Below are 144,179 nucleotides of genomic sequence, written 5' to 3' on the forward strand. Positions count from 1 at the left end.
AAATTATCAGTTCAGTTAAGGGTCTAGTTAAGTAATGGAGAGCTCAGCTGGAATGCAAACCAGAAGACACAGGGGGTCCCTATGACCAGGGTTGGGCACCACTACTATAGAGGAATCAGATTACATTGATGTGCTAATCAACCTGACCTGTTCTCTGTTTATATTGAAAAAGGTTTGGGGAGGGAATCCATAACAAAAAAGGTGCAATTGACAGAATACAACTACTGTAGCGCCCTAGCTTTAACTTGTAGGTTACTTTAACTTGCACCTTTATAACTTCACAAAAGATTAGTGTAACTACATTGGTTTCTGGTATTAGCAACCCACCTAATAAAACAGTATTAAACAAATCCAAACCGACAACAAATACTGTAGTTAGTCCAAAAGTTCAGACATAAAAAACATCTAAAAGCAGTATACAAAACAGAGTGCTCAAGATTTTTTGTTTGTTTTATATAAAAAGGCACCACTGGAACATTGCTGCTCCGCACTGCATGGTGCTGTCTCATTAGAGCATGACTGTTTCTCTGCTCCTATAAATAGTTATACAAAGTGTAGGAAAAAAAAAACAAAAAAAACATTAGAACAAAAAAAGGTTCCACATAAAAAAAATCAAAAGTTACTGAACTGTGCTATCAAAAAGTGTGACTCCCCAGAGCTTAAAAAAGTAACCCTCTGTGTTAAATCATTCACAGTGACCTGTGCTTGTTATAAAAGGTGTAGTTGAAAGGCTGATGGTGATTTATTGTTTGTGTGTTGTTTCAATTACTGGGGGGTTTACAATAATTCTGCTCTGGTTTAAAAGCTATGTCCTCTGACTGAAGATTCCTTTTTTGCATTGAAGTACAAATGAAGCCCTCCTCCTGCCTGCTGTCAAATGCTTTCACGGTTCTTACATTTCAACATTGTTCCTGATGCAAGTGAGAGTCTTAAACACCAGCAGGATGATAATCCCAGGCAGATATGGAAAACAATCAAACCACAGTGATTGCTACCTGTCAGTCTAGTCTGAGGGATGGATTATTAAGAAAACAAAACTGAGATTTCAAAATATTGTTACAATTATGATATTGATAATATTTCAATTCCGATTTCTATACTTTTGAATTATAATTTATTGGTTATTGACGAGTGAGAATGCTGTGGTATTTTTTAATTGCCTTTGTCCTGTACTTCCAGGATATACAACAATTCCCAAATAGTTTTTGTTTTTTAATTCTTTTGAATGAATAAATAAATACATAGGATATAATAATTCATCTATATATTATTCTCATTATATCTAATGAGCATGAGCCTGGTTTACTGGGAATCTTTTATTTTTGCACATATTGACATATTTAAACAATGTATTTTTGGTAATGTTACATTGTGTCTGTAATTACTTTGTTTTTACGTAGTAGTTACTTAATATATACATATGTATTTGCACATAATTACAATGCAATTATGCATAGTTACAATGTACTTAAAGTGTAAATCTTTTTGCACGATATATGTAAGTATGCAATTGAATCAGAAAAGGGTTAGGATTAGGGTTATATCGTACAAAAACATGTACACATTAAGTTCATTGTAGCTATCATAATAACATTGTAATGTGTAAGTACACATGCATTTATATGTAACTACTATGTACATACACAGAAATTGGAGACACTTAATGTAAAGTGTTACCATATTTTTAAGGTGTGTTTTGTTCGTATACAGTTTAAAAAAATAATATGAATATAAATGACATATGTTGCATACATGTAAAATGCATATACAGTTGGTTATGGCATATTTTAAGTGGTCTCTTTCAGCAACATATATCAAATATATTTGTCATACTGGACTCATAGACTGTTACAGTGTGTTGAAACTGTATAATAAAGGGTTAAGGAATTCCAAAACATTATTTAATTTAACTAGACAGGCTTTTAAAAAAAGTCTGAATAAATGATGCATTATAAACCGATACCACAGCTCAGCCTCTCCCCCCTCCGCTGTAGAACGAGAGTCGGCAGCCTTCAGAGCAAAGCCACTAGAGAAATCAAAGCACTGTGGTTTCATTCACTAGCTGGTGGCACCTTTCACTCATCATTAAAAACAAGGCTTTGGCTTTTGATTGTTTTTTGAAGACACAACTTGCCATTTCTTACCTATTCCAGAAGCTTTCACCCCCCCCCCCCCCCCCCCCTTGCTGGTTTCAGTTTATCTTCTCCCCCTCTCTGTCTCTCTCACTCTTTTTTTTTTCATTTTGTACATTTGATTATCTCCAAAACGGAAAGGATGAAATTCAATGAGGCAGACTCCGGTATAGCCATTGTTACCGACCTGTGCAGATATTTAAGTTTTTTTTAAGACTTCTTCAGAGAAATCCTTGCCCTTTTAAGTTAAATTCAAGGGAAAAAAAAAATTACAGTTGAGTTGCCCAGATATAGAATATCTGTGTCTTCATCAGTTTTAATGTCATACAAGCAAAAAATGGAATATGGTATATAGTATTGGCAACAAAACTCATTAAGTCAACCTACTACACCTTTTGTTTTGATTGCTGCCAAGAATTCATTTTTTATTAATTTGGCAAAACCCAGGTGTCTTACTTTTAAAAGGACAACTACAAATAATTAAAACAAAATAAAAATAAAAACGGAATGATAATTTTAGTAGAAGTAGTAATTACTTTCAAAATGAATGTTGTTTTTTTTTTTTTTATACCTCAACCTAGGTCAATCTTAATGAAGTTTAAATAATAGTGAAATCTAGTGAAGCTCAGATTCCCCTCAGAGCTGAAATAAATGGCATATGAGGGAGTTAGCTGAATTGGCTCAGGGCTCACACAGCACGTGTAGAGCTGCAGCCGGATCCTGTGAAGAACTCCAATTAATGTGAATGAATTCTCAGCAGCTAATTACTTCATAGGCAGCGTTACTGTGGCCAGGCAGTCTCAGTGTGTGACACACAAGGACAAACCACAAAGAAAAATGTGCTTTATCCTTCATTTCTGTGTAGCTAAAGCACCACAGAAAATCTGCTTTATATTTCATTTTGGTGTTTTCAAAGTCAAAGCAGCACAGAACTCTCTGCAATTAACAGGACAGATCAGAACTTGACTATGTTTTTTTTGTTTGTTTTTTTTTTTTTTTTTTTCTGCTTTAGTAGCTTAAGGTCGCTTCTTAATTACATCGAGTCGCCCAGCGAGTCGGAGTCATCCAATGAGAGAGGGAGATACAGGTCCTGTGGAGGGAAAAACAAAACGGCCAATCAACATGTTTCAACCAGCAAGGTGTAGTAAAGCACAGTAAAAGCACAGTGGTAAAGCACAGGAAAGCTCACAGATATGTATGGTGAAGTTTAAGGTTTTGAACAGAAAACATTCTGGCAAGCCTTAAAAAAATGGTATCTGGCTACTCTAGTAGGCTAAATAAATCTGTTTGCAAACCTTACTTTCAGGTAATTTCATTTCACTTCCTAGAGTGTGAAATGGTCCCCAGCCCTTCAACACCTTATTTCCTGTCTTTAGCCAATCAGCTGCTTCTTCTTTTGATTGACATGACAAGCCAGTGTCATGCTCTTACCATAACTAAAGTCTGCTGACGTAAATTTATTTTTATCTTTTATTATTTATGTTTTTATTTTGGCATAGCGAATGGAAGTGCATAACAGGTAAGAGTCATGGAATTATTTTATCAGCTATAACCGCATTATGTAATTGTAGCAAACAAAATCATTACATTTTCACTTCCATTAGCTACATTCATTTCAAATGTTCAGTTTTATAGCATAACAGGGCAGAGGCTGGGCACGAACTGGAGACCCTATGTGCTGTAAACGAGTGTCTTAATCACAATGCAAAACAGCCGGGATCGTCTGCATTAGTGGTTATAGAGATTTAAACCTCATCTCATCTCATTGCCTGGGGACAGAATCTCTAACGGCAGAGCATCACACAGCATTGCCCATTACACTGGCAAACATCTCTTTATCTGGTACTACTTTATGGTAAAGGAAGTTCTCGGTTTCACTGCCTTTTATATATTTTCAAAGCATGTATTCCTATCTTTAATGAACTTCTAGTTCCTGAAAGATGAAAACCTAACAGTAATATACACAACTGAGAAACAGACAACTTGACAGTGCCCAAAAGACCTAACATTTAATTACTAAGCTATTTGATATTAGGTTTGTAAAATCCATAGGAATTAATTAAAGACTGGAGCAAACTCTTTGGCAATATTTCTCATAACGTTTTAAAGCACAAATACATTATTGCCATAAGTGTCTTTGAAAACTGCACATCTCTATATGAGACATATATACAGCATGGAGGTGTAGTACAACTGGTTCGACTCGTGGAATTCTTTAGTTAGTTACAATCCCTTTAGGACAAGGCCGAGCTCATGACACAGTCACGCAATACCTTGTGCTTGCGGAGGCTGCCAGGGCTGGTGGGTGTTGAGATGGGAGATTGTTTTGAAATGGGGGTTGACAGCTGGCTGCTGGAGGTGCCATTGGCTGTGAAAAGAGAAAAAGACGAGCCAGTTTGAATATAAAGGAGCTGCCACCTGCAACGGCAAGGCACAGACAAAGAATACGCAAAGCAGCCTGAGAAGATAAACTCTTCTGGTTTTAAAACCTTTTTGTTGTTCGAGACTCGAGAGCCGTTGTGGCTTTTCGTTATATCTTCCTTTCAGAGGTAAACACACTGGCCTTGTTCCACTACATTTGCAAGTTGCTAGGAGACTGACAGAGTTTGTTTACAACACAAGGTGGTGTGATCCAGTGCCTGCCAGCCTCCGTCTGGTCAGTTGTACAAACGTCACAATGTGACCAGCTTGTCTGTACCAATCTGAAGTCAGAACCCCCACCCCTCCCAAAAAAAACTAAATGTTTATTTCAACAATATAGTGTGCCACAAAAGCAACACTTTGAAAAGCTATCCAATACATTGCCAAAAGCGCACGTTTTGTTTCTTTTTAAATTTAAACTGTTCTAAAGCCAGGACATTGGCCATGTGTCATGTTGAATAAACAACCACTTAACAGACAGTCTGTTTTACTGTACAATGGAATGTCTCTAGTCTGAGAAAAGAACTGGCCCGACTATACAAAATGATAAGGTTATTTTCAGTCTATCTTCACACAGAGAGTGACTGACAGAGCAATCTTAACCGTGAGCTTGAGGGAGTCAGCTGTAGACTTATATATGAGGTGGAGCAATAAATCAAGAGTCAGGGAAATGTGACCCTTTACTGTGGTAGGATACAGATAATAGGAACCAAGAAACATCATCAGTGTTGTGAGACAACAGCCGAAACGTTAGTTAATTTGACATGTTCAAAGGTGTTTACTCCTTAATGTACTTTTCTTTTTTTGGAAAGCACAAATCATTTGACAAAAGTGAAACCAAACAAATAATATAAACGAAGGTCTGTTATGCATTTACAGTCTGGAGTAAACGCTTTGAAAATGTGATTAATAATACTTTCTTCAAAGGTCTGATTGAGTGCTTGAAATCCATTGGTAACTTCCTCAGGAACGTTTGTGCTTCCAGAAGCATCTACACATAAACCTAATCCTGACTTTAAATCACATGTTACTCCCAAATCTCTAACTCAATCCCAAACTGAAAGTCACCATCAGATAGCAAAATTGCTGCCCCCCTCAGCATGATTAAGAATATTATTCTCTCTTCAAAGTGTAGCTGCTCCCTAAGCATTCAGTACTGGGTGGGTGGAGGAGGTAGGCGAGTGTTTCCTTGTGCCACTCGTAACAGAACTGTGTGCAGGCTCAGAGCAGGATGAATGGTCTTGTTAATACCTTTCTCCATGGTATATACTGTGGGCTCTTTTTTAATCACAGAAACGCTGGCATAAGCACATTATATGGAATGGATATACACTGGCCTTATTCAGATGAAAATAGAGCCAGTGTGAGCTTGAAGAAAAGACAGCTAATCATCTCAATAAATCTCAGCCAACACTGGCCACCGTCTCTGTGAACTAAGTTAAGCCAGCCAGACATTGCCAACTGCTGGCTTTCTGAAATCATTTTACCTATTTGTGTTAACGGTTTAGACTGCTGCAAAATGGCAGCGAAGTGGAATCAAATGGTCCTCGACACGTATTTTTTAATATATAAAGGCTGCATCTCCCTGTAAAAATCCTCAGTTAAGATAGAGTGGGCGCTCAATATGGGTCATTCTTGAGAACAGACTGAGTAGGATGAACAGGAAACAGATAGCCCTGTGCAAATATAATCATTATGCGAGGAACAGTATAATTGTAGCATTGTACAAGCATGGAAACTGCAAAACTAGCATGCAAATTTCTCAGAACCAAAACAATCCACTCCAAGAATGAAAGAACCCGGGACATGCGCTGGAAGATTGTTAGGTTAGGAAAGTAAAAAAAAAAAAGAATGATTCACACCACCAGAGCTCACTTTTAAACTCCTAGTGTATTCTCTCAGTGATACTCTTTTGTCTGCAGTCCTACATCTTGACAGAAGTAGAAATGACACCTCAATGACACTAGCGCAGTAGCGCAGTCCCGTGGAAATAGGCCAGATGGGCATGCACTGGCATCCCGTATCCAGATGCCAAGTACAGCTGCTATCTTTAAAATCGACTCCTTCACTACATTATTGAAACAACCTTGGGAGCCAGACTGGGGTACCTCAATTGGAAGTGACTGGATATAAAGACCTCTTATCTCCAGTGCTGCCACAATAGAGCTCAACATGACAGGCTAACACCAGACTACTCTGCTTATCAAATCACAGGCCTTGAGTGCCAGATGCAATTAGACTGTAGGGGGGTTGAAATACATTTAAAATGCTCAGCACTGAATAGTGAACAACATAAAGTCTGATTTTAATTAACGGCTTGTTCCGGATGCATTCCTCTCTAAGTAGGGCTAATCCGGTCTGCATGGCTGGTGCCTGCAATGCTCAAGGTGACTTTTGGTGGGCACCCAAACACGACAACTCTCAGAAGAACAGATTTGTTTTTCTCTTGTGTGATATTATTCAAGGTTAACTGTGTAAACCACACGCGCAGGCTCTCAGAATTGATAAAGCATTACGACTGCTAAAGAGAGTACAATGGTTTGAGAGCTGGGCCCAATAGAAGGAGGACTCCACAGTGAAAGAGGCAGGCACAAGCACAGAGTGGTTTCAATGGGACTGAAGTGAATATTTCATTTCTTGTGTTCTTCTTCCTGTGTATATTATTCCTGCGTATCATTTTCTGTTTCAGTTATGACATCCTGGTGACTTTTTTTAAGCTCAGGTGCTTAAAGCACCTTTATTGAGGCCACAGCAGAGCTCTCAGAAACATGCCTTCTCTGGTACACTGGAGTGTAACCTAACCATATCCTTGCACTCGGTGGATGTAAGGAATGCCACATTTGTTGTATTTTTTTAAAAAGTCACCAGGATGTGATGGCCGAAACAGAAAATTATATAAAGTCAATCTAAACAATAAAAATAACTTTTTAGCTAGATGTGGCTGAACGTTGAAGACGTAGTTGTGTTACTGCACATACAACTATGAGACTTAAAGAGCTAAAGACCAAGACTTGAACAAGTTCTGCCCTTGTATAACCATTTTTATTGAATACTGGTTGTTGCATGTAATTTTAAAATAGTCTTAGATTAATGAAAATATCTAAACATCATTTATATGTGTATTGAGCTAAACACATTAAGTGACCCCGTCTCTTGGTTTCTTTGCTGCAGGGTAACTCCACTGGAATTGAAACAGTCTCCTGTGGGGTAAATCTCAGGCAATGCAGACAGACACTCCAGGACCAGCAGTGTGTGACTCAGGAATGGCTGCACACACACACACACACACACACGTATGCATGCACACACACACGGACACACAGACACACACAAACGCGCACACACACACACACACACGCATTCATGCACACAAACGCGCACACACAAACACACACACACACACACACACACACACACACACACACACACATACACACACACACACACAGGTGGCCGGGGTTATACTACATTACACCCCCTGTGAGGGTTTGCTTCAGTGTACAGATTGTAATACATCTGATCTGCATGGGCTTATTTTTATTTGTGATAGTCAGATTATCCACACCAGCAGTTTAAAGCACATTGATCAGATCTGCCTTGTGACTTCAGTATTAGCGGATTTATGTTTTTAGTCCATCCCAGATATTTGTACTATCTTTAACCAGGAAACTCAATGTTTTTAAACCATGAACTATAAACGTGGTCAGTCCAGATGTCTCTTGGTTAACAATTTCAAGACCATGCTTGGTATACGGCACCACAGACTAGAGCAACTAATACATTTTCCCTGTCAAATCATGGGGTTATCAGTCATTACTAGGCTTAAAAGGCTTAAATGTCATCCTACACAGAGTATATATCCCTGCAGAACCTAGGTGCTGTCCAAAGAAAGTTACCTAGGCAGTGGTGTGCAAACTTTTTACATGACACCACCTTTTCTTAGCATATATTTTCTTGCATCAGTCCCCTCCTGCTGACACACAAATTAAAAAGTAAACTTTATATTTTAATAGGCGTTTGTTTTCGGTATTTAATGTAAATCGTGTATTTTTCCTAGATTTACACAAAAAGTCCACATTCAGATAAATCAGAGGTCCTCAAAATGGTGCCCACGGGCAAATTTGTGTCCGTGAAGTCAGGCCATCGTGCCCGCAGCAGCTGTTCTTAAATTATGGGTCGTCAACAAATTTCTGGCGGGTCGTACCGTGGGAAAATAAATAAACACGTTTTCCAACGAAAGCATCACAGCAGCCTGTTGACAGTACTGCTCACTTATGTTGTGCTTATATGCACTTGACTTTTTTTTTCCTGAAGGGCCTCTGCAATACAATCAACCAATTGAATATCTGCATTTTATCTGGTGGAACATAAACTGTGTCTGTTTTAGTTGCAGGTACTGGCAGTAAGTTTAAGCAATAGGAGAGTCAAACATCTGCCGAGTTTTATGCAGCTGTCCAATCATAAGCAAGCAGAGGCCGTTCACGGTATTTGCATGAAAATTGAAGGAGAGTAGCCAATGGACAAGTGAAAGATCTGACAGCTTTCCAATCATTCATAAGCAGTTAATATGTGTTAATATGTCAGCGAAACACTGAATTTTGCTGACTGTTATTGAGATTTTCTGACTCAGTATTTTTTTAATTCACCAGACAAGGAAAAAAAAATATTAGAATTAGTTACGAATCCACTTTCTCTGAACAATTGTACTGGAGATGAGCGATCTTTAAAACAGAGTAGTGTTGACCAATTTGCCAAATTGAAACAAAGCGAGACGCTATCTATTCTCTTTTATTTTGGTTTATTCATGGTTAAAAATATTTGCATTGCATATTTTACATAAATTATAAAAGAATAAGCGCAGCAGGCACAATTACTGGACTTGGCCTTATCAGAGTGAGCCAAGAATAACTCCCACTAAACTAAATATATATAGACACACACACACACACACACACACACACACACACACACACACACACACACACACACACTGTATATGTCGATATATCGCGGGAAGGCAGTGTTTAAGATAAGAACCTATGCAATAGTCAGCGTGCCTGCAAACAGCCATGTAAGATCAATTTATGCCCGTGCCCAAATTACTTTGAGGACCGCTGTGCTAAATACATAAATGTTAACAAACACATTCTTACAAGTTTTCAAAATTGTACTTTCAGATATAATTTATATATGTTGAAAACATGGATCGTAAGTTCAACATTTACACGTTAAATCTGGGTTTCTAACAAATAAATCAATGAATTTCTTTTTTTTTTTTTTTACACTTGGCAATTCAACATTTACCTAACTGATAAATCTGAAAAAATAATGTGAGTTTTTGCAAAATAAATATTTATTTTGCCAGCTAAATCTGAAGCTAGATGAGCACACGTCCATTGAAGCGTCTGATTTGGCCTTGTGTGCTGCAGAGCTGCCTTTACACTCCAACAGCCAATTTACATTAAATCCGGGAAAATATGAGTCCTTTTGATAACATAGATGTCGTCACTTCGGCTCTGTTCACTGCAGTTTCACCGACACTCACCACTTCAAACATAATTTCTCTGGTTATACAAGTCCTAGAGTGATGGGCAATGGCTCAGTTGAAAGGTAATAATTTAGACTAATTGGCTGTCATTTATGTATTTATTTATAAAATAATACTTTTGAATTTTTACAGAATTGTCTCTCTAGTCATAGTTGTGCCCCTCACTTTGTGCACCACTGACCTAAGGAGTGCCCAATGCGAAGGACGGTGAGCAGACTGTATGCAGAACGGACTGTGAACTGATAATTCCTTCTAGGAAATACTGGAGGCAGGAGAATTTAAATGGCAGTTATACAAAAACTATCTATGACCTTTGGAGATTGTAGACTGTAGGTGGAGCTGGCGGTAGGTACAGCAAACATTGTAACTAGATGAGATGAGATTTTACAGACTGGTTGCATGGTGCAGATGGAAGCGTGGCACATGGCAGTTACACACAGTGCGGTTCTGTATAAAGAGTCTTACTGGATTCAGCTGGAGACTTGCTGCGTCGTGTGGGTCCGGGACTCTTAACTGAGTTTCTCTGGGAGGATGGGCCTCCTTTCGAAGTGCTTCCTTTCATCACTCGGCATTCTGTGAACACAGACCCCACACCCCAGTTACAAAGACTACAGAGACAGGGTGACTGGAACAGCCAAGAAACATCAACTTGGACAAACTGAACGACACACACAAACACAAACACGAGAGCTCGCAGACAGATGATAACCCTTCCTATCATTGTATACTACGTTATTACCTAGAGAACCATGTTTCTGAAGTTTCTACAGAAATAAAACAGGTTTGTGATGTTGGGGGTTGCTAATGATATTAAGGAGCAGTTCTTCTCACAGGAATGATTTCTTGGAATGAAGAATGACTGGGGTGTCGGACATTTATTGCCTATTTTACCCCAATCAGACTCTTACTTACTAAACTGTCTTGTTTTGCCCGCTAATCGAAACTAGGCAAACCATTTTAAAAAGCAACACCCCCCACAAAAGTAGTTGTATCCCACATTATATTATCAATGCAGATATTTATCTCCAAAAATAGGCTTCTGCTGCAGTTTGCCAAGACTGGTGCTGCATTGAGTGCAGCTTCTAGCTCCACAAACCAGGTCAGAGGATGTAACAGAGTGAAATATGAGTCATACTCAGTTATTTATATAATGCTTCCATTTAGGGAAATCTGTTTCACAGCCCAGAGTACCAAGGGGTTTTCATAAAGTTAAAATCACGGACAACAGAAATCTGCACGCAGAAATCCATCCTATCAGATTTTGGTTTTATTCCATCTTTCTGTACAGTACAAATCTCTATAGGTCAAAGTAGCTGATTTTTGTGCAGGTTAGGTATTGTTACAGAATTAGGAAGGAGGGGCAGATTTTAGCAGATCATTAAAAGCTACTAGAATCCATGACCCCCACTCCTTCCCAAGCAGATTTCTGCAGATTGTACCTCAATTTTCACAGATTTCTACTGACCTTGGTTATAACCCCCCTGGGGTGTTTTGGGTTTGGTTCCCCCCGGGGAAAAGTGTGCTGAAAGAAAGGAACCAAATGATTAACCATTGTGTTCTTCTTGCCACCTCTTATTTTCTTCCCAGCAAATGATACAGCTTAATTTAGATGAAGCCAACAAATATGTTGGCTAATATCACATAATTACCCTCATGCATAAAGTTTGTTAACTTGATTTATTATAGTTTTGATGGGTCACCTACAAAATAGGGTGTCTTTTTATTATTATCTCTTTAGTTTAGAAATTACCCAGCTGAATGACTTCACTGCTGTTTCTTACAAGTTTCATATCATGTATTAATGGATGACATATTGTCAGTTGACACTCTTCAGGTAAACAGTTGTCTTCAAATTCTTTACTGTGAGCTTAGATGCTGACACACTCCTATAGTATGGCTCCCACCTGTTGAGGACCTTAGGGCTGAATGAGTCACTCTTCAGGTTAAATAAACATTAAAATGCAACAAGAGACTTGTGATTTTTAGGTGCCCCTGTCAGAATATTAAAGTGCAGATGTGTCCGTTAGGACTTCATGCTAGCATGGACCTCTCTGAGGTAACAAATAAACCCCTGTGGAAAACCATCGCATTGACTAGCGGTGATGCACCAAACATACCTCACCCTGTGTTTCAACAATTTAAGACTCATGAAGCATGGGGGGGACTGACAACGCTGGGAGCTAAAGCAAACTCAACAACGGAAACAGAGAAGCAATGTTTCTGTGTCCCAGACCTAGCCTGGAGAATAAATCAATTGCATTTTCTACAAGTTCATTGTACAGAGAAATGCTAATTGTCCCACTTTGATCTGTATTCAGGTGTTATTTAGGGACAGGGTCAATGGTGCTATTGTAGTTAAAGAAAAGAGCAGACAAGCTTAATCCAGACCTGGGCTTTATTTATTATGGATTGTAACATGCTTCTTTTGATTGAGGTATTCAAGTAGACCGGCATGGTGGAGAGGTACACACGCAGTGTTAATTAATGTGTGGGATTGGTGTCAATGTATGTAGATCATGGGCTCATTGTACAGCAGAGGCCTTCCATGAAAAGTATCCAGACAGGGCCAAGCCAAGTCAAAAGCATGCTTCAATATTGTACAACAGGTTCCTGTCCAACATCTGTACATGTAGACCAGAAGAAAAATGAAAACATAATGTTCTGTAATTATTTTTCATATGATGTGTTGATGTTGACTTGATTTTCTCATTGTAATCCATCAATCAACACTGCTTGTTAGGTTTTTCAATAATACAGATGTCATTTTATTATGGTTTAATTTCCTTGTTGTATATCTACTGACTGATGGAACATGGAACTGAACTTCACAAAACAGCTAATTGGATATCAATTAAATCATTTATGACAGTCAAAAAAACAAATGTTGTCGACAGATTGTTACTAGGTTCTCCAGTCTAACACAGTCATGTGCTGCTAGCTTTCCTGTCAGGGTTCATGCAAGGCCGAATTGAAACCCAGACAGCCGTATGAGACTCGTGTCCCACAATCTGCTGCAGTGTTCAGCGTCAGGTCAGGTGGTGTGAGGGAAACACTGACAGCAAGCCAGCATCTTTCAATCCAAACCTCCCCAGGGCTGCAAACAGAGAATTGCCTCTGACAATCTCCAGAATTGTAATGTGCTCATTATTTCATGGACATTAGAACAACACAATGATGGAGAGGCATTCGGAGCAGTATTTGTCTTTCTCTGTATCTAATGCACCTGTCTAGGGATGTGTGTTCACGCTCTATGGGCAAGCACTTTTTTATATCATCTGCATAATTATTAGAGCAATGCAAAAAATATATATCATATCAATTATTAATGGAACAGTGTTTGTTTTTCATATTATTGTTGAATTATTTTGTTTAAAAGTAACATGGAGTTCAACTATTTTAATCATTGTTGTATTTGCCTTTTAGCAACACGTTTTTCTGGAATGATAAAACAAACACTGTTTTATTTTTAAAGGCCAAGATGTCTTCTGCAAAATGTTTGGCATAGTACTGTCAGAAAACCTTATTTACACTTTACAGATCTATTAAAACCAGCCTCTGTGTCAAAAGTGACAACTGACAGTATTTATATTACAAGTCAAATCATGCAGTCATACCTTAATCGATTATCTAGAACAGTTTCATGTTTGTCAATCTACTTTATTCATAAAAATAGACAAGCTTTGTGAATAGAGCCTGACATGAGAAAAATCAATAGTAATTAATTTGCCTGACCAGGACTTCTGGCAGTACTGACATCTATTTAATCCTTTCACTCAGTTCTGCAGCGTCATTACAGTAGAGAAGAAACGCTGGGAATGCATATATTACATTTTGCATGGAATAAATCATACTTAATGCGGCTTTGATCTTCCTGTCATGGGATATCATCAGTGTCAATGCCAATTGCGATTTACTCTACAACACATGTTCAGTTTCTTAGGACTAGGAGCCAGTAAGAGAACTCCATTTAAATGCAAAGTTGGAAGATAGGATACTGAACATACAATCCATAATCAATGGAGACTGTGCTGGAATTTGGACAAGCTAAGGGTTACTTATAGTAATAGAGTGGGATATAAAAAACAGCCAGCCTGACTGACACTCCCTCACCTTGTCTGCTAGTGACTTTGGAGCCAGTAGTTTGGTATCCTGAGCAAGATGAGTAGTTGACCACACATTTGGTGTTAGTAATAGGATGGCTAACACAAGACTGCAGGATCTTATGCATATTGGTTATTGTTTTGTACAAGGTAACACTGTTACTGCAGATTACCAATGTGGATTCTTTATCTTGCAACAATTTATCACGGACCACAACATAAATCATCTGATATCTGATATTTAAATTGCTCAGAAGAACGTGTTCATGAAAGCAAGATGCAGAGATGATATGTTAAGACAGAACCTTTGACAGGACAGCGACAGAAATTGAATTCCAAGATGTAATGAAAATTCCTAAGGTTGTGTTTGGTTTCCATGGTTCTACAGGACTTTATGATGGCGTCACTTGAGCAAAAAGTTACAAAAATATATAATTTATTTGATTTATCCCTGTTAAAGTTTACTTAGGCATTTCCATAATTGTAGGATACCATTATTTTAATTCATTAAATTCATCATTTTGAGCTTACAGTATAGCCTCTTGAATTCTGCACCTACAGTATATATGTGAACACCATACTGCCTTCTTGTGAAGGAAAGGCAGCACTAAGGTAAAAAACTTGAACGTAGTGGGATTGTTCAATAGTTCTTGCACTATATTTGACATTGTTTAGTAAAAGTAGACTCTGAAGATTTAGCTTAACAACTCAATAGTCAGTTGAATAATAAAGATATCTGCATAAAAACACATCATCTGAAATGTGGCAGATCTCAACACAGCTGCTCTTTAACTTCATATTAATCCTGATGGATAGAAATCCAGTGAAGAGTGTTTTTCTAACTCACCATTCTCGTCCAGGGAAAAGTCATCTTGGGCATAACGAAACTTTTCTGGCCCACACGCAATAAAGACATCATCGTCCCCGAAGAAGTCTTGAAGGCATGTCACCTGAAACAAAGATGAAGACAAATGAATATACTATAAAATACAATAAAACCTCACAGAACATTTCCAACAGTGAGGTTCAGAGCAGAGCAGCTATTATCCCACAGGTATATTCCCTCTGAAGCTAACAGGGCTCCAAGGAGTCTAAGCAATCCAATACAAAATGTAACCCAACGAAAGTCTTCATACACAAGAACTATGTTTGTAATAGCATTAATATCCATCGTAGTACTACCTGTGTATAATGACGTTAGGACACTGTGTCCATTATCTAACAGGTAATGACCACTGTCTGTTAATGCTTAAATAGAACCTTTCATGCACATTTCTGATGAAAGCATGCTGTTTACAGTACTTACTCATTACAATACACTGTAGCTTAGCGAATTGCTCCATTTTATATAGAGGAAATACTGCTTTGTAACTAGGAGTTAATGTGTGTTGGATCGCACACCAGATCCCAAATCCAGTATATTTTTGTATATAGTTTGCAAATGTTTAACCAAATGCTTGTTGCAAATAAGAACTCTATATGTATAATGTGTACATCAAAAATAATGCTTTCCTGTTCCATGAACTGAATGATAAAATGTTCTGTAACAATGTGTTTTTCAGGATGCGACATCTTTGAGTAAGACAATTAAAACTGCCAAAAACTAGTGCTCTTAAGAACAATGTCGTCGATCCTGTTCATCATACTAGTCAGCTGCCACTGGCATTGTTCAAACCTGAAACTGTTGTTAAAACAGAGCTGTGCAGTTACTGACGCCAACAAGAAGGTACAAACCCCACAAGTACTGACAAAGTCAGTACATTAGGTCTAGAAATAAAATCTCCTTAATCATAACATCCTAAAACTTTCTGTTTACAAAATTAGCAATTTCCAAGACATAAAGGCTACCTTTGTAATATTCTTATTATTATTATTATTATTATTATTCACATGCTGAAATTCTTACTGTATATGCTGACGTGTCTATATACTGTGCACATACTCCTGTGCTCCAAAAGCAGCTTATAACACATACGGAAACTAATTCCACAGTATTAGTAGCAATACAATCCCCATAAAACGGGTAATGTGTTCATCAAATCTAGTCTGCTAAAACATGTAATCCACTGTGCCACTAGTTGCTAACAGACACGGAGCAGCTTGGCAGGATCCTCTGTGCTGCAATGCTGTGAATCTCAGTGTTGCAGGTCTGATTCCCTGGACTAACATGTTCTGGAACTTGCAATCTCGCAGTGCTGGAAGGATGTGTGTTCTACCAGGCCGCAGGGCACCGGGGTTAACAGCAGACTCGAGTATAGCACTTCTTTACAGTCACTTGAACCAGTCGCTCCCATCCTGACAGCTGCCTCATTGTTTCCATATGAACGGGCACTATAAGAGGGGAGATGCTCAGACTCAGTGCAGTCTGTCAGCCTGATCTCTTTTCAATCGATCATTGGTTAGGGTGCAGTTCATAACACAACTACTGTACGACTATGTGGCAAAGTGGTTGGTAAGGGGAACAGATGTCGCGGTGATGCGGTGCAGGAGTGATGAACAGACAACAGTGATTCAGTGAATAAGTGCTTTATTGCTCTTTTCCAGGTCTGGCGACCGTCAAAAATAATAAATCCCCGGCAATACACAACAATGTGTAAAGCACGGGGATAATGAAACCAAGGGCACAGTCCTGAACAAAAACAGCGGTACGGTCACCAGTCCTGGGTGATCGAAAACGTGCAGGTGCTCAGTGCAGTGATGCTCCGGATAGTGCTCTCCTTTCGACAGCTCCGGAGACGTGCGTTAACTGTCTAGTGCTGAATACAAAAACAGACAGACACAACAATACAAAACACTAACACAATCCACTCTGAGAGCTCCTCTCTCAGTCCTTCTCTCTCTCCACTCGTTTAACCCAAACGAAGGAGAAGATCAGCGTTACCCTGGCCCCTATATGTAATCCCGCATGATATCGAGATAAATGGTTGCAGCTGCCTTATTACTTGCAGCTGCCTCTCGTTTACCTTTCAAATCAATATGGTCTTACAACAGAGTCGCGCTTCCCTCCAGGCTGACCCACTTCCCTGACCCGGAAACGAACTGTCAGGCCAGCCCTTCCAGATACTTCTCCTCCCATTCTTTAGCGCCCTCACAGGTTGGGAGGAAGATTCATCACCAGAACTCATCTTTCCGTCACATATCCCACCGCTCAGAGTGGAGCCGAAGGAACACTCGGCTAAATCTACCTTCCCCATTACTCCCCCCTCCCGGGAAAAATAATCTGCATTTTGGTGGTCTTTCCCCGCACGGTGTACCATGTGGTACATGAAGGGCTGCAATGCCAGATACCACCGAGTTATCCGGGCATTGCTGTCCTTCATTGTGCTTAACCACTTGAGTGGGGCGTGGTCTGTGACCAGATCAAATGAGTGTCCCAGCAGGTAGTATCGTAAAGAGTGAGTAGCCCATTTAATGGCCAAACACTCTTTTTCGACTACGGAGTAGTTGCGTTCCCGAGGTAACATTTTTTTACTGAGGTATAATATCGGGTGTTCTACTCCAGCTACTTTTTGGGACAAGACTGCACCCAAACCTACATCCGATGCGTCGGTGTGGAGGATGAATCTCTTGGTGAAATCCGGTGTGATAAGAGTGGGGGCCTGGCAAAGTGTACGCTTAATAGTATCAAACGCCCCCTGACACTCAGCTGACCATTTAATTAAATTTGGAGCACTCTTTTTGGTGAGGTCGACTAACGGGTTAACCACTGTGGCGTACTCGGGGATGAAGCGGCGGTAATAACCGGCTAAGCCCAGTAGTGACCTCACCTGAGTCTTGGTTTTGGGGATCGCTGCATCAACCAAAGCCTGGATTTTGGTGACTACAGGTCTCACCCTTCCATTCCCCATTAAAAATCCCAAATATTGAGTCTCTGTTTTGGCAAACGCACATTTCCTCAAGTTAGCTGTCAGCTGGGCTGCCCTTAGAGACTGAAGAACGGCTGTAATCCTAGCCAAATGCTCTCGCCAGGTGGAGCTGTATATCACCACGTCATCAATATATGCTGCTGCATATTCATGATGTGGGCATAAAACCTGGTCCATCAGTCTCTGAAAGGCAGCGGGCGCACCATGTAGCCCAAACGGCATGGTTTTAAAGTGGAACAGCCCTTCTGGTGTTGAAAATGCGGTTTTCTCTCTGGAGCTGCGGGTTAAAGGGATTTGCCAGTATCCCTTCGTCAGGTCCAGAGTGGAAATAAACCTCGCTTTTCCCAGTCTGTCTAAAAGTTCGTCGACCCGAGGCATGGGATATGCATCGAACTTAGCAATAGCGTTCACCTTTCTGAAATCCACACAGAAGCGGTTGGTGCCGTCTTTCTTAGCCACTATGACGATCGGACTGCACCACTCACTCCTGGAAGGCTCAATCACCCCAAGCTCGAGCATATCCCATACCTCTTTGCGAACGCCACTTCGTCGACTTTCCGGGATCCGGTACGGTCTCTCTCGCACTGTGACACCTGGTGGAGAGATAATGTCATATTCAACTAAGTTTGTTCTGCCGGGCACGTCAGAAAAAACATCGCTGAACTCCTCAATAAGCTTACGCAGCTCTCTTTGCTGATCCGGAACCAATTGTTCCCCCATAGAAATCGCTCTTGTGCTCGGGGTCTCTGGACAGGGACCTAAATCATCCTCCATATTGCCTGGGGCTATAAATAAGACCTCCCTTGCCTGCCAGGGCTTTAACAAATTGACATGATAAATTTCACGTTCATTTCGGCGATCGGGCTGTCTAATTTCATAATTTACTTTCCCTATAGCCCGAATCACCTCATACGGCCCCTGCCATTTAGCACACAGTTTCGATTCAGATGAGGGAAGTAGCAGCATTACCTTGTCCCCTGGTCGAAAGGTTCGAATCCGTGCATTTTTGTTGTAATGCTGCTGTTGTCGGTGCTGAGCCGATCTGAGGTTGTCTTGGGCCAAACGACCGACCAAATCCAGCCGATCTCGTAGTAGGAGCACATACTTCACTACATTTTTAGACGAGCCTTTGTGCTCCTCCCACCCCTCCCTCAGCAGGTCGAGAATGCCGCGAGGCTGCCGGCCGTACAGGAGCTCAAAGGGGGAGAACCCCGTTGAACTCTGCGGCACTTCTCTCACCGCAAAAAGGAGGTAGGGAAGAAGCGATGCCCAATGTTTCTGCTCCTGTGTTACAAATCGCCTCAGCATCGACTTTAAGGTCTGATTAAAACGTTCAACCAAACCGTCCGATTGTGGATGATAAACGGACGTCCTGATGGGACGTATTTTTAATATTTTGTACACCTGCTGTAACGTATTGGACAAAAAATTGGTTCCGTGATCAGTCAAAATCTCCTTGGGGATCCCTACTCTAGCCATAATCTGCGCTAACTCGGTGGCTATTGCAGCTGCACTAGTGGACCTCAATGGAACTGCCTCCGGGTATCGCATTGCATAATCCACCACTACTAATATATGCGTATACCCAGAGTCAGAAGGTAGCAACGGGCCCATTATGTCCATTGCAATGCGCTCGAACGGAGTGGAAATAATCGGCAGTGGGACCAAAGGAGCGGGGCGCACTCGACCTGGCGCTACTCGCTGGCAGTCTGGGCATGTGGCTACATATTTCGACACATCAGTATGAAGACCGAGCCAATAGAATCGAGCCAATATTCGCTCCCTCGTCTTCTCGGCTCCGAGGTGCCCCGCAAAAGGGATATCATGCGCCAGCCTCATGACCTCGGTCCGACAAGACGGGGGAACCAATAATTGTGTTACAGGCTGTCCTGTGCCCGCGGCTAGGTTTACCCTATATAGTAATTGCCCCTTTATACTGAAATGTGGATATACTAGCGGCCCAGCGCCATCAACATCCTTACCTTCAATGGACCGGACCTGCCCCCAAGCGTGCACCAGTGACGGGTCGTTCTTTTGGCCCCACACTAGGTCCGCGCTTGAGTACCACGGGTCCGGTATATTGAGAGGGGCTGGAATAACCTCTGCCCTAGTCGGCCCAGTAACCTCGCTCTCTCGGTCGCACTGCGTTCCCACTCCCTTCGACTGGCGTTTGTTACCATTACAGCACTCTCCCACCAGACCCCAGCCTTGTCTCAAAGACGCTCCCTCCCATTTCGCGGTCCGTCTCTCCTTATTTGTTTTTCTAGGACGGAACAGAGGGGAAAACATTTCAGGATGAAAAGGAAACACATCACCAATCCGTTCCTTTTTCCCTTTTTCTGCCACGTTTACGTGTGTGGCTGAGACTGCCATTATTTGCACCAATTCTTTGAATTTTGGCCAGTCTCGGCCCAGAATAACTGGGTGCGGCAACCTTTCCGCCACCCCGACTACAAGGTGACGTTTTATCGGTCCTACCGATAAATATACTTTTAGGGTGGGGTATGCCGCCGTGTCTCCATGGATACAGGAGATGGCCACCTGACCTTGTGGCCGCCACGACATACCGCCCAAGAGAGCTGTCCTGATCAAGGTTTGCTCACACCCTGTGTCCACTAACGCGTGGGTTTTCACATTCCCTAAAACCACGTCAATCAGACAGGGCCCCTCCCAACCGTTTTCCCCCTGCTTACCCGTTCCAGGTGTCCAGTTGCATGCAGCCACGTCACACTCCATAGCAGCGGGGCATGACCTGGCCCTATGTCCTGGCTGGTTACACCTAAAACAGAGTGGAGGGACAGAGGGGGCATAGGTTAAATATCTGTCCCGCTGCTGGTAGGGCAACGGGGCAGGGGCAACACCTCTACCCCAGCTGGGGGCCATCCTCGGTCTCCATGGGGGGGAGGCAAGGGGGCCCAACGGGGTCGGCGGTCTGGGAGGTCTGGGTGCCGGGACCGAGGGTGATGGTGGTGGTGTTGGAGGAGAGGGAGGGAGAGGTTGGTCCCTGAGCAGGGCAGGGGCTGACAGGATCCCGACCCGGGCTGACGTCAAAGAGTCTTCAAAATCTTTGGCCAATTTGACCGCCTCCTCCAGGGTGTCAGGGTTGTGGCGCCGTACCCACGCCTGAGTTTCGGCGCCGACCACATGGCAGAATTGTTCCACCACAATGGCTTCCCCCATTTGTTGAGCGGTCTTCTTCTCTGGGGTCAGCCAATGGACCATGTGGTCGCACAACCGCTGTGCCACCACCCTGGGGCGTGTCTCCGGGGCTCTCCGGTACTCGCGGAACCGCGTCCGGTGGGTCTCCGCGGTGATGTTGAGACGACGGAGGATAGCCTGCTTGACTAGGTCATAGTCAGTGGCGTACTGGTCGCTCAGGGCTTGGTATGCTGCCTGCGCTTCCCCGACCAGGCAAGGTCCTAGCTGGCTTGCCCAGAACTCCCGAGGCCATCCCGCCGCGGTTGCCAGCCGCTCGAACGCCACCAAAAATGCCTCCGGATCATCCTCCGCCGTCATTTTCATGGCCCGTGCCTTCGGGGCCGACATCAATGATGTTCCGGTAGGGGTCGCTCCTGCAGCAACGATCAGCCCTACCCGTTCAATGAGCGCCGTATAGCGCTCCTCCCTCCGTCTCTCCTCTGCATCCCGTCTGATCTCCAGTGCCTGCAGCAGCTCCGCCAGTGCGTTGCGGTCCATCCCGGATCTGACACCACGTGTGGCAAAGTGGTTGGTAAGGGGAACAGATGTCGCGGTGATGCGGTGCAGGAGTGATGAACAGACAACAGTGATTCAGTGAATAAGTGCTTTATTGCTCTTTTCCAGGTCTGGCGACCGTCAAAAATAATAAATCCCCGGCAATACACAACAATGTGTAAAGCACGGGGATAATGAAACCAAGGGCACAGTCCTGAACAAAAACAGCGGTACAGTCACCAGTCCTGGGTGATCGAAAACGTGCAGGTGCTCAGTGCAGTGATGCTCCGGATAGTGCTCTCCTTTCGACAGCTCCGGAGACGTGCGTTAACTGTCTAGTGCTGAATACAAAAACAGACAGTTACACGGACAGACACAACAATACAAAACACTAACACAATCCACTCTGAGAGCTCCTCTCTCAGTCCTTCTCTCTCTCCACTCATTTAACCCAAACGAAGGAGAAGATCAGCGTTACCCTGGCCCCTATATGTAATCCCGCATGATATCGAGATAAATGGTTGCAGCTGCCTTATTACTTGCAGCTGCCTCTCCTTTACCTTTCAAATCAATACGGTCTTACAATAGAGTCGCACTTCCCTCCAGGCTGACCCACTTCCCTGACCCGGAAACGAACTGTCAGGCCAGCCCTTCCAGATACTTCTCCTCCCGTTCTTTAGCGCCCTCACAGGTTGGGAGGAAGATTCATCACCAGAACTCATCTTTCCGTCACAGACTAATATTCCTAATGTATGTCACATGCAAGTCTCTTTTGAAACCTAATGTATGACCAGTACCATAAACACAGCATCTATTTCATCCATGCTTTTTAAACCACTGGAACTGGTATTTTTTCATCAGTACTTTTTCATGTGTTTGGGCTGCATAACCCCGGGTTCCAATTCTCTGTGCTATAACGAACAGTCAAAATGTTAAAGATTGCAACACGTTAAAGTGTAGGCCTAATGAAAGTAGCTTCATAGGTGGGAAGTAGACTGAGCAGTAGATGTACTAACCAGTTACAAATGAGTCAGAAGTCTAGGGTGAAAGTACTAAACAAGCGCAATGCTGTTAACAACTTTTTAAGGAATGCTTTGTGCCAGCAGTTTTTCTTTGTGGTTCACCTTTAGATGAATATGTAATTGGGCATTCCTGCATAAATTCACAAAAATTATAATGAGATGTATTAAAACTGCTGGTAACACTTACAATTGCATCAATTTGTAACATGAAAGCATGTTTTAAACAGTTGCAATTGATGCTGGCCTTTCCCAGTCCACTTTTTCTCATGCATTGCCAGTTGTGCTTCAATACATTTTTGAGGCGAACAGCCAAATACCTATTTTCCCTACATTACATACATCTCCCTAATTACTTACAATTACTTACAAGCCCTGAAAACAAATTTCTAACATTTCTGGTTTCCCCAACATGTTAGGAGCAATAGACTGCACACATGTGCCGCTAACCCCTCCAGCTCATTCTGAACATCTGTATAGGAATAGGAAACACACCTATTCTATTAATGTGCAGGTGGTTTGTAATTGTGCACAATTTAGCACTGCACCCCTGACTAACTTAAATAAAAACTGACAGTATACATTTGGCTTATATGCTACTCAGGATAATACCAATTAGTGGTTGTAGCAGGGAGAGATCTGTGCTGACTCTGCTGGCGTGTTCACGGGCTGCAGGAAGAGGGCGACAGTCATCCAACAACCGCCTGTGAGTCATGGCAGTGACACGGGGAGGTGGGAAAGTGGGTGTGTGGACTTTCCCCCTCTCTGAATGGCTGAGAGGCGCATCTTAGGAGATTGTTAGCCCTATAAATTAACGCTCTGTTGTTTCCTCAGGTCTGCCCTGTTAAACGCGCTGGTCAACGACCGAGAACCAGTGGGAGAGAAAGAAACGAAGGTTCAGAGCGAGATATTGAGGGTGGGGAACCCTTGGGCAGACCCCTGATGAGTATATCAGAGCAGGCTAGTGAGCATGGGCAGCGGCGACCGGGATATCGCTGCAAAGTGCAGCACCTTTTCTTTGTAGTTTTTGTTACTGTTTTATTTTCCCTGTTTCTTTGTGCCTTCTGTTTTGAATTATTGTTTCGAAGCACCTGTAAGGGCGCCGGTATTGTGTACCATCGCTTGGTATGCCCGTGGTTCTGTTTACCGCCGTTGGTAAATCAGACCACGGACCCACAGCGCCATCTGCGGGACTAAATTAAAACCAGCACCCTGAAATAAAACTGGGCACCTGTGCGGTGTTGCCAAATTCACCTGTCTGTCTCCTGTGTCAGTGAATTACCCACCACCCTTCCACAGTGGTATAATACAAAATGTGTTGCTGGTCCCTTGAAATTTGTATCAACAAGAATTGACTGTCCTCATGTAAGGATCATAACTTGTGAATGCGGCACCATGATCTATTTTGTGTTAATTGTCTAGGCTGCCAAGTTAATAATAATAATAATAATAATAATAATAATAATAATAATAATAATAATAATAATAATAATAATAATACGCAGTTTCAATTTAAAATAATCTTTTATTCACATTGTACACAAATGTGTACAATGCAGCTGCATGATTTATTTTGTTAGGTATTCATTTGATTTTACTACTCTACTGTATACTGTATACACATACTGTACAGATTTGTATTTTTTTTCATAAAATAATATTTAGCCTACCCAAAACACATTTTGTGCAATGATTTATACATTTAAAATACATTGAGCACTATAAATGTATGTGTGTATGCGATTTTATTGTATTTTTAAAAACCTGACACCTCTTAGTGGTTGACAGACATATCCGGTTTAGAGAGGGACTATTGTATGATTATGAAAAGCTTCTTGAGGGAAACACATTTTTTATTTGGGGGTGAAGGTGGGGGCCCCACTATAGAATCTGATGGGATTAAACTGCCTTTCATTATTATTTATCAGACAAAAATGAAGCACCACTCTCGCAATGCTAGAGATCTCGCTAAGATGACAAACACTTCAAATAGTATATTGTGGCGCTCTTTATTAACATATTTTTTTCTTAGTACAGACAACAAAATGTATACTTTATGAATTGTTGCAACAGAAATGCAAATTACGGTAAGATTGTGCTGCGAGTGGCCCATCTTAGTACATATATTCCTGAGAGTTATAATTGGAACATACATGAGCCAATCAAAATGCAAATAACTATTAAAATTGATGGTTCTTTTTTTTAATTTAAATACATATGTTCTACAACAAATGTTATAATTTGTTTCCAATATTTCATTCCAGGTCAGATGTGACAGACTATTAAACAAAACCATAAATATTATAAACTAAATAAATGCAACTGAAATCCTATACGAATTTTCTTGTATTTATATATAATATAATATATATATAGCTATTATATATATATATATTTATATATTATATATATAATAAGATATATATAAGACATAGTACAAACATGATTACTAAAGCATTCTCAAAGCAACTTACTCCAGATCATGATAACCTGAATGTTTTTCATAAAAGAGAACACAACAAATTCTAATTCTAAAACAAATAAGTAACAAGTTAATACTACTTAAAAGCTCCTAAATAAAATGTCGTAGCTGCTTATTTCTGGTTCTGTAACTTTATTAAGTGCTATTTTAAATACCTTTAAAAATCTAGCCCTATATATTCTATTGAAAATCTGTCAAGCTGAACAATGACCATTTAACTCAGTAACCTCCGTATTTGAGTATGCATTTTCATTCCAGGTTCTGCTTCCCTTTCATACTCAATTTGTGTTCTGTGGTGCTTAAACCATCAATAAAATATTGAATTTCTTTACAAACTGCAGAATGTCAGTCAGTGTGTCCATTCACGTGTGCAGATTTCCTCTCCACAATTCCTCCTGCTGAGCTGCTTTGATTTCTAACCCACCCCTGCTCTTGTGCTTCTTCATCCACAGGAATGAGATGCAAATGCAGATCCCCCAAGGCCTTTTTTGTTGTTCTAAGAAATGTAATATTTACCCACCCTCAGATCTGACTCTAAGCATCTATTTTAGATGCAAATCCAGCCTTTCTTGGCCCCTGGCCAGGGAACATACTGCAGATGTGTTTACAAAGTCCCAGTGCATTGCTAACTTGGACAGGTGGAAACAAGCAACTATGGAAACTTTTGTGATGCTTTTGCCCTTCTAAAAAGTTGACCTTAGTAAAAACAGAGTATAATACAACTCAGTGAAGGCTTTGCAAAGCATAGGTAAACATTCTAAAACCCAGAGAGGTACAGTACAGCCTATTCACAAACCACAGCAAATGCATAGTATAATCATGTAAAAAGACAAGGCAAACTGAAAAATTGCAAATGTACTGTGCTGAACTTATATAAGAGAATCAGATTTTGTAGTCACTCATTATGCAGTGCTACTGTATAAGTTGCTTGATATATAACATTACAGTCTTGTATTGTCAGACCATGGAGTGTTAGAACATAGTTGTACATCACAATCAGTGCTATTCCATGACGCTGATCCAGGAGTTAATCTGGATTCCAATTCCATACTCTTATTTCAATGCATATCAGAACCAGATTCACATTTTTGTAACTTGAGGATTGCCACTGACATGACCCACTGAGTCAAAAATCCATAATAACTGAAAATGTACGATACAATCTAAATGGTCAGATTCATGCCCTCCATAATACTGTATCTTTCATCAAGCATACAGAATTGTAACCCAGGTGCTAACTCTAACTGGTTCATGGTCACTCATGGAATAGCATGGATTTGTATGTACAACCATGTTCTGACAAAGTTACAAGACAGTAGTGCTGTACACCAAGCATGCCCTGGCAATGGTTAACCATGGTCAATCAGGGCTGACCATTTGAATAGTTCATGGTTTAACCCTGTCTTTGTTATAGCTACTGAAACATATCAGAGCTTTGATACAACACCGTTCTTCTGAAATCAGCCTACACCCCCCATTAGCATTTAAGACTCCAGATTACATTATGCAGCTTGTCTTTGGGGTTTGCCGTAAATAAATAGATGCATATTAGCAGTGAACATTTTGACAGTTTGTAATGTTTAGCAATCTAGTAGAATTGTCAACAAAGCAGCCCCTTGAGTTCAATTTGCATGAGTGACATCTGAAGGTCCTTTCACACTGAGCACGTCACGTCAAGGGGTCAAAGTCCAGCATAAATTCTTTTTTTTTTTAGAATACAATACATCCAATGGAGGCAATTACACTGGACGTTGCTTAAAACTGACGGCGTCAAAAATAGACCTTGTCCTACTTTTCTGTGTGTGTCGGGAGTAAATTTGTCTCTCTAACCAATCACACCCCAGCTCTCGCCCCTCGTCGGCATGACAACAAACATTAAGAGGTAGTCCCTACTGTATTTCATTAACACAAACAGAGATCAGACTAATTAAAATGAGGGATTTAAAACAGTAGATATTGCTGAAATGAAATGTTTCCTTAAAGATAATAGAAACAAATAGAGCTGCAGTAAAGAAAACAAGAAAACGCTTTCAAGGATATTTAACAGCAACACAAAATGACCCGGCATGTTAAAAAAAAATACCTACATCTGAATTAAATGAATACATGTATAAATATAATGTATATAATCTTTATGTTTATGTATATTTTACAATATTTAATTTTAGGACAGACAGTAAATACACAAATGTCCAGTCATCAAAATGCTTACTACTGTACTTATTTGTGGAGAACGGCATTAGTATAAAGCCCTGTGTTTCAAACCCAAACAGTATCTTTAAACTGAATAGCTGTATAAAGTTTTGTTTTTTAAGATTAAGAACTTCAGCCGTAGCCTACATATTAAAAATATGCAACACATTAATAGTTTTGTTCTGGTTAAATTGCTGTAGCGAACCACAAGTAAAGTACAATACTATTGCTTGTTTTACTTATTTTGCATGTCTTGTGTGCAGATGCGGGACCGGTTTTCTTGAAAAAAAAGGTGCAAAAAACAGAGTGGGTAGACAGTAAGAAATATAAAACCATGGAAATACAGGCTGCAAATGCAATTTTTGGAGCGGCATTTGGAAATGAAAAGGTAGAGAAACATAAACAGTCAGCAGTAGGGTAATAATAATAATAATAATAATAAATAATAATAATAATAATAATAATAATAATAATAATAATAATAATAATAATAATAATCCAATTTTTTTTCTTATTTGTTCTGTGCTCTTTTATTTATTTGTTTTAACTATGGCTGTTTAGGTCTTTATTTTAAGGAGCAGAGCTCCATCATCCACATGAACGATTAGTAATTAATAAGTATATTAGTTAATAATAATACATCTTGACTTCTTGTGCATCACAGGTTTGCCATTTCTTGCGTTCTAATTATTTGAACTTCTTTTGTGAGAAATCCACTTGACGGCGTCAAAATAAGTTGGACGCTGACGCTTTGACGCGACACGCTCAGTGTGAAAAGACCTTGAGAATCAAGGTATGTCACCCTTGGTGCTCACTTGGAAATATGTATTTCTGCAGTGCAGAGATTAGCAAGATGCCTTCATTTATATTCTACTGAAACAAAAGCATGTGAAAGTGATTCCTGTGTTCACAAATATTACAAAAGCCAAGTAAGGAGGAGACAAGGCAAGGAAAGCCTCTTTCAGGTTTAAAACTGCAGTGCCAAACCTATGCTCTGGACAGCTATATAAACACAGCAGTGTGACCTAATTTGAAGCTCAAAACTGGTTGTGTCTGCATGAGTTCCCTGTCCTTTGATCATCCTTCATGACTCTGCCTGTGTGCGTTTGAGGACAGGGAGATCAGGCACTGAAGCAGGGGGAGCTGGGGTGCATGTATCCATCTCATATCACATTAGATGACTGCTAAAACCACAGGACCCACATTTGAATCCCTCCATAAAAAATGAAAAATGTGTGCTTCCTCAGGCAAGACCTGAACTTTCCTTGCCTGCCCTTCAGTCCTGCACTTTTTGTGTGTGATGTGGAATTGTGTAGTGCTAGCTCTGTGTCCACTGTAGGGCTATATTGAGAATGACATCCCCAAACTATGTTAAACTTTAAACCCAGGCCTCCAGAGGTGTGGCCACTGCAGTAATGAAAGACTTCTTATTAAAACGTCTGTCTAACTTTATACTGCATTGTAATAGTTCCTTATTAGTACTGTTATACTAATGAGGCTAATTATAGAGGAAAAAAGAACCTTGATAATACAAGGTGTAGTTACTTTATTAGGCACACTTCCTTAGCTTAGAACAGCGACACTCAATGCTTTGTGCTAGTTCCATGGTTTCCACAGCAACCCTAGTGCTTCAGTCGTTCCCAGTGGTTATTTGATTCAGTTTCCGTCAATGTGACAGTGCCAGTACCATTGTGGACGGTTAAACTAGCCAGACCTGGCAGGTGGGAAATGGTCCAGTGGAATCCACCAGGGGCATGGCAAGGGTTAATTTACATTACATCTATACAAAGGTTACTTGGTGTATTTAATGGTCAGGGCGCATCCATGTCTCATACTGTAACAAATTACCTCAGTCAGTTCATATTTTATTGTACAGATCAGCATGTAAAGGGTGTTTTACACATTGAAAAAACATTAATTATGTATGATATTTAAATTCAATGTGTAAAGAATACACATAACAATTTTGTTGCACATGTTGAGTTTGCATGTTATCAAGCTTGTACTTCATGGGTACCTGGCGTTTCAATGGTCAGTTGTGAATATACTGCATGCAGGAGCTAGACAATGTAGGGACAGTTAATTGCAACCTGGCTGGGAATTGCCATATGTTGCATAGTATCTAAATTACTCAATTACTCAAACCTTATCTAGAGCACTGGTACAGATGATACTGTATATTAAAAAAAGGAAATTATGGCAAGAGAAATAGTCTAAAATGTAATGTAATATAATAATATAGTGATATCTGATAAAGCTTTTCATTGACAAGGTAATAGTAACCAGTAATTAAGACTGTTATAAAATAGAAGTATGCAGTGTTTTATTTCATCGCAGTACCGTGACCCCTACTCTTACCTTAACCTAATCATTATAAACACTTCCTACATGGAAACAAAAAAGACGATGATTTCCTAATGTATTACTCTATAATATTTTGCCCTCTAAATACAAGTATATATTGACGTACTGCACTACATACAAATTAAAACTCAAGACATTTCAAATATAAAAATGTGTTATGTCCTACTGTTACAATATAGTACGACAATATATGTTACAGCTACCATGTTTACTCCTTGTAGCATCACCTCCATATTAACCACAGAAGAACATGAAAGCAGCGTGAAAATGCCAGACTCAGCTAACAGAAACTATAGCTGCTAGCCTGCACTGCCTCGGTGCACTGATGCACCGAGATACATATCTGATTGAAATTCAGCCCACACTAGTTCTGGAGCATGCAAATTATTTTTGGAATAGCTCCCAGATTCAGCTGCATTTCCCAAGGGGTGGTTCGGCATGGTCTGATAAAGTTGTTTCCTGTAGCATAGTTGCTAATGAACAGCTCTGGATATAGATAAAGAGTGAGGGATGAAGCCCATTTATTAGCTTGGTAACTAAGATTTGAATAGTGAGGTATCTATTTGCAGAGTAGGTCTGTCTTTTAAGGTTCAAGACTAGTGGCAGTGCCATCAGCATCTTTCCAAACTGACTACTCTGAGTAAGCTCTGATCTCTTTGAAAACAATGCTGCCAGTGCAGACTGTAAACGCTGTCCAACAATCTGTCCGGCCATGTAAAAGACCATGCTTATGCACTGCCTCCTTGTAATCCTATTATGGCTAATCCTTTCCTGTACTGTACTGTTTCATTGTCCTTTTGTGTGTATGTGTGTGTCTGTTTATTTGCTGTTACCCGCTCAAAACCTTCTTTTACAATTAAATGCTGTACAAGTCTATACAACAGTGTGGTACAAAAATCCATGTTGCAGTAATTTATACATACTGACGGATGGCTTCTTTTTGTATAAACACTTCCAATACGTTAACATTTAAACATTAAGGATCATACTAAGCAGATTTTGGCTTTTGCATATCACAGCACTAGTATTTGAAACATTCTACTGGTATTACCAGCCTATTACCAGAACAATCAGCATGACAATACAGTGGATGTGATGCAGTACCACACTGACACTACTGTCTCATGCAATAGATTACCCGCAGTGTGTATTAGGTCATACTGTTGTAATGACATTGCTATGTGAAAGTATGACTACTGTATGTTACCTCTGTGGACCCATTCTACAAGCCTCATCCCATTGTAGTTACTCCATTAATACTACTATTCCATTAGTGGGTTCACAACACCATACAGCATATTCATATTCTAGCCATTAATAAATGATACAGACACAAGAAAGTCTCATCTGAGGGCTGTCTCTTTGTTCATGTACCTCATGACCTGTAACACAGGATTCCTTGATTACTTGATACACTGTCGATTTCTTGTGAGTACAAATCAATGCTGGAGCTCTTAGAAAACTGGCAAAGGCAAAGGTTACTAGCTGGAGAGTCCAGCAGGGTTTATGAAAGCCTCTCTGTTCAAACAGGGAGGATTCGAAAGATTCCTTGTTGAAAGTAGCCCTACACGGCTGGAGCAACAGACCAAGAGCTCCTGTATCAGCTCATAATGAAACGCACTGCTGCCTGAGCCAGTACACAGTACAGTCAGCTTGTGTTTATTAAACAGTATAGGAGAAGACAATAGACATCTAGACATATATATATATATATATATATATATATATATATATATATATATATATATATATATATATAGAGAGAGAGAGAGAGAGAGAGAGAGAGAGAGAGAGAGAGAGAGAGAGAGAGAGAGAGTGTAACGTAGCCTACCTGTTTTTGCTGATTTTCACACCCAAACACAACAACCACACTTTTCAAGCACTTTCGCGCACTTTTATTCTCACAAAACAAACAAAACAAAAGCCTAGCTCCCACATGGTGTGTTATTGTTGATTTATGTCTGTATTGGTGCTTGTTGTATAGCCTGGTTTATGCAGCACATGTTATTTTCAAATGTATATTTGTAGTTGGGAACGGGGATTGCACAAATGAAGTCACATGCAGATTAGAGTGGGTATTTGCATGTGGGCACGAGGAATTAATTTGTTCACATGCAGACACTGCCGGAATTCAAGTCAGTAATTAGATAAAAGATAGCTGTAGATTAAACAGTAACACACATCTCACGTGTGTTCAGAGGCGGAACTAGAGTCGGGGGGTGAAGTAAAATAACTAAATAATAACACTTGCTACCCGCCCTGGTTTTACAACAGAGCGATACTTGTTTGTTCCGTGTCTGTTTTGTTTGTTTGTTTTGGCCACCATGCTATTTTGTTTTGTTCAGCGTTTTGTTTGTTATAACCTTTTGTTTATTTATTATTAAACATGCACACCAGCGCTTCACTGACGGCAGGGCTGTATGTGTGGGTTACTCCTTCCTGATCTGATGTCACTACACAAGCCATCTGTGTGACAAGCCCTAACTAAACTTTTAACAGTCCTTAACTAGCACACTGGATGGTAAGTTGTTTACCAGCCAAAACACTTGTTTCACACACAGTTTACAAGTTTTAACCAAAACACAATAGCTTTCTCTTTTGTTCCCAGCTCCCTCTCCGTGCTGACTTCGGACCTGAAAAGTGAATTCAGGCTCTTTGTATGAACGTCACGCTGTAAGATCTTGAAGGCAGTTTTTCTTCATTGTATTGTATTAGTGCCAAGCTGATTTTAGTCTCATTCTCTTTTTACAATCCAGTTGTGAACAAATATAATCTAGGAAACAAACACCTGTGACCAATTATCTGACTGATTTGTCAAATGCCTGTTTGCTTCACAAATTGATCAAACTTAAATCGATTAGTGTTCCAGTAATACCTTTTCAAATGTCCTTGTCCAAGTCAACTGGGGTCTGGAATGTGTTGATCATACTTGCTGTTACCTGTTCAGTATGCCATCATTCAGTATACACTTACTGTAGTAGTGGTAGGAATACTGAAGAGGGAGTTAATGAACAGATTATACCATTATAATATTATAATATTTTTAAAATTATAAAACAATGACTGTACAGTTACAGAAGCATCCATGGCATTAAATAACCCATTATTGACTATGATTTGTAGTATAGGTATGTCTGGTTGAGATGTAGGACCATGTTCTGAAACCCAGTGGTTGAACCTCGTTTGGCTGTGGTGCTTGATTGCAAGATTGCACATTGATCTTCATTCCCTCTCAAGCACTTTCACCTCCAGAGAGGGGTTTTCAGATAGAGGCAGACATTGTACATGTACATAAACACGGACCCAAACAACTGTGCAACCACCATCTAGCCCCACATGATCCCTATACCGAGATGGCTGCAAGGACTGAGCCTGTTGTATGAAATAATAATAAACCAATCAGGATTTACAAAGGAATGACACTGGAGCAATTGAAATGGAATTGACTGCATCCATCATTTACAGTGCTTCTGAGAAGCCATCTACCTTGTTTTTGTGCCTGCTGTCGTATCAGTATTAATCACATGTAAAGGGTCTGGCTGTCTCTCCCCTCCCCTCATTTCTGTGCTCTGGGCCAGGCCCGGTGTTTCCTCGCTCTCACTCCTCCATTGACAGCCTCCCTCCCTGCCTCTCCAGCTGTCCTTTGTCAGAGCCACATATTTACTATTGTCATGCCTTAAATTGTGAAGCTATACGGCTGCCCAGAAGTATCGACCCTGTCTATGAGTTCCAGTATCACCTGAGAGGAATGTAATAAATACATTGGTATAACGATGACTGCCTCTGATGTAGGACCATGCTCTGAAGCTTTATGGTAGAACACCATTTGAATGCAGTGCCATATATGATTTGATCTGGCAATAGTTTCTCTGGTACATTTATATCTCAGAGAAACTGGAGAGGAATGGGAAATTAAAACAAGGTAAAGGCAATAATCTAAATAAAGCTGAAGCAGAAACGAATAATGACATAGAGTGTCTGTACAGCACTGAAACTACTTTTAAAAAAACTTTACTGTACTGCTGAACCTCGTCTTCTTTAATACTAGCATCACAAGGGTATCCATGTATTATAAAAAATAATAGATGGGCCTCTTCAATGAGTTACAGGAAAATAATTTCATCAAGGGTTTCTCTGACATCATAAATCACAAGACCATAGGTCGGTTTGTAAACTCTCACAGCAACCTGAGATGAAACTATTAACTCACTGAAGCCCAACTATTATTCTATATATAATAAGCATTGTCATTAAAAGTTTTGTTACCTGAAGTTCATTAGGTGTTTAACTATCTGGCAACAGTACAATTCTACCTATTCACTCTATTTAAATACTGCACCCTCATCACATTTTGAAAAAGTATTTGTGAATTAGGTGAATGGAAACAACGTCAGTGGATGTCAATGGAACATTGTTGCTTTGTCCAGAGGCAAATACTACAAGAACATCCACGCTGTCTGGACCATCTACACAAGAAGCGAGCCCTACTGGATACTGTTTTACTAGACCCAGCACACCTGAAAAAGCAGAATCAAACAGCGTGAACTCTGCAAAAGCCAAAGCTTGACTTACCCTTCGAGAATCACGTCATTGGGTTTGTCAGGGTGTGTACATGTATTTCCAATTGAATAAAACAGGATGCTTAAAAGCTGTTTAATCTAATACCCATCCCCAACAAAACAAAGATAATCTTTATCTAAACATATGAGGCAGATCGTTATCTTAAAAATGAAACGCCAAGCGAAATAATGTACTTGTAATTAATTTATGATGATTCCATATCTTAGTGTAATCTTGGGATATATAAACAAGATGGAAGGAGCCATTGCCCACAGACAGAGCTCTGTTGGAATATGGATGTTTCAAGTATGTTTTAATAATGTAGCTTTCTTTTTAGGAGGCAAAGCTGATGTATATATTCATAGGTTCATGCACACTTTATGACTAACTCTATGAGAGAAATGTGGGATCGAACATTGCGCTCTGCATAGAGAATAATGTCTGTGGCGGTGTGTGATATGAGAATGTAATGCCCACCAGAGGGTCCGTGCAGTAGAAACCAGCGAGAGAAGACGGCAGCTATGTGAGGTACGGTTGGAATTCCTCTCAATTTGACGACAGCTCGAGCTGGACTCACTCTGTTGCTGTGTTAATGAGTGCGTGTTTCCTCTATCAAACTGAAAAAATTGCTCACCAGTTACTATTGTACAATAATGTATGAATTCAGAAAAGTTGAAATTAAGACCAAAAATATACCTCTTAAGAAAAACAACATCTGAGTTCCCACATCAGGTCCCTCCAGGTCTGCTTTTCAGAGGCAACAATTGTATTTACAGATTTAATGTTGTTAATAGGTTATTTACACAGGAACGAGCCTCAGAGACTTGCTAAACGGTTAAGAAGCAAAATTACAAAAGAAGCACAATGTAGGTCAGGCTATTTAATTAGAGGTCATAACTGTAAACCTTTTTAAGTTAAAATATAGACAATACAAGTACACTGCTGAAAATAACTTTTATTTCTTAACCAACTAATCAATTAAAACAACAGACTGTGTTCTTGCTTACCATCTGTCTTAAAACTAAACTAACACAATTTAAACAAGAATATCTCACTTGTTTCAAGAAAAATCTTTTTTTGGAACCAGGTAAGAACAGTGTAGTACTCTTGCACAAATGACTGTATGTTGGATAGGTGATAAAACATAGCTCTGTGACATTCACTCTATAAAGATATACCAGTATGTGCAACAAGGCTAATCTCTGCGGACATGCACCCTAATTGCTGTTTCATTTATTTCACAGGCTCGTGTGAGACATTGTTTATGTATTTTTTTCATTCATATTTGAATTCATTTAAAAGGTGGGGAATAAATGAACAGAGACCCTGAAACCATTTTCCATGCGATACATCAGTACTACTGGACACCATACATCGCTCCCACACCACCAAGCACTCTGAGCCTGCCTGGGGTTAACGAGGTAATCAGACTCCATGCACTGTTAATTACACACAATTACAGCACCGATTACAAGAAATACAGTGGGAACATCCCAAGGCTTCAGCTTTTTTTTTACACGAGCCAAGAAAAGATTCTTACTGATTACTGCCTGACATTTACAATAAACATGAAGAAAGAGGAAGGCCACCAGTGAACTGAGGACTGTGACTGATTCAGAATATGTGTGTTTCATAGTCTATTACACTCTGTTTAATTACTGGTCTGAACCATGGCAAACCATAAACATCAGATTATTTTCATTTTCAAAGTGTCACAGAACCCCCTGCAGTGTTTTCAAGAAACACATTTCTTTACATTTGTTGTATCCTGTGTGTCCATATTCCTGATCGTCTTTAGTTTTTTTTTTTTTTATTCACACATCATAGGTAAATAAACTAGGGAATTCCTTTGAATTTGGTCTTAATTTCAACTTTTCTGAATTCATACATTATTGTACAATAGTAACTGGTGAGCCTTGAAGTTCGCTATCCCAAAAATTTGGCGGGAACCGATTGACCACTCAAGCAATTGCTACTTCTGCATGGTGGACCCTTCCAAACGTCGCACTGGCAAGAATGCACCTGCTATCACATATCCGGACCTTCCTTCATCCATCGCCCCGGTGCCACACTGCCATGAGCTCCCCGTACCCACTCCTCCGGAGAGAGAGCAGCCGTCTTTAGAAGAGAGCAGCAAGTCAGAGAGCGAGGAAGACGTTGTAGATCCAGATGACAATTTCAGAGGTGGAGCTGTGGAGAGAAACCCATACTACCCCAAACAAAAAGATTAAAAGGTTCAAAAGAGTCAGCAATATGTTTAAAAAATATTACGCTGCACAACAGAGATAACGTTATGTGTTTCTTGTAAACTTTGCAGGGTGTTCTGTAACGCTTTCTAAAATACTGTCAAACTCCCTTTACTTATGACACAAGCTTGAAAGCCTATTATGCTGATTTTATAGCACCGGTGTCTCATTTGTACTGGATGACATCGTGGGGCATATTTTCAGTCTGTGATGCTAAAATTACAAAATGAGAAACAACCTATTAGTGCTTCCGGGCCATTGGATTGCAATACTTAGCTGTTTGCTTCTAGTTTTTGTTTTATTTTTCCCATTCCAAAATAAGAGTAAATTACACACTGAAAATGTAATTGGAACTATCTCACAACCAAATTATCTGAAAATAAATTATTCTGCACCCCACTGTATATCACAATTAAGCAACAGTTCTTTAAATCAAATATTTAAATTCACAGTCGTACTCCAAGTGCAGGAGCATTCATCTACATTTACCCTAAATGAGCAGAAACGTGAGGAAGGACATTAGGGCAAAATAAAAAATAAAAAAGATTTACAGCAGAGTGGATTCTCTGAAAGCTAGCTCTCAATTAAATATAATGTATGACAATATGACACACAAGATACAGTAGCAATGCATGAAGTAATATTAAATGTTCCACTATTTGGTTTTAGTGCCATATTTCCAAAACCTCAGATTAGATCATAGCTGTATTAAAACCATATCATCTTATCATTTAACATTTTTGCTACATGGAATAACAAAATGATCACATAGAAGGAAAAATATTTCACTGCAGAGAAACCTAGCTATGGCTGAGGTGTGTGGTAAATGGAATGTGTCTGCCAATGGGATTCTGAATCATGGAATGTGTCTGACAATGGGATTCTGAATCACGTTATCCGGCAATACTAGGAACAGAGCAGTTTGGATGAACAAACACAATGGGTTCCTGTGACAGAAAGATGAGATCTGGTGATGAATCTTCCTCCCAACCTGTGAGGGCGCTAAAGAACGAGAGGAGAAGTATCTGGAAGGGCTGGCCTGACAGTTCGTTTCCGGGTCAGGGAAGTGGGTCAGCCTGGAGGGAAGCGCGACTCTGTTGTAAGACCGTATTGATTTGAGAGGTAAACGAGAGGCAGCTGCAAGTAATAAGGCAGCTGCAACCGTTTATCTCGATATCATGCGGGATTACATATAGGGGCCAGGGTAACGCTGGTCTTCTCCTTCGTTTGGGTTAACGCTTGGAGAGAGAAGGATCGAGAGAGGAGCTCTCGTTGTACAGAGGAATTACGTGTTGTGTTTGTTTGTAATTGTCTGCGTTTTGCACCACCAGACAGTTAACTCACCTATCCGGAGCTGTCGACCAGGGTCAGCACAATCCGGATCACCACTGCATCGAAAATGGATTGTTGTAAAGGATCTCTCATTGTCATTTCTAGGGTTGATTCAGTATCGTAACTAAGCAATATAGCACGACAGTGCCATTGTGCAATATCGCCACACCTCGGGCAAGGGCATATATAGTAGGATGGTCCTTGCCATTTATAGTGAATCATATATTTTTTGCATTGTATTGTATGAGAAAATGCATGTGAAATGTTAAACACAGATGAACCTGTTTTATATCACCTAGCATTATATCATACCCCTTTTTTACACCGTGTAACAGATTTTATTTTTTATTTTTTTGGTTCCTGGGTAGTAAGTGTTATTTCCTAATTGCTTATGTCTCAAAAGTATAGAAAATGGCTATTATTCCCCACAAACTTTGCTTTTGTGACCAGGACAGTGATATTTTGAAATTTACCTATTTTCCGGAACATTCCAGATAGATTCAGTGCTGAGTAAACTTGGAGTAACTTCTAGAACTTTCTAGAACTTTCGAGTAATATAAATAGTAGTATAAATACAGGGGCCTTAAGCCCACCAGTTCAGTTTAGTTCCAGCTGCCTAAGTGGATACATATCTGCATTTTTCTTAGATGGCATCAAGAGGCTGTAAGCATCCGGCAGACGCATTTTGCTATGTCTGCAGCCAATTTATCAAGACAAGAGCGAAAAAGTACTCCGTGGAAGCATATGCTAAGATGTGTGAGGCCTACAAGGCATATTTCGGCATGCCTGTCGGGGATCAAGACAAAACCTGGGCACCCCATTTCACCTGCGAGCACTGCAAAAAAACTCTGGAAGGTAAGATGGACAATTGTTGCTCGGAATTTTATGTTATAAAATTTGTTAAAATTTTTAAAATTGTAAAAAATTTTAATTTTAAAATGTTTTACAATTTTCAATGTTATTGAAAAAATATATCATATATGAAAAATGTTGTGAGAATCTCTTACACATTAGTCATGGGTGAAATAAATTTCTTTCTGTAGGATGGTACAGAGGGGAAAAGAGAGCCATGATGTTCGCTATCCCAAAAATTTGGCGGGAACCGATTGACCACTCAAGCAATTGCTACTTCTGCATGGTGGACCCTTCCAAACGTCGCACTGGCAAGAATGCACCTGCTATCACATATCCGGACCTTCCTTCATCCATCGCCCCGGTGCCACACTGCCATGAGCTCCCCGTACCCACTCCTCCGGAGAGAGAGCAGCCATCTTTAGAAAAGAGCAGCAAGTCAGAGAGCGAGGAAGACGTTGTAGATCCAGATGACAATTTCAGAGGTGGAGCTGTGGAGAGAAACCCATACTACCCCAAACAAAAAGACCTCAACAGCTTAATTAAAGATCTTGGTCTCACCAAGTCCAATACCGAGCTTTTGACGTCTAGGCTCAAGCAATGGAACTTGTTGGATGAAAGTGTGCAAGTCACAGATCAGAGGACGTGTCACCAACCTTTTTCCAGCTTCTTCACCCGTCAAGATGGGCTCTGCTTCTGCCACAATGTGACCAGTCTGTTCGAGGCAATCGGAATCGCCTGTAACCAGAATGAGTGGCGTCTCTTCATTGACAGCTCATCCAGGAGCCTCAAAGCCATGCTGCTCCATAATGGTAACAAGTACCCGTCTCTTCCTTTGGCTCACTCAGTGCACCTCAAAGAGGATTACAACAGCATCAAGACCTTGCTGGATGCCTTGAAGTATGATGAGTATGGCTGGGAGGTCATAGGAGACTTCAAAATGGTGGCATGCCTGATGGGTCTCCAAGGCGGTTTTACCAAGTTTCCCTGCTATCTTTGCCTTTGGGACAGCAGGGACACCAAGGCGCACTACCACAGGTGGGACTGGCCACAGCGGACCGAGTTCTCTGTGGGGAGGAACAACGTCAAGTGGGAGCCACTGGTGGACCCCCGGAAGGTGCTGATGTCACCACTGCAAATCAAATTGGGCCTTATGAAACAATTTGTCAGAGCTCTAGATAAGGAGTCGGCAGCCTTCAAGTACCTTCAAGACTTCTTCCCTAAGCTGTCTGAGGCAAAGGTCAAAGCCGGTGTCTTCGTCGGACCACAGATAAAGAAGATCCTGGAGTGCAATGAATTCCCCAAGAAGCTCACTAGTAAGGAGAAAGTGGCTTGGAACAGCTTTGTCGCAGTGGTTCGGGGCTTCCTGGGCAATCACAAGGCCAAAAACTATGTGGAGCTGGTTGAGACTCTGGTGAAGAACTACGGCACAATGGGCTGTAGGATGTCCCTCAAAGTCCATATCCTTGATGCTCATCTTGACAAATTCAAGGAGAACATGGGAGCGTACTCAGAGGAGCAAGGCGAGCGCTTCCACCAGAATATACTGGACTTTGAACGCCGCTACCAAGGACAGTATAACGAGAACATGATGGGAGACTACATTTGGGGGCTGATTCGTGAAAGTGATTTACAGTAGAATCGTAAATCTCGAAAAACTACTCACTTCTAAATCTTTTGTAGTCATTTTTGTATTACTTTAGTATAAATACATGTTAATTTGGATTCATATGTTGTTTTTTTCTGACTTTATGTGAACGAAAAGACACAAATTCACCCGTTTTCTCATTGGAAATAGGTAAATTTCAAAATATCACTGCCCTGGTCACAAAAGCAAAGTCTGTGGGGAATAATAGCCATTTTCTGTACTTTTGAGGCATAAACAATTAGGAAATAACACTTACTACCCAGGAACAATAACTGTGTTACATAGTGTTATCATGCTTTTTGAAAAACCACTTGCCATGCACCATAGGCTCTTTGAGAAATTGCTTCTCTTAATATCATCTCACAAACCCACTTATTGTCACGTTTTGTGCTTTTACTAAGTAACCACAGGATATAATTAATTTCCAATGCAACTAACAACCAATAACCATCTTGGCTGGTAAACTGATATTTTGTGCAGCCTGTCAAATGTTGCTTGGGCGGTCTTAACGGGATGCAGTTCAGTTACAAAACTCCAACGTCATCAAATTATCATAGTCTTACACAAATACACACACAAAAAAAATTGATTAGATAATGACACAAACTGTTTTGTTCCAGTTAATGATCATAGGGTTCTGGGGTTTTATTTGCATTACCTTAATTTATGAATGGTGATTCATCCCTCCAGAGAAAGGAAGGAAAGTTGATTACATTCATATTTTTTCTTCTAGTCAGACTAAATATCATTTTTTCTAATTATAAAAGGTGTTTGCTGTGTTTAATGAAGCCTTGTTTCTTCCCAAAAGCAGGTGGAAATAATAGGATTTGCATATTCGTAGAATGAGATGGTTAGTTTTATGTTAATTGCAGGAGGTGTATTGCTATTCAGTACTGAACTGCTCTTGCAAGAATAGTTACTTTCTCCAGGGTATTTGAAAGCTGCAGAAGATTGCTTGTAGTAAATGCTGTGATTTGCAGAAGTACTCAGCCCCCTACCAATAATGTTACAGTTTTACAAACTTTTTTATTCAAAACTGTATATGAGGAAGGGGTTAAATGTTAGCAAAACTAGCAAAGAAAATGTACAAAATGAAAGTTACTGGTTGCGTAAGTATTCAGCCCCATAAGACAGTACTTGGTAGAAGCACCTTTTGCAGCAATTACTGCTATGAGACTTTTTCAATAGATCTCTACTAGCTTTGCACAGTAGGACGGTGAAATTTTTGCCCATTCTTCACAGAAAAATTCCTGCAGTTCTGATAAGTTTGTTGGGGATCATCGATGGACTGTAATCTTTGATTGGATTCAAGTCAGGAGTTTGACTGGGCCACTCAAGAACATTAGTTCTCTTCTTGTTCAACCACTCTAGTGTGGCTTTGGCTTTGTGCTTTGGGTCATTGTCCTGCTGAAATGTGAATTTCCTCCCCAGTTTCAGAGTCTTGGCTGACTCAAACAAGTTTTCCTCAAGGACTCCCCTGTACTTTGCACCATCCATTCTCCCCTCTCCCCCCAGTACCTGCTGAAGAGAAGCATCCCTATAACATGATGCTGCCACCACCATGCTTGACAGTTGAGATGGTGTTGACTGGGTGATGTGCAGTGTTGGGCTTGTGCCAGACATAATGCTTGGAATTTATACCAAAAAGTTAAATTTTTGTCAGGTCTGACCACAAAACATTTTCCCACATGTCTGCAGTATCATCTGCATGCTTTTTTTCGTAAACTCCATACATACTGAGGCTTTTTGAGTTACGGCTTCTTTCTTGCCGCCCATCCATACAGGCCAGCTTTCTGTAGGAACCGGCTTATTGTTGACGTGTGAACAATGACTCCCATCCCAGATATAGAACTTTGCAGAACTCTCAAGGTTATTGTTGGCTTCAGAGAGATATTCTGAACCAGTTTCCTGCTTGAGTGGCTGCTCAGTTTGAGAGGGTGACCTGATCTGGGTAGTGTCTGGGTGGTATGATGCATCTTCCATTTCTTAATGATGGACTTGACTGTGCTGAGAGGGATAATCAGTGCCTTTGAAAATGTATTGTACCCTTCTCCTGCTGTGTGCCTCTCTACCACTTTATCAATGACTTGTTTTGAAAGCTCCTTGGTCTTCATGGTTGCTTTGTTGGACTACTGTGTGAGTTGCAGCTTGAAAGTCTTTATATACCTGAGGGAAATTATCTACAAGTGAAACCACTTTGAGTACACACAAGCTGAAACCATTTCACAAATGTTCAGACCTTTCAAACAAATCATTTGCACCTGAGCTGATTTAGGGCTGCAGTAGCAAAGAGGTTGAATACTTATGCAACTGAGATGAATCTGTTTTTCTCTGTAAATCTTACTTATTTATATTCTATAGCATTTTTTATTACTTTATCAATGTGGAGTAGTTTGTTTTAGAATCTACATGTAATGTATGCACCTGAGCATACCCCATAAGGCTTTAAAAATAGACTTTCCTTTTTTTATATCTCCCTTATAAAAGTTTAGCATAATAGTGTAATAAAGTACAGTAAAGCATGGTAAGCAAGTAAAGAACAAAGAGGTATGGTAAAGCAAATAAAAAATGGCAAACCATTTTAAAGACAATGAATGACAGAATTTTGAATTTTTAAATTGTCCACAGAAAACCATCACGCTGTGTCCTTCTTGAAAATGAATACACATGTTTAAAATGCAGTGGTCATACTAAAGATACTATGCAACATAGTATAATTTTACACAAACGGTTTAAACTCTGCTTGGTTGACAAATATTATTCTCGTCAGCACATGTGCTGTAAGATAATGGAGCCGCAATTTAATATTTCAAAAAGGAGCTTACAAGGGGGCTACTACAAACAAAAACAATAAATCAAAGAGACTTTTTGGGTCCTTTTATATTAAAACCAAATGATACAGCAATTTAGAAATGCCTCCACATGTGTATGCCAGGTTTCCTTTTTTTACACTTTTGTAATTATATTTTCATTGTTTTATGCAAGTCTTTCATGTTCAAAATGTATTGTACAATGATAAAAGTCACTCACATATGTTACCCAGAGTTCATTCATGGTTCTCTGTCTAGGAAGGGTGGCATAACTGGAAGTGTGTTTCATCATATTACAGGAAGAAATATGAATAAAAACCAGTGAAGGGAATTGGAAAATCAAATAGGAATAACTTTTCAGACCAGGCACATAATAGAGTTTAAATTCAAGTTCAACTTGCTTAAAAATGATCGCTCAAATCTGTACAGTAAAGGGTTTTTTAATTTAAATAATAACACTGAACCATTTCCACAATCTCGGTCTGCTGTCATAACCTACATCTTACAGGAATATTGCTGGGAGTGAACACATTATTTTGTTAATGCCTGCTACAGGTACAGTTGGGGTAGGGGGCTGGATGACTATAGAAATAACATCAACAAATAAGAACTAAACAAGTCAGTGGGAACAGACAGCTGCTTAGTCCCACAGAAAAGACTAATACTACACACAAATTCAAATCTACAGTCATTTCTGTAGGTCTGAATCTGCGCTCATGTTGTCCTCAGATGCAGTGTATGTGTGTTTTTATGGCATGGGTGAAGCTGACAAAGCAGACTGTGTGGTACTGCTAAGCTGAGGATGAAGGGCTGGCAAGGCCAAGGTGGGGCAAGGATGAAGATAAAGGGGGTTTCCTCAAAACTGCTCGTCCATTAAGGGTGCTGGCCAAAAAAACTGCAAACACCTTTAATATGTAGCAAAAACTTTGGTGTAAATAGTTTGATAACGGCATTGGTCCAGTGGTCCTCAATTCTGTCCCTCATGAGCCATTCCAGTCCAGGTCCTGGACTGGATCTCAAGGGCCAGAACTGAGGACCACTGCACCGCACTGACTTTGACAGAGGTGCTCAGTTCACTACATGAAGAACAGTCTCCGTTTTGTGTTTTCACTGAAATAATACCAGATTTTTTTTTTTTTTTTTAATGCAATACTAAGGAGACTATTTCTCAACAGACTGATTAAACCATGGCTTTCTACTCAGTGATACATTATATGTGAGGAATGTTAGTCCTTGAATAATTTCCTGGCGAGACACTTCTGCTGGTTTACTAACAATCAGTTGATGGATCTCTCACTTCAGCCACGGCTAATTTGAATACACCTGCACGGGTGCTGATCACGACACCCCTTCCTTAGCCAAAACCACGTGGATAAGTAAATACAGGGTGCGTTGCAGATTTACAGTACATGTTTTATTATTGATCAGTAGTGGATTCAGTCAATACAAAGACCTATCTCTCCCCCTGTAACAGTAGAAGTAAGAAATACCACATTGGCTTTTTATTAGCATAATGCCTGTGAGGGTTAATGGTTACACACTAATGTACCAGCTGAACTTGAAGAGTTCACATGAAATAGGATTTGAAAAGAAGCTGCAGAAGACTGTCTGGTAACCAGTGAATAGCTGTGCACAGCACTGAGAAGTGACTGCTCTGTAGATGAAGATATCTTATCAGCTCAACACTGGAAACTGACATTCCAGCAGCATGGGGAAACCCTGTGGAATATTATAGTGATGAATCCGCTCTGATCAGCTACTGTTGTGAAACCTCGACTGAAACCTGCTTTGATTTTGAGACATTTCAGAACACTTTCCACTGTATTTAGTACTATTTTATGTATTATGCTACTATCATGCATTATGTACTTTCCACTGTATTTGATGTATTATGCTTTTTTTTTTTTTTTTTTTTTTTTTTTTTTTTTTTGTATAACGTTGTAGCAGGGCGAGCAGCCCTGTACCGTGTTTATTTTAGAACGGGATCTCCCCGTGTTATTTTGTATTTGTTTATTTTATATTTGTGTTTATAGATGACAGCGAACCGCTGTGTGTTTTGTTTTTGTTTATTATTTTGTATGGCGGTGCAGCCGGGCATTTCTGTGTTATTGTTTAAAAAATATTTGTGTTTATAAATGACGGCGAACCGCCGTGCGTGTTATTTTGCAGCTTCCCACCCACGTTTAATAATTAAAACCCGTGCAGAAGGTGGCCATCTGCCGAATTAATTAAGTGAGTAATTTATTGCTAATCGGGAGATGATCACCTGTATAAATACCTGCAGCTCTCTCCGTGTTAAGGGGGGTGTTCAGAACTGGAAAGCGGGGAAGACGAGAAAGACATTTAAAAAAAGACATTTAAAAAAAAAGAAAATAAGGATCAGTGAAGGCAGTTGCTCAGCCTGACCTTAGGGTTTATTTTTTGTGTTCGAGATTTGTTTTATTTCAAACCTTTTATTTTGCTCTGTGAGCAAGTGCTATTTTTTGTTCAAATATTTTGTTTATTTTTGTTCTTTAATAAAACGTTCTGTTTTCGTTGTGCTTCTTCTGGTCTGGGTCCCCGCAAAGCCATATCCTGCCACACGTGATGTCCAGCGTGGGATCACCAGCGCCTCCTGGACTCAGGCCAGAAGAGGTACTGCAGAGGGGTACTGCAGTTTGTTTTTTTTAAATGAATTTTTTTTTTTTTTTTTTTTTTTTTTGTCGCGTAGAGGAAGGATGGGAAGGAAGCAGTGGCAGAAGCAGCGGGGCTGGTCGCAAGCCCCACCATGCATCCAGCAAGGTGGACGTCTGCCTGACCTGCTTCAGGGGGGAGGAGTGGTGTTTTGAAGTTGGCAAGGTCGGGCATGTGTCTCCCGACTACCACCACTCCCCACCTCAGCAGAAGAGGTGGTGGACCCGGGCTCCAACTCTATTTGGACCCCTGGACTGGGCAGCCGAACAGGAGCAGTGGAGAATGGAAGGGGCTCCTATGTGTGGCGCCTGTGGTGAGTTTGGGCACGTCCGGGAGGACTGCCCTTAAGGTGACCCCCAGTATGAGGAAGCCTGGAACCAGGGCCTGGTTGGGGATGCGGCAGAGTGGTTCTGGGCAAGGGACCAAACCCAGCCAACACCCAAGAGGGAGGAGTCCAAACAGCCACAGCCCAAGCCAGCACCCGCAGGAGAAGTGTCTGCTGGCCCCACCACAGCCACCAGAGGAGAGCAGCTGGGAAGCCTTCCTCCACACTTTGGGGTGACCACAGAGTTCTACCTCTGTGGGGAGTGGGGACACGGTACACTCAACTGCCCCCTCCCTCCAGAGGAATGCCTGCTGTGCCCATCCCCACCAGCAGAGGGAGAATGCCTGCTGGTCCCGCCTCCACCACCCACAGCAGAGAAAGAGGACCTGCTGTGGCCGTCTCCACCAGCAGAAGGAGCATGGCTACTGGTTCCTCCACTGCCGCCAGAAGGGGAGGAGCCCCTGCCACCTTCGCAGCCAGAAGGGGAGGAGCAGGAGCTGCCTCTGCCTCTGCCACCTCCACTGGCAGGTGCAGAGCAGCAGGAGCTGCCTCTGCCTCCTCCACCAGCAGAGGGTGACTGCCTGCTGGTATCAATCCCCCCCCCCCCCCCCCCCCCCCCAGAGGGTGAATGCCTGCTGGTATCAATCCCCCCCCCCCCCACCAGCAGAGGGTGAATGCCTGCTGGTATCAATCCCCCCCCCCACAAGCAGAGGGTGAATGCCTGCTGGTATCACTTCCCTCACAAGGAGAGGAGCAGGAGCTGCCCCTCCCTGTACAAGAAACAGTACCATGACTTTAGACTGGCATTCCTCAGCAGTCACTCCCTGCCTCGCTTCGCCCAAGGATGCCCTGCCGCTCAGCATCGCCTGGGGTGGGTTGCTGGGACTGCTTCGCCTGGGGTTGTGGGGGAGGTCAGGAGACCTGCTTCCCCAGCCGCAGTTTTGCAGCAGGAGCAACAGTGGCTGAAGCCCCGGAAGAGGGAGCTACCAGCCAGGAAGACATGGGGGAGGAGGACATCCCACCATGGTCACCCCCATGGATTACTCCAGACCCCTCTTCCAGGACATTGAGACTGAGGGGGGGAGGTGGCAGTTGGGGCCATGTGTGCTTTGCACATAGGGTGGATATGTAGCAGGTCGAGCAGCCCTGTACAGTGTTTATTTTAGAACGGGATCTCCCCTTCCGCCCCTGTGTTATTTTGTATTTGTTTATTTTATATTTGTGTTTATAGATGACGGCGAACCGCCATGTGTTTTGTATTTGTTTATTTTGTATGACAGCGCAGCCGTGCATTTGTGTTATTGTTTTAAAAATATTTGTGTTTATAAATAACCGCGAACCGCCGTGCATGTTGTTTTGCAGCGTGGGTGGAACGCCCATCCACATTTAATTAAAACCTGTGCAGAAGGTGGCCATCTCCTGAATTAAGTGATTAATTTATTGCTAATCAGGAGATGGTCACCTGTATAAATACCTGCAGCTCTCTCCATGTTAAGGGGGGGTGTTCAGAACGGGAGAGTAAGAGGCGAGAAAAATATTTTTAAAAAAGAAAATAAGGATCAGTGAAGGCAGTTGCTCAGCCTGACCTTAGGGTTTATTTTTTTGTGTTCGAGATTTGTTTTATTTCAAACCTTTTATTTTGCTCTGTGAGCAAGTGCTATTTTTTGTTCAAATATTTTGTTTATTTTTGTTCTTCAATAAAATGGTGTAGGTGCCACTGCATCGTACTTTGTTTTGGTTGTGCTTCTTCTGGTCTGCGTCCCCGCAAAGCCATTTCCTGCCACAAATGTCTATTATTCATTTCTCTGTATTTGAAATATTATGGATTTTCTTGTATTTACTGCATCTTGTAAAGCACTTTGTGAAGGCATTCCACTGTGAAAGCTGCTATATAAAATAAAGATTGATCATTACAAGGCAGTGTAAAGAATGCAAAGTGGGGTGGGGGGGGGGTTCATCTTTCCATGACCGAGTAGCATTTTCTTTCTGTTTTTCTGAATAAAACATGGAACCATTGTAGCAGTGCATAGGAAACCAGCTTCTAAAAGCATTTCCCCACGCCACACATACAGTACCATTGCACACATTACTTAAGGAGTGAGAAGCTCAGAATGTCATCTTATTGGTTTTCTTTACCATCCCGTTCCCTTTTATGATGTCTGTGATTGTTCTGAGTGGTTCTAATTGCATTTATTAAAATATTGTGCTTTTCATTGATTTTTTTTTTATTTGATACGCTTTATTACACTTATGGCACTCAAGACCTCTTGCACCTCCGGTTGTGCTGTATTTCCATGTCACCTTGAATGTTGTACATAAGCCTACCCTGTTTCTTACACTAGGTCTGATGTTACATTAACTGCTATGATGTTGGGCTGAGGTGAGCTGCTGCTTCAGCCTGCAGTGTATGAGTTGGGCTGGTTCTTCATCTTCATAAGACTCATTCTAGTGTTGGGGACGGGCAAGGTGGAATAAAGCCTTTTTATTTGAATCCCAACCCAGGTTGATGTCATCCCTTGGCTTGTGCCCACTTTACTGAACCACCAATAAGCTGACACTAATTGGCACCTCCGACATTTTTTCCCAGGCAATGTATTGAATGGGGAGCAGTGAGCTGCAGACAGTGCACATGAGAAACACACATGGTAAAGAGGTAAGGAAGCAGTAAGAAAATCTAACATAAAGCTATTACTCTTTATTATGGGCACTATTAGTCTTGAAGGTGGGAGCTATCATCAAGATTAATGGTTCTCAACCCTGGTCCTGGGGGAACACTGCCCTGCTGGTTTTTGTTCTAACCAAGCTCTCAATTATTTAATTGAACCCTTAATTGAACTAATGATAGCTTAATTTGACTTTTTAAATAGTGTAGTTTATAAAAAGTTGGAAAATTTAAGTTCCAATTTTATACCTAAATTGAAATCTCCATCTGTTTAAAATAATTAAAAAGCTCAGATTAGGCAAATTATTCATTCAATTAAGGGTTCAATTAAGTAATTGAGAGCTTGGTTGGAACAAAAACCAGCAGGGCAGTGGTCACCCAGGACCAGGGTTGAGAACCACTGACCTAGATAACATTACAAACAGCCGCTGTCATAAGAACAAGGTGAATGGCCATCTCCATCTTCCATGTGATTGTCATGTCTCTGGGAAAGGTGCTGGACTGACAGCTCCAGAGGTGAAACCCTGATTCCAAGCAGGAGCAAGGGCTGTCTGCTGAGTAGCAAGAGGTCCTGAATACTAGAATATTTAAAGTGTGATAAAGCAGATATAAGAATCAGCGCTGTTAGAAAAGCTATACAAACAGTATTTGAGTAATTACAATAAAACCCAATCATAATCACTCTGTGCTACAAATAATTTCACAGGCCTGTTCGATAATTGCAACTACAGAACTCTATAACATGACGTAATCCATTTGTCCAGCTTTGACAAATGAGAAAATAAGTGATGGAAGAAACCAACTACTTGTTGAAAGAATACAAATCTAATACGTAGGTGTTGCAAAACATATTGCTCAGCCTGCCCACAGTACATCGAATTGAATCGGATTTGGGATCTATACATAAACCACGCTGGATAAATACATGACTAATGTAAACCTTGAGAGAAAATACAGTGAGACAAATTGAATCTTTTTCTCATTTCCTCCTGTTAGCGAGCCCAGAGGAACGGATTGTCAGAAGGACTGGAAGAGACTGAGCTCCAGGGACATATCCCATGGCTGGCTCCCAAGTTCAGAGGCTCCTGGAGGGCAATGCTCTGAGCTTTGCTGCCATGTCAACTGGAACAAACTGTTAACTCTCTCACCATCTTTTCAAGTTATACATGTGGAAGACGTTGCAAAAGAATTGCTATTGTACACTTGTACTGCTCTGTACCTAGCACTGCATGCCATTTCTCATGTGTTTGCAATCGTTCTGTGTGGTTTGCTGTTCTGCTGCACCAGTGTTTATTATTTTCTGTTTTCATGCCTGGTTAACAGTTTGTTTGCAGAAATCTTTGTGTTTGTTAAACAGTTGAAAGTTTAGCCCAGTAATTGCTATTTTGTGGAAATGTGTCCTTGAGTTTTATTTAGATTTACAATCAAGGGACTGGTTTTGAAGTGCAAAAGTGGAAAAGACAAGCCACGTTTTATAAAATCGTCAATAAACAATTTAATTGTATGTAGGATCAATATTAAAACATTTTATGATGTTTAAATGGTTTTATGAATTTTAAAATACACTTCAAAGGGCCCTGTGTGTTTCACAGCCTTAGGTCATAATTAGACACTAAAAGAAAGTTAACAGGATTTTGTGAATTATCATTTCCATAATTTCCATTTACAGAGGGGACAAAAATTATGGTTGCGCCCCCCTAGTGGTCATTTCTAAAACCATTTCAGAAGCAGGGCTGACATAAGAGCAGCACTTTGAATCTGGTAAATAATTATCTAAATGGAAACAGCAACCGAGAATTATACAAACCTCTCACAGCATATTAAACATGTAAGAAAAATAATTTTTATATTCTGTGCATATCACTGAAGTCAGCCTGCATGATGTCATACCCTTTAGGGGAGAGGGAGGTGTCGGCATGGTAACCGATCGCCCCCACCATTCTCAAGCTGAGCATGCACGACAATCACCAAGAGAGCTGCACTGAGTACACAGCCAGGAAAACAGGGGCATTGCAGCAGTGTTGAGAAGAAGAGTTAAGAAATGGTTTATCTACTGAGATCAGACTCCGTGTGGGATGTGAGCGATGCACAGCATCCCTGTCCTCTAATCCTCTGATTCACCAGTCTGCACACTCTGCTTATTCAAATATACTGAGACTTCAGGCTGACAGACTGCAGTGTTACAAGATTTCTGTCCTTACTTTTCTGACAAATCACTGCTGTAAAAGGGCTTAGTGTACTTCATGCTTCACTTCAAAAGCAATAATATCATCATGAAATTCGTTCATTTAAGGAGTTACAGTAAGGTTTAGGCCCGACTCAGTATACAGTATACAGACACCTCACACACTTGTTTACAACCCTAATGTGTTCCTGTTGATGGCAATGGAAAGTCACCTTCAATATTAAGGCTGCCCGCTCAATAGTAAGACCAACATAATGTAAATTACCCAACCATTTTCTAAAACTTGCACGCAGCTTGATGTCACACTATTAGAAACTAAAGCATTTAGAACAGTTTGCACATAAGAAAACAAAAATTAATATAATCTCGTGTTCAATACAGTGGCTAAACAAATAGCTTCTTAAATAACCAAAAGCATATGGTATTAATTTGTTACAAATAAATGCAATGTACCTTCAGTAGCGTTGCATGCCATTGAAGCCAGTGCAAAACTGATATGACTTGCTTCCCAGCATACTCTCTTATCTAAGACTCTAATACTCTACTTATCTAACAGCAGAGAGGAACACATATAACAGGATAGCAAATAGGTATGAAATGAATTAGTGTCCTTTCTTAATTGGGTGACGTGGGAATAATGAGACAGGCAAGTCGTATAGCATCTTTTTAAAGATCAATAATCTATTCTTATTTGTCCGTCAATGTGACTGTATGGCTCCTGGACTCTCTTAAAGCCCATTCCATGACCCCACTAGTGCAGTTAGAAGGAGCAGCTGGTACCTGATGTTGAAACAGGCTGCAGGCCTGGTGTGTAGAGCTGATGTCATGCAAATCGTTTGAATTGTCTGGGGCTCCATTAAGCAAGTTCCTGTTGCTATGGAAACACCCTGTAACCGGTAACTTCTGAGTGCCAAGCTGATAGATGCTATTCTAATTCTAGTCTTTTTCTTATAGGCTTATATCACAGGCCAGGTGGGGGAGGGTTTGCTGTATTCTGCTTTAAGTCTTTTTGTCAGTTTAATTTATAGCAGATATCTGATGACCCTGTGTATTGTAAAGGGCATATTCCTCCTGGTAGGACCATTCTGCCTTTTTACAAGTATCCATGATATACTGTACAGCACAGAAATATTCGCGGCCAAAAATACTTGGCAAATCACACCAGAAGACAAATTTGGCTCAAGAAATGTTGGCGACCTGTTACCCTGAAAGCACTTACTATTAGTAATAAAAAAATATTTGCAGCAAAAATGTTTGTGATTTTTTTTAATACGTGAAATTTGCTTAATAAAAGGCTTGTAAATGTTTCTGGACTTATAGTATACTATACAGTATAGATTTTGGTGTAAATTGGTGACTGGTTTACTTGGTACAGCATGACAGATTTGACTGCAGATTAGAGACAACATTGAGCGATATACCTTCAAAATATATTGAGACCATTGCTGACTGGTGACATGCTTGCTGGCTGTACCTTACTAACCAAAGCAATTAGCCTGAACACTTTGGCACTGAATTCATTGCTTACTAAAATGAAAGATGATCTAAAGAGCTGATGCAGCACATTAATCCACATCACAGGCTTCCACAGCAGACAAGCCAATCTACTCTGTACCCAGGGCTGCAATAGCTCTGTTTTTAACCCTGCAGCCTCTGAGCACTAAATAAGGACAGCCATATCCCACTCAAAACCGGCATTGGATAAAGATCAGTGTGCAAGACTTAAACCTTAAAAAAAGCCATAATATTGTCCTCCAGAATAGCCCCATTGAGTCTCTTTTGAAAACTCAAATCAAGCACATGCCATCATCCCTCTTCCAAAGCCTATCAGATCTGCCGTCTAGCTGTGACTGAAGCTGACTTGCAACAGGGAGAGGCAGCTTGTACATATTTCAGTCTGAATACACAACAGGATTATAGAACCTGTCCAGCACACAGGTGAGAATGGCACAGTTGAGCTAAGGTTGCAGGTGCTGCTACAGGTCAGTCTTGGCAGACAGTTCTACACTCTAAGCACGTGATTTAAAAACGTGCTGGAAAATTACTGCCAGATATAACCGTGTCAACAGCAGAAATGCTATCCAGTTTCATTTACTTCTATTACCTGTTTGAATCACTGACATGATTTACTTTGTAACTCTTTGATATGTCAGGACAAAATGTGCTATTGTCCCCATTCAAAATCCAGTCCCTATGCACTGATTGTGTCTGTCTGCCTTTCACACTCCTCAAGCTGAGCACTGCCTTGAATTCCCTAAACTTCTGTCATAGACTCCAAGCCTCCTATATACCTTTTTTTGTATTTGGGTATAAGACCATGCACTGTGGATTTTATACAATGTTTTAACCTATAGATAAAGGCGATCTGATATTAAAAGGGACCTCTGTGTGTGAGTGCACTGTATTATGTTACATTCCCTTACAGAAAAGTGCCGTTTGGATAATACACAATTACCTTAGCAAACCACAATTGCCCTTAGCAAACCAAAGCATTACCAGCAATGGCAACACAACGGGTTGGAACTAATATTGCAAAACTGTGGTCCTCGTACGATTGCACATTGTCTGGTTCTGTTACAGTGTGTATTCACAGCACTGGCGTACCATTGGCATGTCAAAATATAATAATGGCCAAACTCTGGTACCATTATTCCATTATTGCTTGCTGCCCTTGTACTATCATTGTCCTTGGTAGAGAACCATTGTTTTGTCATTGCAGTGCTACACACGACACTGGGTTTCTCAAAGATATTACTATTGTATTATCTAGAAGGAGCATTGTATTAAAAAAATCCTTCTTTATTATAGAAAATATGGTAATTTATTTGTGACAGTTAAAATATTCAAACTAATGTTTCTAAAATGTATCTAGAAGAAATAAATACATTATCCTCGGTTTCTGTTCTTGGTTAAGGTCATTTGCTTTCATGTGACTTAATATATTTCTATTATTTTTATTTAGCAGATAAAAAAAAATTAATAGTATGAATGTTCAGAACATGTAGAATACTTATCCATCAATATACAAGAAGTGCTATTAATAATGAATTCCTGGGAGCAAGAGAACTTCAGTCCCAGTGCTGCCAAGAAGTTTGAATTGGAGGGTAAATAAAAATAACGGCTTGTGTCAAATCCTTTCACAGTGGCAATGAATAAAAGGAAGGCAAGTAAAAAGATGGCATACATGCACTCACACACACACACAGGGCAGCCGAGTTTGACAGACCAGCCCCCTCCAGCTGGGCTCTTTGTGCTGTGGATGTGGTTTCCTAGCAACCTGTTCCACCAGCTGTCAGAACGGAATGGGAGGGGGGGTGCGGTGGGGGTGGGGGATGCACAACTAGCAGCAGAGTCTGGGAGGCGTGGCACTGCATCAAACTCACTCGACAAGAACGTGGAAGAAACTGGAGGATGGCTATAACAAAGAGCTGCAACACAGGAGGACAGCAAACCAGGAACCAGGAAAGCACGCACTCTCTGAGTTGAAAGAGATGCTCCCATTGAAAATGGGCTCCTTCAACAATTACGCAGGTGGTGGCAGGTAGAGGGGAAAGAAGGCTCAAGTCTATTTGAAAATGTTGCAGAAAATGTAGCAATGGCTCACAATGATGGATGGCATTTCAATTTGTCTTTGGGAACATTTCACATATACAGTAGTTGCTGCAGTGTGCTCAATGTATTTATCAGTACATTGTAAACCCCATGAAAATAAGGTTCTTTACAGGTTTTTCTGTCTAATCCCAATGCAGAAGGCTCAATATTTTAATGTATATCAGTAAATGAGGTCTGTGAAAGATCACTGGTGTGGTGGTACTACAATCAGTTTAGATCATTAAAAAAGACCTCCAAGGAAAGTATCTTTCTTTTTCTTTTACTTTTTCTTTTTTTAAAACAGTGCTGAAATAAATCTGTTTTCTATAAACTATAAACATGGATAATTGTGACCACAGACTAGCCACATGTTTGCAATTTAACTGGGAATTAGCAGATTAAAAGACTAATTGGTTCTGCATGAGCTAGTTGTAATCGACTTTAATTATTTTAAAATGACATGTGTGTAAACAGTTGAAATTACTTTAAGGGTGCCCTGATAAATCCATTTAAAGAAAATACTGTGATTAAGATAAAACCCATAATGATTTATATAATCCTAGTTTCCCCAAATCAGATCTTTTCAGTTTCACAAGAAAGCAAAACAATATTAAAACAATATGCACCGACTCTATGCATTGCATAAAGATATAACAAAGATTTTACGATGGCACTACAGAACTTTTCAAGATTGTGAGAGCCTCAGTAGAAATGATACATTGCATTATATTAAAAGGTGTAACCTCTGGGTCTCTAAACAGGTGACATCTGCACTCCATAATGGTTATTGTTGTTTCTTTCCCGTCTATTCATGTATTATAGGCTTAACTGTGCCTAATTGTGCATGAATGCTTCCAAACATGTTTCCTACCCGTCCAGGATTTCACCCAAACCAGTTCTGTTTCTTTACACTTTATTCAAGTGTTTCTTCCTAAATACAATAATTGTGTTTTGCTATTGATAAAAGCAAAGTGCTAGCCTTGGGTAGTAGAGTAAACCAGTGTAGGGAGGATATTTGTACTGGGCTGCTGCTGGCTGATGTTACATACGTTGTATGATTAATCCAGTCTGCTGGACAGCTGACTCCAGGCTATGCAAAGCAGGCAGATATGTTGTCCGGGTGTTTAGGAAACAGGGATATCGACATTTTTTGAAAGTGGAGAGGAGGGGGTGGAGATCCTGCAGACACAGAATCCCAGAGAACACTAATATATTTTATAACAGGTGCGAGTCACGTCAATGTGAAGCTAGGCACAGTCAAACACAACTCACATGCGCTATGTCTGTACTGTATAAAACGAGCTGTGGTTAATCCCGTCGGGGTATAAATTGATCAAAGCAACACCATAGTTCGGTTCAAATTTAGAAAGGGATGCATACATAATGTAAACCATAAGGGCAAACTGCCTGTCAATCCACCCTTTACAGTGACTCTGGTAACCAGGTAATTGCCTTGGAGAGATTCTCCTCCCCTTTGACCCAATGAAAGCAATAGATTACGTTATACTGCAGTGATGTGCATTTCAGTTAAGTTAAAGCCCTCGGTGTAATTAGTTTACTAATGATTTTTTTTTTTGTATTTGCTTTATTAGCTTAAATATGAGAAGGCTTTGAGTAGCTTTGAGTTTGCCCTGGAGAAATCGTTCCACATGAACCTCCAATGCCACTACAAGCAGCTGTTTGGAAGTAGCTGCCAGTAGCCACCAGGATATCTTCTTATTGTTCGTTTTCAGCAATATTGTGGAAGTCATACAGGCCTTTATTCTTGCTTTATCACACAGAGCTTCAAACCAGATATTCACAAAGCAATCCTAATTATTTGATTATTATCTGAAGACAGCAGCTTCTTGGTTGAGTTTTATTTTAAGGAAGGACAGAAACATACCATGGCAATATTAGTATGATAAGTATTCCAAAGAAACCCTAGCAGAGCCATTCACAGACCAGCAGCAATGACAACACAATGGTGAATTGTGACATGCTAGCACTGTTTGGTACCATGTTGATGCCATGGCACTCACTGTGGTAACATTCACCACAGCCATATCCTATTGTAGCTGGCTATCATTGCCAATAAATCTGTTTACAAGCCTTGTTTTCAGTGTTGCACTTGCTTGGTCATTTCACCTGGATTGTGAAATTGTCTCCACCCATTCAGTGGCTTATTCCTGTCACATCTGCTTCCCCTACTGACTGACATGCTTACAGCCAGTAACATGCTTTGACCCAGAATACACTGCTTAGGTGAAATGACCCACGAACAGGAAGTTTTACAGACACCCTGAGAGTAGGGCATCGAAAATGTCTTTCTTTAACAGAAAGTAGAACCAGATGGTGGGCAGGATTTTCAAAAGCCAGTGTTATTGTATCGAACTCGTGGTATAGTAACGAGAAATTTAGCAGCAAGTGATTTTCAAACTAAATGTGTCCATTAAATCAATCTGTTAATGCTTTGAAATTGAGCCGATGAGGTCGTTAATGAATGCATTTTTCGTTAAAAAGCTTAATAGTCACAGGTCACCTACATCACTTCTTGTCTCAATGACTAGTTAAGGGAAACTCATTAATAAAAATGCATGTTAACGAGATCAAAAGAATTAATATAAGCATGATTCGCTGTTATGAAAACAACTAGTGTACATCAAGACAGCTCTCTCACCTGCGAGCAGCAGCCAAATGGAAATTAAATAAAAAATATTGGGAATATCTATTTTGTGTCTAATTTATAAACTGGTAAGCGGTAAGCCGAGGATACAGATAATAATTGGCCCCACTAAACTGGGGAGAAAACCGGGGTAAAAAAAAAATTGGAGACGACCAAATTTATTCAAAAAAAAAAAGTACAATGTGGGGCTGTCAGGTCTTGTTTTCAAAAAATTTCGGCACAGACAATATATAAAAACCAATGGAATACCGTGTGTCTATGTATGTATGTATGTATTGTAGCAAAACTCAATTAACCAAGGCAGGCGCATCACACTGGGCGAGTCAATGCACACACAGGCGGAAGGCGGACACAAACCCAGGACCTCTCGCGCTAATGCATAGCGTCGATATCGCTGTACAAAAGAGCCGGCTCCTTTACAAGGAGCGTATATTGGGCTCATGTCTTTGTGTGTAGATTGCCTCACCTTGTGTGATGCACCTGCCTGCGTTAACCGAGATCGCTACAGTGTGTGTGTGTGTGTGTGTGTTTAATAGAGAGAGAGAATATATGCATGTCTCCAGTCATATGTGGTTTTCACGATCACGTTGCATTAAGTTCTAGCTAAAACTATCGATATTTATTACTGCCATAGCCTTATCTTTTCACCTGTTGATTAGCCCCATTGCCACTGTACTCTATGCATCCATGTATTCCTTCCTGCAATGTCATCGGGCAGTGTGTTCTGGGCTTAAGGGGTTACAAATTGTTAAAACAAGTGAACACATCTCACTCATAACCACAAGTATATAAAAGTGTAAAATATTTTCATAACTACAAATATTGAATTATCTAGGTATCTACATAATTCAGGTATCCAGGTCTCTGTATCGTTCGCGTCACAGTCGTGTTCTGTTAAATTTCTGTTTCAAGGTTAGTTATAGTCTTTTGTTAATTAAAGCCCTCCTTTTCCAAGTGCAAATTAACTCCTGATAAATTATGACAATTAACACAGATTTGCTTTTAAATTCCCACGCAAACAAAAGAAGTAGTTACAAGAAGCACTGCTCGTTAAGATATTAACATTATTTCATAAATCAACATAATTTTGGAAATCACATTAGGACGATTATTTAATAATGAAATAGGCATAATGACCTCTTGAAAATTCCAACATCAATGCTACAAAATGATCTGTTGATGAACACTGGAGTTATCATTCACGACCTTTTGAAAATCCTGCCCATGATGTTTTAAAATGAAAATACACGTTTAAGACCTATGTAACTGATGGAAGTGCAAAACAGGTAAGATTTATGAAAATCTGTTTTTTGTTACCAATATGTCCATGAAGACAGCTTACTTGTTTATTCATACTGTATACAGCAGTTTAATAAACATAGGTATGCCATCTAAACTGTAGATATAAAGACTACATTCATTGTATTTATTTTCTTCAATAACACCGTGTAACAAATTTTTTATTTTTTTGGTTCCTGGGTAGTAAGTGTTATTTCCTAATTGCTTATGTCTCAAAAGTATAGAAAATGGCTATTATTCCCCACAAACTTTGCTTTTGTGACCAGGACAGTGATATTTTGAAATTTACCTATTTTCCAGAACATTCCAGATAGATTCAGTGCTGAGTAAACTTGAAGTAACTTCTAGAACTTTCTAGAACTTTCGAGTAATATAAATAGTAGTATAAATACAGGGGCCTTAAGCCCACCAGTTCAGTTTAGTTCCATCTGCCTAAGTGGATACATATCTGCATTTTTCTTAGATGGCATCAAGAGGCTGTAAGCATCCGGCAGACGCATTTTGCTGTGTCTGCAGCCAATTTATCAAGACAAGAGCGAAAAAGTACTCCGTGGAAGCATATGCTAAGATGTGTGAGGCCTACAAGGCATATTTCGGCATGCCTGTCGGGGATCAAGACAAAACCTGGGCACCTCATTTCACCTGCGAGCACTGCAAAAAAAACTCTGGAAGGTAAGATGGACAATTTTTGCTTGGAATTTTATGTTATAAAATTTGTTAAAATTTTGAAAATTGTAAAAGTTTTTAATTTTAAAATGTTTTACAATTTTCAATGTTATTGAAAAAATATATCATATATGAAAAATGCTGCGAGAATCTCTTACACATTGGTCATGGGTGAAATAAATGTATTTTTGTAGGATGGTACAGAAGGGAAAAGAGAGCCATGATGTTCGCTATCCCAGGAATTTGGCGGGAACCCACTGACCACTGAAGCAACTGCTACTTCTGCATGGTGGACCCTTCCAAACGTCGGACTGGCAAGAATGCACCTGCTATCACATATCCGGACCTTCCTTCATCCATCGCCCCGGTGCCACACTGCCATGAGCTCCCCGTACCCACTCCTCCGGAGAGAGAGCAGCCATCTTTAGAAGAGAGCAGCAAGTCAGAGAGCAAGGAAGACGTTGTAGATCCAGATGACAATTTCAGAGGTGAAGCTGAGGAGAGAAACCCATACTACCCCAACCAAAAAGACCTCAACGACTTAATTAGAGATCTTGGTCTCACCAAGTCCAATGCCGAGCTTTTGACGTCTAGGCTCAAGCAATAGAACTTGTTGGATGAAAGTGTGCAAGTCACAGATCAGAGGAAGCGTCACCAACCTTTTTCCAGTTTCTTCACCCGTCAAGATGGGCTCTGCTTCTGCCACAATGTGACCAGTCTGTTCGAGGCAATCGGAATCACCTGTAACCAGAATGAGTGGCGCCTCTTCATTGACAGCTCATCCAGGAGCCTCAAAGCCATGCTGCTCCATAATGGTAACAAGTACCCGTCTCTTCCTTTGGCTCACTCGGTGCACCTCAAAGAGGATTACAACAGCATCAAGACCTTGCTGGATGCCTTGAAGTATGATGAGTATGGCTGGGAGGTCATAGGAGACTTCAAAATGGCGGCATTCCTGATGGGTTTCCAAGGCGGTTTTACCAAGTTTCTCTGTTATCTTTGCCTTTGGGACAGCAGGGACACCAAGGTGCACTACCACAGGCAGGACTGGCCACAGCAGACCGACTTCTTCCCTAAGCTGTATGAGGCAAAGGTCAATGCCGGTGTCTTCGTCGGGCCACAGATAAAGAAGATCCTGGAGTGCAATGAATTCCCCAAGAAGCTCACTAGTAAGGAGAAAGCGGCTTGGAACAGCTTTGTCGCAGTGGTTCGGGGCTTCCTGGGCAATCACAAGGCCAAAAACTATGTGGAGCTGGTTGAAACTCTGGTGAAGAATTATAGCACAATGGGCTGTAGGATGTCCCTCAAAGTCTATATCCTTGATGCTCATCTTGATAAATTCAAGGAGAACATGGAAGCCTACTCAGAGGAGCAAGGCAAGCGCTTTCACCAGGATATACTGGACTTTGAACATCGCTATCAAGGACAGTATAACAAGAACATGATGGGATACTACATTTGGGGGCTGATTTGTGAAAGTGATTTACAGTATAATCGTAAATCTCGAAAAACTACTCACTTCTAAATCTTTTGTAGTCATTTTTGTATTACTTTAGTATAAATACATGTTAATTTGGATTCATATGTTGTTTTTTTCTGACTTTATGTGAACGAAAAGACACAAATTCGCCCGTATATCACTGTCCTGGTCACAAAAGCAAAGTTTGTGGGGAATAATAGCCATTTTCTATACTTTTGAGGCATAAACAATTAGGAAATAACACTTACTACCCAGGAACAAAAATTGGGTTACATTATGTAATCAGTAAAGAGCATTTTTACACACTTGTATGGTAAATAGAGACATGGATATAGGCTTCTACGACTGTCTGACTGTCTGTGTAGCTATATTTCCAGAGAAGCTACAGTGCATTATGGATATTGTGCGAACGGTGCTTTGTGCTAAATAATGTATGCATGATGAACCATGAATATAGGGAGAGCGTCTGGCTGTATTATAAACATGCAGTCTCCTCCCCCCTTGTAAAACCTGCTTACCCCCACAGTAATTGGATTGCCTGTATTTACCAGATTCATATTTATTAGGGGGAGTTATTAGAGTCCAACAGCAAAAAGATTAAATTGAAATTAACTATATCAAAGATAAATGTGCCTCTCTATACTGTTGTTCCAGCAAAGTGCAGCTTGGCAGGATTCTCTCTGGCGAAGCTGTACGATCGCAGCTCTCAAAGCTGGCACAATAAGCTTGGGTGGTCAATTTTGCAGTTGTAACCCTGATTTAGCAGAGAAAACACTATGGATTTGAATTTCAATAAGAAAGCAGGCTTTTCTACCCACCTACTAGCTAACGTCCACTAGGATGACGCATTGCACCACAACAGACACTTCGAAATATAGCTGGGAAAGCTCTGAATATAGCACTGATACATCCAACATGCACTAGCTGCTGCACAATTGAAAAGAACAATGGAGTCGGCAGAGTGGAAGTAACACACTGTATTCATTTGAAGCTCATCTACAATGCTGCATTACCTCACAGCATCGGTTTACACAGTTTGAACCAACACATTGAGATTTTAATTAACAGTGGCCTAACTTCATTCTTTAACTGCTTTCCTAGAAACAAATCCTCACAGATTTCTAGTTATGGCTTGCAAATAAAACAGCGGTCAGACTCTATGTTGATCTATAGGAAAGAAAATGTACAGTAGGATGGAACAGCTAGTGAGTGGGTTGGTCTAAAATAAAGTGAGTGTGCTTATTCTTTGGTCTGGGTAGGCAATTGGTATTAAAATGGTGTTCCAATGGTATTTCTGTAAGGGTGCGGTACAATGCTTTCGTAATATTTTACTATGTGCCACAAAATGATTGAGACAAAAGGGTAGAGAGGCTGTGAAAAACACTTTAACAGCTATAAACTATATTACCAGCAAGGCTGAGGGTGGCAATGAAACTGTATGCATTTGACCTTTTAACAAAATTGTACACAAACACCAAATATGAAAATATGAAAGTACTGCCATATAGCTCCTAAATACCAGGTCAGGATTTGTACACGTCTAGGTAACTGGCCTTGGTAACCTCAACACATGATCCATTAACAACCGTGCTGTCTCCAGGGATGTTTTTATTTATCTGTTTCGTAGCTCAACCACCATACATCCTCTTATATCAAGCACTTCAGGGCCTTCAGATTCTATTTACAGTTGCTCAAATTTCTTTAAAGCCTGAAGGTCTTTTGCTGGCTGGAATTGCTGTACTCCACAGGGAACCCACTGTACAGCAGAACCATACAGAACACACCCCAAGTCTGTTTGTAAACCATGTGTATAATATTGTAGATATAAAAATAGCATCCAGGTATTTAATGAGTGTTATTACATAACAAAAGCTGTTTATTGTATTCCAGCTATTATATTACTTAGATAACCAGCTGCTCTTTAAATAGTGAATATATTTGCAGTGAAAAAAACAATAAATGGTGCAATGTTCTTATGTCTTTACTAAGTGGAACCCCCAAATGTCCTCCATATTGTAGGAATGGCAGGACACTGAGAATAGGTAATTTGATGCACTTGCTCATTCATCTTGGTATCCCTGCATTGATGATTCCTCCCTCTTCAAACACATTTGAATCAATATTCCGCCCCATAAGTACAGTAGTACATGAACATCCATTTACTACGCCTGCATAACAACAGGGTGGGACATTTGTTCTTCACTTTACCACCAAAATAGGTCCTGCAACAGAGATTGATTATAAAAAGACAAGAGATTATTTCTCTTGTAAATGGCTGAGGCTTGTATTAATTGGCATGGTGTAAATGTTACATGGTTATTTCCATAAGGTGCTGCGGCTGTAATCCTAGTTGGGCGTGTTTGTAAAGGTGTTGCAGAGACATTTCCCTGCAGAAATATTTCAAGATAAATAAACTTAAATAATGATGTCTGTGCAGGATGAGGCTGCAGCTTCAATTATGGTGGGGGGTGGGGGGGTATAATGGTGGCTCCTGATCTATTGATTGGTGGGCTATTCAATAGGGCCACTTCTTTACTGTGTCTTTCATATTAGTAGAAACCACAAGGAGAGAACATCTGTCTGGCTTTATTAATGATTGCAGTGCCACTGATTCCACTACCAGCCTGTGCAAACCAGTGTAATTAATATATATGATAACAGGTGGATTTCAAAACCTGAGATGCGCTTCACTCCAGCAGAAGAAGCCCCACAATGCATTAACAATTCAAATAAAGCAGAAATAAGATGCATATATTCATTGACATACTGTACTGTATAATAGTAATACCACCCCCTGCATCAGGAATGAACAGAATTGCTAGAATGACCCGGTTCAGCAAAATAAAGACAAGCAGGTGGAGTATGGAAAGAGAGTTTGAATACTGCAGTTATGGAGCTAGGAGTCAGCATTGATATAGGCCTATAATTCACTGGGCTCCGAAGTCTCTCTCTCTCACAGTAGAAGGGATGTTTTTAGCAAATGATTAAATAATATGACACGCCAAGGTGTCTGTTGTTGTGTAATTACAATGTGTATTACTGCCATTATAGAAATGTAAGAAAACACGTGGCGAGGTAAAGAGACCCCACCAGTACACTCCTGTCTAACAGCAGCACTGCCTGGAGCCAATCTCTGTTCATCTGAGACATCTAATACAATATTGATACAACAAGCACAGTACATTTATAGATATGTAAATCAAGGAGAAGTGCATTAACTTCGGTCTGAGGTCCTCCGACTCTGGCCTGCTTGTTATCCCCAAGCAAAAGTGCACCACTCTTAGACAATGCTCATTTAACTTCATGGCTCCAACTCTTTGGAACTCTCTCCCAAATTTGGTGCTCCCATTGTTGCTCGTTTTAAATCAACTCTCAAGACCCACCTGTTCTCTTTTGCTTTCCATGCTCTTTAAGCCTGATATCTGCTATTAGCTGCTGCTACTATGTCACTGTATTTAATGTACTATTTCATGTATTATGCACTTTCCACTATATTTAGTGTACTATTTCATGTATTATGCTACAATCATGTATTATGTACTTTCCACAGTATTTAATGTATTGTGCAATGTTTTTTGCTGTATGTGTTGTATTATGCGTTTCTCTGTATTTATGTATTATGTATTTACTGCATCTTGTAAAGCACTGTGATGGTGGTTCACTATGAAAGGTGCTATATAAAATAAAGATTGATTGATACATGCTTAAACTGTGCTCTTCAGTTGAACACCAAGAGGTCTATAAGGTTCACGGTTCACATCCAAGACCTGCTTCCCATGTAATAGAATGGGGCTGAGATGACAAACCACTGAATAAAACAGCCGTGACAATAAACCCCACTGGTACCTGTTTGCCATCAAGCGTGTAGATCCTCTTGACCACTCCACTCTCCAGCTTGATAGCCTCCGTGATGTCTGTGAGGACCTGCTCGAAGGAGTGAGCAGTCTTCTTGTTGAGAAGGACCCGCACAGCCTTGCGTGGCTTCACCCCGCTCCGCATCACTGTTACCAGCTTGGGCCTCACAAAGTCCTTGCTCTCCTTCATCTCGCTGCCCTTCCCGCTGGCCAGCGACTGCAGGCCTTTCTGAGTGGCGGCAGAGGCCTTGACGTTCACCGACCAGTTGGGGTTGACATTCCTGGTGTAGTCAACCTTTTTGAAGTAGTTCTCGGATGCACACACGTAGCTCTCTCCTGCAAAAACAGAACCAAAAGCAGATTAAACAAATGAAAAGCTTGATAACAGAGTTCAAGTGTAACAGGGTGGAAACTGGCTGCACTCAGCAAGCGAGCGTCTTAACCACAATGCAAAGAGCTGGGCTTGTATGCATTCCTGATTTAAGAGCTTTTAACCTCATCTCATCTCCCCAACATTCATATGACTAACAATTTCCAGTCATTTGTAGAGGTATACAACTTATTGATATAGGATCAAAGGCTAAAATAAAAAGAGGCATTCCATCAAATTCATAATTATAAAGTTTTATAAACAAGCCTAGAATTCCAAACTTTTAACTAAAGATAATAAAACATAAGGAAGCAATTGTAGCTGTCTCCATAGCACTTCTATTATTTATAGTCCATACTTACCAGATCACTTTGTGCAGTGTTTACAGCTGAGAACATTAATACAGAGAAGTGGAACATGTAACCGAGACACACATTGCTTAATGGAGGGTTCATGGTTTCCAGGGATAGTTTAATGTGTGGTTTAGTAAAATTCCCTGCTGACAGTGAGCAAAAAGTGCAGTGATATTGAGATCTGGAGCAAGGAAACATAGATTTTTGGCCAAAGATTTGAATCACAAGCACTCCCTCACTCACCTCCGCTTTCACTCTCCTGATAATTTGTGTTTTTCCATTACTGACTGGTTAAGCGATTGCTCTGAATACTACACAAGTCAGAGGATTCAGTTCAGCCCCTGATCAGAAAGCACGGTCCCGCATGGTAGCAGAAGCATGGGAAGAGGGGCCAAGGATAATGATTCAAGAAGGTTAGTGCATTTATCTGCTGAAAAAGGTCCTAGCCAAGCCTAGATTAACATAGGAGCTTACTGAAGGTAAGTGAACCAATGCCATGCGTTAAAGTGAATGCATTTTAGAAAACAAAATTATTCCATAAATCTGACCTGCTGTGAAATTCCATTTGTTTTATTGGTACCTATTGTGCAGCTTACAAAGAAAAACATGATATAGCAAACATATTTTAACATGATATCTAGTACTATACTGAGCATCAAAAGAAACTTATCAGTTATATTTGAGCATCAAAAGAAACTTATCACTTATATTTGGATAAAATTCACTAGATATGATCAAAAAATGACAAACTTTGTTTTAGAGCAGGTGCAGTGACTTTCTTGTGCTGGTTAACAATTGACATCACAAAGATGCTGCAAAATGAGCTGTTGACCTTGGGCAGGTGTAGCGACTCTTGGTCTTCCAGTGTGTGGCCTCTCATTGACAGAGTGTGTCTGGCTATACTGTCTCGCCAGATTTTAAATTGTTGGCTGTGAGAACCCATGGCAAGCCACAGTACACTGCCCTAGTCCAGCCTCCAATATGCCGATTGCACGAAGGAGCTGCTCTCTTGACAAACGTGGCATATTGTTTTTTTTCTGTGGTTTTCTTGATTGCTTTTATTCAAGCTTACAATTCAACAGCTGACATCACTCCACATCCAGTGTCCAATCAACAGTCTCACTAATTACGTGATTAAGTGCATATGCTTCAGTCATATCCACTCAAGTGTGTCATGGTCAAGGATGAGTGATCGACTGATTAAAAAGAAATCAAAAACATTTTGTCAATGGCCATCATTTATACACCTTATTTTTTTCGAAAATAAATGTGTTATAATAGTGATAAGTTTCTTTTGATGCTCGGTATACATCAGGTTAAAGAAAGTTTCTTAATATCAGGAAATGTGTTACTCTTGTTCCTTGGACCTTTGACCTTGGCACTGCTTTCTGGGTCAATGCATGTTACTACCTAAAAGCATGTCAGTCAATAGGGGAAGTAGCTGGTTAATAACAGGAAAGAAGCCTTTAAAGCAGTGGAGACAATTTCATCTTCAGTTTGAAATGACTGAGGAAGTGCAACACTATTTGAAAGCATGGCTTGTGAACAGAGATTTCTTTAATCACAGATCATACAACAGGTAAGATGAACCCTTTCCAGTCCAATGTCGAACCCTGTCTGACATCATTGAAAAGATGTAAAACACAGGTCTCTTTCTCTGGAAAAAGTAGAGAAAACCATTCAGTGGCAGAATGGGACCGATAGGAACCGAATGGAAAAAAAATGAAAAAAAGGGGGCATGTGAGCAATAGCGCCATACAGAGATAAGCAGAGATAAACAAAGGCATCAAGCCCTCAAAGAATATCACAGACATTTGCATATAGTAATACAATAATGACTTGGATCGCATTATTGAGAACTTTGGTGATAAAACAAGGTTTCAGGAGAGGATTTATCAGTATGCACGTCTATCAAGAGGTATGAGAAAAATACAGCGAACACGGTGTGGGGCTTGGCTGGAGATGCTGTACTGATGCTTACCATTGCAATGCCCTTTAAACTGGTTTTACTTGGAAAAAATATATATTTTAAACAGCGTGTGTAAAATAAATAGCACATGTGAAAATAAATTGGACCTGATGTGCCTGACAAGCGCTGAATAAATGGACCGCAAAGGGTTAACAGAATGATATTGCTAGATACAACCCCTTCAAATCCCAATTCAATCAATAAGTGATAAGAAGTCTGTTTAATGGTCTAAAAATTGGCTGTATTCCTGCAAGAACTGCACAGGGCATTTTATTTAATAATCCCATCAAAGGCTTTTCATTTGGTAACTTCTATTTAATCCAACCCACACACTGTCACTTAAACGTGCAGCTCTTGGTAGAAAATTAAAGCAAATGTGTTCTCCTTTTTAAAAGCAGTTTACTCTGATAGTGGATTAAAACTGGTACTCGACCCTGGCCTTTATATAGCTAACAAAATAATTCCTGTAGATCTTATCTAATACTAATTACTATCATTTTGTAGCTCAGATCTGATCAACCAGAAGAGATGATCAGCTCGTTCTGATCAACTGGAAGAGATGATCATCTTGTTCCAATCAACCGGAAGAGATGACCAGCTTGTTCCAATCAAATTAGCTGTGATTTAACTCTTTGCATCATTTACATAATCTCACCCCTTGGGTCTCACCATGCTGTTGAAAGTATCTCCCACAACCACTGATCCATTTAATGAATGAGTATTTTTATTGTGCATGACGGGTCTTGAAGAACCGCCCCAGTCTGCAGCGGGCCGAGGGCTGACAATGACTGCAAAAAGGAAGGAGTCTCATGGAAAGGGGAAGGCTTAGAATCATCAATAGGATGATGAGACACTGAGGGCGGAGCCCTTATACAAGTTTCACATGGTAAAACTATAGCAAAGTGTAATAAAGCATCAAAAATGCTTCTGGAAACTCATGATTGCGGTAATATGAAGGACAAGTGCCCCATCTCCAGTCACTCTGTCTTTCCTGATAACAATATGCACAAGCACTTTCCAATCAAGGACGCTAAGAATCTACAGAGCTCAGATGCTCTTGATATAGATCCGATGTCAAGCAGCAGCATTTATATTTCTATTAAGCATCAGACAATCACTGCAATCATTTTCAAAGACTAGAACAAAACAATGAATGTTCTCATGAGGCGGCTCTTTGTAAGTTTTCGCCTTGTAAGCATGAAGTAACATAAATGAACCCAACGTATCAAAGGTCTCCTGCTGGTGCGCATCAATATTGCAGAGTTCCTCAAATAAATGGGTGGACTTAATCGTAATCAAAGAGAATTTCTGAAATCTGGATTGCAATGTTTGCATCTAGAGAGATGATAGATAATGATTAAGCAATGTTTTGGACTTCTTGTCTAAGATCGGTGTCTTCAAATTAATCTGCTCCAATTCCAATTTGGAAAGCTGTAATTATTACAATAAGACATGTGTATAATGACTGAGTTGTCGTGAATTACATCCCTTGTATAATATATACCCCTTTCCTATCAAAAACATCATCGTTTACCATACACTATTACTCAAGCGTACTGCACAACTTGTGTATATAATACACACACTGTATATGAACACAGAGCGTCCTCTAGAATTTGTAAAGGGGTGAGCTGATATAATCATTTGCCATAATTCAATCAATTCAACTTTTAAAAGCTAAATGAAACACATGAATGCTGTGTTAGATTTACAAAGTGTGAGCAGTTCGGTCTGGGGAGGTAATCCTGCACTAATGTTTACGAGGTTACATACTTGTCCCACAGATGTCTTTAAAATGATTACACTTTAAAGAGACACATTGGGCCAGATTTAAATGTAAAGCTTCTCTTTTGTCATTAAAATATGATGTAAACTCTCCAATAGAAAATATGTAATATTAAGACTTCTTAATGTCTTCATTAACAATCTCTTTGACATGCGATACCTCATGAACCAGCAGGTGACACGCAGCCCTCTTTTGCAAGTGGGATGGTGGTTTGGTGTTCAAGGCACCTGTTGATTTTGGGAGTGAAAAATGTGATTCTAAACTTGCATGGTACTAACAATTGCTTTATAAATACTGAAATACTTAAAATAATCTTAAAATACTTCACAAATAAATACTTTTAAAATAATTTGGTCAAATTTACAGTGGGGTTCAAATTTTACTGTGGGGGTCATTGAACCTCACAACCCAACACTAGAAAGGTTGCTGGAATAAAGTGGTTGTTTTCTGAAGTTTTCATTTGTAATCAACATGTGAGGCTGTGGTCCAATACCAGAGAATGGAAAATGATCAACTCTCCTGCCATCCCACTAATCAGGGAATAGCAGGATGGCCAAACCACTGACTGCCAGCCAACATTGGTGCATACAGCCAGTCCAGACTGAAAGGCTCCCCAGACTTACAGCTTCCCATTACAAGCTCTGCACGTGTTGGCATGGGAATTAAAAACCGGCAGCTGCTATAGTGCTAAACGTGACTACTAATTAAATCAGCTTTCATTGTTTAAAAAAAAAGGTTGTGTGTAAATTTCCTGCTAAATTGCTACTAACGAGTGGCAGTGCCGTTTATGAGATCTGTTTTAATGCATGGTTCACGGGTTGTAAATATCTTTCTCCACACTAAGGTTGTCAACTCTGAGATACAATGATGGCAAACAGTCAGTGGTTTGACAGTTGTGTTATAAAGGAAATTTGCAAAGCATTGTTATTGAAATGGCTATGCAAGTCATAAATAAGGGTGTATTTTATCTCTAGATAAAATCTAAAACTAAACCACCCCCTAACTGTACAATGTACTTCATCTAAGTTGTGGAGATGAGTTTACACCTCTGTGGAGTGCAGGAAGAGTCATGGTTGGATGGCTTATAGATCTCCTGATAAAGAATGCTAATGAAACTCTGTCCTAGAGATGCATTACTAACCTTCCTCCAGCTCATCCATGGAAGTGATCTTGGTGGTGCCGTCGATGCTGAAGATGAAGCGGACACCCTGCGGCAGGTTGATGTGGTCTGACAGGGAGCGGGTCAGGTCAGCCAGCAGCCCGTCGAAGGTGCGGAAGCGGTCAGTAGCCACAGCGTACACGATGCCCTTAAAGTAGCGGTCCCCGTTGCGGTAGAAGCGCACCTTCTTGGCTTTCTTCTCGTTGCTGAGGGTCTGCAGGGTGCGCGTGCGGTAAAAGCTGCAATGGGCGCTGTGGGTGGGGCTCGGCAGCCCATTCATGCGGGACCCTCGGGAGGTTCGGGAGCTTTTGTCCCGTTCATCGAAGTGTCCAAAGTCCAGCTCCATGGTTACAAACTCAGAAACAGGTTGATGGTGCAGAGTGACTTGGAGGCTGTTGGATTGTTGAAGATATCTGAACAGAAAGAGGAGAAGATGTAGTCACTTGGTAGAACAGAAACTCATGAGTAATAAGGAGTGATCTATTTAATGTAGTTCATGGAACATAGACATTTTATCCCACTGCTTTATAAACCAAAACATGTTTAATCAAATTGCTATTGGGGTCACTGCACTGCACTGATAAGGCATGACTTCTATATTCATTACATCAGTTTCCTATAGTGCAGGACTGAGGCAGGGTGGAGGCCTGCTCCTGTAAATTAAATAATATGTTTTGCTTTGGGTTTCTAAATAAAAATATGGTTTTGGGTTTTGTTTTGATTGTAAAAAAAATATATTAAACTTTTGTAAAAAAAACAAAGTGTGTGCTGCATGGCAGGGCTGGAAGACTAGACCTCTCTGGCTACCTAATTGAAACCCAGTGTTCAGCAGGTGACCAGGTGTAAATTGCATAATTGATAATCAATGATCCCTGGCCATCTGCCTTTAAAAATACCACCTGCCTTTCTTGGTTCTTCTTTTGATTTTTTAATGTTTGGTCTATGCTTTGCAAGCCTGGAGGTGAAGGTGGAGGTGGAGGAAGAGACGAAGGTGGAGGTGGAGGTGGAGGTGGAGGTGGAGGTGGAGGTGGAGGTGGAGGTGGAGGTGGAGGTGGTGGTAGAGGTAAAGGTGAAGGTGGAGGTGGAGGTGAAGGTGAATTTGTAGGTAGAGGTGAAGGTGGAGGTGGAGGTGGAGGTGGAGGTGGAGGAAGAGGTAAATGTAGAGGTGGAGGTGGAGGTGAAGGTGAATTTGTAGGTAGAGGTGAAGGTGGAGGTGGAGGTTTAGGAAGAAGTAAAGGTAGAAGTGGAGGTGGAGGTGAAGGTGAATTTGTAGGTGGAGGTGGAGGTGGAGGTGGAGGTGGAGGTGAAGGTGGAGGTGGAGGTGAAGGTGAAGGTGTAGGTGGAGGTGAAGGTTTAGGAAGAGGTAAAGGTAGAGGTGGAGGTGGAGGTGAAGGTGAATTTGTAGGTGGAGGTGGAGGTGGAGGTGGAGGTGGAGGTGAAGGTGAAGGTGGAGGTGGAAGTGAAGGTGAAGGTGGTGGAGGTGAAGGTGGAGGTGGAGGTGAAGGTTTAGGAAGAGGTGAAGGTGGAGGTGGAGGTGGAGGTTTAGGAAGAGGTAAAGGTAAAGGTAAAGGTAGAGGTGGAGGTGGACGTGGAGGTGGAGGTGGAGGTGAAGATGAATTTGTAGGTGGAGGTGGAGGTGAAGGTGAAGGTGGTGGAGGTGAAGGTGGAGGAAGAGGTGGAGGAGGAGGATGAGGAGGAGGAGGAGGAGAAGAACCCTCGTGACTCAGAAACAGGGTGAGCTAAGGACCACTGCAGGTGTAACTGGGATCCTTGAGACCATAGGTAGGGATTACTTCAGGGGATTTAGTAATCCTACCAAAGTTTATTTAATTTATGTAGATTTTTACTGCAAGGTTACTGAAGCCTCCCTTTTAGTGGGAGTAGCGCTTGGTCCGAGTTTGGCTACCTTTTATTTTCTAGTTGTTTTTATACAGTGTTTTGTTTTTACATTTTGTTACTCATGTACTGCACTTGGATATATTGCTTCCTGCACTATGACTGCCACTGCAGGTAACCTAGTGCCAGCCTTCAACAACTGCACCCCTTGTAATGAATAAAACCTGGACACCTGAGCGGCGCTTCAACTTCAACTCCCTGTGTCTCTTTCATTCTCTCAGCAGATACCCACACAATACCAGTGCACCCCTATTACAGGGGCAAAGTGGGATTTGTAAAAAATATTTGGATATTCTTTTTCATCTTTTATTTTGAATCTACTGGAAAATTGCAATAAACTAAATTTCTCCAGAGTGAAATAACCCTGGTATCCCACCAAATGACCTATAGAAATGAAAGAAGAACTATTCTCCACAGTATAACGTGTTATTTACTTCAGACATCATTTATGCATTGGTTTCCTTATGCATGACATCTTTCTTAAATGGTCATTTATAAATTCTGTTATATGAACGAATAGGAGCATGGTCATTTTTGCCACCGAATACATTTCAAGCAGCGGCCATTTGAATACTTGTCCCAGCATTTTTATTTCACTCTTAAATTATATTTACTTTCATATTACAAACTCCAGCCCACTAGGTTTATGTAACAACATTATTTGAAGTAGAAAAAAGCCCATTAAATTACCATAATATATAGTAAACCCGCCCAGTTTGTGCAATGCTGTAAACAGGAATTAATGGAGTATAGAATATGGGTTCTGTAAAAAGGAACCTTTCATCTCCTGCACTGAACTGACTCTTCTGAGGTGTATATTTGTAGAAGACATTTGCTTCTGCCTACAGGAGTTGAAAATCATCAGAACACTACTCATTTCCTGCTTGTCCAAGATTAATTGCTTCTTAACTGTAATTGACCATGAAAACACATTTGATTGCTTCTTAACTTTAATGAAGCATCAACAATACATTAACGTAACAACCTTATTAACATGTTTCAGTAAGACAGCAGACTACATCACGAGCCTCCCTTACATCTCAGTTTCTAAGTGTAATGAGTTTGAGGGTCTGAGCCACCACAGTAGACATTAGTCAACATCACAAAGCCAACACAAATAAATAACACACAGAGGTGAGTTAATTTAGGTGGAGTTGGTGTTCATAATCTGTAATGTGATACACAGTGAAACCTAGCTTTCATAGTCAGTGAAATGTTCCCACAATAGTTGAAACATATGTCAACGTTTTTTTTTTTTTTTTTTAATTTTATTTTAGTTTTCTTCTATGCAAACTGTTCAAATACGTTTGGGACTCCAGGCGAAGTGAGTTAAGTATTCAGGATTGACTCAGTGAGCTTGCCACAAAACCTCCAACAACCCACCACAAACACCTGCTGCTTTTGAAAGAACTGTTCCTGACTTGCAAATCAAACCCTTTTCTCCCTGTAGAGAAGAGTCCAGTAGAATGCTGTGTCGTGCATTGTCTGCAGTGCTGCTCCCCACTGCACCAAGTGCTGGGGTTTGAACAATCACAGGATTAGCCTAAAAGTTTGAATGCACACGCAAACCATTCTCTAATCCTTCTGTTTACAATGACAAAGTCCTACTGCCAAACTGTCATCATTTGGAGGATTGTTGGCAGAGCCAGGATGGTATTGTAAAATCGATGCAAATTGGCCAATAATTTTCCTGTCTTTAACTGACAAGAATCTATGACTGGCACCAACCAAAAACTGCCCACAAGCAGAGTGTGGTCCATTCCTGTTTTTCAATACCAATTCCTTTTTAAAATCAATTCCCAATTCCAATTCCCATTCCAATTCCAATTCCTATTCCCATTCCCTTTAAATCAATTCCAATTCCCATTCCCTTTGAATCAATTCCAATTCCAATTCTAATTCCCATTCCCTTTGAATCAATTCCAATTCCAATTCCCCTTCCATTTGAATCAATTCCAATTCATTTTATGACATAGGCTTTATTGAGCAAACCTATATACAACCTATAGCCAAACACATACACATCTTGTCAACAACACCTGCAATTACACAGGAATTGGAAATGGAATTGAAAGAAGAAATTAACCCCCACCCTGCCGGCAAGCATTATTATTGTATGTCTTTGTATCATTATTGTGTAGCAGCTTTTTTTTAGCTCCTATTTCTTGGTACCATTTAAAAAAATGTAATCCTAGGATTAGCAACCGATATGGTTTGCCTTCTTATGCGTTTTCTTTTCATTTGGCTTAGCAAAGCAGCGTGTTCCATTGCTTTGAAAATGGAATTTAGGCAGCAATAACTATAAATTTTCTGAGTGAATAAAATCTGAGACAGAGTCAAGGCCTTTATATACTAACTAGTAGTCCACTAGGTGGCTGTTATACTGAGTTAAAGTGCTACAATGCTGCAGCGCGAGTGGTTGAAATATGAGCTATACTTGGGTGTAGGCTAACCCAATAGAAAGTCATATCCCATATTTCACATTTAAATGCTACCAGGTTAAAAGGACAAGTTGGTATTATAAAACATCCCACAGTACAAAGCAGGAATCCGTTTCTCCACACCTCTTAACATGACCCTTCTGCTGCCTGCTGAATTATTAATAAATGCACAATGGGTACCAGTGCAGTATATGAGGAGAGAGTGAACCTCAGAGTAAATAAATACTGTGCTTGTCTCCTGTTCCACAGTGCACTGCTGGGATTGCTATCTTAATGCTTCTTAACATTTTCTAAAAAAAACACTGATTCTGGTCATAAGACTATGCAAACAATCAAATAATCACATCACATACATAACATTTAAGTTTGACTTTTTTCTCAATTTGTGTTTACTTTATTATATTTAAAACCTCCAGATTTGATTAATTAATTGTAATCTATTAAAGCTAATTGTGTAACAAAATCAGTGAATATTTTATTGATTAAATCCGATATTTGACGATATTTGACTTGGTGAAGACATTTAATTCTGCCACCACACTATAAAACCACTTCCTGTGCAGCAAGTTTTAGGACATGTATGCTGACCCTTAAACTCTCAGTCTTGGGGCGACTGGGGTCGAAATACCTGTTGCTGTTGGGTTTATAGAATTGTGGCATGGTTGATTAGCATTCCCTCAGTCAAGGGGAATGCTCAGTCCAGAATGTGTGTTACCAGCTGCTTCTTGTTGCTCCAGACTGGTAGTTTGAGAATCAAGCAGAGATTATGTCTTCTGCAAAGTCCTGTGGCTGTTTGTGAAGTGGAGTGAAGAAAGCGCTTAACAAAAGCTCCAGGGTTTATGGAGTGATGTTTGTTTGTGTGAGTGAAGAAAGCTAGGATTCAATAGAACTACCATGTGATACGTGTGCAACTAAAAATGTGAATATTGCTTAAGGGGGTTGCAACGTTTCAGTATGCTTTATACCGTCCTCCAATAAGCATGTGCTTAAAAATAGAAAATAGAGTTCTATATATATATTAGATAAAAAATGCCCATTTTAGGTGGGGCTAGAAGTTGAAAGGTCACATTATATGATTTCTTTAGAATCAGGAAGTACTCAAAAGGTGCTGGCAACTAGCGTTCTATAGTTTCAAAGGGCAAACAGATTCTGATGCAGACGAAAATGATTACAATGCAAAACTGGAGCTAGAGAACTATCTCATTGTAAACTAAAATAATTCAACTTACACACACTGTCCTGCAAGTATAGGAATATATAAGGGCAGAATGACTTGAGGTTGGGCATTAGGTCTTGGCTGGTAGTAAATGGATAATATTTTAGGTACCACTGCACTTGAGGGACACACTGCTCATTAAAATATTTTGCATCACCTTGGACTGTGCTCTGATAAAGGTTAGGCTTCACCCCTGTGCCCTATCAAAGCCAAGCAGGTGGGTGATAAAGGGCACTTTTGACATTGTAGTCCATATTATTCATGCTGTGGCAGAAGCACAACACTAGAGAAGAATAAACCATTCAACCAGAAAGCATTAATGTAACAGGCTGTGACAATCTTCTTAATTGCAACTCAATTCCACACTGTGCTACTGCACAGGGTTTTGTAAACCTGAGACCTTGTAGTGTATTATACGGTATCTTGGCTGCTATAAAGTTAATATAGAAACCTGAGTGGAGTCCTCATCCAATGGGAAGGAACACTGGCTCAGACATTCCTCAGCAGAAGACACAAGGGTCGGTACATCTGTCTTTACTTGTGGTATGTATGAACATCACCCCTCCTTTTTTAATAAATATATGTAGAGAACAGCTTGTCAAATTTCAATGAAATGATGATAAGGTATTCTTTAACAGATACTGGTAGATATATAGGAACCTGTCCTTCAGTCTGTCTGTTGTCACACTGCCCCTTTCACACTGGCATGCTCTACCCAGGTCATAACCTAACCGGGTCAGGACTTGGTGCCATTCGGGTCGGGTGCGTGATTTCACACTGCTTTTGATTAAGCAGGGTTGACCTGGGTGACTGACGCAATGCACATATCAATGCCCCGGAAGAAGTTTGTTACTGATGCTTCCATCCAAGCTTCTCTGGATTGAACCGTTGGCCCAAATGTTGATTAGAGCAAATGTTTCTACATCCCTGCTGCAATATAGCTCAATCCACAAAAATATGGATAAAAAGAATAAACAGAAATGTTCTTTGTGGAAGTGACTGTTAGTCACTCACTTTGTCTCGCTCAAACCGGGTCAAAGTGCGTCAACCACCTTCCTGAGGTGGGTCTCTGGGACCCGGGTCAACCCGGGTACAACACAGGTACGTGGTTTCACACTATGCGGGATTGTGACCCGGGCAACCACAACCCAGGTCGGGACCCAGGTAGGTGTGCCAGTGTGAATGGGGCTTTATAGTGTCATTTTTGTCATCTCAATGCAGAAAAACCAAGAAAGCAAGATCTAGATTCACTTTACTGGATGTGAGTCAGTTTTCTTTAGATTAATACTAGTATTATACAGGGATTCCAATGAGAAATTAATTTGCAATGAGTCACGATCAGTGCATTGACAGCACAAGAGTATTGCTACCCAGGGATCCAGTGACAGACTGCTTCAGGAGCTCTTGATTATGGGGGCTGGGTGGCGTATACAGACAGCAGGCCAATTCATTAAGCCTCTCCTGTCTTTTACATCTCGGTTGGAATTATCTGAAATTAGTCTGATCTCAAGGTAGCCCCCCATGGAGAGGATCATAATCTTCACCACAAAATCAACATAGCACAATTCAACACCACTGGCAGTCAGGATTGCCCTTATAATGGTCCAGTACATTTGTCCTGGAATTCATTTTTTCCATGTTAATATAAAGCATTTACTAATCTTAACCTTGCTTGCCTGTGCTTTGCCTTACATGCTCCCCTGGGTATATCAAGTATACACCCATTCTCTATAGTGGTTATGGATTTGGCTCTCTTTTAAACTCAATCACCTGTTGGTTTTGCTTGCAGCATTAGCCCAGAGTACAGTAGTAATAAGTACAAGTACAGTATGATGAGTTGCTTACAGTACTGTGTTTTGCATCTGCATACAGTATATTGTTTAGTAGCCAAATTACTACAGTACAGGTCACTTGTGATTTATATATAGGGTAAATATACATTCTACAGTATTTGTTTGCTGACTTTTGTATGTGTCTCAATATAGTGCAGCCCTGGGTATATTTTCATTAGCCCTGACACTGTATTCCATGGGGATGGTGTACTTCACTGTGCTTATAATTTAATATCCTTTTAACAGGTTTGCTGCATTTGACTTTAAAACGGATGGGCTAGCATTCAGGCTGTGACCTATTGTGGTCTGTGCCATTGTCCCCTATCTAAATACACAACAAAAAGACAGCCCTAATCCTTTTTTGTTACATAAAAAAACACTACCAATAAATGCTAAACCATTGATCTGATGTTGATGCAGATCCCAGCTGCTTTTCAGTACAGTCTCATGACATCATCCCTGTCCCTCCCAAGGTGGGGGGAGGAGGGGGGGCTGTAAGAGCTGGAGACGATGACAATGGATTTCTACAAGGAATCAAATCAGCGCTCAGTTAGGGTGACCTGATTGTGTTCCTTTAACACTGCACTCACTCACACTCCACAATGACATTGCGAGGAAGCTGTGAAATGCTGATAGAAGAAATAATTCTTTAAATTCTTAATATTTTAAATTCTATATTTACAGCACTGCTGGCTTGCCGGGTGTTAGAATTTTTTGTCAGCTTAATTCAAACACGCACACACACACACACACACACACACACACACACACACACACACACACACACACACACACACACACACAGTCAAATGAAAAAGTCACATGCATGCACACATGTAGCCATTCTTTTATATGAATTTTTTAAGCTTGCACAATGAGATGAGTTTGTGTTAATCATTTCTTCTTTTTCATGATCAGAAACATTGAGGGACAATAACACAAACCCCATTTCCCGACCTGAACAACTAACCCGTCCTGGTTTTCCTTCAAACAAAGACTAGCAAATGTTATCAAATTGTGTGAGCAGTGGTTCTGTCCACAGCCCACTGACTTCATTGATTCGAACCGTTGGCCTTCAGAGGTAGGCTATTAAATTAACCCATTGCATGATTTTTGATGTCATCAACTTTTAAACAACGCTGTTATAAGTAATTGCTGAGCACATCTGCCCCTCCCTTTCCACCTCATTCCTATCAGACACTGCAGTGTGAGCATTCTATTAGAGAGCATGATTTGCAACGAGTGCTAGCTTTACACTCTCCAGATTGCTTTAAACACATACACATGCAGATCACGCTTTAGACCCTTTCTAGCTACCATTCTGAATACCTACAGTAGCTGCGCCCAGCCCCACAGTGCTAATGCCAGTGTTGATTGTTAACTGCAGCAGCTGGGTTCACAAGGACTGCTGTACACTGGTTTCAAGGCAGTGGAGGGGTTTAGAAGAGAATAGGGTTCTTGCGGGTGTAAAGTCCATCTGCTCCAGAGGTAAATCACTTTGCCGTGATCCCAGGACTGGTGTGTCCGATTGTTTCCTGCTGCCTCCCGCTGAGGTGCCTCTCATTATTAGTCTGAATATTTTAAACCGATAGAAAGGATTAGAGAAGAGCACTCTATAAATTAACGAAGAAGCTTGGGTGCTGATACAGAACTGCTATTTGATGTACACTGGGAGCATGTTCTTCTTTGTATCAAAAGGACACCTAGGCTATTACAATGTGAGAGACAGTGGCAGGCATTCAAGCACAAAGAAACCCTCTTCCCATGTATCTAGCAGCACACCTCTTCAGTAGCTATCACTCAGTTTAAATTCACTACAGTAAACAGTTTGCATTTCAAATATTAATGCTGCAAATTTCATTTTTTATTCACATTCAAATTATAGGTATTTTAAAATAAACAGGTTTTTTTCTTGCATTACTGTCTAATGTCTGAGCTAATTATTATTATTATTATTGCTTTATTTTATTTGTGTTTATTTTTTTTAACGTTTGTGCTACCAGCAGATTTTCTTCAACACCTGCTTACATTGTTACTGTTATTGATGCATTCATTCATTCATAATGTAATTTCTGTGCAGTTTCAAAAAAAAGACAGAAAATGTAACCATGCTAAAGCACAAAAAACATCAAGCCCATGAAAAGCCCTTTCACACACATAGCTGTTCCTGATTTCTAAGCTATTCCCGTTCAACTTATTCCATTTTCACAGAGTTGTACTCACCAGAGTGCCTAGTGCTGCCGAGAGGGTGTGGATGTTACAGGATAGAGAGACAAGCTCACACTGGCTTTGTCTCTGCTTCAGACTGAAGAGTTCTGCTAGGGCGAGGGTGCTGGCTCCTGGGTCCTAGTGCCAGGGATTCACTGACAGTAGACCATGCTAATCAATAAGCGTGATTAAACGTGTTCTCTGCACATTTAACAAGGTGAACAACTCCCTTTAAGGAAAGTAGTAACATTGTGCATGTAGTATACCAGAAATTTTAAAAAATGACAATAATACAATTTATTCTACCGGTAAAAAAGGAATCTCGTTTATATACACATACTGTATGAAATAAACTCTATAGCTCTATGAAAAAAGCTACATATATATGTAAGGTTATTAATTATGTATTACAATAAGATTTTTGTCAGGGATAATGGAAGCACCTGCAATATGCAGCACACACTTCTTACACATAGTATGTCTCACACATGACTGATTCATTTGTTTTACAAATAGAATCCTGAACATGTATTCTATAATATATAAAAGCTGTAAATGATGTGCAAGACAGACAGAAGTTCTAACAGGGTGTGTAGTTGGCTGCGAGTAGGCGCTCGGTTGGCAGATGAATCACTGATGTGGCAGAAGCACATTTTTTCAGATTCTGAAGATGAGCTTCACATCAGATTCTAAACCTGAAACCCAATGGAGATTAACCTACACCACCGTCCAGAAACCCAATAGAGATCAATCTACACACTGTCCACAAACCCAATGGAGATCAATCTACACTGCCGATCAGAAACCCAATTGAGATCGATCTGTCTCCAAGGTTTCATAAAACATACATGGATTGGAAATTTTGGGTATCGTGGAAAACTATTGTCCCCTTGTGCTTATAAAGTGTTCTTCATGAATCTTGCGACATAATCCCCTCTAAGACATTATTTCCTCCTTGGAGATTAGCGTCCCACATTACATCTTTGTATAATAGTTATATATTAGACCTCTTTTTGTATATTTCATTTTTAAAGAATACTGGTGGATTACAGAAACGTAGTCTCAATACGGGCCTTAGAGACCAAACCTTTGATTTTTGTTTTGTTATATTAAAGGGTACCTGTGCTCTCTAAGAGCTCCACATATCCAATAAATGGTTTTTGCTGCACCAATTTGGTCAGAAAGTTGCGCATTTAGCAATGTTTTCAATTTCTTTGTCAACTTTTCTGGGTCAAGTAACACTTGAGGGAGCTGATTATTGGAGCCTTTCAGGCAGCAATGTGACCTCAAGTTGTTGATTTCCCTGATAGGCCAATGGGATACAGCAGTGAAAATCTATAGTGAGTGACATGGGGATCTGCAAAGCTTTTGGATGCTTGAATAATAAACGTAATAACAAGAGGAAAAATGTATTTTGTCTACCAAAGCCTATTAATTTAGAACAGACGATCATAGCAAAAAATGGCTACATAATTTGAGAAAGGGGCATACACTGAAAACCGTTCCATTCGGTCGAAATTATTTTGTGTGTGTGAAGACCACATTGAACCTGAATGCTTTTATATCATAAATTGGCCAAGCAGGGGCTTTAAATTGTGTGAAAAGCTTTCAGCCACATGTGTTCTTTTGAAATGATTCTATATTTATTATAGGTATCAGCTGTTTCTACCATAGTTTAGAGTTTATTCTGCAGTTCCTTTAAGAGTGTTCACAAACATTGTAAATAAATAAAAGAAAGCAAGGCCAAAAATATGGCCAAACTATGAACAAAATGAAATGTTCAACTGAATAGAATTAAGTTGCACTCCTTTATGGAGTTGTATCGGTAAAAGTTTTCTGATTTTATTGATTTGATACATTGACATATTTTTGCAGTGCAGGATTGAATTTCAAAGGAAAATTGATGTGACTTGATGCAAGACGTTTGTGATCTGATATAGACATCATCTTGTAGGGCACTCCATCTCTGTTGACAATGCTTGCTAAAGTTAAATGTGTAACAAAAGAGAATTCAAAAGGTACCTAAGATTTTACACAAGTAAAAGTCTTTAGAAATGATGCAGAATTTCAACAACAATTAAAACATGTGTTTTTAAACATGTGTAGGTAAATCATTTGAAAAGCAATCCCAGAGCCTTGCACCTTGCGCAGTGATAGTTTCTAACACAGGGTTCAAAGCTTACATCTGCCAGTACTATGTGCCTAAACAGATATTTCCATTGCTTGGAAGTTGTTTGGATTAACTGTAAACAGTTGAAACAGACCAGTTCTTACTTCAGAATAAATCAGCAGCCTGCTACTTCAAATAACAAATAAGGACTGTGTGACAGGCTGGCGAGTGGATAGAGGCCCAGAGACAGACTGAAGTTCAAAAAAATAATACTTTTATTAACAAATAAACACAAAATAAAAGGGCACAAGGGCCAAAACAAAGATATTTAAGCACAAAAAACAAAACTTACAGAAAAGGTTCCCAGGCTGGGCCAAGCAGCAAGCAACCTGCTTCCTCAGCTACCTCCTCTCCCTAATGGGCAGGTGAGGCTTCCTTTTATGTCAGGTGGGTGGGTGCTGATTGATTGTTAATTACTCCAATCAACCCCAGCCACCTGAACACAATAAACCCAGGCAGGTAGGGGAATTTAACCCCATCCCTGCCAATCTATACAGAGCAGAGCTCTGCTCTGCCACAGACTGATTTAAGGCAAAATTGAATCGGGGTTAACATACTGCAGCCAGGTGAACTACAATTCTACCTCTCTGGGCGTAGGTTACATTTTAAGTTGCATGCTAAATCAATTTGTCGCTATCTGATTAGTTTTCAAATCATAAAAACCACCACAAAATTAAAGTCTGTTAAGTCTCTGCTCGATAAAGGCCCAGGTGCGAATGACAGGGTGTGTTCAGGTCAGGATTGAGGTACAGCTTGCAGGTAAAGCTCACACAGCTGTAGTCATATTCACTATTATTCACTGGTGTTTCTGATGGAGTAGTACAGGTATGAAGGTATAGTACACAAGAGGTGCACTTTATACAGGGGAATATAACCCTTTTGAATTGTCAATTCTCACAAGATCCTTCCAAATTCCTAATGTAGTCTTGCTTATATTTGAATAACTGCATGTGACAGGACTGGAAGGAGTCCCTGTCGTAATTTGCCCTCCCGACCACCGGCAGCGCTGTGTAGGGTTGACCGTGATTGGATCAGGAGGCTGAACTCTGACCATGCAGGAAGTTCCGGGTCAGGCAGCCATCTTGGCTCAAGGTAGAACCATGCGGCCGTCGGGTCCCATCATTGCAATCAGCTGTGCTGTTCTCGTTGATTGGCTGACGTGGGGCAGCGTGCTGATTGCAGGGGTGGGACTTGGCAGTATTTAAGCAGTATGGTTTTGCCATTCGCGCTGTCTGGGCTGAACTGAAAACACATGCTGTGCTTGCTTTGTTGCTTTCATTCACTGCTGTTATTCACAGAAGCTTGAAAATCTTGGACACTGTTGGATTACTGGAGTGAGGAACCGAGGACTGGCCATTAATCTGTGAAAGGGAGCTAAGAAGCGGTGAGAGGAAACCCACCGCAGTACCACAACGAAACCCAGTGCTTCCTTTGTTGTTATTTTGTAACCGTGACATTTTTGTTTACTCTTTTTATTTCAAACCTGAGTTTACCATTGCTGGTATTCCAGGTGGTTTTCTTGTTTATTTTTTTGCAATACTGGACTGTTCTATTTTTATTGTTTTTGTAAAATAAAACCCTGCCCTGATACCATTGATGGTACAGGGCTCTAAGGACTAATCTCCATTTCCGGCTCCTGTGTGCTGTCATTTCTGGTCCTTCCCAAAAGCTCCACCCACTACCCTCCCACACTGCACCATGGTCGAGGGGGTGTGGGTGGGGGCAGGAAGGGTCAGAACCACACAGTAGATGTAAAAGGTCAATAGAACAACAAAAGAAATGAGTAATCTACTGTTTCCCTGCTGTGTCTAACAGGTCAAGTCATTATGCAATGAAAACATCACACAGCTCACTGCAAGACTGGGACATGTTGTAGTGTCTAAAATCTGGTTTAATTTGCATCGTACATCAATTTTTCAAAAATGAAACAGTAGATATTTGAAGAAAAATAAATCACAAAGCTAACTGGATTCCTGTTCAGAATATGAGACTGTTGGTTATTTTCAGGCCCGCCGTCAAAGCTTTTGCTCTGTCCATTTTTTGTATGCTAATATTCTCCTCACTTGCTCTCATGCAAAAGTGGTGTATTTTCAATGGCTACCTGCCCAGCCTTGTTCAGGAGCACACAGCGCTCGTTTGAAAGACACGCCCTTTTAAATTATCTCTGCTCTGCCAAACAGGAGCAAACAATACTGAAAATAGGCTGAAAGCAAAAAAATTAAGCACTTCAATTAATTCAACTTTTGAAAAAATCAAGCCAAGTCCCAGTTTGCACCTCTTTATATGTGCTTCATTCATCCAATTCTTTAAATCCAATAAAAGCTATGGCCTCTCCTTGTTATTACTGCCATCATGATTATAGTACTGCATCTCTACTAATGTTTCTGCTTGTATCAGCCTTAACAACCTTTGCATTACTATTATTATTATTATTATTATTATTATTATTATTATTATTATTATTATTATTATTAGTAGTAGTAGTAGTAGTAGTAGTAGTAGTAGTATCAAATGAATACAAAAACATCATGCAGTGTCCAAACTAATTTACATTGTCTATGTTTACAACACAGAGGTAGCATGCTATGATAGTAATGTTATTACTCCTGAAATAAAATAATAACAAAAAAACAGTAGGTTTCCGATGCTATGAACTCAAGGCCTGCAAGCTAATGTTCATATTGATTGAGCTGCACAGAGAATTGCATTTCTGTCTCATTGAGATGATGCTTCTTCAATTTTCCCCTGGAATTTGACACCTTTTGACCCATAGAACAATGTTAATAATACCAAAGTGGCACTGGCCTACACCCTCCAGGTGCTCTTTGCTTGGAAAATGCATTTCCAAAATCTAGAAAAGTACAATACAATAACAATATAATGACATAGAAAGGCTGCCAAAAGCTGCCAAAAGGTAAACCTAGCCATTGGTAATACTGCGTTTTAAAGCTTGTTCCTTATTTTACACCACCCTGAACTAGGTGTTAAATAATGGAGCTCAATGGACTCTGCAAGAGGTGCACCAAGATAATGAGATGCACTGGAACAACAGGGCTAGTGGAGCTAGGGATTGTTCTTAGTTTACAAAAAAGGCTTTTTAAAATATATTGGAGCAAAAAGTTGAAAAGTGAAGCAATGCAAAATTTGCTCACGAGCAAAGCAATTGAAAACCGTCCTGTTAGTTTGTTTGTTTGTTGATATGTTGCGTGCTGAGTTGCAGACTTGTGGTTTGGAGTTCATTTCTCTGATCATTTCTCCCATAACTAGAAGCTGAATAAATAACATATTTACAGTCATTCCTCACCTGTTGGACTGTATGTCCACTTACAAATATCACTACTGCCCAATTATTTTACTCCTGTTTACTCCCCAGTTTAGAATGTCCAATTACGTTCCCTCACCACAGCAATTCCCAACAGTGTCTCAGGAGACCTGAAGGATAGTGAGTATCCTGCAATCTGACAGTGGATGCCATCGATCCAGCAACAGCACAGCCAGGAACCTGCACTCCCCTGACCGCATGACTCACCCTGCACACTACACAGCCATGTCTTTACCATGTAGGGGGATCCCATGGTTGAATGCTGATCTACAGTAATTGATCAGACTCTGTGGCTATATACTGTAAAGGTATCTCTGTCCATAGCTCACATTTACATTGTTATTTGGACATGTACTGCATTGTGAATGTTGGTCACGGAGATCTACTTTTTCAATATACCGACTGACTGCTATCATTCTGTGAGGGTACATGTTACTGTTGGGCAAGGTTTCAGTGACCATAAAAAGCCTTTCAAGATTCATATAATTCCTACAAGTTAACATTGACCCTGCAGTTGATTACAGTAGCAGGACACATTATTGGTGTGGTGCACTCACACCAGTGGCTGGCAATCAGAGGACCTCCTTGCCAGCGCTGCACTCTTCACACAATACAGTTCCTCACAAGCTTCATTTGCTGTAATCAAAGTCAACTGCAGGCCTTCAGAGACTAATCGTTTCCAATTAGGATGTGATCCCCCTTTCTCTAGAGGTGATATGGAAGGGCTTACAGTGCAGCTCTCTATTACTCTTTCACAGGGCGTTTAGTCTCTTCAGCAAGCTGGTTTATACATAGTTATAGTATTACCACCATGTTACAGTAATTTCAGTATATGTAGGGTTACAAAGTGGAAATGCTGTTTTGCATTGATAACTAAGGTTTTTAACATTTTACAAGTAACATCATACTGAGCTGATATTTTGTATGACATCTTTCTTATTACTATGGTTTTTTATTTTTTTATTTGGTGTGCCCAATTATTTTACCTCAGATTTTCTCCCTAATTTGGAATGTTCAATAATTATTTCCAATAAGCAATTCCTCACACAGCTCAGGAGAACTGAACGTTCAGTTGGTATCCTCTGATCCCACGACCAAGCCAGCTTCCTCTTCTACACCCAGGAACTCAAGAGAGTATGTCAGCGAGCTACCGGCCCCTGGTGGACAAAGCTCTGCAGGTGTCTGCCTGAGCTCATTAGGTGCCAGGCCAGTAGGGGCCACTGTAGCATGCTGAGGAGAAACCGTTTCTTCTGGTTTTGCCTCCCTAATCCGTGGCAGGGCAAAAGCCAATGTGATGCTCCCTACGGAATCCCCAACAAAGACCAGCGACTTTGCACAGCCAGGAGGTGTACCTGCACTCCCCTGGCTGCGTGACTCACCCTGGACACCATGCGGCCATGCTTTTACCAGGTGAGCCAGTTGGGGACTCTGGAATGGGCTTTCAGGCTGCTCTGAAACACTGCAAATATCTCCTCAGAATGGGCTTTCAGGCTGCTCTGAAACACTGCACCTCCTTCTCAGTATGTGCTACTGTACCTCAATGAATCAATGAACACAACAGAGCTTCAACATCTGCTAAAAAAAAAAAAATCAATACCTTTGGGGAGTACATGATCACATTTCCATTAACGAGGGCAGTCCCTGAGGGAGACACATTGAAACAGCAGTGCTGTGGTAAAAGATGGATTTAGATCTTTGTTCGTAACACTATCGAACTGTTACCACAAGTTGAGTTGTTAAAAAGAATAAAGCTTGCAATAAGAGTATTTATGTCACTGTGACTGAAGAGGAGAATTTGTACTGTATAGGGAGTGCAGTTTCCTCTAGGACCCAGCAGAAATCGGGATACTGGTCGGGTGCAAAGCTCTGTACTGACACAGTGTCGTGTGTTGGTTGGATTTTGCCTGAGTTCAGCTGTTCTGGCGACTCTGGTCTCTGCAGCACATATTGCACATAATTGTAATTCACTCTGACCACTATCTCCAGGCCAGCCCCTCAGCTGTCAGCCCCAGAAGCTTCAGAGGCCTGAAACCCAAAGCAAGACTACAACCTGGGGGGAGGCTGGTGCATACAGTAGAACTGAGAGAGAGGCTGCTTCCTTCTCTATCTGTGTGTCTGTGAACAAACTTGTATGTGAGTGTCTGTGTTTATGTGTATAGTGTGTGATAGGTCACGTCCTCATAGGGTTTTAAAATGTGACAAAATATCTCTTACAGGGTTTAAACATATATTTTTACTTTAGCCCCTACTTTCATTATTGTATCAATGCAAGCCCCCAGTATGGAATAGTAATGTAAATGTCCACTATGTAGTAGTCAATAAACCGTACAATAAACCAACAGTGTGAGTGTGTGGGTGTGGGTGTGTGTGCGTGTGTGTTACTATCAATCAATCAATCAATCAATCAATCTTTATTTCACATAGCGCCTTTCATAGTGGACCACCACAAAGCTGTAACACCAAGAAAATCCATAATACTTTAAATACAGAGAAATGCATAATACATTATATACAATAAAAGACAATGCATAATACATTAAATACATTGGAAAGTGCATAATGTATGATAGTAGCATAATACATGAAATAGTAGCAGCAACACAGCAGCTAATAGCAGGTATGATCACATTTTTTACATTTGGTAAGGATCCTGGCAGCGGCATTCTGAACTAGCTGCAGTCGGTTTACGGTGCGTGCCGGGAGACCATCATATAGAGAGTTGCAGTAGTGGAGTCGAGAGGAAACAAATGCATGACACAATATCTCCCCATCCAGGAGGGAAAGGTAGGGATGGACTGTGGAGATGTTTGAAGATGGTAGAAGGAAGATTTGACCACAGAGGAGATGTGTGCATCAAAGGAGAGGTTGCTGCCATGAAGTACATCAAGGCTTCATACTGTGGGGGAGGGCAGCAGAAGACAGTATCTGAGGTTCAGGGCAGCTATATTTAGATTCTTAAGTTGAGTTTTAGATCCTACTAGAAGGACTTCAGATTTACGAGTGTTCAACTGAAGAAAACTGGCAGACATCCAGGTCTCAATGTCGTGAATGCAAGCCAAGAGCAGGGCCATGGCAGAGGGGCTACCAGGGGTGAGTTTTAAGTAGAGCTGGGTGTCGTCAGCATAGGACTGAGACATGAGGTTGTGTTGGCAGATGAGGTGACCCAAGGGAAGCATGTAGATATTGAAGAGAAGGGGCCAAAGAACAGATCCTTGGGGGACACCACAAGTGATTAGATTTGCAACACCACTGCATCCAGCATGAAAACAGACTGCATGCATCCGGATAGGTAAGAGCACATCCAGGAGAGACATGTTCCAGAGATTCCAACATACTTCTGAAGGCGGTCCAAGAGGACAAGCACAAATGGAGGACCAGCATCAGTATTGAGCAGGTGATCATTCAAAATCCAGAGCAGAGCATTTTCAGTAATGTGATGCGGCCAGAAGCCAGACTGTAGAGATTCAAGGTGATCGTTATATGTGAAATGTTTCATCAGCTGACTGGCTACAGCCCTTTCGAGAGTTATTGAGAGAAAAGGTAGATTGGATATTGGACAGAAATTAGATAAGTCAGCCAGGTGAAGGGAGGGTTTTTTGAGTACCATCATAAGGGCAGCAGGAGCAGAGCCAGAGTCCAGGGACAGGTTGAGAATGTGCATAATATGTGTTTAGCAAGGGTAGGCAAACTTGGTCCTTCCTGTCTAAAATATTCCATTTATACTTATGATACAATGATGAGATTATAAAGTTGGATTTGAATGTACATAAACAAAAGTAGTTGCTATGCTATCCCTGCAATGTTTGTTTTCAAACACATGCTACCTTGAGAAAAGTACAAACCATTCAGAAATGTTAGAATATTAAATATATAAAAAACAGTATAAAACTAGCAAGAAACTACAGTATTACACTGTTACAATGGTTCTATTCTTCCTTGAAAAAGAGATTTTGTTTAAAAATGTAGTCCCAGGTCTTTGTTCCTGCCCTGTTCAAAATTGTTTAATTGAACCAATTAAACCTGGTAATGGATTATTTCATTATATCTGTTGAAGCCTGGAAATAAATGGCTTTCCTGGAATTTGTGTGTGTGTGTGTGTCTGTGTGTAAATGTGTGAGTGTGCGTATGTGTGTGGTGAGTGTGTGTGTGTGTGTATGTGTGTGTGTGTGTGTGTGTGTGTGTGTGTGTGTGTGTGTGTGTGTGTGTGTGTGTGTGTGTGTTTGTGGGTGTGTGTTTGTGCGTGTGTGTGTATGTGTGTGATGAGTGTGTGTGTGTGTGTAATTGTGCGTGTGTGTTTTTGTGTGTGTGTGTGAGTATGTGTGTGTGGGTGTTTGTGTAATTGTGTGTGTGTGTGTGTGTGTCTTTGTGTAGTCTGCAGCGGTTGTAAGATGGTTGTCTCAATAATAAAATGTGTGTGCTGTAAACCTGGGGGAGCATGTCAACCTAAAGACTTCCATGATCATGCTACATTTGCACTGTTATAAATCAATGTCAGAAAACAATTACCAAGGCATGCTCAGTGAAAGGCTGCAGCTTTGACTTTGTGTACAATCAAGAAGCACATGTCAAAACATTTTGCAGTTCGGCAGTGCACAGGCATCCCTTTTATGGATGCTGTTGTTTTTTTACATAGGGAGGGAAGGATGTATTAGGGAAACACTCAGAGACAATTCCAATAGGACATGTAATGGAGACCATTTCTCCAAAGCTGACACAACACGACACTCCAGTAATAATGTAGTTTCCTAATAGAGGATGCTGCATTGGTAAGAAGATATTGAAATGTAACTTTTAAGGGGGTCTAACATTGAGAACCACTGTGCTATACAACTTTAGGGCGGAAATAATATCTGTCTGTGAATCACAATACTTACTTACATGACAGGTAGTATTGGGATGGATGACCTAAAGCACGCATAGCTGCATGTAGTCCACAAAAAGCTTCTTGAATAACGTATATATGTGATTTATAGTTGGAATGAATACACAATCCCTCTTTCTCATTGAAGTTTTTCCTTTTAAGAAAACAGTCCATCATTAACGGTCATTTGATCTCATTACACATCATACAACGTAGAACATCACAAGCCAGACCATATGCAGCATCATAAAAACACAGATTGAGATCTGCATTCCTAATGAAATGTGATATGTCTGCCTTTATCTAATCTTCATGAGGGGATTTTGTGCCTAAAATGGAAGATGTGACTCAATTACCAGGGAACTGTTTTCAGAGAAGTATAATTCCCTTAATATTTCACAAGCAGTAAGAGACAGGTCTTAATTATCACCCAAGCAAACCGGTCAGCAGGGGTTTCTCCACTGGCAACTGTCTTTGGATTCTTACGCACATGGTTCACATAATTTGTATGAAACGTGTATCACACATGGAATCCACAGGAAATAATTATGAATTTGTTGCAGGTTTTTTAACTGCACATATGCATTAAGGTAATAAAAAAAGTAAATAATAAATTAAAGAGTGCATGTCTATAAAAAAAAACAGTCACAGAGGGAGTTGTCATTTTTTAAAGACAGACATATTAAACAGGTGATGTACAGGAGGGGATATACAGTGCCCCTTTAACTCCAATTTGACCAAATAAATTGAATTCTGTCAATGCAAACATTGCCTTTGTTCTACTAAATAAGATTATCCAAGCTTAAAATAAAGCAAACATGAACACTGCCCAGGAGTAGCATTGCTATCTCTTTGGACTATAAGCAAAAATATTTTAAGCAGGTAATACAATCTAACTGCCAGAGGCCAGGATGGGTTCAGCTGAGATAGTAGTCTGGCCCTGAATCTCAATCTGCCTCTTGGGAAGGCTTGCAATACAATTGTAAATACAAAGACTGTCCTGTAGTTCATACAGATGTAAACGTTTATTAATACTACTGCTAATGATGCAATAAATAATGTATCTTCTTGTTTAAACTTTCTAATGAATTCTATTTTTAGTATGATTGAATCAGTAGTGACTGAGTGTTTAAAGTTCTGGTGGAACATAGGAGGAATATAAAGGTTAAGGGCTGGTAAGGGTTGGTTTCATTTCTAAAGTTCATATATATATATATATATATATAATATATATATATTATATATATATATATCATATATATTTTTTTTGTACAATTGGCCTAAAAATTGGATTTTGACTCTGCTGAGACCACAAAATGTTTTACTTCTAGGAATTTATCTAAGAGTTATTTAAAAAAAAATTAGAATAATTAAATAGAAATGAATTGTGTAAAATGTTCAGACACATTCTACTACAATTTTGTTAAAACAAAGTATTTAATATGCTGCAGGTCGCCAGCTTGTTGAAAAGAGGATGCAGGCCTGACAGTGTGACGAGCAGTTTGACTCTAATAAACAAGTCAATTGTAGTTAGTTTTAAATCTTCCAATTTAGAAGGGTGAAATGAGTAATAGTTACGAGAGACTGGAGTCACCCGTCGTTTATGATTTTACCCTGTTTTTCTCCTAATTTGAAATGTCCAATTATATTCTTAGGCCCAGTTCACTGCTATCACTCCTACACTGACTCAGAAGCAGCAAAGACAAACATACACTGTCCGACTGCTGCTTCTCACTCTGCAGGCCTGCCATGCAGCCAACCCAGAGCTACAGTGTCAAGAGACAATGCAGCTCTGGGCATCTTACAGGCAAGCCTGCAGGCACCCATCTAGTCTACAGGGGTCGCTGGTGTGCAGTAAGCTGAGGACACCCTGGCTGACCTAAGCCCCCCCACCCCCAGGCCGCGGACAGCCAATTGTGTGCCAAGCTTCTGTCCATGGTCGGCAGTGGAATAGCCTAGCCTCGAACTGGCGACCTCCAGGCTATAAGGCGCATCCCGCACTCCACGTAATGCACCTTTACCGGATGCGCCACTCGGGAGCCTCTGATGACAGGCTTTTGGCTTCCTTCACTTCGTCTCCCATTGACAGTTCATGACAGATTACAAAGCTGCCGCTGCTGGAGGCTTTTGATGGCTCTTATTTATTGAACAGGAAACAGCTGTCTCTAATGTGGAGGTAGGGCTTTTATTGATGTTGCAGTTGCTACGGGAGACAAGGGGGGGAGTATCCTTGTAAACTGCACAGCTTGCTGGGCTGTGGATCAAATCTAGGCCTAGGTCGCAGGGCAGCTTGTGTTCACCTGAAGGCCTCCTCTTACTCTTTGGTTTCTGAACCTCAAGACAGAGATTTGTTTTTTTAGTTTTCTTTTTTTTGGGGGGGGGGGGAAATAAAAAAACAAACAAACAAAGGAGGTATTGATTTTGGGTTCCTGTTAAAATTTACCACCAACATTACCCCATAAGATATGCAATGTCAATAGCCTGCATCCCCCATCACAGCAGTAATTAAACATCCTATAAGAGTCTATGAGGGTCCATGAGAGTCTATGTACAGACTGTGACAGTGAACCTATGAACAGGAGCCTCCCTATATCCTGAGATCATGATAATCTCAATCATTTATGGTGAACAATGATGTCAACAAGTTTTAGCACAATCGGATGAGCATTCTCTGCTTGGGCAGCATGTCCCCATGTAATAATGTGTAATGCATACAGCATCCAAGGCATTTATCAGTAATACATAAAACAATCACATTTATGCAGGAACGCTCATAATTTCATATTCATCTAAGGCTGAACCGCAAAGAAAAATTGCTGCCACAAAGCATTCGCAGCAAGACTGTTTAAATATACTAATATTTCACAATGCTCTATACTATGGGATGGATGTTGGGAAAGTAGACTTTCCACCTCTAACTTTCCTGGAGGTATTAAAGGCATGGTTCACTATATTTTGTTTCATGCTTTCCCAGTGATTTATAGTGCCTTCATGGGGCTTTTTAATGCTTTCTGCACTATTGCTTAAAATGGTTAATAGAGTAAAGGCTGAGATACATTATTTCAGGTTTCATCCGTATAATGAACTCCCACTTCTTTCGGGTCTCTACGACAGGGTCCCTTTAAAAGTTGTCCTGAACCCCCATACACATCGCTATGGTTACCGCAGCTGGTTAGCTTTTGTGTATAAGTAGTGAGCAGCAGGAATTTCTAATGAAGCTGGTCTGGATGGATGACAGCACACACAAAGGTATAAAACAGATTACCAAAGAGAAAGAATTAGGGGAGCATTGATTGGAGCAAGCAGCATGTATTCAACGGATTTGTTTTATGTCTATTATTAATTTATTGCTGAAACAAACAGGAAGGCCTTCATTTACTGAGCGCTGATTTCAGATTTAAGTATGTGTAAAACAGATTAGATGTTGAAGCATTAGATGTTAAAGGTGACCTTTTAGCAATATTGAAATTAGTTCATCATTGAGTTTGCAAAGCTGTGAGGACCAGTTCTCTGCCTGCCTTTCCTGATTGCAGCCTGTTACAGTCTCTCAGCTTACACAACTATGTGTATGGCATACAACACAGGCTAGATCAGTCAAAGTGTCTTTATAACAGTAAGAACCAGTGCCACCTAGTGAGCTGGACTTTGGATGAAGTTTATTTCTGTTTTGTTGGCAATGCACTAGATGGCAGTACATTAAATGGTGCTGGCACTTACTCATATAAAGACACTTTGGATGATCTAGTCTACATTATATATGTCTATGGCAGGCAACTAGATATGAAGAGCAGTAAATTGTAAATTGTGGTGGTCATTAGCAAGGGTTTTTGGGTGACACTGGAAGTTCATTGTGAACTTTACTGGAAAGCAAGCAAAATGGTACCGGCCCTCATGCACAAAATAACTATATTTTGCGTCAGGTTAACGCTATAATTCATGGTGTTCAGAAAGCTTTCTTCGGATTTGAAACCACATGCAAATAACATTTGTTTTCTTATTTTGATTCATAGTGTGGGGGTGGGTACAGTAGCTGTGAGCTGCACTGTTTAGTGTTTGCATGAGGTATTGGTGTCAGACCAGATAGGAAAATATATACTTTGAATAGCAGCTGCACTGTGACAGTGGCAGCACCTATTCTGCTCGAACAATTTAACATTAGAGTAATTTGTCAAATAATCAACCATCAAAGCACAAATCTATAAACAGAAATGCAAAACACCTGCCATAACACTATCAGAAGAGTGTGTAGCTCCAGTATGTAGGGTTCCATGATTCTTTTAGAGGCAGGCAATGGCAATTAACACTGCTGTTCTTACCATGTACACAAGCCAGCACTTATTTAACCAGGATTCTCTGTGGGCATCAACTGCAGCATTAAATGTGCAAACCATGGCTTGTCAGTTTTAATTGACATTTCACCAGTATTTTTTTACCTTTTGTGATATTTGCAATCATATGAGAAGTTATGAGATTGTTCATATTATTTGGTATGACCCTGGGGCCTTTCAACTTTTTTTAAATGACCAGATCGTTAACATTACGTGAACCAATTTCTCTTGCACTTCTTCATTGGGGTTAGTGAATTTCCATGGCTACAAGTTGCATCCCGTCTGAAGAACAAAGGCCAGCCCTGGAATTGCCCCACTGAGCTCACTAGACGCATGGTCAGTAGGTTCTGCTGTAGCATCATGGGAATAAAAAAATGCATGCAGGTTTTGGGTCACTAGCTCGTGGGGGTGTGTCACAAAGATGGCTGGAGTGGGTGATTTCAGACCAGAAGCAGGAAATAAACGACAGAGAGAGGTGGAGTTTGGTGGAGCTGAATCAATGGTTTCACTCAGCATTTAATAAATAAACAGAACAGAAAATAAAAAAGGTTGTAAGACAAAATCACACAGGACATGGCACTCGTTGCCAAAACAAAAAGACAAAAAAAACGAACTATATAGACAAAACACGGTGAGCAGATATTTAAATACTTATTACTTTTACAATTACCTCCATCTCCAATCCCGTTCACCACTCACTGAACACACAACAACCCCGAATGGGTGAAAATATGTAGCTTTTATGCAGCTGTACCTAGACTCGATTGCTAATCAATCATTCAATTGGAGTTGCGCTACAACTGCACGTAAATTAATAAAGTGCAATTCCCCATGCTCACATATTATTATGTTTTACTTGCACGTGAAGTGCTGTACAATCCTCGTGCCTAAATACAAATACACATTTTAAACATTCGTGTTACACAGACCTGTTTATATCCCGTGTGTCAATGACTATACACCAACATTAACACACAACATATAACACAAAATACAAACAGGGGCGGGCCCTTTGCTACATATACCCCCCCCCCCCCCCCCCCCCCTTGTGCAAAGCACACATGGCCTCAATGGCCACCTCCCCCTTAAAATCCCAAAAGTTTCACTCAAAGTCCAGGGCCAAGAACAGGGACTTTAAAGGGTTGATGGGAGGCAATGTTGCCAGTAGCCAGGCTGCTACTGGCCATTCTGTCAGCAGACTTGCTGACAGTGGGGCGAATCTCTTTTCGCTCTGTACCACTAGCAGCAGAAATGCTGCCAATGGTGCGGCAGTCAGCAGACGTGCTGACAGCTCCCAGACTGACTCCTTCAGCCGGGGCAAGTCCAGCAGCAGAAAAGCTGCTGGGGTTGGTGGTCTCCAGACCTCCCCCAAGATCTCCGGCAGCGAAACTGCTGCGGGGGAAGGTGGTCTCCTGACCTCTCCCCCCTTTTTTATAGTCGGCAGCTCCCTTTGGTGGGGCTCCGGCCACACTGACCCCCTGAGGCCAAGCAGAGCTGATTGCAACCCCTGGCGAAGCAGTTCCAGCGACCCCAGGCAATGCAGAATGGCTGGCATCCACAGGCGATGCATAACGGCTGGCAACCCTAGGCGATGTGGAGCAACAGGCATCCCCAGGCGATGCGGAGCAACAGACAACCCCAGGCTATGCGGAATGGCTGGCAACTCCAGGCAATGTGGAGCGGCTGGAAAACCCCAGGTGATGCAGAGCAACAGGCAACACCAGGCAATGCGGAGCGGCTGGCAACCCCAGGCGATGCCAGGCAGGCATCCTTGGGCGAAGCGAAGCAGGCATCCTTGGGCGAAGTGAGGCAGGCATCCTTGGGCGAAGCGTTAGCAGGCATTCTTGGGCGAAGAGAGGCAGGGAGTTGGGACAAGCTGGGGTGCAGGCGTTCGCCCTCTTTTCGGCCACTGCGGCCGGGTGGTTCTTCCCCGTGCTTCCCTCAGCAGCCTATGCAAGGGCTGCTGAGGACCACCAGCATCTATTCCTGGTCCTTCTGGTGCAGGGAGAGGCAGCTCTTGCTCCTCTCCCCATGATGGTGATGGAGGCAGAGACAGCTCCAGATCCTCTCCTCGTGATGGTGGGGGAAGTGATACTAGCAGGCATTCATACTCTGGTGGTGGGAGAAGTGATACCAGCAGGCATTCATCCTCTGCTGGTGGGGGAAGTGATACCAGCAGGCATTCATCCTCTGCTGGTGGAAAGGGGACCCAGAAGGCATTCACTCTGCTGGTGGAGGTGACGGAGGCAGAGGCAGCTCCTGCTGCTCTTCTCCTGCCGGTGGAGGTGGTGGAGGCAGAGGCTGCTCTTCTCCTGCTGGTGGACGTGACGGAGGCAGAGCCAGTTCCTGCTGCTCTGCTCCTGCCAGTGGAAGTGGCGGAGGCAGAGGCAGCGTGTAGCCTCCTGGCGACGGAGGTGGGAGCGGCATGTAGTCTCCTGGAGACTGAGGTAGGAGCTGGATGTAGTCTACCCTGGTTTCAGGGGACTGGTGCGGCTCTCTCTCACTTGCAGAGGACTGGTGCGGCAAACACCCATGAAACAGAATATGTAATACATGGTACTTATTTGATGATTAGGGAGCGTGGTTAAAGATAACAAACTTGGTCTCAAACCCACTTGGCTTGAGGGTCCATAGCCTGGCCATATGGACGAGCCAATAGCCCTCCTGTGGTGGATCACGGGGTAATTGTAAAAAGGTGCCTAATGGGGGAGGTGGAGGGATGTGAATCGACTGAACAAAAGAGTGGTGAGTAACAGGTCCATTTCTATTTTTTCCGATTGACTTGGTGATGTAATGTGTTTGGGGCGGGGTGATGGGGGCTTTCCTTCCTCACAAACTGAAGATTAAAAAATGTAATTTAATGGATAATATTTGTGAGATTTTGAAGATATTTAGTAAATACTTGTTGTGAAACAATAGATGCCATCAAGTTAATACATATTTCAAATTGCAGCGCAATCAGAGACCGGTTTCCTATTGGAATATTGGACAGGTAATAATAATAATTATTATTTATTTCTTAGCAGATGCCCTTACACAGGGCAACTTAGAGTTGTATACAAAAAATACATATCAAGAATTACAGCACAATTAAGAGATGGCAGATCTTGGGCAACGGCTTATTTTTCCACCTGAGACTGCCACCACTAACCTTCGACCAGACATAGTCTTGTGGTCTGAATCAGCATGCCTTGTTCATCTGGTAGAGTTAACAGTGCTATGGGAAGATTCTGTGGAAGAGGCTTATGAGAGGAAGAAGCTTCGGTATGCTCCACTAGCTACTGAAGCGGAACAGTGAGGATGGAGAGTCCGAGGTTGTTGAGGATTTGTGGCACACGCTACAACCCGGTTTCTCAGAGATGTCTCTGTGCTGGGGAGGCAACATCAGCTGATCCCTGGAGCCAGCATTACACTTCAGCAATCAACACCAGACAGAAGGATATCTACATCATCAGATGGAAAACAACGCAAATGGATGGAGATGCAGATGGATCACATTAGTTTACTGCAAAGCTACGTCTTAGTTGGTGCTTTTCTTGGCGAGAGCCGAGTTCAAATCAGCATGAAGTTCAACATCTACTCTCATGTAATGTAAATCTGAGCAAGATACAAAATGCAATGACTTCAGTCCTAATAGGAGCAAATACAAAACACAGTACGATTTGATATCGGGGCAGTTCAAGAGCAGATAACAGTATTGTTGTGGAGTAGCATGGGAGAAGCAAGGCAAAGTAGAGTTCTGGATGAGATGGAGCAGATGGGTGGTAGACGCAGGGAGGCTGCCCAGAGGGAGTTAAAGTAGTCTAGGCAGGAGAGTACCAGGGCCTTGTAGAGGAGTTGCGTGAAGTAGTTGGTGAGGAAGGGTCGGATTCTTTGTATGTTGCTCAGGAAGAAATAGCAGGTGCATGCTAGAGTGGAGATGTGCTGGGAGTACGAGCAGCAGGGATCCAGGATTATTCCACGGTTTTTGGCTGAGGAGGAGGGAGAGAGTATGATAGATTTCAGGGGAATGGAGAGGAAGGGGAAGAAGAGGAGGGAAATAAAAGGAGGTCAGATTTTGAGAGGTTGAGTTTGAGGTGAAGAGAGTGCATCCAGAAGGAAATAGTCAGGTAGAGATACAAGAGGGGATTGTGGGGTCAGAGGGGTGGAAGGAGAGGAAGATCTGAGCATCATCAACATATAAATGGTATAAGAAACCATAGAATGCGATGAGGAGGCTCAGGGAGCAGGTATAGAAAGGGAACAGGACAAGACCCAAGACTGATCTTTGGGGGACTCCTAGTGAGATAGGGTGAGGCATTGAGGTTGAACCACATCAGGTTACCTGTAAGGTTTGGTCGGAGAGGTAGGAGGAGAACCGGGCCAGAGCAGCCAGCAAGAGAGGATAGGAGAATAGAGTGATTGACAATGTCAAAGGCATCAGAGAGATTAAGGAGAATTAGAACAGAGGAGAGAGAGGCAGCACAGGGTTAGTGACACACAGAAGAGCAGTTTCCGTGGAGTGAGCAGAATGGAAACCAGATTGGAGAGGGTTGAGCAGAGAGTGGTTAGACAGGAAAGCAAAGAGCTGGTGTTGTACTGCCCGCTCGAGGGCTTTAGAGAGGAAGGGTAAGAGGGAGACAAGATGGTAGTTCTGAAGGGAGGTGGGGTCGAGGGTGGGTTTTTTGAGAAGGGGGGGTGATAGAGGCTTGTTTGAGAGGAGGAGAAGGAGGGTGAGTTAGTAGGGGAGACAGAGGGTGTTGGGGTTGGAGTGGGGGGTGGGGGGAGAGGGAGGTGTTGTGGATATCAGAGATTTTTGAAGCAAATTCGCTGGGTCACGTGATGATGCTGATCTGAGAGGAGCAGAACTGCTGAGCTCTTACTGCCACCATCCCTTTTTTTAATATTAAACTGTCTAAGTTAAGCAAAACTTGTACTAAACCACTGAAAGTTTGCTGTGAACATGTCGTCTAAAGAAATGTACCAGTCTGGGGCCGAAGTTGCATCGAAATCTACCAGAAAAGAAAGTCGTAAGAAAACTCAGTGTCCGTGCATGGACGCCAAGAACAGCAATGATTGCGCCTCCGAGACATTGAAGGATGATACTGCATGGAGTGTAAGCAAAATCACAAAAAACATCAATGAAGTGATGGAGAACAAGTTTTCTAAGTTCTTCAGCACACTAGACTTAATATCTACTAGAGTCCAGGACAATTCAAAGCGTCTGGATGAAGCTGAGTCCCGCATCTTGAATATGGAGGATACAGTTTCAGCTATGAAAACGAAATTAGCCTAAGCGAAAAAAAAAAACATTGGCGAGATGGCAGAGAAGCTTGATGATCTGGAAAACCGGGGCAGATGGGAGAACATTCGTCCTATCGGTCTACCGGAGGGCATAAAAGGAAGACAGGCTACTGAGTTTTTCGAATCCTGGTTACCTAAATTACTCAGATTGCAGACAAAACGGGGTCATGTAAAAATTGATCAGGCCCACAGATCTCTGGCTCCTCTAGCTAGAAATAATGAGCATCCTCGACCAGTGATCATTAAACTGCAGAATTTCCAGGATAAACAGTCAATACTGGCAGCGTCCAGAGCCAAGGGCCAGCTGTTGCACAATGGTCATAAACTGTTAATTTTCCAGGATTTTTCTATTGCTATTACATTTCTATTATAGAAGAGAAGGAGCTTCAGCGACATTTGTGGGCAACTTAAAGATCTGAACATTTGAAGCAACTTTGAAGGTGTTTTTCCATGACAACATTAAATCTTTCAGCTCTCCAAATGCAGATTGAGAGATAAGTGATGTGATATACAATGCTGCTTTACATGTGCTTGTTTTGTAGCTGTAAATACTAAATACGGTTTACGGCAGCATCTCTGATGTGTTAGTGTATTAAGGTTGCGATGCCGTTATAAAATTAGCTCTTATTGGTAACTACTGTGGCAGAGTGTCCCACCCCTTTGTTTATTATTTTGATTTATGTATTAAAGCGACAGCGAAAGCCTGACGATTATTATTTTTTGTTATTATTATAATATATTGTTTGGCCGGACGAGTGAGATACCATCCGCCAGGTTATTGTTTTTATTTTTAAAAATCTCATGAGGATGCATGACTGATCAGCTACTGATTGTTTAACTAGCTGACAGTCAAGCGTCCTTATTTAATCTCAAGCACACTAGGGCCAAGGGGTAATAAGGTAATTTAATTAATGACTAGTTAACCCCTTGGCCAGAATATAAAAGCCTGCAGCTGACTGTGCTCGAAGAGAAGTGTAAGAGGAGAGACGTAAGTCTGTGTAAGAGGAATATAACAATTGCTAGCATGCTGGTTTATACACCAGCACAATACTTGTTTTGTTGCTGTTTACTATTTGTTTATTTGTTTGGCCAGTGCATCTTTTGTTTTGTGTCTTGTGTTGGTTCAGATCTTTTGTTTGTGTATTAATAAATATACTGAGCGCCACGGCTCAGTTTTCACTGGCAGTCCTTGTTGTGGAGTGTGTTTCTGGTCTGTCATCACCCCTGCGAAGCCATGCTACTCACACTACTATATTCGGAGTAGGCTATGTCATTTTGGCATCGACTAAACTTAAACGTGACTTCCTCCCCCCCTCCCCCCATTTTTTTAATTTGTATTACTCAACATGAATATTGATGGCGACATATTAGAGGATCATAATCTAGTAGCTTAATCCATTCATTTTAACGTGGTGATGCTTTTGTTTAGGGAGGGGGGTTGGATAATGTTTAAATAACTCAAATGGGATGGTGGGGCTGAGAGAATGGAGTGACTTATTCATTCTGCATCCCTTGCTGTTTCTTCTTTTCTTGCTGGTGTTTCTTTGCGCTCCTGGCTTCTGATGGGTTGATTGCAGGGAGGAGGTTGTGGGTACAGAGGGGAAGCAGCTACGTCAGTATGGCGCTTTGCGTTGAGAAACGTAAACAAGCAGCCGGAGCCTGTGTTGTTTTGTATTACGTGTGTGTCTGTTCAATGTTCACAGAGGAGGACTGAGCACTGCAGAGCTGTTACTGCAAAGCAGGCAATCACCAGATCACTGCCCTGCACAAACACTATGTCTTTTCATCACACTTCCCGGAGTCAAGCACACACACTGATGCAGGAGGACGTGGGACAGATTAAGTCCTTTGGTTTGGGACTGCCATTATTATTATTATTATTATTATTATTATTATTATTATTATTATTATTATTATTATTATTGGGTTTGCAAGCCCGCCATGTACCCCCCGATACCATTGCTGGTAAAGGGGTGGATTGTTTTCTTATTTTTGTGTTGAAATAAAACACTGAGTCTTTTTTGGGAAACATACTGTGTGGACAGTCACTTTTATTGCATTGCACCACTTGCACCTGACGACACCATCTAACTGATGCTGAACATGAAAAATTAAAAAGGGACTGGGTAGGGCAGGTTTTTTAATCTCATAGTAGGGGGGTAGCTATCCTGATTCACAGATGTTTGCCTTTTACTTTAGATACAATTCTTAAAGACTCAGAGGGTCACTATATTTTAATTACTGGCTTTTTATATGGAGAACATGTTTTGATTGGCTCTATCTATGCCCCTAATGCATTTCAAGCCACCTTCTATTCAGGGTTGTTAAGAGACATATCCTCAGTATGCTTGCCTTACTATGTTATAGGCGGGAACTATAACTGCGTTCTGAACCCTGAGATTGACCAAAAATCGCTGACCTCTAAACTTCCGTCAAGAAAATCTAAAGTTACAAAGGAGCTGTGTAGGGATTTAAATTTATCTGACGTTTGGAGAGAGTTGAATCCAGGAGAGAAGAACTACATATTTTTCTCTCCTCCACATCAATCATTTTCCAGACTTGATTATTTTCTGACTTCCAGACTGCTCTTGTTAAAAAATGTAGTATTGGTCTCTGCACTATATCAGAGCATGCTCCAGTTAGCATTGGTATTGCTCCTCCTTATAGGGACCCTGCCTCACGAATGTGGCGATTAAATACATCCCTTCTAAACAGCCCAGTTTTTTTGGAGTACTTAACAAATCAATGGAATCTCTATATGGCTACCAATGACACACCAGAAACTAGCCCTTCTACCCTAAGGGAAGCAGCAAAGGTCTTTCTCAAAGGTGCTATAATCTCATATGCCACTGCAAAGAAAAAGAAGACGATAAAAGTACAGCTAGAACTAAAAGGTCAGATACAGGATCTAGAAACAAGATTTAAAAATACACCATCAAAAAAAAGATACAAAGAGTTACAGGCCACCCGCTCAGCTCTGGATCAGATATTAACTCAAAAAGCTGAATCAGAAATTTTCTTTGCAAAGCACAGACTTTATGAATCAGGTAACAAACCAGGCAGAATGCTTGCACGCCTGGTTAAAGGCAGAACTACCTCTAACTTGATATCCTCACTTAGAGCCAGGGAGGGCAAAAGATACTTTGTATCTAAGGAAATAAATATAATTATAAAAGACTATTATTCAATGTTATATAGGTCACAACCCATAAATTCCAGCCACAGAATTCAGAATTTCATGGATAAAATCTCCTTCCCATTACTTTCCAAGGAAAATAAAGCCAGAATATGTAGGGAAATATTAGAAGAAGAGATTCTAGATGTTATTTATTCTTTAAAGAGTGGCAAAGCCACTGGACCAAATGGGTTTGCCCCAGAATTCTACAAACAATGTAAGAATCTGATGGATGGTGCTCTGCTTCGTATGTATTCAGATTCCCACCATAAAGGCTTTTTACCTCCCACACTTAATAAGGCAAATATTTCTCTAATACTGAAAAAAAATAAACCACCAGATGATTTGTGTCATACAGGCCTATTTCACTGATCAATGTGTATAGTAACATTTTGTCTAAGATTCTAGCAAGGAGACTTTTTTACTGAGTCTGATCAGACCAGACCAAACAGGTTTTATACAGCCGAGATATTCCTTTTCAAATGTTAGACGTCTTCTCAATATAATGCAATATTCCTGTCACACCCAACAGAGAGCTGTACTGGTATCCTTAGATGTTGAAAAGGCTTTTGACCGCATTGAATGGGGGTATTTATTTGAGGTTCTCCGTTGATTTGGGTTGGGCAATGCATTTATTAGATGGGTCCAGGTGTTATATCACTCTCCAATGGCCTCAGTGCTGACAAATGGCATTCGTTCCCTGTCATTTCCCCTGGGCACAGGTACACCACAGGGCTGCCCTTTATCCCCCTGTTATTTGCAATAGCACTTGAACCACTTGCAGAAGCCATTAGGAGCCACCCTGTAATAAAGGGGATCCAAACCAAGGACTCTTCACAAGATAGCTCTGTATGCCGATGATATATTATTATTTATCTCAGAGCCTGAAACATCAGTTCCAGCCTTAATGAGTTTAATTAATATGTTTGGTTCTTTTTCAGGTTACAAAGTTAATTACAATAAATCAGAGGTTATGCCTTAGGGTAATTTTGGCGAGCTGGCTTCTTTAACTGACTTCGCCTTCAGATGGTCACAAACAGGGTTCTAGTATTTGGGTGTCCAAATCTCACCCAATTTGAAAGATCTATTTAAACTAAATTTCCTCCCTGCTGTTAGGGCAGTAATGGGTGACCTGGACAGATAGTTAGATCTTCCGATATCTTGGATAGGGAGAATAAGTATTATCAAAATGAATGTCCTCCCAATGCTTTAATATCCCTTACAGATGCTTCCTCTATACCTGACAAAAAAGGTTGTGGTTGACTTAGAGAGACACCTTTCAAAATGTATTTGGCACAGAAAGAAACCCAGACTTAAAATCCAAAAACTACAGCTACCAACTGAGAGAGGGAGTTTGGCTCTACCAAACCTAACATTTTATAACTGGGCATGCCATGCCCGCATTATTTCAGAGTGGATACGCAACGACCAAGAGTCCACATGGGATGATATGGATTCATGGTGTTCCTTGCTATTCTCATTGCTTAGTGTGTTGACTAGTATTGAGGACAAAATCACTCTTGAAATAAAGAAAAATCCACCAGTACAGAACTCTGTCAGGGTATGGAGAGACATCACTAAATTTAAAGGTAGAAAAGAATTCTCAGCTTTGGTGCCTCTAATTAAAAATAAGTCATTTGCTGGTGACACGTTAATGTCCTTTGATTGGGTCAGAATGAAATTTGACATCCCTAACAAACAATTTTTTGGCTTCCTACAGTTAAGATATTTTATACATTCTAAAATCTCTTTCCCTCTAGGACTACCGGTGTTAACTCCCATTGACACCTTTGTTTCATCTTTTTACTCATTAGTTTACTCAAACAGTACATGCAATATTAATGCTGTGCTTACTTCTTGGGAAAATAATATAGGTGACGCCCTTGATGAAGAATCCTGGGGGGAGGTTATGTGTGCTGTAGGAAGCACTTTTATTTGTAATAGAGCAAGGGAGACTCAATACAAGATTCTGCATCGCATATATACAACACCCTATGTTCTTTATAAAATTAACCCCCAAAACTCTGTTGCCTGTTCCAAATGTAAAAAGGACTCTGGGACTCATATACATTTATTCTGGACTTGCCCACTGATAGCTAATGTCTGGAGTGAGTTAAAACAGGAATTGGATAGAATACTAAACTGCAGATTAGAGAAGAACCCTTGGCTCTTTCTCCTGGGACTGACGTCTGGCACAATAGGGCTGGCGTCAATTCAGTTAAAGCTGATGACACAATTGTTGTTTATTGCCTGAAAATGTATACCGATCAACTGGATCAAAAATAACCCTCCAACTACTAATCAATGGTATACTGATTTTATTTTTTAAATTCTCCCCCTAGAAAGACTTAGTGCAGCTTTAAAAGGGAATGAGGAATTATTCTCATCCACTGTTTCTTTTTCTTTCTATTTTTATTGTCCTTTATCATTTTAAAGGAAACAAATGTTATATTGTATTGTTTGTGCATTGTTTTTCTTATCATTTTTTTCTACTAATTGTTTTGATTTGTGTATTTCAATGTTATAAGAGAAAACCCAATAAAGTTTACATTTTAAAAAAAACAAAACATACTTGTTCATTGCATTGTACTTGATATATAAAAAGAACATGCTGTGAACATTCAGAGTGCTGTGGTTATTTCGGTTATGAGGATCGATGTAAACAACGCATTCTTCAGGGTCTTGCAGCTATCCTCATTCATAGAAAGATGACAGTACTCTGAACGTCCATGGTAAATTACTCTACATGTGTTCCACAAGTAGGCTTTCAGTGGCATTCTGTCTTTCTACTGCACTAGCAGATTAGACATTTAAAGGTATTGTTTACTTCCTGTCCACAAGATTCTGCACAGCACTATTTACCTATATACCAGTAAAGCACTTTCTATTGGGCTGTTATTGACTTTACATAGACTCATGCTGTAATATTTCAGTCTTGAGTGTGATGCTGGAATCTGAACTGTTTATGTTTATACATTGAAAATAAAAAATAAACATAGTTCAAAGTCATATTGGGGTTCTGTTTCCCAATGCCAGAGTGCCATTACAGATGCACAAGTGTTTGTCAATAAAAGTGTAACAGTGATGATCCTGGTGCCCAAGATAATTAATGACCCAAGGTAAGTGGATAAAAAATATATGCATCTGTTTAAAAATGATATACCTATGCAGTGGACAGGCTGAGTGATGTGAAGTCAGAGGGATGTTTTTGTAATGTCTTTGGTGTCAGAACCTTTGTGATCCCTCCAGCAATTGTGTTTTAGCTCACACAACCATTCCTGTTAATACAATTTCATAATAATTCCTTACTGGTTTGTTGATGGCGGTATTTGCCAAACTATTCTGCAATGTTTAATTGTTCATGTGCATGGGGATTATTGCCATTACAAGGTTAATAAATATATGGAATTTGCATTTAATCTCTGCTTTATTTTTTATCTGTGTGTTGTATCCATCTGCAGAAGAAAGAGGTTCCTTAAAAAGAGCATTTTTTATTATTAAAAAAAAGAAGCAAAGTCACCAGAGGAGATAGAGGAGGGAGGAGAAGGTATTGAATAGTTTCCGGGGGTTGTTAGTGGAGGATTGGATAATAGATTGGAAATATACGTAGGAGCGTTTAGCAGAAGAGTGAGTAGAGGAGAAGGAGAGGAGGGAGCGGTAGAGGTCTAGGGCAGCAGGGAGTTTGGTTCTCTTCCATTTCTTTTCAGCAGAGCAGCAGAGTTCTTGCTAAGCAGAGCACAGAGGAGAGCCATGGTTGGAGAGGGGAGGGACGGGCAGGCTAGGAGGTGAGGGGACAGAGGGAGTCGAGGGAGGAAGTGAGGAAGGAGAAGAGGGTGGAGGTAGCAGAGCCTACAGAGAGTTGGGAGGAGGTGAGAGTGGCGGAGGCAAGGACAGAGGGGGAGAGAGAACGGAGGTTATGGTGGGAGGTGACAGTGGGGGTAGAGGGTTGTCCAAAGGGGTGACAAAGTGGGTGGAGGGGCAGCAGGCCCTGGAGAAGGTGAGGTCCATTTGACGGCCAGCTTTATGGGTACGAGGGGATGGAGATAGAAAGAAGTTGAAGGAGTGAAGGAGAAGAAGGAATCTGACAGAGTGGGTGGGGTTGGAGAGATTGATATTGAAATCACCTAACAGGACAGTTGGGCTAGACAGAGAGGGGAGGGAGGAGAGGAGATAGTCGAGTTCATTGAGGAAGTGAGTGACAGGACGGTACAGAAAATTAGCAGGAGTTGACAGGGAGAGGTTAGTTGGGCAGCATGAAATTCAGAGGTGTTAATAGAGAGTGAGGAGAGTTCAGAGGGGAAAGAAAAGAGTAAGGAGGGAGAGAGAAGACCAGTCCCACCTCCCCATCCAGTGAGACGTGGAGTATGGGACAGGACGTAGAGAGATGACATGGCAGAAGAAGAGACAGTGTTATCAGGAGCCAGGTTTCAGTGAGAGCAAGGAAATCGAGAGAGAAGTGGGAGGCAAAGGCAGAGATGAAATAATTTTTGTTAGCAGAGGAGTGACTTCCAGAGGGCACAAGAGAGAGTGCGGGAGGGGAGAGAGATGGAGAGGGAGAGAGGCAGAGGGATGAGGTTAGATAGGTTAGGGGAGCAGTGGCGGAGAGAGGACAGAGGACAGGAGTGAGAGGACAGAATAAGAGGGATGTGAGAGACAATCATAACAGGACAGGTGAGACAGATAAATACAGTAGTAGTGGGAGCAGGAGTGGTGGGGGGAAGAGTTGGCATCTCCCAGAGTGTTGCTAGGTTTGGATTTTCTCCAACAGCCTCTCCTCACAGGTCTCACCTCGGTGGACTCCCACACCTAGACTCCCGGCTCTTTGGTAGAGAGGCTCTGGCTAACAAGTAGGCTAGCTGTCTATTATACTAAACTGTGCTAAAGACAATACTTACTGTAAGCAATACAATAGTTTCAATGCACTTCATGGGATCACACAACTACAAAACACTGTGTGGAAATCAATCAAATTACAAATCAACCTCTATTCAACTTAACCACACTCGCCTGATGCTAAGCACAAACAGTAGATCACCTAATTAAAACAACACCACCTTTATAATGTTACTTAAATATAGCTAATGCTAAGAGTTGGAGTGAGGCCTCAAGTAGCCAATGGGAGAGATTTGGAAGAGATCCTCGCTCTACCTGTCCTCGCTCTGACTGCCACAACTCAGACAGCCTAACCATGAAGCAGATCTACAAAAGAATGGCTGCAGAAATTCAGCGTTTCAGAATGGCCTAGTCAAAGTCCATACCTAAACCCCATCGAAATGTTGCGGCAGGACCTGAAGCAAGCTGTCCATGCAAGGAAGCCCTCAAATGTCATCGAGTTGAAGCAGTTCTGTAAGGAGGAATGGGCCAAAATTTCTCAAAACCGATGTCAGAGACTGACCAACAGTTACAGGAAATGCTTAGTTGAAGTCATTGCTGCTCAAGGGGGTGCCACCAGTTACTGAATCTAAAGGTTCACATACTTTTTCACACATGACATTTGTGGATAAATAAATGTTGAAAAAGTATCATGTTTTTGTGTCATTTGTTTAATCAGGTTATCTTTATCTACTATTAAGATCTAATAACATTTAGGTTTGAAATATGTGAAATATGTGAAAATCCTAAAGAGGTTCACAATTTTTTTTCTTGGGACTGTATGTTATAGTGTTAATAAAGCACTATAAATGGTGTGACAGGAATGGCTTTGTGGTGACGTCAGGCCAGAGGCAGAAACATAAACAAGCAGGCAGGTACTGAGGTGCAAAGGCGCGGCGGCACTGTGTTTATTTAACCACAAAAATAAAAAAGAAAATAAGAAAACACTGCTCACCGAGCAAATAAAACAGATAAACACAAAATAACCTTAATTAAACTTCCAGCACTTGTAGCAGTTGTTTTTACTTTCGTTTTGTTTTGTTTTGTTTTGTTTTTGCTTTTGCTTTCCTTCTCCTGTCTCTCTCTCACACACTTTCCTCCTCCGAACAACCCACCAAGAGTGTCGAAAGCTGCAGGCTTTTATGCAGGTGACCACAATTAATCACTTAATTAATTCGGGAGAGGGCCACCTTCTGCCTAATCTCGCCTCTGCCAGAAACAAAACAATAACACCACACGGCTATGCCAGCATATATTTAATAAATAAATCATAATACAAAACACAAAATAATAAAATTCACAGGGGCGGAGGGGTACCATGTTGTAAAATAAACAAACACATGTACAGGGCTCCTCACCCTGTTACAGATGGTTTATGACAATTCAGTAGCCATAGACAGAATTACCATTTAAACATCCCAAAGTACAATAGGTGGCTAAAACCTGTCCCCTTTATAAAAAAAAAAAAAATGTAATTCTGTCTATGACTATTGCATGGTTATTAACCACCTAAACAATGTATTAATACTTTATAACATAGTTATTAAGCATGTATTGTAGACGTATAAAACATTTATAAAACATTAATATGCAACACCTTAATATAAGTGTTACCTATTTCCCTTTCTATTCTATCTTCCCCAGTAAACTTTAAAATTTTGATTCTTTAGAATGACCTCATTGACAAGGTACACATCATCCCTATTTCTGCAGTCATGATGTAAGGTGCATCTCCTCTGTGATCAAGTAAGTCATGGCACATGGAAGGGTCTTCTGTCATCAGGAGTGAATGCTAGAACTGATTTCACCCGGGACACAGATTGCGATACTGTGGTGATTTCCTGAAATGTCCCTGGCTAGCTGTAGGAAACCTCACCACAACTTGAAAGCAGCATTTTGTTTATTTAGGCAAACACAGTAGAGCAGAGTGGCATGCAATTCCCTTAACAGACATTGCAATATTTGTGTGAATACGGTGCAGAGGGTTTGGTTATGTGTGAGCCTGTACCCAGCTCAGGTCCAGACGAGCTCATACTTCTTACACCTGGCGTCAAACGTCGGTATCTGGCACTCTGGCTAAGAGACCAACCGCTACAACCAGTGCTGCAGGGCACTGCTTCTAATTAATAAACTCTTAAAGCAACAGAGTCCTGTCTACAGGATATTTACAATACATGCGTATTATGCTTTTGGTTTTGGGTTGGACCTGCCATGTTTAGCACTCTGCTTTGTCTCAAAAAGTCCCTCCCTCTCTGATAGAGGCTGATAGAAGGTCCTCAGTTTCCAGGTGCTTTCACACCCAAGACAGAATCTTAATGTTTCACGAGGAACCGACAAAACAGGGCCCCTGTGCAGAATCAATTAATCAATCTTTATTTTATATAGCGCCTCATTGTGGACTACCATCACCAAGCGCGTTACAAGATGCAATAACAACAAGAAAATCCATAATACTTTAAATACATAGAAATGCATAATACATGATATACGGTAAAAAAAATAATGCATAATACATTAAATACAGTGGAAAGTGGATAATACATGAAATAGTAGCAGCAACACAGAAGCTAATAGCAGATATCAGGCTTAAAGAGCATGGAAAGCATGAGAGAACAGGTGAGTCTTGAGAGTTGATTTAAAGTGAGCGTTTAGCACAATGTTTCATCAGGTAACGCCAAATGACAGTATTATGAGATTAGAAACACACACACACACACACACACACACACACAGACACACATGGCAGGAATTGTATGCCTAGACATTCAGGATACTGTAATACACACTATTATAAATCTTTTATGCAAACATGGGTTTCGAAATGTACACTTGGGCATTGTGTTGCTTTGAACGTGTGTTTAAACACAAATGATGCATATTAAGCGCTATGGTTTAAAGCCACTGTTTTACAGATGTACAAATACTAGAATCAGCCTCCCTCCACCTCCTTCTATACCTTTACAGGTACACTTACAGGGAGTCTCTGATCACTATAAAAATATCTAGTGGCAATCATCTCACTAATATTGTACATCATCATAAGCTCATTCTATTGTCTGTCTGTATCACATGAATTCATTGTCTATTATCTTTGCATCCTATTGCTACATGTTTGGGGTTTATGAATTGATCTTAACTATTTTTTACAAAACTCACAACTCCAAGTTGTCATTATTACATTTTGGACAAGATTCTTAAAGCCATTTACTCCAAATTGTCATTAGTGCCATTTTGCTCCAAAGGGGAAAAAAACGGCAATACAATTCTAAAACAAATAAGGAAAAACTTAAAGAGTAAGTAACCGGGCTCCGAAAAATATAGTTACACGCCCTACAGTGTTGCTACAACTGTTTAAACAATGTCATGTTTTTTTTTTTTCCATTGTTAACATCCTGGCAACTTTTTATACTTAACTTTTGCAACTTTTACACATAACTCTAAAGTCTGTTTCAAAGCTCCTTTCAAAATGGCCGCTCTAGTGCACTGTCTCTGGCTTTTTTGTTCCGTATCACATCATGGATCATTATTACCAGGCAGGATGCAGAGAGATTAATGCATGCTTTTATATCCTCTACGATTGACTAAACAATGGTCTTTTCATTGGGACTAACCACAACGTTATTTCTCGCCTTCAGCTTGTACAAAATGCTGCAGCTAGAACTTTAACTCTAAGAGGCAAGGGCATATCACCCCGGTGCTGGCATCTTTGCATTGGCTACCAGTTAGTTTTAAAATAGATTTTAAGGTGTTGCTGCTAACTTATAAGGCTTTAAATGGTCTCGCACCTCCATACCTTAAAGATCTTTTGGAACTCTACGACCCCAATCTTCCGCTCTGACCACTGGATGCTGGCTTACTGTCTGTACCTATTATTAAAAAAAAAACTTCAGATGGTAGATCTTTTAGTTATATGGCACCTAAATTATGGAACAACTTGCCCATCGCAATTAGAGAAGCCCCTTCAGTCAATGTCTTCAAGTATAGACTAAAAACCCATTTCTATAGCCTGGCATTTTCATCCTAGATTAAAATCATATTTGTATAATGCAGCTTATATTTTCTGTTTTGTTTGTATTCTGTTATTTTTTTTTAAATGCATAATGTTGTTCAGTAATATGTATTGTTTTTGCATTTGTAAAGTGCTTTGTGGCAACCAGTTGTAAAAGGGGGGCTACAAAAATAAAACTGAATTGAATTGAATTATTGCTGTGTTACCTGACTGACAATGTGGGAAATAATCCTTACACTATTAGTGCACTAGAGCGGACATTTTGAAAAGAGCTTTGAAAGACTTTAAAATTATATGTGTAAAAAGTTGTCAGGGTCTTAACAAAGAAAATAAAAATTACAGGTACATTATTTAAACAGTTGTAGCAACAGGTGGGAATATGTAACGCCATATTTTTCCTTAAAAGCCTCAGAGTAGCTGTACTAAGATGGGCCAGTCCCAGAGCAAACATACCACAATTTGCATTTTCTTTGCAGAAATTTGCAAAATATATATTTTGTTGTATATACGAAGAAAACATATGTTAATGAAAAGAGCTGCAATGTACTAATTTAAATATTTGTTGCGTCTTCTTAGCAAGATTTCTTGCAGCAGAGCGTGCCCAAAGGATAACGTCTATACATGCAAGGGTGTAAGAATCAAAATAGCACTGTTTTCGTTAGCCCCTCGCTAAATCGGACATGTTTATCCGACATAAGGAGGTGTCGGGTTTAAAAACAATAAAATTGTACGCACATACATTTATTGTGCTAAATGTAAATTGTTATAAATCATTGCGCTGAAATAACACTGATGTGTTTTGGGTAGGCTACACAATACATTATGTAAAAATATAAATGTCTCAAAAATGCATTGTGCACAACTGGCAACGCGCAAGAAAAAACTGGAAAATGCTAGCAAAAATTGCCACTGTTTAAACATGCTTTCAAGATTTCTTAACAAATTGATGCAATTGTAAGTGTCGTAATTGCTGGCAGCTTTAGTGCATCTCATTATAATATTTGAGAACCTTCATTTGCACTATCTCCACCCCCTTTTTGAGAATTTATGCAGGAACGGCCATAATTACATATTTACCTAAAGCTGAACTGCAAAGAAAAACTGCTGCCGCAAAGCATTCCCTAAAAAGTCGCTAACAGCACTGCGCATATTTAATACATTTCACCCTAGACTTCCGACTCGTTTGAAACTGGTTTGCGACTATTGCAACTGTTAGCCCTTTGTTTTTTATGACAATAAAAACACCAGCAAGTTACACAACTGGAAATAATAATGTAAGAATAATTCAATAATTAGCAATTACATTCCAGAGTTTTTTTTATTTTTTATTTTGAATTGTGTGTCTTTAACAGGTGTTTTTCTTCTTTAAGAAAGAAATGATACTCCTAACACACTGGAGTAAATGGATTTGTTAAGGGCCCCTTTGCAGAACAGGCTTCGCTACACATTCCCACTCTTAATACTTCTTGGACCGCAGAGGCAGCAATCATCCCGTGGGCAAGATTCTCAAAACTCATTAATTAAATCAGCATTAGCACATGTTTTAAAGAAAAGAAAAAACACAACTATTAAGTCACCAGACTGAAATAAACAACTCAGACATGTAAGGTGTGGGGCTGGTAAGCAGTCCTCATTTTTTTTCTTTAAGTTTTTTTTTTTCTTAAAGAAATTAATTTGCTAACAAGTGGGAGTAAATCTGGTCCTGTATGTTTACTTCAAATTGTATTTAGTATTTACTGTAAAACACTAATTAGAATTCTAACACTAATAATAACAATGTATGATTACATGCAGTCCACTAAATTAAACATCCAAGTTGTTTATTTCTGGCTTGTTAGCTTTATTGGGTGCATTTTTCTTTTCTGGGAAAAAAATGTGCTAATAACAATTTGAAGTAAATAGCTTTGAGAATTTAGCCCCAATATTATCCTTATTCCCAGCGGCTAATCTTAGAAACAATTATATTTTAAAAATAACTGTATGAATGTTAAAATACTATAATTTATGCTTGTACAGGCACCTTTTTAATTTCCTCATCCGCCAGAGAATGCTGAGTCAACACTCCGAGCATGTCTCCGATGGCAAAAATACTGAGCAGACACTGTGCATTAAACACACGAACTATCACAAATACAATGCAGACACTGTGCATTAAACACACAAGCTATCACAAATACAGTGCAGACACTGTGCATTAAACACACAAACCATCACAAATACAGTGCAGACACTGTGCATTAAACACACAAACTATCACAAATACAATGCAGACACTGTGCATTAAACACACAAACTATCACAAATACAATGCAGACACTGTGCATTAAACACACAAACCATCACAAATACAGTGCAGACACTGTGCATTAAACACACAAACTATCACAAATACAGAGCAGACACTGTGCATTGAACACACAAACCATCACAAATACAGAGCAGACACTGTGCATTAAACACACAAACTATCACAAATACAATGCAGACACTGTGCATTAAACACACAAACTATCACAAATACAGAGCAGACACTGTGCATTAAACACACAAACTATCACAAATACAGTGCAGACACTGTGCATTAAACACACAAACTATCACAAATACAGAGCAGACACTGTGCATTAAACACACAAACTATCACAAATACAGAGCAGACACTGTGCATTAAACACACAAACTATCACAAATACAGAGCAGACACTGTGCATTAAACACACAAACTATCACAAATACAGAGCAGACACTGTGCATTAAACACACAAACTATCTCAAATACAGAGCAGACACTGTGCATTAAACACACAAACTATCACAAATACAGAGCAGACACTGTGTATTAAACACACAAACCATCACAAATACAGAGCAGACACTGTGCATTAAACACACAAACTATCACAAATACAATGCAGACACTGTGCATTAAACACACAAACTATCACAAATACAGAGCAGACACTGTGCATTAAACACACAAACCATCACAAATACAGAGCAGACACTGTGCATTAAACACACAAACTATCTCAAATATAATGCAAACACTGTGCATTAAACACACAAACCATCTCAAATACAGAGCAGACACTGTGCATTAAACACACAAACCATCTCAAATACAGAGCAGACACTGTGTATTAAACACACAAACTATCACAAATACAATGCAGACACTGTGCATTAAACACACAAACTATCACAAATACAGAGCAGACACTGTGCATTAAACACACAAACTATCACAAATACAGAGCAGACACTGTGCATTAAACACACAAACTATCACAAATACAATGCAGACACTGTGCATTAAACACACAAACTATCACAAATACAGAGCAGACACTGTGCATTAAACACACAAACTATCTCAAATACAGAGCAGACACTGTGCATTAAACACACAAACCATCACAAATACAGAGCAGACACTGTGCATTAAACACACAAACCATCACAAATACAGAGCAGACACTGTGCATTAAACACACAAACCATCACAAATACAGAGCAGACACTGTGCATTAAACACACAAACTATCACAAATACAGAGCAGACACTGTGCATTAAACACACAAACTATCACAAATACAATGCAGACACTGTGCATTAAACACACAAACTATCACAAATACAGAGCAGACACTGTGCATTAAACACACAAACTATCACAAATACAGAGCAGACACTGTGCATTAAACACACAAACTATCACAAATACAGAGCAGACACTGTGCATTAAACACACAAACTATCACAAATACAATGCAGACACTGTGCATTAAACACACAAACTATCACAAATACAGAGCAGACACTGTGCATTAAACACACAAACTATCACAAATACAGAGCAGACACTGTGCATTAAACACACAAACTATCTCAAATACAGAGCAGACACTGTGCATTAAACACACAAACTATCACAAATACAATGCAGACACTGTGCATTAAACACACAAACTATCTCAAATACAGAGCAGACACTGTGCATTAAACACACAAACTATCACAAATACAATGCAGACACTGTGCATTAAACACACAAACTATCACAAATACAGAGCAGACACTGTGCATTAAACACACAAACTATCACAAATACAGAGCAGACACTGTGCATTAAACACACAAACTATCACAAATACAGAGCAGACACTGTGCATTAAACACACAAACTATCACAAATACAATGCAGACACTGTGCATTAAACACACAAACTATCTCAAATATAATGCAAACACTATGCATTAAACACACAAACCATCATAAATACTGAGCAGACACTGTGCATTAAACACACAAACCATCACAAATACAGAACAGACACTGTGCATTAAACACACAAACCATCACAAATACAATGCAGACAATGTGCATTAAACACACAAACTATCACAAATACAGAGCAGACACTGTGCATTAAACACACAAACCATCACAAATACAATGCAGACAATGTGCATTAAACACACAAACTATCACAAATACAGAGCAGACACTGTGCATTAAATACACAAACTATCACAAATACAATGCAGACACTGTGCATTAAACACACAAACTATCACAAATATAATGCAAACACTGTGCATTAAACACACAAACTATCACAAATATAATGCAGATACTGTGCATTAAACACACAAACTATCACAAATACAGAGCAGACATTGTGCATTAAACACAAACCATCACAAATATAATGCAAACACTGTGCATTAAACACACAAACTATCTCAAATATAATGCAAACACTATGCATTAAACACACAAACCATCACAAATACAGAGCAGACACTGTGCATTAAACACACAAACCATCACAAATACAGAGCAGACACTGTGCATTAAACACACAAACCATCACAAATACAATGCAGACAATGTGCATTAAACACACAAACTATCACAAATACAGAGCAGACACTGTGCATTAAACACACAAACCATCACAAATACAATGCAGACACTGTGCATTAAACACACAAACTATCACAAATACAGAGCAGACACTGTGCATTAAACACACAAACTATCACAAATACAATGCAGACACTGTGCATTAAACACACAAACTATCACAAATACAGAGCAGACACTGTGCATTAAACACACAAACTATCACAAATACAGAGCAGACACTGTGCATTAAACACACAAACTATCTCAAATATAATGCAAACACTGTGCATTAAACACACAAACCATCACAAATACAGAGCAGACACTGTGCATTAAACACACAAACTATCACAAATACAGAGCAGACACTGTGCATTAAACACACAAACTATCACAAATACAGAGCAGACACTGTGCATTAAACACACAAACTATCACAAATACAGAGCAGACACTGTGCATTAAACACACAAACAATCACAAATACAGAGCAGACACTGTGCATTAAACACACAAACAATCACAAATACAGAGCAGACACTGTGCATTAAACACACAAACTATCACAAATACAGAGCAGACACTGTGCATTAAACACACAAACTATCACAAATACAGAGCAGACACTGTGCATTAAACACACAAACTATCACAAATACAGAGCAGACACTGTGCATTAAACACACAAACCATCACAAATACAGAGCAGACACTGTGCATTAAACACACAAACTATCACAAATATAATGCAGACACTGTGCATTAAACACACAAACCATCACAAATACAGAGCAGACACTGTGCATTAAACACACAAACCATCACAAATACAGAGCAGACACTGTGCATTAAACACACAAACCATCACAAATACAATGCAGACAATGTGCATTAAACACACAAACTATCACAAATACAGAGCAGACACTGTGCATTAAACACACAAACTATCACAAATACAGTGCAGAAACTGTGCATTAAACACACAAACTATCACAAATACAGAGCAGACACTGTGCATTAAACACACAAACTATCACAAATACAGAGCAGACACTGTGCATTAAACACACAAACTATCACAAATACAGAGCAGACACTGTGCATTAAATACACAAACCATCACAAATACAGAGCAGACACTGTGCATTAAACACACAAACTATCTCAAACATAATGCAGACACTGTTCATTAAACACACAAACCATCACAAATACAGAACAGACACTGTGCATTAAACACACAAACCATCACAAATACAGAGCAGACACTGTGCATTAAACACACAAACCATCACAAATACAATGCAGACAATGTGCATTAAACACACAAACTATCACAAATACAATGCAGACAATGTGCATTAAACACACAAACCATCACAAATACTGAGCAGACACTGTGCATTAAACACACAAACCATCACAAATACAATGCAGACAATGTGCATTAAACACACAACAAAAAAGTTGAGGGGCCCAGAACACAATAGATTTCCCCTTACACAATCCCCCTTTTTAAAGATACCACATGTTTATATTGCTCTTCCCTTCTTTCTGTGTTTGTACATTAAATGTTTAAGCTCAGTATCCTGGAATTTGAAGCCATATCTCCAGTAGTGACTCAGTTGCTTTCGACCGCTAACCCACGCTGACCTCCCAGCTTTCTGTTTTATGTTACCCAGACTTGGCTTGAGTGACTCATTTGGATATTGCCACTACATAATGTTCTAGTGGTCAAGATACCAACTAAACATTCAAATGCAAAGCAGGAGAAAACATAGTATAGATGTTACAGAGTTCAAATTGCATTCCCTGCCTAGTGCATTTTAATCTTTACAAGCAGGAATCAGGAAATCCAAGCTCATTTACTATATGATGTGTTTGTTATTTTGTCACTTTATAAGAAGCCTGTATTTTGCAGAGATGTACTCATAGGCAGACACTGCCTTGAGCAACAGTACATCATGCCTTGAGCAACAGTACATCATGCCTTGAGCAACAGTACATCATGCAAAGCCGTTGAAATGAAGATCAAAGACACAAACCCCTTTAAACTGAACTCCAGTTGTGACCTGTCCCTCCTCATCCAGTATTAATGACACATTGCTCTGGATTCTATTGTATGCATGGTAAGACCCTGTTCACTAGAATTAGTGGTCTTGTGGTGGTAACTTTCTGATGACATTATACATTCTTTAGCTAAAATTTGAGTATATTGAAGGAATCTTGTCTTTTTTTTTACCACACTGTAATGGATTGGAAACGCTGATGTGCATTTTAAAACCATGTGAACCCATCGTCACAGCCTGGTCTTGCTGGTTAGGTCTTGTTGTGTTTCTTAGTGCAGTACTACAACTGATCTCCAGGAGATGAAATCCTCAGCCATGTATAGCGTATAGTGATATACACAGTGATATATAGTGATATGAAACTTGGTACTAACATCATTAGCATACATTATTGGAAGTATGAGAATGTGTGGATCTATGGAGGTGTCTCTTTGTTTGTGCACCTGGCTGGCTAGACTCAGAGTACTTACTTCTTCTACTGCCATCTTCTGTATAGATCAAAACATTCTTACAGCACATGAATCGATAAATTTAACATACCTGTTGGTAGATTAGAAGAAATTGTGGTAAAAAGAAGCAAATTATATAGTAAATGAGCTTGGATTTCCTGAACCTTGGCATGCCTGTAAAGATTGAGATGCACGAGGGAATGCAATCTGAACATATTATTTGAATGTTTTCTCATGCTTTGCATTTGAATGTTTAGTTGGTATGATGGTCACTAGAGCATTATGCAGTGGCAATATCCAAATGAGTCACTCAAGCCAAGTCTGGATAAAATAAACCTGGGAAGGAGATTAGGGGTCGAAAGCACCTAAGTCACTACTGGAGGCATGTGTCCAAATCCCAGGATATTTGACCCAAAACATGTAATGTACAAACACACATTTTTAAGGGGGGGGGGGGGGGGGGGGTGGATATTGTTTTATAGTTAATATAAATGTGTGTGTGTGTGTGTGTGTGTGTGTGTGTGTGTGTGTGTGTGTGTGTCTGTGTTAAATTAACTGTTTTATTTTTCATTTTGCAAATTGAACAGTTCTCTGAGGTAAAAAAAAAAAAAAAAAACATTGATGAATGTGACCTGAAGGGAATAACAAAACACAGAAGATGAAATAGTTTGTAGATTATAGGCGAATGGTGCCATCTTATGGTCATCTTGTGTGAGGTATTCCATTCTGCAGGAACTCAAAGAACCCACATGACCCACACCCAAGTTGTCCACTATTACAGACTGACTTCAGGTTTATCAGAGGCAGTGATGTGAACACACGATTGTGAAAATGGCTGGAAGTCACTATGACAGACTGACTTCCGGTTGACTGCAGCTAAAGCTTTAGCTAATGTACACAAACTGGTAAGCCAACTTTTGTGCCATATTTAGTACAGTTGAATATCATTGTGTTAATAGTGTAAACCAGTAAAAAAAAAACAGGACATAAACAATAAAATTAATAAACAAAAGGCCAATGGATTCACCCCAGAAGTAACATGGTTGTGGGGCTGTTTTAAGTAAAGGATGGTCTATGACAGCATGTTTCTATATACTCATCCCTGTGGTCAACAGTGGACCTATCTTCTTTACACCAGTGAGATTTCATGAAAACCAAAGCTTATATTTACTATAAACATGCTTTCAATAAAGTGAACCCATTGTTATAAACACAGTCCCTATTTTATATAAAGTAGACACTAAGACACTGTATTTTTCTGTGGTTTTGCCATTTCATTTTATGAATTGCTGCCAGGACCAAATGACTGGTGTCAATAGCGTATGCTGACTTCAACTCGCAGGCACGCTTTTGGCCACAAATGGAAAAGCGAATCTAAACAAAACTACCAAAGCCTTCAGCTGCGGGTGCACTTTTGCATTATTTTTTTTGACATCCTCTTTCGCATCTGATATCCAAATGCTGCAGGTAGTAAGATTTTTAAAAAGCCACACACTGTCTGTCATAAACTGTGCTGGGGGTAAAGATGTGAGCTTATTAAAGATTCCTGAGTGACACATGACTATATCCTTACAGTGTTTACCCCACTGTATGTGCACTGGACATCATCTTAAGCCTGACCTTGTTGTCTTTCCAGTTAGTTTATATTACCTAAGGTAGTTGTAGCTGCGGGACACAAGCTTCCTCCCTCCTTGAATTTTTCATCAGTCAGTCTGTGAAACCAGTCAGTCATAAAAAACTTGCCTGCTCTTATTGGTGTAATCTGCAGCAGTGGGTGGTTATAATTGTGACCTGCAAGCTCTGCTGTAGCTCAAGGAAGCTAAACAAAGGAAATGTGATTGTTAGGATATTTAAAGGAGGGGTTTAATTTTTTTATACTGTCTAAAAAGTCAATTGACCAGGTTCTTTCTGGCATAACCCAAAAGTACAGTCTGGGAGTTTTGATGAGGAGGCATTCTGAGAACTGTTGAAATCAGATAACAGCCCAGATGAGAGTCCGACTGAGAGCTGTGCCTCTAATGCAACAATTGCAATATACTACAGAGCAATATACTGATAATAGGGTATACGTATTTACATATTCAAATACATTTTAGGGGGATTCTACCTTCTGAATTGTTAAAAAAATATATCAAAATTATAATCATAATAACTATAGTTTTTACCAAATAATACATATTACATTTTGACTTGGGTGATTTTCAATTAATTACAGATGAAAACAAGTTGTCCGTAATGAATGCTAAGCTCAGATGGCTTGTGCACATGCATCACTTCAGTCATCCTGCCCCGATCTTAGTATTTCTATTAACTTGGTTGGCCTGAGAAACTGTACAGTAGTTTATTTAAACCCAAGTGAGGTTTGGCAAACTTTTAAGACCGACACTCCTCTGCAGAGCACAATCTGTCACAAAACCAACAGACGGCAATCTACACCACTCAATTTAAACCTAGTCCTCAGTATGTACATCTCAGGGGTTAGAAAAAATAATAATACAAAAAAAATTATAAAAAATAAACATATTTTACATTATAATTACAGGCACACTAGTAGCATACATCCCCATCGCATCTGTAAAAAAAAAATCTAAAAAAATAATCAGGAAAAATGTAAGTGTGATGTACAAATGGCCATGTTACTTCACATTTCCTGGATCCTGACCCTCTCGGTAACGTCTGGTAAAGAAAGTAACCCAGTTTTATTGGATAACTAGATCTCTAGATATATGTTAACATGTATGTGTGACAAGGTCAGATAGACAGCCTCCATACACCCCAACATTATTATACACTCAATAATAAAAGAAGGTCCTTAGGAAGTGTCATCACAATTGGACCAGCGTTAGCTGGATATAAGTAAACTCTGGTGTGACAGACAGACCGACACCTCCAGTATATACATTATAATATAATTGTGATACTAATAATACAAATCATGCGTCTCATTCTCAATATTATGAACCATTTTGCTAATTTCCTATATAAATTCATGAAAAAAAATCCATATTTTGGGGGAGTATACAATAAGTTGATCAAATCAACCCAACTCAAGTTAAGATACATGAATTCATTTCATAGACGTTGTTCCTTATATGTCTGAATGAATGTTATGGATGGACCACTTTTATGTAGAATGTAGGTCCCTAGTTGCTACTACATAAACAGTAATATATTCCAATTGTATTGTACAGTTGTTTCATTAGTGTAACAAAGTAACATACAAATGCAATGAAACTTATTTAATTTGGGCTCTGAAAGATTCAACAGACTGTAGTACATTACATTCTTTTCTGATTATAATCATGTATCATGCCCCGCTGCGACATATTGCACAATGCCATGTGCAGGTTCGTTTTGTCTGTGAATCAGTAACCCACCATTTGGTCTATGTAGGAGTCTTTCTTGGCTTTGTGAGGCACACAGAAGGATGGTAAATGACTGCACTAATTGTTTTTGGCAGAGGTCACATTGTCTGTAAAAGTGTTGAAATATTACCCTGAAACACCCCACTTAGAATTTCATCCCCTCAGGATTGGTCCCTGCACTTTAACAGAGCATGTGATCTGTAACCTCCCTCTGCTGCAAGTATAGCAGGCTCTTATTTGACTCTGGAGTAAAATACTGTTTCTGTCTGAGCACCATTGCTCTAATATTGAGTACTTTTATAGAAGCCTGTGCAAGAATCCTTAGTGAATTCAGAAATTTTCCCATCCCATCACCAAGTCAATTACTGTACCTCTTTACTCCAAGCCACTGGACCCTGAAGATCAAAGGCCAGCCCTGCAGGTGACTGCTTGAGCTCTCCTGGCCAGTAGGGGTCGCTGCAGCTCAATGAGGTGAAACACCCCCAGTGAAGCTTTTCCATTCAAACTTTCTCGCTCTTTGACTTCCTTCTTCCAAATAGAGCTGCTGTTCCTCAAACCACCCTGTGACATAGAGGCGCTAATAGGAAGGCTGTTTCTCTATATATTAAACAGTGGCTTTGTTTGGAAGTGATTTCTTTAGTCATTATCATAGCTAAATTTTCACTTAGAAGGATCATGATCACAGTACAAACTTCGTTTTCTCACTATACATCAAACTCACCTTTCCCACAAACAATATGGAAAGGAGCAGAATGTAGCTGGGCTCTCGCACTATACAGCTTTTGCACGCTATCTTGAACTTTCCCTTTAGAGATCAGGGGAACCTCAGAAAGAATTCATGACAGTAAGCATAATATAAATGTATAAAACACATTTTGGAAAGTAGATTTTGGATTTGTATATGTGTGGGATTTGACAGCACTATTGACAGCAAAATCTACTCACTAAGAAATCACTTAACATAAAAATTAATTCCATTCATCTTTCCTGTTGTGCACTTTCATTTACTACATAGGGTTCAAATTTGAATAGAATAAAGTCACAGGGCAGTGAAGACATACCGTAACTTTCATCATGTATTAAAACAATCAGCTATAATTAAGTGGGGTTGATACCTGCTGCTTCAAGCTCAATAAAGCAGACCCCAGTGTTGGTTGAGTGGATCTCTGTGCTTGGTGTGCACTGCTTCATTTCCACTGGGAGCTGTATTGAATTGTGTCTGACAGTTAAGTTGCTTACTGCTCAGAGTATTGATTTCAATTGTGTTTATTTGATCTACTCGCTGTCTGTTGGTTTGCTTCACAGCTTTATAAAATGTGTATTGGCTATGTATAAAGAAGCAATATAGCACTGACCTCATATTTGGATCTGGAAGTGTCTAATGCGACAGACCAAAAGAGAGAGAATGACTTGGAGGCCATGGGAGAGAAGAGAGCTTGAGTTAGATTAGTTAGTCACATTATTGCACCGATTTTACCACTCTAACCTGCAGGCGTGCCATACCAACTACAACGCTCCCAATGGTATTGCTGTTCCATTGCTAAAGAAGCTAAAATGGCAGAGTGAACAAATACAGATGGGATTTGGGCACTGGATAAGGAAGCACCTGGCAACCATGTGTCCACTATTATACCTTAATTAAATCCTGTCAAACCTGCTGCCCTGCCCATTGTACCTGGAAATGATGTGCATGGAGATTACTCTGTCTGCTGCAAGATGCATGTCAGGAGACACTACAGTCCCACAAAAGTGTGTGCTACATATGGTAGGTGTAATCACTCTGGGAACAGTAAACAGTATAGTACACGCACCAAGCCTTTAACAAGTCCAAGCATAGAGGGGCGCTTGGAAGAACTCTCCTTTATTAAATTAGCTTTTATCTGCACACAGCACAGAGACAGGGTCCATTGGAGACCACTTGTTCTAAATCAGAAGTGGCACAAATCTCTTTTTATTATCAAAACATGTACCTTGCTGGTTAATTAAACATTTAATTATAATACAAGGCCCTCAGGCTTTGTGAGTGGGAACAGAGCTGCAGCAGTTCTACATCTTCAGACCGGATATATGTTTGCATTTTCAAGAGCCGTGCCACAATGTGCAGAATTATTATATATTCTTGCTCTCATGAAGGATGCATGGCTACAGTAAACTCATGTGATGGTAAGCCAATCAGAATCTGAGCCGAGAAAACAACCTTTATTCACAGCACAGACCTCACTGAAGAGCATTTAAAAGGTACCCGCTGGATTGTATTCCTTACACATTTTTAAAAAAGCTCAGAAAACAACAATAACAAATGTTGTTTTTATTTGAAAAGGGAGATCATCATAAAATATCTGACCCTGGGTGTTCACATTCATGTTTGAGAAGACATGTTTGATTTTTAAATGTTTCACATACTGTTACTGCACATAAAGCAGCGTATTGATTTGTGAAGCAGACACAACCCACTTAGCGAAATTATGTGCTGTATATTACACTGCACTGAGATTTAGTTTGAAATTCCCTTGGAAAAAGTCCAGGCAGAGATATAATCCAATTTAAATGACAGGGAAAACGATTTATATGGTCACAACAATGCGGACAATATTGAAAATGTCCTTTTCTTTGCTTATTTGAACAATTTCTAGCCACCAAAGTAAGGATAGCAGAACTAATGACACCGTGTAACAATTTTTTTTTTTTTTTTTTTGTTCCTGGGTAGTAAATGTTATTTCCTAATTGCTTATGCCTCAAAAGTATAGAAAATGGCTATTATTCCCAACAAACTTTGCTTTTATGACCAGGACAGTGATATTTCGAAATATCACTATTTCCAATGGGAAAACGGGCAAATGTGTGTCTTTTCGTTCACATAAAGTCAGAAAAAAACAACATGTGAATCCAAATTAACATGTATTTATACTAAAGTAATACAAAAATGACTATACATTATAATCGTAAATCTCGAAAAATTACACATTTCTAAATCTTTTGTAGTCATTTTTGTATTACTTTAGTATAAATACATGTTAATTTGGATTCATATGTTGTTTTTTTCTGACTTTATGTGAACGAAAAGACACACATTTGCCCGCTTTCCCATTGGAAATAGTGATATTTTGAAATATCACTGTCCTGGTTACAAAAGCAAAGTTTGTGGGGAATAATAGCCATTTTCTATACTTTTGAGGCATAAGCAATTAGGAAATAACATTTACTACTCAGGAACAAAAATTGTGTTACATAGTGTGATCAGAGGAGAGGGCTACCTCGTATTAAAGTTGAAATAATTTTGCACTTTTCCCATGCTTTCTCGTGGCTATGCTAAGCAATTACCATAGTTTTCCTTGGTTTGCCATGTTTTTAATATGCTTACTGTACCATGCCTCTCTGGTTCTACAATGCTTACTTTATGCTTTCACTATGCTTTGTTACACTTGGCTATGTTTTTACTATGAGAAACTTTTAAGTGCTGTACCTTCAGAGACATTAGTGAAAATGTTATGTAAAACAAACATGTCAGTGAAATTCATCTTCTACCATCCTCTTTGCTTTAAATACAGAATTAGAGTTACCAGTAACATGAAGGAGATCCCTGTGACCTACATTTACTATATGTAAGTGTGACATACAGATGGAAAGATGCCTCCACATACCCCCAGATTGTGATACTAATAACGGTTGAATAAGTGCTTCTCTATTATGTAAATACGTGACATACAATAGGCCATATTTAAATGCTAGCTAAGTGCTGAATGTGTTGAGTCATATTCATACAACCTGTTTAAAGGTGTTTAAGGGGATTCTATACTGTATATCATCACATGTATTACCTGTCAATGTACCCCCTAATATAAGGGTTTTCTTGGACAATAGTTCTGTAGATATCCCTAATAATGTAAGTATGACAGACAGACAGAAAATCGGACTGACAGACAACCTCTATGCATCCCCATATTCTGATACTATCAATATCCAGGAATATCCTTTGCAAGTTTCATCACAGTTGTGTATGCGGTTCTCTGCTTATACCACCCTGTAAAAGTAATTGCAGATGAGGGAAGGACAGGCCTATGAGTTTAAGAACATCAGGTGCTACATGTTTTGTTTTATTTCAATAGCTTTTAAAACACGTACAGGCAGCAGCAAATGATCACCATGGCAAATGTTGTGATGGCCTCAGACTCACTGAGGTGAAACATCTCCTTCACACCAGTCTCCAGGGGTCGAGCAGTCTTTGTGATCTGTTTAGTTCTGCTTGACTGAAGGTTTTAAAATCAATTTCCTTGCGAATAATGTGCTTTCCCTGTCCCTCTTATAATGGTTTAGAATGTGTATTAAACAAGTGCAAGCCAAGCTTTTCAAATCTATTTTCTTACCACAGGGGAAAAGTTAAGAACATAAGAACATAAGAAAGTTTACAAACGAGAGGAGGCCATTCGGCCCATCTTGCTCGTTTGGCTGTTAGTAGCTTATTGATCCCAGAATCTCATCAAGCAGCTTCTTGAAGGATCCTAGGGTGTCAGCTTCAACAACATTACTGGGGAGTTGATTCCAGACCCTCACAATTCTCTGTGTAAAAAAGTGCCTCCTATATTCTGTTCTGAATGCCCCTTTGTCTAATCTCCATTTGTGACCCCTGGTCCTTGTTTCTTTTTTCAGGTCGAAAAAGTCCCTTGGGTCGACATTGTCAATACCTTTTAGAATTTTGAATGCTTGAATTAGGTCGCCACGTAGTCTTCTTTGTTCAAGACTGAACAGATTCAATTCTTTTAGCCTGTCTGCATATGACATGCCTTTCAAGCCCGCAATAATTCTGGTCGCTCTTCTTTGCACTCTTTCTAGAGCAGCAATATCTTTTTTATAGCGAGGTGACCAGTTACCATTTTCAGCTGAAGCCCATCAAGCAAAGTGGTAGTTCTGGCATGGAACTCGCTCTAACCATAGATTAAACCACACATCCAATGACCAGCATTGATTTCTATCTTACCTTAATCCATTACCTCGCCTCTCTGCTCCAGCATTTGCCTCCTCTTCCCCAACCTGCTTTCTGATTTCATCTAACAGGGGAGCACAGCTATCTTGCCCCCTGCCCACGGCTTCTCTTTGTCCAGCCTCTCCACTTATCTGTAAGCTAATTTATGGACAGAGTAGCTGCCCTTTTGGTTATTTGCTTGTATTTTATACTTCAACTGTGGCCAGGGGTCGGCACCACCATGTTGCACGACAGATACTTAACAAAATTACCGGACTCAGTAACGGACATGGAGGGTGTATAACAAACAGCAGAGCACAATCCGATTTAAAGCACATTCTCCCATATATATAGAGGAGCTAAGCACACGAATATCAATGAAGAGCAGCACAACTGTATATAGCTGCAGTAGTTATCTAGGCATAATAATAATAATAATAATAATAATAATAATAATAATAATAATAATATAATAATAATAATAAATTCAACTCACTTAGTGTTTTTGAATGTACCTTGCCGCCGCTGCTACATCGAAGTCCTTTGTGCTTGTTGCAGTTGCAATACATAGACATGCATCAACACGACAGTTCTCAAGGTGATTCCTTGTGGATGTTTTAATTGATTTCATGTGGCTGAAGCCTCACTCGCAGCAACAGCTGTTAGGGCTCAGTGTCAGTAAAAGAAGTGACAGCCTTACTAGTAGTTCACTGTATTCATCCTCACTACTTGACTAAAACAAACCTCAACCTTGCAGTACAATGTATATTGCATTTCAACTTTGCTGCAGTTAATGTGCTTTATAAATCTTGCAGAGAGTTTTTGAATTTCTGAGACTGGTGTCTTTTGGTTGCAGGGGTCCAAATACAATGCATTACAACGCTTGGTTATTTCAATTAAGCTCAAAAACTCAGAGCGAATTTCACCTGCGTCAACATTCACAAAATGATGATAAATTACACAGTGTAAATTTTTTTTTTTTCTGTTCCTGGGCAGTAAGTGTTATTTTCTAATTGCTTATCCCTCAAAAGTATAGAAAATGGCTATTATTCCCCCAAAACTTTGCTTTTGTGACCAGGACAGTGATATTTCAAAATATCACTATTTCCAATGGGAAAATGGGCAAATGTGTGTCTTTTTGTTCACATAAAGTCAGAAAAAACAACATATGAATCCAAATTAACATGTATTTATACTAAAGTAATACAAAAATGACTACAAAAGATTTAGAAGTGAGTAGTTTTTCGAGATTTATATTTATACTGTAAATACAGTCACTTTTTTTTATTTCGACGCCATGTTTTTTTCAATGTTAAGAAAAAGAAAACAGTGCACAACGTGAATGTAACTAACGCTTAATCAGATTGTATAACAAGGCTTTAGTGGGCTTCAGTGTCATCAAGATTCTGCAGTAACCATAGTTACGGTAGAATATTGTCATTGTCAGTTTACTGGGAGAAGCAGAAGCCAAATCTAGCCTGTTCGCATCGCAATTGTAATATGTACATAGATAAATCATGTATTTTTTTTAAACAGAGATTGTAAATCGTACTTTTTTTTTAAATAAATTACCACGGTCCTCAAACTTTTTACCACGGACACTGGTGTCCGTGTACGGATACCTTGTCGATCCCTGATTGTGGCAGCTATTTCAAAGATGGTGCTATGGATGCAAAAATTGCTGCTACCTCTTTTTACCTGTGTTCAAAGTAACTCCACTGGTCCAGCTCCAAGCAGACAAAGTAACCTACAGCAAAGGCACCAGTGTGCAGCAGTGTGCATCATCTAGGGTGTTGTATTTGACATATGTGCTTATTATATGCTGAACTCATTGTAAAAAATGAGTGAACATTACAAGTGGGATCAGTAGTAGTGTTAAGACATATGTCAGCATGTGGGAGGGTAGTGGGTGGAGCTTTTGGGAAGGACCAGAAATGACAGCACACAGGAGCCGGAAATGGAGATTAGTCCTTAGAGCCCTGTATCATCAATGGTATCAGGGCAGGGTTTTATTTTACAAAAACAATAAAAATAGAACAGTCCAGTATTGCAAAAAATAAACAAGAAAACCACCTGGAATACCAGCAATGGTAAACTCAGGTTTGAAATAAAAAGAGTAAACAAAAATGTCACGGTTACAAAATAAATAACAACAAAGGAAGCACTGGGTTTCGTTGTGGTACTGCGGTAGGTTTCCTCTCACCGCTTCTTAGCTCCCTTTCACAGATTAATGGCCAGTCCTCGGTTCCTCACTCCAGTAATCCAACAGTGTCCAAGATTTTCAAGCCTCTGTGAATAACAGCAGTGAATGAAAGCAACAAAGCAAGCACAGCATGTGTTTTCAGTTCAGCCCAGAGAGCGCGAATGGCAAAACCATACTGCTTAAATACTGCCAAGTCCCACCCCTGCAATCAGCACGCTGCCCCACGTCAGCCAATCAACGAGAACAGCACAGCTGATTGCAATGATGGGACCCGACGGCCGCATTGTTCTACCTTGGGCCAAGATGGCTGCCTGACCCGGAACTTCCTGCATGGTCAGAGTTCAGCCTCCTGATCCAATCACGGTCAACCCTACACAGCGCTGCCGGTGGTCGGGAGGGCAAATTACGACAGGGACTCCTTCCAGTCCTGTCACACAGCAACTAATAAATAAGTTCAATACCAAGTTAAATGGCAATTGTATAAGCGGTTCTCCAGGTATGTGCAAAAATGATTGTGTTTTATATCTAAATCTAATAAGAGGTTAGAAAATGCATTTTGGTTATCACACCTTTAAATGGAAGTATAATAAAAATGTGGGTAATACTTTGAATGCATAACTGTAACTCATAGATAATGTATATTTAAACGGATGAAATGTCAGAGTAAATGTTGGTGCCACTATACTCTTTAAGGATGTTCAAAGAAATGTACAGTATATCTAGTCTTGTCCCTAAGTAGAACACTGAAGTAGTTCTTTGCTAGAAATATGTATAAATGGCCCACAAGAGGATAAACATACCCTCTGTGTGCGGTGCTTGGGCGTCCAACATGCCACCTTGGCCCTTGAGAGGGATGTGGCCTGTAGCATCTGTGAGGCTTTTCAGCCCCGAGTGAAAGCAGCTTGTTTGGAGAGGGCCACGAGGGCAAGCTCTGCATCCTCTATGGCCAGACCGTTGGTGGGTCTTGTAGCCCCAGAGCCTCTCCTCCATGACCTGTCCTAAAAACGTTCCAAGCAGACGAGGGACATTATGGACCTCAAAGCCCCAATGGCCCAGGTCCTGGAGCTCTTGTCAAAACTGGCACCAGTGGCCCCGGCCCCTGTCCAGGCCTCACTGTAGCCTCAATTGCCATACCCTTCTCCCCCAGGGGAGTTCAGAGTGGATGGAAAGAAGAAGAAGCGTCCTAGCTGGTACAAGAGGACACACTTTCCATAGCGGCCTCTGGGGCGGTGGCCTCCTTCTCCTCCGACATGCTGGTTGGCAAGCCACCTGCTGAGGAAGAACCTGGCTTCGAGGCCTTCCCAGATATCATGGAGGAGGTACGCTTCTCCTGGGATTGTCTGGCCTCAGGTTCTAGCATGCTAAAGCAGGCTGCACCATTTGGCCCTTTAGAAGGTATGAAAAAGCTTGGTCTGTTCGGGTTCCCCACGGTAGACTCCACGATCGCGGCCCTGGTTAAGGACCTGCCGATGAGTGGGTTGGCTAGAGACCTGGCATTCCCAAACCCTCAATACAAAGTGATAGAAATGCATCTCAAGCGGGCATATGCAGCAGAGGCTCAACTTGCCTGTCAAACACAGACAGTGTGCTCAAGGCTTATATGGACAGTGTACTGCGCAAGGCCCCACTCCCTGAGCTGGTGGCCACAGAGTTCTGTTTTCTGTCCAGCACGCTGCTGCAGATCTCTGGTCTCCATAGGCAAGCTCTTGGCCGGAGCCTGGCTACCTTGAAAACAGCCACCCCAAACTGCCCGCCACAGCCTCAGCAGCCTGAGCAGGGCCCCTGAAGACTGGTGGACTCAGACCCCCTTTTTGGCACAACAGCTACAGTACTGGCACGCTTGCACCTCAGACTCCTGGGTGCTCGCCACTGTGCAAAACGGTTGTGGGCTTCAGTTCCACTTGGGACCTCCTCCCTTTCAGACCCTCTCTAGGCCGCGGTACTTCAGAAGGAAGAGACCGACTTGCTGTGCAAGCGAGCCACTCGTCTCATAGACCCCACCTCCCACAGAGATGGATACTACGCAAGATATTTTCTGCTACCCAAAAAAGATGCTGGATTTTGCCCCATCTTAGACCTGAGGCTCCTAAATGTGTTCTTAAAAGAAAGGAGGTTCCAAGTGCTGATGCACCATCACATTCTCTGGTCCAACGACTGGTTGATCTGTTCTCATTTGCGAGAGGGAGCACTGGCCCCACACCATCAACGATGCAAAGAGTCGGTACACCGGTACAGTGCATGACGTACTTGGGGCTCCTGTTGGACTCTAGTACGATGCACGCATACCTGTCAGACGACAGAGTTGCAGCTATCCAGGGTTTTCTCTCCCTGTTTCAACAGGGATCGCAGGTCACCCTGCTATTGTGCCAGAAACTATTGGGTCTGATGGCTGCAGCCGTATCGGCCATTCAGCTGGGTCTGCTTCTCATGTGCCAGCTACAAGCATGGCTCAATGCGTTCCACCTCAACACCAAATCCGACAGACATCGTCGGCTGACTGTGTCTCATGCATGCTCGGCAGCCCTATGCTGGTGGAAGATAACCTCTCACCTGCGTGAAGGTGTGCAAGTGGGAGTAGTGTTAAACCTCCAAGTGCTGTTAACAGACGTCTCCAACTTGGGTTGGGGTGCAGTCTGGGAAGGCAGAGGAGTACACAGATCCTGGCTGGACCACTGGACATCCCTGCACATAAACATGCCAGAATTGCAAGTGGTCTCCCTTGCTCTCCACCACATTTTTTCCTGTGCTGAGCGGTACACATGTGTTGATCCGGACGGACAACATGACAGTGGTGGCGTTTGTCAACAACCAGGGTGGCCTACGGTCCCCAGGGTTGCATCGCATGGCTTTCAGACTAGTGACATGGGCTCTGATGAACTTGCTGTCCCTACGGGCGACACACATTTCTGGAGTGGTGAACTGGCCTCTCCAAGAACAGTCCGCATCCGTCAGAGTGGCTACTCCACCCTCAGATAGTGGAGTGGATTTGGGAATGGTTCGAAAAGGCTCATGGCGATCTCTTCTCCTATTCAGAGACGACGCATTGCCCCCTATGGTACTCCCTCCACTGCTTAGGCAGTCCACTCAGCGTAGACACCTGAGCACGAATGGCTCAAAGTGTTTTTGTATGCTTTCCCGCCTATACCGCTGCTCCCAGCCTTTCTTGAAAAGGTCCGATTAGAGGAAGCATCAGTTCTCCTAGTGGCTCCCAAGTGGCCCAGGAGAATCTGGTTTTCGACCCTGTGCCAGCTGTTGCATGGCCAGCCCTGGGAGATCCCACCGCGCATGGATCTCCTCAGTCAGACAGAAGGCTCTCTTTGGTTATGGGTCTGGCCCCTGAAAGGGACCACTGGTTAGCCCTAGGGCTATCAGATACGGTTGTGGGTACATTGCAGAGTGCTAGGGTAGACTCCACTAGGTCTTTATACACCTATAAATGGAGGTATTTACAGACTTGGTGTCTGGCTAGAAGCCGTGAGTCCATATCTTGCCCTATGCCAGTCATCTTACAGTTTCTGCAAGAACTGCTTGATTCTGGTAGGTCACCTTCCACCTTGAATGTGTAGTTAGCGGCTATCTCTGCTTGCCATGCCCCCGCAGATTCAATGTCTCCGGGTGCGCATTTTTTGGCTACCTGTTTTCATAAAGGTGCTTGGCGATTACGCCCTCCTAGGAGGACTGTTCTCCTCAAATGAAGCCTTAATGTTGTATTTTAGGATATCACAAAGGCCCTGTTTGAGCCCATACACTCCATAGAGTTCAAGTACCTGTCTATGAAGACAGCCTTGATGCAGGATGCACTAACCCCGCTTTCCACCCCAAGTTGATCAGAGCCTTCCACATTAATCAATCTGTTGGAACTAGAATCCTTCCATCCACCACCGTTTGCTTCAACGGAGGACAAAAAATTTAATTTACTCTGCCCAGACCGGGCATTGAGATGCTACGTGCATCGGACAAGAGCTCTGCGTCAGTCAGACCAGCTCTTCAACTGTCACGGGACACAGAACCTAGGACAGCCCCTCTCTAAGCAGCGTCTGTCACATTGGATTGTTGACACAGTCTTGACTGTGTATAATGGTGCTGGCTTACCCCACATGGTAGGGTAGCCACACACTCCACTAGAGGGTTAGCTACATCTTGGGCCCTCTTCAGAGGGGCCTTGAGGGTGTAAGTTCAGACCGCTAACCTCTGTGCTAAACAGTGCTTGTGCATCCCTCATATGCTGCCGTTCTTTCTCCCTCGCGATGGCTCTGGTATACATTATCCCATACGTAATGTCACTGGAGGTCATCTTCGAATTGAAAGGGAACGTTAAGTTACTTACCGTAACCCTGGTTCCCTGAAAGAGAAGACGACCACCAACCGCGAGGTCGTATCGGTCGCCCTCACAGGTTAGATGGAAAAAGATAAATGGCTTTCTTGGGATGACAGTGTTATCCCCTCGGTGGGCAGGATCAAGTGCATCATCCCAGGAAGGAGCCTATCTGCAGCTCTGGTATAGAGAGCTCAGCGATACCTACCCAAAGGGCAGACATATCCCATGTGTAATGTCATTGGTGGTCATCTTCTCTTTCAGGGAACCAGGGTTATGGTAAGTAATCTAACGTTATTTAGCAGCTCATACATTAAGCAAATTGTTCCACCCTCAACTCTATTTATAATACTAATTAAAGATTACATTACAGACATGTCAAAGTACAAAACCCTAAGTGTTACTTTACTTTTTCAATATTTAGTCCCTGTTTGTAAGGGCATTTACCAGATACCAAAGTAAACACATTTGAAACAAACCAACACGATACAAAATGTCTACCAATGCACATTTACATTTAAGTATTCAAAATGATATTCCTAACAAAGGAAATAAAAAGTAAAACACAGAGAAAAAAGCAATTAATTTAACAATAATAACTGACAATTGTGTATAAATGTGGAGGTAGCATAATGTGTAAAGATCTACTGTGATTGTACAGTATGGCCTGCTGAGAAATGAGATCTTATGATTGAAATACCTTTAAATGTTGACACTGTCACAAATACAGCATACAGCCCTGGACAGAAGTTTAGCATCACCCTATTGAATGAACTCATAAAGTCTAATTAAACCTGCTGAATAACTTAACATTAACATATTGAATTGCTTACCGCTTTGTAGTTTTCCATATATATAATAAAAAACTGACAAAAATTGAAAAATGCGACATTTCAAAATATAATATGAAATACTGTACTACTATTATGGCTATGGCTTTATAGATATATATCTATATCTATATATATATATATATATATATATATATATATATATATATATATATATATAAGCCATAACAAAACAAAACAAAAATATAAGCGCAACATGTAACTTGTTGGTCCCATGTTTCATGAGCTGAAATAAAAGATCCCAGAAATGTTCTATATGCACAAAAAGCTTATTTCTCTCAAATTTTGTGCACAAATTTCTTTACATCGCTGTTAGTGAGCATTTCTCCTTTGCCAATCCATCCACCTGACAGGTGTGGCATATCAAGAAGCTGATTAAACAGCATGATCATTACACAGGTGCACCTTGTGCTGGGGACAATAAAAGGCCACTCTAAAATGTGCAGTTTTGTCACACAACACAATGCCACAGATGTCTCAAGTTTTGAGGGAGCGTGCAATTGGCATGCTGACTGCAGGAATGTCTACCAGAGCTGGCCAGAGAATTGAATGTTCATTTCTCTACCATAAGCCGCCGCCAAAGTCGTTTTAGAGAAGTTGGCAGTGCGTCCAACCGGCCTCTCAACCGCAGACCACGTGTAACCACGCCAGCCCAGGACCTCTACATCCAGCTTCTTCACCTGTGGGATCGTCTGAGACCAGTCACCCAGACAGCTTATGAAACTGTGGGTTTGCACAACCAAATAATTTCTGCACAAACTGTCAGAAACCATCTTAGGGAAGCTCATCTGCGTGCTCTTCGTCCTCACCAGGGTCTTGACCTGATTACAGTTCAGCGTTGTAACCGACTTCAGTGGGCAAATGCTCACCTTCGATGGCCATTGGCACGCTGGAGAAGTGTGCTCTTCATGGATGAATCCCGGTTTCAACTGTACCGGGCAGATGGCAGACAGTGTGTATGGTGTCATGTGGCCGAGCGGTTTGCTGATGTCAGCGTTGTGAACAGAGTGCCCTATGGTGGCGGTGGGGTTATGGTATGGGCAGGCGAACACAATTGCATTTTATTGATGGCAATTTGAATGCACAGAGATACTATGACGAGATCCTTTGTCGTGCCATTCATCCGCCGCCATCACCTCATTTCAGTATGATAATGTACGGCCCCATGTCGCAAGGATCTGTACACAATTCCTGGAAGCTGAAAATTCCAGTTCTTCCATGGCCTGCATACTCACCAGACATGTCATCCATTGAGCATGTTTGGGATGCTCTGGATCGACGTCTACGACAGCGTGTTCCAGTTCCCGCCAATATCCAACAACTTCGCACAGCCATTGAAGAGGAGTGGGACAACATTCCACAGGCTACAATCAACAGCCTGATCAACTCTATACAAAGGAGATGCATCGCGCTGCATGAGGCAAATGGTGGTCACACCACATACTAACTGGTTTTCTGATCCACTCCCCTACCTTTTTTTATAAGTTGTCTGTGACCAACAGATGCATATCTGTATTCCCAGTCATGTGAAATCCATAGATTAGGGCCTAATAAATTTATTTCAATTGACTGATTTCCTTATATGAACTGTAACTCAGTAAAATCTTTGAAATTGTTGCATGTTGCGTTTAGATTTTTGTTCAGTGTATATATATATATATATATATATATATATATATATATATATATATATATATATATATATATATATTATAGTGATTTGTGAAATACACTTATCCACTTTCTTTTGATAGGTGAAAGAACAAATATTATATATTGGTCAGTGTCAAAATATGTATACATGTGTGATGTGTTAATCAATTAACATATGTACACCTGTGATGTGTTTAATCAAGTTTACAAATTTAGTTTAACTTTTTGTCTTCTTTAATAGAATATGCAGGCTTTCTAGCTATAAACATACTCTCAAAAAGGAAGGAATATCTACAGTGGTATTAAAAGCTCTAGTGGTTAAATTGAACACTGTTATATGAGGAGGAGGTTAAATCTCAGCAAAACTTGCAAAGAAAATGTACAAAATGAAAATGCACTGGTTGCATAAGTATTCAGCCCCTTAAGTCAGTAATTGGTAGAAGCACCTTTTGCAGCAATTACTGCTCTGAGTCTTTCTGCATAGGTCTCTACTAGCTTTTCACAGTAGGCTGGTGACATTTTTACAATTTTTCATGGGAAAATTCTCTTTGTGTTCATCCAATCCAGTGTGGCTTTGGCTTTGTGCTTCGGTCTGGTGTATAGTGAATATTCAGCACATTCCCTCCAGCAAGTATCGGGACACTACACTTTTTTCTATGTATTATGAACAATTTGACACAGGGTTTTTCCCTTTCTTTCTTAGCAATTGTAGTAGGATTTAATAGGTTTGTTTTATTTCTCAGAAATAATAATTCCAGTCCTCTTGATGTGATTTTCAACAAGAACAGTTTAATTCTGACACAAAAGGAAATCCAAAGATACACAGTACAGAACAACCACATACAAACTGCATGGCCAAATCTTCAAAACAAAACAATACAATACTGTAGATTTAACCCTACAGGACTCTCTATCGATCGAAAAACCTTCAGATACCAATCTGGATAATGAAAGAGAGTGTCAGTGAGATAGTATGAGTGAAAGAGAGTGCCTAAATACGGAAATACAGTGTTTTAAATACAGCATAAAACCAGCCCCCCTCCTTGTGGTCGCCAAGCTGAAGTCTTTGAAGATCAAGCCAGCCCAGGCTTGAGACTTGTACCTGATCGTAATCAGTATTTTAATTAGCTACATAGATAAACAAGGGCACTCAGCACAACCGATCTCTATACCATAAAATAAACCAGTTTGTTATCATGTCTATGACATAGAAGCAGGCACCAACCCCAAAGGGCTCTTGTTCAGTGTGGTATATATATATATATATATATATATATATATATATATATATATATATATATATATATATATATATATATATATATATTGTGGGCGGGTAGGTGCACACGAAGAAAACAGGCAGTAGTTTCCAAAACAAAGCAAGTCTTTATTCCAGTATTCTATACAGCTGGCTCTTATATTGCAATGTCCAAAAGAAAATAAACAGTTCAAACAAGGTTTCAAACAAAAAAACCAAATCACCAAAGCAAAATTGCTGATGTAAACCAACCGGACCAATAACCCCGTCCAGTTGGTGAATAGGTAATTCCACCTGGGTTTTAGGTTTCTTCTTTAGGAACCCTTCTCCTACCCTTATTCCGCAGTCCAGTCCCTTTGCGAATCTCAGCAGCGGACAGGCCGTTCCTCATAGCCCCTGCAGAGAACAGGGAATTGCAGATGCAAAAGACCACCACGTTATCCCGTTCCGATCTTATTGTAGATAGTCCTCAGAAGTTCTCAGGCAGGCAAACCAAACAAACAACCCAACAGACTAGCGGCACATGCTCCCTTTTACCAGCCAGGCATTTGGCCGTTACAGGCTACAGGTGTGGGCCAATTAAGGCCAATGATAGTCTAACAATAGTCAAACCCTAATTGCCTACCTAACCACACCTGCAGCCTGTCGGTCCGTTAACTCCTTGACATCATGGCAGGCATGTATGCTGCCCACAGGTCCATCTGATCATTTCTGGCAACCTCTGTGGGCTCACACCAAACCTGCCATGAATGACTCCTGGTGGTAAACTTGTGAGCTGGCTCACATTCCCTCCCCCTATGCAGCTGCATATCCCTGGAAAAGAAAACAGAGTCATCATGCAGCCTTGATCGCACATCAGCATTTCCATATTCCTTACCAGCCCGGTGTTTTACATCGAAACAGTAAGGCTGGAGGGTCAAGAACCAACGTGTAAGACGTGGGTTGCTATCCTTCTGGCTATACAGCCACTTAATAGGGGCATGGTCGGTGACAAGTGTGAAACGGCGGCCCCACAAGTAATACCTAAGACTTTCCACGGCCCATCTTATGGCCAAGCACTCTTTTTCAATAGTGGCGTAATTACGCTCTCGGGGAAGGAGCTTCCTACTCAAGTACATAATCGGATGCTCCTCACCCCCAACCTCTTGCGCTAAAACTGCACCCAACCCAACACCTGACGCATCAGTCTGTAAAACAAATGGTTTAGAAAAATCTGGGTTACGCAACACGGGGCGAGAGGACAAAGCCTGTTTTAGATCCTGAAACGCCGCTTCACATTGGTCTGACCAGAAAATAGGTTGATTCCTTCTCCCTTTTGTGAGCTCTGTGAGGGGTGTAGCACGAGTGGAGAACTGCGGGATAAATCTCCTATAATACCCCGCCAGTCCCAAAAATGCCCTAACCTGCTTCTGGGTTTTTGGACGAGGGTAATTGTGAAGGACCTCCACCTTTTTTTCCTGGGGCTTCAACCACCCCTGCCCCATAGTATACCCTAGATATTGTGTCTCGGAGAAGGCTAACCTGCACTTCTTTGGATTTGCAGTTAAACCTGCCTCCCTGATCGAGTCTAGCACTGCCTGCAGTCTTTGTAAGTGGGTCTGCCAGTCATCACTGAATATAACAACATCATCCAAATACGCCCCGGCATAGGAGGTGTGAGGACGTAGCACCTGATCCATTAACCTCTGAAAGGTTGCAGGTGCCCCGTGTAGACCAAAAGGCAGAACCACAAATTCAAACAAGCCATCTGGGGTGGCAAAAGCCGTCTTTTCGCAGGAGCTTGGGGTCAACGGCACCTGCCAGTATCCTTTAGTTAAATCCAGGGTGGAGATATACTTGGCAGTTCCCAACCGCTCCAGTAACTCATCCACCCTGGGCATGGGATAAGCATCAAACTTAGACACAGTATTTAATTTCCTGAAATCTATACAGAATCGAATTGACCCATCTGGTTTAGCCACCATAACCACCGGGCTACACCACTCACTGCGTGACTCCCGGATGACCCCCAACTCCAACATTTTACGTACCTCCTCACGCATGACCTCCCTTCTAGCCTCTGGCACCCTAATGTACCTTTGCTGTACTTTAACTCCTGGTTCGGTCTCGATATGGTGTTGTGTAAGGTGTGTGGACCCTGGGATGTCTGAGAAGACTGCTCCATTTTCCTGGACAAGTCGGTCTAACTCGGCTTGCTGTTGCTTATTCAGCTGACCGCCCATAGCTACTGTCAGGGAACCACCTGGTCGATTCTCCCTCCCTTCTAGATCTGGCTGCCTGAAAAAAAAACAATCCCGGTCTTTCCAGGGCTTCAACAAATTAATATGATAAATCTGGTGGGTCTTCCGCCTCCCTGGTTGATGTACCTTGTAGTTAACTGGGCCCACTTTCTCTATGACTTCCACGGGTCCTCTCCACTGGGCTAAAAACTTATGGGGGTCGGACGGGACAAGCACCATTACCCTATCCCCCACCTGAAACTCTCGGACTCGAGCCCCTTGGTTATACTGGCGCTGCTGCACTCCCTGTACCTCCTGGAGATTGCTGGACACCAGGTCCGCCATCTCTGCTAGCCTACTCTGGAGTAATGTAATGTACTCGGGAACTGCTCTGCCCCGGGCTGGTTCTGCCTCCCATGCTTCACGCAATACATCAAGAAGGCCCCGGGGTTGTCGTCCAAACAAAAGTTCAAATGGGCTAAACCCGGTGGACGCCTGTGGAACTTCGCGATATGCGAACATCAGGTACGGTAAAAACACATCCCACTCACGTGGCTGGTTAATAGTGACCCTTCGCAACATCTGTTTTAATGTTTTATTGAAACGCTCAACTAGGCCATCCGTCTGTGGATGGTAAATAGAAGTGCGCAGGGTTTTAACCTTCAGGAGCGCACAGAGCTCCTTGAAGATAAGTGACATAAAAGAGGTACCCTGGTCGGTCAAGACCTCCTTAGGTAACCCCACTCTACAAAAGATATGCAGCAATGACTGGGCTATAACTTTAGCCGAGGTATTCCTCAGAGCCACTACCTCTGGGTACCGAGTGGCATAATCTACCATCACTAACACATATTCAAATCCAGACTTAGTTTTTGGCAGGGGCCCCACTAAATCAATCCCAATCCTTTCAAACGGGACCTCTATAATGGGCATGGGAACAAGCAGGGCTTTAGGGGGCTTCTTACTGGTCACTCGCTGACACTCAGGACAGGACTCACAAAACTCAACCACATCGCGCCACACCCCTAACCAGTAAAACCTATGCAGAATCCTGGCCCTCGTTTTATCTGCCCCCAGATGTCCCCCAAGCAAGTGTACATGTGCTAGATTTAATACAGTCTTCCTCTGGGAGTGCGGTATTACCAACTGATGGATGTGTTCCCCCGGAATAACCCCCCGTATTACCCGATACAGTAACCCTTGGTTTAATAAAAAATGGGGTGTATGCCTTTCTTCTGCATTTTTCCAGTACTCCTCATCCGCCACCATTGCCTGTTCAAAAGCTGTTTTTAAGTTGCTGTCCTCAATTTGAGCTTGTTTAAAGTTTTCTCTGTCTAGCTCAACGGCCTGACTAAGAAAATCCTCTGGTTGGCTTAATTCTGGCAAGCTGGGGCTCCTCGGAGGATTACTGGCCTGTGTGGGTGGTCTATCTGCGTGTTTCTGCTTAGCTAAAAACTTTCCCCCTTCCCTTTTTTTTGAGATCTAGTTTTCTTTTCCCCCACAGAGGGCGCTATATCCTCATTATGAAAGGGAAACAGTTCTGTCTCAGCTTCCGGTTTCTGCAATGAGGTGGAAGGTTGGGATTCCTCCTCCCTCCCTACCTCTGTATTTGGATTGGAGGTGGACGGCTGCGTCCCCTCACCCTGTCCCCATAGGCCCACCCCTACTTTAACCAACTCTAAAAACTGTGGGCAGTTTTTCCCTATGATCATCGAAAAGGGCAGGGCAGGAACTACACCAACCTTTACAAAAAAATTATGACCCACTACCTCCACCTTGATCACTACTGTGGGATATGGTTTAATGTCCCCATGAATACATCGTATGTACACATCCTTACTATCTTGAGTATACTTCTCCAATGGTACCAAGTCCCTGGTAACTAAAGTCTCTGAACTCCCCGAATCTATCAGAGCAACCACTTCTTGACCCTCCACCTTCACTTTAACAAAAAAAGGATCGGTACTCACCGAGCTGGTTTGGAGACATGGTATACTTTGGCTGTGTCCAACATCCATTCTCTCCGGTGAATGCCTCCTGCACTGCCTGGCAATATGCCCCCTAGTGCCACATCGAAAACACTGGATAGATTCCTGCTGATTGGTGGCAGCGGCAGGGGCCTCTTGCTTCCCTAGAAGGTGTCGGTGTGGTCCTCGTGGTTCGCTATGGCGATCGTCTCCAGGCGCCGGTTTTGGGTCCAAGCGGACAAGTGACTTGCCTATAGTGGTCCCTCTCTTCTCCTGGACCTGCCGGTCCGCATGCCCCAGAACCTGTGCTGCGATGTAGCGTTCCAACGCAGCTATGGTGTCATCCAGGGTGCTGGGGTCTGTTTCTGCTACTCGCTCTCTGGCTGCCGTGGGAAGGCTCCGGATGAACCTGTCCATTACCATCAACTCGACCACCCGTCCGGGTGAATTGAGCTCGGGGTTAAGCCATTTCTTCGCCAGGTGTAGCAGGTCAAATAGCTGGGAACGCCCCGGCCGCTCAGGGTTGTACTGCCAGTCATAGAACCGCCGAGCTCGAACTACTGTAGTCACCCCCAGTCGGGCCAGGATCTCTGCTTTTAACTTTGGATAGTTGCAAGCCGCTTCTCTGTCTAGGTCAACATAGGCTTTCTGCGCCTCCCCACACAGGAACGGCGCTAGTATGATCGCCCACTCTGCTGGGGCCCATTTCTCACGCTCGGCGGTTCGCTCAAAGACCCTTAAGTAGCCTTCTATGTCGTCGTCGGGGGTCATCTTGGATAGCACCTGGCTGGGTCCAGTTTGTCGATGAGTCCCCAGGGTTTTCAGGACGAGTTCCTGGAACTGTAGCTGTTGATGCTGCATAGCTGTCAGCAACTGCTGCACTGTAGCGGTGAGCTCACTAGCGACTCCTGCCGCAGCTCCGTTGGCTCCCGCTGGCCAAGCAGCATCTTCCTTATCATGGGTGTTCACTGGAAACATCCTGACCACTGTGTGCAACAAAGGGCCCCACTTCTGGTACCACTTGTGGGCGGGTAGGTGCACACGAAGAAAACAGGCAGTAGTTTCCAAAACAAAGCAAGTCTTTATTCCAGTATTCTATACAGCTGGCTCTTATATTGCAATGTCCAAAAGAAAATAAACAGTTCAAACAAGGTTTCAAACAAAAAAACCAAATCACCAAAGCAAAATTGCTGATGTAAACCAACCGGACCAATAACCCCGTCCAGTTGGTGAATAGGTAATTCCACCTGGGTTTTAGGTTTCTTCTTTAGGAACCCTTCTCCTACCCTTATTCCGCAGTCCAGTCCCTTTGCGAATCTCAGCAGCGGACAGGCCGTTCCTCATAGCCCCTGCAGAGAACAGGGAATTGCAGATGCAAAAGACCACCACGTTATCCCGTTCCGATCTTATTGTAGATAGTCCTCAGAAGTTCTCAGGCAGGCAAACCAAACAAACAACCCAACAGACTAGCGGCACATGCTCCCTTTTACCAGCCAGGCATTTGGCCGTTACAGGCTACAGGTGTGGGCCAATTAAGGCCAATGATAGTCTAACAATAGTCAAACCCTAATTGCCTACCTAACCACACCTGCAGCCTGTCGGTCTGTTAACTCCTTGACATCATGGCAGGCATGTATGCTGCCCACAGGTCCATCTGATCATTTCTGGCAACCTCTGTGGGCTCACACCAAACCTGCCATGAATGACTCCTGGTGGTAAACTTGTGAGCTGGCTCACAATATATATATATATAATGTACACAATTTCAGACAAAAGCCCTTAACTGTGTTTATTTTTCTTTCTACACAATTGAAGGGCTTTTGTCCAATTTAAACCTTTTGTGTACTTCCAAAAAAAACACTTTTTTTTTTTTTTCAATTTTGTACACTGCAGTTATACCTCCTTGCAAACCTATATACAGGATAGATAGATAGATAGATAGATAGATAGATAGATAGATAGATAGATAGACAGACCGACCGACCGACCGACCGACCTTTTTTTGACTGGCTGTCATTACCCTTGCAGGTTTTCCTAA

At 40.9% G+C, this 144,179-nt stretch overlaps 1 protein-coding gene across 3 annotated transcripts; it reads right to left on the reverse strand.

The window, feature by feature from the left end:
* Positions 1-2,176: 2,176 nt before the first annotated feature.
* On the reverse strand, positions 2,177-79,986 carry LOC121318653 (neuronal migration protein doublecortin-like). 3 transcript variants are annotated; one of them, XM_041255557.1, is made up of 8 exons: positions 79,912-79,986; positions 70,286-70,716; positions 64,659-65,002; positions 15,049-15,151; positions 11,567-11,623; positions 10,567-10,674; positions 4,406-4,500; positions 2,180-3,222 (listed from the first exon to the last, which is right to left on the reverse strand). In XM_041255557.1, exons 2-8 carry the CDS (start codon positions 70,647-70,649, stop codon positions 3,166-3,168), a joined length of 1,128 nt encoding a protein of 375 aa, XP_041111491.1. In that variant the 5' UTR covers positions 70,650-70,716; positions 79,912-79,986; the 3' UTR covers positions 2,180-3,165. The 3 variants fall into 3 exon arrangements, with proteins under 3 accessions (XP_041111493.1, XP_041111492.1, XP_041111491.1); XM_041255559.1 differs by lacking the exon at positions 4,406-4,500 and having other exon boundaries at positions 2,177-3,222; XM_041255558.1 differs by lacking the exon at positions 11,567-11,623 and having other exon boundaries at positions 2,179-3,222.
* Positions 79,987-144,179: the final 64,193 nt, after the last annotated feature.

The sequence above is a fragment of the Polyodon spathula genome, chromosome 7 (genome assembly GCF_017654505.1).
Source record: "Polyodon spathula isolate WHYD16114869_AA chromosome 7, ASM1765450v1, whole genome shotgun sequence".
NCBI classification, from domain to species: Eukaryota; Metazoa; Chordata; class Actinopteri; order Acipenseriformes; family Polyodontidae; genus Polyodon; species Polyodon spathula.

Coding starts and splice junctions, on each gene's coding strand:
- LOC121318653 (XM_041255557.1), bottom strand. CDS start 70,649: ATGGAGCTGGACTTTGGACACTTCGATGAACGGGACAAAAGCTCCCGA. Junction 15,152..64,658: donor ACACGCTTGATGGCAAACAG/GTACCAGTGGGG, acceptor TCTTTGTTTCAG/GTGACATGCCTTCAAGACTT. Junction 10,675..11,566: donor CCAGGGGGGTTATAACCAAG/GTCAGTAGAAAT, acceptor CTGTGTTCACAG/AATGCCGAGTGATGAAAGGA.